This window comes from Rosa chinensis, chromosome 7 (genome assembly GCF_002994745.2).
Source record: "Rosa chinensis cultivar Old Blush chromosome 7, RchiOBHm-V2, whole genome shotgun sequence".
Classification (NCBI taxonomy): Eukaryota; Viridiplantae; Streptophyta; class Magnoliopsida; order Rosales; family Rosaceae; genus Rosa; species Rosa chinensis.
Window position 1 is genome coordinate 56,210,709 of NC_037094.1, and position 143,841 is coordinate 56,354,549.

Sequence of the window (143,841 nt, forward strand, 5' to 3'; positions counted from 1 at the left end):
ATGTTTCGAACGCTTTGATCTATCAGGATTTAGGAGAAGTCATGCCATACCTGCCTTGTGGTGAAAAGCACTGGTTAATTTATGTATAAAAACTGTCCCAATGGCCAAGTTCTCCATACCTTGTCACGATGATATGGTCAGCAAAATGAAAAAGAATTATAGACTTTAAAATCACTCAATTCTCTCTCAACATCCCAACATTCAGATAAAAAATTCTGATTAGCAATATTTGTTTCTCAGCACCTGCATTTTGCTTCTCGTGAGTCACACTACTATTCTTAAGATAACTGAGACAAAAGTTTGTATATTACAATTGAATTTGTAAACATTGATGAGAGGTGCTAGCTATTATGACAACTTTCTTGAACAATTTCCAATGCCAAGAAGACTGCCAAAGCTGCACCAAGTGACTATCATGAAACACTGACTGCAAAGAAATATACAATAATCATATCTATAAAGAGTAGAATTCTCTCAATCTTACTATTCTTTGAAATATTGTAGAACCTCAGACAGACACACATGTCACACAATCCCAGTAGGCACACAAAGACATTCTGTTGAGTGGTTTCAAAAAAATAAATAAAAGAATCCTGCAAAATAGATTTGACGCAGATCGAGATGGTCATTTGGCAGAGATTGGTACATATAATCAAAACTATCAGTCAATTTTCCTCTTTTAAAATCAAACTATTAGTAGTGACATAGTAAATTCAGTCTATGCAACAAAATCAGAACGTTCAGGTCACATACAAGTTTCTTAGAAAATCAACTAATGCATATCCAGTAGGTTGTTGCTTGAATACAAAACAAAGTTCAAAACTATCCTCACGACTTGGTACTTAGAAAATGTAGGACTGTCAAGACATTACCAGAAGGCGCCAACACGAGTTATGAAAAGTGTAATCACCAATTTTTTTGTAAAGCCAATGGTTACTAGTACCAAACCCAATAACCACAATATACGCTTTTGAAGATAATAACATAAGCAGTCTTAATCAAGCATCATTCAAATCAATTTGAAGACAGTATTAACCATAAGTTCCATAACTACATAAGCTTAGTTTATAACATATTGCAGTTTTAATCAAGTCTCATACAGATTAGTTTGAGGTAAAGTATTACCATAACATACAGATGCATATGTAAATCCTAAGAAAGTGCATCCATGCCAGAATGATCAACATCAAGATAAATCTGAGAGGAGAAAAGAATATAAGAGATCTCCAAATCTCATTGTTTGTCCTCAGTTCCTTCAAAGTGGTTGTACTGAAAGAGCATTCCAACAGTTGAAGTACAAATTTAATTAAAGACCATTGGAAAAAGAAGGCGGCCAAGCAGCAAACCATGCCTGGAATAGAACAGCCTTTGCCATCCAGCCGATTTGCAATCACAGTACCCTACAGAATCTAGGGGTCTTATTGCAGCTTTCCTCTTTTGTTTCAGGTCAGGAAAGAAATTGTCTGTGGTACCTCTTCACTCTTCATTCAATTTTCCAACATGTAATTGATTGATCTACAAGATTTCTTCCTCATGTGTATATGTCTACATGACATCGGAGTCATTTGTAATTAGTTGATACTTGTTGTACATGTACTTCTAGGGATGCAGTCAGAACTGAATTAGCATGCATTTTATTGAGGATTTGTTCGGTGATCTCTCTCTCTCTCTCTCTCTCTCTCTCTCTCTCTCTCTCTCTCCCTCTCCCTCTCTCTCTCTATACTTGTCAGCATTTACAAACAGAGAAGGCTGTAGAAATTGAGTGGTGAAAGCCTTATCAAGATGTGCTGTGTAAGCCTCCAAAAAACTAGGAGTTGCAGCTATGAGAATAGACGGCCAATGCTGCAAAATTCGATATCATGGCATCCAAAAAAAAAATCCATGAAATTTTCCAGTAACCGAAATGTATCTGTATGCTAATAGGGCAGAGTGTATACAACTATCCAAGTAATAGGTTTCATGAGCAACAATGGGTCCTATGCTAATATGGCAGAGTACTGTACAAAGAGATGCATATATACCTCTGTAACAATATATCCAGTTGATGCTAGAAGGGGAAGCAGAACTAAGCAAGCAGCTAGGACAGATGTTATACTAGCTGCAGCCTCTCTGGTGGTTTTCTCTACCAACAGTAAAAGTTCTGCAGCATTCTTATGATTATCAAGCTAACAAAGCAATGTAAATCTTCTTCTACTTTCCATTTTTGTTTTCAGAACTAAATTAAAGTGTAGGCCAACAAACTAACAAAGCAGTTGGAGCCATCAGGCTCAGGCAACTAATGTTAGTAACTGAAAACAGATATGATTAATCAAGGTCAACACTTAGAGTAATAAGGTGACTAGTAGCTAGTTGAAGAACAATCAACTACTAAACATTTTGAAAGAGAGAAGCTAATTTTATTCCAAAAAATTTCAAACTTTGTCCATAATTAAGGAATACAATAAGCACATGAAAAGGAACAGAGAGTTACTGGGTTTCCCAATCACTAAAGAACTACTGAGTCAAACCACTTCCGGTTGAAGAGCAATAAAGTCCAATTTGTTTAAGTATAATGTATTTGAGAGAGATTGATGAGAGAGATGTGTTCTTATTATTGAGAATAGGAGCCCTATATATAGGGATTACAAAGTGCTAGTTCTAATGTTACAAGGAATACCAATCCGTGTAGGATTGGGAAATCTAGAACCTTCTCTCCTATTGCTACTCCTAGTTTGATAAGGCACACTAAATCGATATTCCTTCAACACTCCCCCTTGTGCCGCTTCAAACTTGGTGGTGACGCTTCATCCGTTGCCTCGTTAAAAACCTTGCCAGGTAATCAAAAACCCTGTGGGATAAAAATAACCCTGGTCGAAGGACAAAAAGAGCACAACACGTCCTTCACTCTTCGAGATCGAACATGTAGACATCATAACTCCCCCTGATGTTGATATCTCCCCCTGATTGCTATAATCGTGGGAGTTCGGATAACTTTCTCAATCCGATGCTCTTCACATGTTTCTCGAAGGTGGATTTAGGTAACGACTTAGTGAATAAGTCCGCTACATTATCCTCTGATCGGATTTGATTCACTTCAATCTTTAGAAGTGATTGTTGTTGCTGATTATAAAAGAACTTAGGCGATATATGCTTGGTGTTGTCGCCCTTGATGAAACCTAACTTCATTTGTTCAATACAAGCTGCATTATCCTCATAAATGCATGTAGGTTCATTTGTGGTAGACTTCAAACCACAACTTCCTTGAATGTGTCGAATTACAGACCTTAGCCATACACATTCACGTACAGCTTCATGTAGAGCAATAATCTCTGCATGATTTGAGGAAGTAGCAACAAGGGTCTGTTTTGTAGACCTCCAAGATATCGCAGTGCTTCCCATGGTAAAGACATAACCAGTTTGGGAGCGGCCTTTGTGAGGGTCAGAGAGGTACCCTGCATCAGCAAAACCCATCAAGACATTATTGTCGTTTTGATGGAGGGAGATAGGAGAACGCCGGCCACCATGAGCGGTGGCGGCGCCGGCGGCGGCAACATGGCCGGCGGCCATTCCATGGACGGGGGCGTTTTGCCTTTTGGGGTCCAATCCCAATTTTCCATCATTCCTTTTCTCTCTGTAGGGATAGAATAGGCCCATATCAATCGTACCTCTTAGGTATCGAAAGATTGTCTTTATACCAATCCAATGGCGGCGTGTTGGCGCAGAGCTATGTCGAGCTAACAAGTTCACTGCGAATGAGATATCCGGTCTTGTGCATTGAGCTAAGTACAATAATGCGCCTATTGCACTCAAATAGGGCACCTCGGCCTCTAATGGTTCTTCGTCCTCATCCCTTGGACGAAACGGATCTTTTCCGGGCTCAAGACTACGGCCGATCATGGGAGTACTCGTAGGCTTTGCTTTATCTTCATTAAAGCGCCTTAGGATTTTCTGAGTATATGCAGACTGATGGATCAAGATTCCATCACTACGGTGCTCGAGTTCTAAACCGAGACAAAACCGTGTTTTCCCAAGATCTTTCATCTCAAATTCGGATTTCAAGTATTTAGCAGTTCCCTTCAACTCATCTAGAGTTCCAATTAGGTTCATGTCATCGACATAAACTGCTACGATTGCAAATCCGGAACTTGTTCTTTTAATGAACACGCATGGGCATATTTCATTGTTAATATATCCCTTCCCAATCAAGTAGTCACTTAGACGGTTATACCACATCCGTCCGGATTGTTTTAATCCATATAGTGAGCGTTTTAATCTTATTGAAAACGCGCTCCGTGGTTTAGAGCCACTTGATTTGGGTATTTGAAGTCCATCTGGAACCTTCATATATATCTCTGAATCTAGATCCCCATAGAGATATGCTGTAACCACATCCATAAGCTGCATGTCAAGTTTTTCGGAAACTACCAAACTGACAAGGTAGCGGAACGTTATAACGTCCATTACAGGAGAATATGTCTCCTCGTAGTCAATTCCAGGGCGTTGTGAGAAACCTTGCGCCACAAGGCGGGCTTTGTATCTAACAACCTCATTTTTCTCATTACGCTTTCTAACAAAGACCCATTTATGGCCAACAGGCTTTACATTTGGGGGTGTCTGCGTTACAGGCCCAAATACCTGTCTCTTTGTTAGTGAATCCAATTCAACCTGGATCGCATCTTTCCATTTAGGCCAATCCGCTCTTCGTTGACATTCTTCAACAGAGCGAGGTTCGATATCATCATATTCTATAATTCCTTTTGCAATATGATATGCAAATGCATCATCAATCGCCATAGAATTTCTATCCATCATCTCATGTACACTAGTGTAATTTATGGAGATCTCTCTATTCTCTGGAGTTGGTTCTGACATTGGAGCGTCCCCCAATGATGTCTCTTGGACATAACCATAATCCGGAATATTCTCATGAGATGGATTATTTACATCGATGATTAATGGATTATTTTGTGCCGAACTCGCTTTCTTTCTTGGGCGAGAATCCATCGAACCTATGGGCCTCCCGCGTTTCTTGGCGGGAGCCGTGGGCCTAGCCATAACGTCACCATCATTGAGAGATGGGACGTTGGCGCCATGCTCATGCATTCTTGAGTTGGCGTCATGTCCTCTACTTTTAGGGACATCAATCCTTGCAGGCATGTTTGCAGCAGGTATGTGTGATCTTGTCACTTTAGCGATATCAGAAAACGCATCAGGCATCGAATCTGCTACATTCTGAAGATCAAGAATTCTCCGCACTTCAATTTCTGACTGTGCGGTTCGGGGATCAAGATGAGACAGAGTGGGGACAGACCACGACAATTCCTGTCGTTCCTGTTGAACATTGATGTTCTTATCTCCCCCTAACGACGGGAAGACTGTCTCATCGAAGTGACAATCCGCAAATCTAGCGGTAAAGAGATCGCCTGTCAAGGGTTCTATGTAGAGGATAATCGTTGGAGAATCATATCCAACATAAAGGCCTAATCGTCTTTGAGGACCCATTTTGGTGCGCTGTGGTGGCGCAATAGGCACATAAACTGCACACCCAAATATGCGTAAGTGTGAGACATCAGGCTCATACCCAGTAACCATCTGGGACGCAGAGAAGGGTTGAGTGGCAGTGGGCCTCAGACGAATAAGCACAGCTGCATGCAATATTGCATAGCCCCAAGCAGAAATAGGGAGATTGGTGCGCATCACCAATGCTCGAGCAACCATTTGTAGTCGTTTAATGGTGGCTTCTGCGAGACCATTTTGGGTATGAACATGAGGAACAGGATGTTCAACATCAATCCCAATGGACATGCAATAATCATCAAAAGTCTTTGATGTAAACTCCCCAGCATTGTCTAATCTTATAGACTTAATGGGATGATCAGGGTGGTGAGCCCGTAACTTAATTATTTGTGCTAGGAGTTTAGCAAATGCAGCGTTCCTTGTGGACAATAGCATGACATGTGACCAGCGTGTCGATGCATCAACCAACACCATAAAATATCTAAATGGTCCGCATGGTGGTTGAATAGGTCCACAAATATCACCTTGGATTCTTTGCAAGAATGGTATATTTTCTTTGGTGTCCTTTGCATAGGATGGTCTCGATCATAACTTTGCTAAAGAGCAGGCTTTGCAGAACGAATGATGGGCTTTGGAAACAACCAATGAGAATTTTGGTTGAGCCATGAAGTCACAATGGACCTTAGAAGTAAAAATGGGAGTCAAGGGAGCAGGGGTGCCGTCAAAGCCACCCTTGGGCCGCAGGGGGATGGCGGCGCCGACCGGGGATGGCCGGACTTGAGGGGGAAAGGCGCCGTGAGGCGCAGGTGCTCCTCCTTGATCCAAATTTCGAGTTTTACTTCCTTTCGTTCTGAAAAAGGGATGTCCGTGTGAAGTCTTTAATATACGGATCATCATGTCACGACCTGGGTGTCCCAAACGGTCGTGCCAAAGCCTATACGTGTCGGAATCCCATAAATCATCTCTCATGACATGATTGGATTCAATGACTTGAATAGTGGTTGCATACAACCCACTAGAGTGACACATAAGTTTCTCTAATACTCGTTTATTTCCGTAGTCATTAGAGGTGATGCAAAGGAACTCTTGTCCATTCTCACAATGCGTTTCCGCATGAAAACCATTGGCTCTTATATCTTTAAAATAATAAAGTTCGAAAAACATGTCTACGACATGAGATAAAATAAATCGATACTTTATTAATAATATCCAATGATGACACCAAAGTTTCGTGACCATAATCTAATCCAATATAAAAATCAAATCGTAGACAAATCGTAGTCACTCTATCCGTTCGGTAATTTCAATTTAGTTGTGACCAGGTAAGGTAAGGCGAGATTTTGGTGGAGCGTTGCTCACTTTTAAAACCGTTCTCTCAGATCAAACCTTGCCTAGACATCACAAGTACTCTTGAGTACGCCTAGAGGGAAAGAGTTAATACAATAAGTCATTTTATTGATTTAAGGCATAATTGCCATGACATAATTCTTGGAAAAATAAAAGACTATAAATAAAAATCTGCGGTATTTTGTCTTCATCGCCAGATTTAAAGTCTTTGAGAACTCGAAGTCTTGATCACCATGATGCGACTACCTTCGTAGGTACATTGCAAATTCAGGTCCATTGATCAGACGTTCCATATCAGAAATAGACACCATAAAGAGGATTCTCCCTTGATTGAGGCGCATTAGCGTAATATGCATAGTCCCTAGGACTGGTGGCGTTGGAAAGTGGTGCCCATGGCCAACGTTGGCTCCATGGTTTCCAACCCTATTTCCCTCAAAATCACGCCTCCTACGGTCGTGGGATTGTCGCCTTGAGCGATTACCTTCTTGAGCATTTCGATCGTATGGATCATGACGTCGATGGCGACTTTCTCTAGCCATAGGACGATGCTCTTGATAGCTATCTTGAAGCCTATCAATTTCTCTTTTCACAAGTTCATTGCCATGTCTTTCAGCAGTGGCCATAGCTGCAATAAGCTGTTGGAAACTTGTGATCCGTCTTGCATTTACATGAGTCCGGAATAAGTCAGAGGACCTCATAGCATAGACGGGGAAGGTATTGAGGGTTTTCTCAATCAATTGGTCTTCTGTGATTGTTTTTCCACAGAGACGCATCATTGCTTTGATGCTGAGAGCTTCCGAATAAAATTGCATGACAGTGTCAAATTCAGAGAAGCGAAGATCGTTCCATTCTGCTTCTGTATTCGGAAGGATGGAGTCACGAATATTGCCATATCGTTCGCGAAGCGCTTGCCAAAGTTTTATAGCGCTATCCTCATTTATGAACTCAAACTGGAGGTCACTATCCATGTGACGTTTCATAAAGGCAAGTACCTTGGAATTATCTTTCTCAGTTTGAGGGTCTGGAGCTGTTTCTATAGGACAAAGCTCTTGGATTGTATGCAATAAATCTTGGGCAGTAAGATGGGTCGCAATGTCAATGGCCCAGTATAAATATCCTTTGCCTGCATAATCCAATGGAACAAAATCGAGTTTGTTCGTGTTTGACATCCCGAGAGATGAAACAGGGACAAGTTAGTTTCAGAGTCAATGCTTCCACGACAACTAAATAATAAGATTTCCGAGCTATGCTACCAAGAAATCGATTTCCAAGAATAATTGGATTAGACCGAAACAATGATGTTTATATGGTCGTTAATCGATGCTTACGGACGCTCTTAGTCCGAAGTCTTACGAACGCTCTTAGTTCGTTAATTGCGTGAATCCCCACGATTCCGCTTTTCTCAAAGATCGAACCCACGTTATAAGAAAGGTGGGATGTAGAAGAAGGGAGATTTTCAAGTCCCCGAGAAAAGAAGAAGGAATATAAATTCTGAAATTACAGGAACTTCAAAACTTACTCTTTTGAATACTTACTTGGTGAAAATTCGGAGCAGATTCTGTTCTGAACAGCTTGTACCTCAATTGGTGTACAGATCTCAATATGACTCCGATAAGGCTGAAATTCGGAGGTTTGATGGAAGAGACAGAGACGAACAACTTTGATGAAGAAAGTTTTTAGATCTGAGCTTCCGAACTAGACGTTTCGAGGCTTGCAAGAAGACGGATGTGCACAGGAACGGGAAAAAGATGCAGTGGGTGTGCGTTGGCTTGTTTGCGCAGCAGGGATGCTTCGGTGGCAGCAGGCTGGAACGCAGGGCTGCAGGGAGGGGGCAGCAGGGGCTGCTGTGCAAGGTTGCAAGCACACGGGCGCTCGGGCTGCAGCGAAGGCTCGGCTAGCTCGGGCTAGGGGCTGCTTTGTGAATGAGTTTTGGTTTTCTGTTTTGTGGTTAGAGTCGTGCTGATAACGTGTTTAAGTATAATGTATTTGAGAGAGATTGATGAGAGAGATGTGTTCTTATTATTGAGAATAGGAGCCCTATATATAGGGATTACAAAGTGCTAGTTCTAATGTTACAAGGAATACCAATCCGTGTAGGATTGGGAAATCTAGAACCTTCTCTCCTATTGCTACTCCTAGTTTGATAAGGCACACTAAATCGATATTCCTTCAACACAATTAATTATCTTCAACAAGAAATTGAAGAAACCATAACAACTAAACTTTCATAATTTTTACAAAATAAGGAGACCATCCAAAGCACAAAAAAAAAGGAACAGAACTATATTACATATAGTGCTTCATCCAATTTCACTCTGTATTTCCAATTTCACCCTTGGCTCTAAGCATTTGAGCACTGCAAATCATTTATCTCAGCAGCAGCCTACAAGAGCAACTACACTCTAGTAAGCTATGACATGAGATTATAAACCCCACAGGACCCAAAAAAAAAAGGACCCGCTTATTTATGAAAAGTTTGCATCGAAAATGCCATCTTAACAATTCAAGAATGTATAGAGCAGAATAAGCTCATGTTTTGAACTCTTAATATAAAACCCCATGTTTTGTATTTGGCTAGAGTTTGGAAGGAAATGTCTTTCTTCACTATTTAAATCAAGTCCAATCTAATACCTTTATTGATTGATTAACCATGCGGGTGGATGCTTGATGAATTAAGTTTGTCTTTATTGGCATCGCTGTTCTTAATTTGTTGGTTCTTTGATTTAGAAGAAACTTTAAACTTTATGCTCTTTGTTCGCAATGCCTTGATCTTGACAAATGTGTAAAACAATATATACAAATCAAGCTCACATATTGGATTGAATTCAGACTTTGTTACGTTTCACAATTCAGCATTTACTGGTAGATGGCTGGGATTTCGGGATTTAGGAGCCTTGCACCTAAAACAAAGAATGTTATAGTTGCTGGGGGCTTGACAACTTTTGTCTTTGGCGTGTACTTCTACACCATGAGAGCTGTTGGAGGTATAGATGAACTACAAGTGGCTATAGATAAGTTTGAAGGAGACAAAGTCCAGAAACAGGCTGAAGGAAGCATGCCGTCAAAGGTTTGAGCTTATAAATCAATTTGTAATAATGTAGCAGAGAACTAGGTAACCAAGGCTGTGAAAGACAATATTGCAGCTCTTTGTTTACTTTTCTCAAATGAATATGCAATATTTTTCTTCTTGGTAATCAAGCTCACGCATTACACGTTATGCATTCAACACAATTGCAATATCTTTCAGAAGATCAAACAGACCATTAATGTCCATAGTTGAGGCCATTGACGCAGTTGCTGGAACAAGGATTAGGATTAAGATCTTCCGCTAGTTGTTAGGGTGGGAACCCTAACTATGGCAGGATTGCAGAGAGAAAACTAAGAGAATTGAAAAGAGGAAGAAGAAAATAGCTTGATATATTGATTGATTTCCACCGCATACAGATAAGGACACGTGTTGTGCATGTAAGGGAAGACTGCTTAACAACCCTACTGACAGTTAATTAACCCTAATTAACTGATTACAGAAATTACTCTAATTAAAGAACAATTAAAGAACACGTGCAGAGTACATGCACGGATAACCCGCCTTAGCCTACTTCCATAACATTCCATTCCCCTTGAAATGGAGCTTGTCCTCAAGCTTGAAAGTCTGGAAAGCGCTGCAACAGTTGATCAGCCTCCTCCCACGTGGCCTCCTTCATTGAAGAACCCAGCCATTGAATCAGCCACTTAGTCACTGGTGTGTTTCCCTTTTTAAACATACGTCTGTCAAGGACTTTGGCAGGATACCACCGGGGGTTGTGAGGGTCCACAGTTGGTGGCAAATGTGCTGAGACCACTGCTGCATCACCAATTTTCTTCTTCAACAAGGACACGTGAAACACAGGATGCACTCAGCTGGCTGAATTAGGGAGTTTCAATTTGTATGCCACTGAGCCAATTCGTTTCTCAATCTGGTAAGGACCATAATATCGAGGTGCCAGCTTGGGAACAAGTCTCTTTTCAACAGATTGCTGCCTATATGGTTGCAACCTCAGATACACCCAATCTCCCTCTGCAAAGACTCTTTCAGTATGCTTTTTATCGTAGAACTGTTTCATCCGAGCTTGGGCTACTTGTAAATTTCTCTTGAGTACAGCCAGCAGCTCATCTCTGGTTTGCAATTGTTGATCCACTGCTTCCATAGCAGTCGATCCTGGGGAGTAGAGTGTGATAGTGGGAGGCTCATAGCCATAAAGAGCTTGGAAGGGAGTCATGCCAATGGCTGAGTGGTGAGCAGTGTTATACCAATATTCAGCCCAAGGTAATGCAGCCACCCATGAATGGGGTTTCTCACCTACCACACACCTCAAATATTGCTCCAATGTCCTGTTGAGATTCTCTGTCTGGCCATCTGTTTGGGGATGGTAAGCTGAACTCTTGTTTAGACTGGTGCCTTGAGCCCTAAAAAATGCCTCCCAGAATGTACTTAGGAAGACTGGATCTCTGTCGGATATGATGGCTTATGGCATCCCATGTAATTTGAAAATCCCAGTGATAAAATGTTGAACCACTATAGCAGCTATAGCAGCTGTATAAGGATGAGCCAAAGCAATGAAATGTGCATATTTCGTAAACCTATCAACTACCACCATGATCACAGTCTTGCCAACAGAGTTGGGTAAACCCTCAATAAAATCCATAGAAATATTAGTCCAAGCTTTGTCTGGGATCATATTTGGCTGCAACAACCCGGGGGGATGAATGGTTTCATAGTGATTCTGTTGGCATGTATGACAACCTGTCACAAAAGTCTTAACATCCTTATGCATTCCCGGCCACTTAAATGACCTGTTGACCACGCAAATGACCTGTTGACCCTTTTAAAAGTTCTCTGCCTGCCAGCATGACCACCATTAAAACCATTGTGAAATTCGGCCATGATCTTGTCCCTCCAGTTGTCAAATTTGGGAACAAAAATCTTACCCTTGTACATTAGCTGAGAGTTAGTGAGAGAATACTGAGCAGGTGGTGTAGCATTTTGAGTGACTTGTTGCTGGATATCATTTGCCTCAGGATCAAGCAAACAAGCAGCTTGAATCTCACTAACAAAACCATGAACAGGTGATGAGATACCAGTGCTAGTGTTCAATGCTCCATACTTGGAAATGGTTTATGACCCGTTGTTGCCTAACTCTTCCTTCCTGGATAAAGCATCAGGGGCGGAGTTATTTTTTCCAGATTTGTAATGGATGGAGTAGTCATACCCTGCAAGTTTAAGCAGCCACTTTTGCTGCGTAGGAGTGGATATCTTCTGTTCCAAGAAATACTGAATAGTCCTGTGATCAGTGTAAATGCTAAAATGTCTCCCCAACAGATAAGGCCTCCAATGTTGTACAGCAAAAACAACAGCCAACATTTCCTTGTCATATACTGAGAGAGCCACATGCCTAGGTGCCAAAGCTTTGCTCAAAAATGCTATAGGGTGACCTTCCTGAGACAAGATGGCTCCAATGCCTACGCCTGAAGCATCACATTCAATCACAAATTCTTTAGTAAAATCAGGTAAAGCCAACACAGGTGTATTCATGAGTGCTTGCTTGAGGTCTTCAAATGCTGCTTCAGATGCTGGAGTCCACTGGAATCCTCCCAACTTTAACATATCTGTGAGGGGCTTTGCAATGGTGCCAAAATGTTTGACATATTTTCTATAGTATCCAGCCAGTCCCAAAAATCCCCTTAATCCTTTAACTGTTTTGGGTTTGTTCCATGTCCTGATGCATTCAATCTTAGCCGGATCAACTGAGACACCTAAAGCATTGATAACATGTCCTAGGTACTCAACAGAAGGAACCCCAAAACTGCATTTGCTTTTCTTAACCTTTAGAGAGTGCTGTTGTAGTTTTTGAAATACCTTCTCTAAATGTTCCAAATGAGACTCCAATGTGGGACTGTATATTAGTATGTCATCAAAGAATACCAGTGCAAATTTCCTCAAATAGTCTCTCAACACATCATTCATTACTGACTGAAATGTGGATGGGGCATTAGTAAGTCCAAATGGCATGACCAAAAACTCATAATGCCCATTGTGTGTTCTAAAAGCGGTCTTGCTCACATAAGCTACATCCATTCTGATCTGATGATATCCAGACCTCAGATCAAGCTTTGTGAATATAGTAGAGCCATGTACTTCATCCAATAGCTCATCAACCACTGGAATAGGGTACTTATCCTTGACTGTTGCAGTATTAAGTGATCTATAATCCACACACATTCTCCAGGTGCCATCTTTTTTTTTTTTAACCAAAAGTACAGGAGAAGAGAAGGGGCTTACACTTGGCTTAATGATTCCATTTTCCAAGAGCTCTTGCACAATCTTTTCTATTTCAGTCTTCTGAAAGTGAGGGTGCCTGTAGGGCCTCACACTTATGGGTGGAGTGTTAGGCACCAGCTCAATTTTATGGTCTTGCGGCCTAGCAGGTGGTAAGGTGGTTGGGGTATTGAACAAATCTTCATACTTGCTGATCAAGGCTTGCAGTTTAGCATGGTCACTTGTGACAGTATGATTTATTAGAGAAGGTTGTAGCTGCACTAACATTGCTTCTCTTTCTTTCCTAAGCAACCTTGTCATGGCTTTGCAACTTATTACTGTAGCCTCAGTCTTGGTTTCCCCTTGCAGCAAGTATTCACGCCCTTGCACATAGAACTTCATTTTCATGGAATCAAAATTCCTTAAGATATCACCAAGTGATCTTAACCAACCTGCCCCTAAGACTATCTCACAACCGGTGACAGGTAAGATAAAGAAACTATATGAGAATTTAAATTCTTGCAATTGTAGCTCCATTGTGGCTTCTCCTTTGGTCTTCATTTTGGCACCACTTGCCTAAATAACATTAAGTGGAGAAAGTTTATGAATCGGTACTTTGGTATTCTTCAACAGTTGAGGGTGAATGAAGTTATGTGTTGCTCCGAAATCAATAAGCACATGTACACTTTTTTTGTTGAAAATTCCCTTAACTTGCATGGTAGCTGGACTAGAATTCCCATCTCCCATGACTTGCAACCTGATCAGTGGCTCCTCAATATCAATAATTAGGGTAACCTCTTGTTCTATGGAATCTGCAATACTCAACAAGTCCTTATCCTCTTGTGTGACCTCCATGATCATGATCATCAACTGTCCCTTCCTGCAGTTATGCCTGGGCTTAAAAGTTTCCTCACAGAAGAAACATTGATTCTTGGCCCTCCTTTCTTGGTACTCTGCATGAGATAATCTCTTCCCTCCATTGTTACTTGGAGCCTGCACATGTCTTGCAGCTGAGGAGGTTTGTAATCGATGACCACTGTTTGAAGGCCTCTGTGGGACATCAGAATGACTTCCACTTATGAGCCTGTGATGGTTAGCAGTTCTAGCAAAATGTCTATGGCCTTCATTCCTGGTCTCATACACCCGAGCCAGCTCACATGCCTCATATAATGTTCTCGGTTTCTGAGCTTGAACATCCGCCCTGATATCCTCTCTAAGTCCACCTATGAAACAAGATAATAGCACCTCAGGAGGAAAGCCAGGAGCTCTTCTGGATAGCTTTGTAAATTGTTCCTTGTAATTCTCCACACTACCCGTTTGTGACATCCTTGCCAAAGCAGCCTGATATTCTGACCTGTTGTATCCACTAAACTCTCGCATAAGTAGGTCAGCCAAACCCTGCCAAGTATGCGGGAACTCATGTCGGAACATATACCATCTATCTGAGGCCTTGTCAGATAAATGCATTGTAGCAATTGAAAGTTTCCTGTCCTCTGGAATCTGGTAGAACTCAAAGTATTGCTCAGCCTTGTTCAACCATTCAACCGGATCCCCACCACTAAACACACTGAATTCAAGCCTCATTTGCTTCATGATTGGTAAGTTCGGATCCACATGAGGCATTTGAGAAGGGTAAGGTTGCATGTAAGGGATGGCGTAAAGCATGTTTGTCGGGGGTAATTGGGAAGGGTGTGAATGGTTTAGAGGGAACTGGGAGCTATATGAATAGGCTGATATGTGAGTTGTAGTTGTGGTAGCAAAGGTAGGCACCGTAGAGGTGATTAATGGTGTAGGGTTAGCTTGAATGTAATGGGGTACTGCAAAGGGTAACGTAACCTGGGCAGTACTAGCCGACATAGTGGACATGGTTGCTGTGTAAGGGCCTGAATAGGTCATCATGAATGGATCTTGCTCAATCAGAGGTGGGTTGGGATAACTCGGGTTAGTGAAGAAGGGCAGGCTCATAGTAGAATAATAGGGGCCATGGTGTTGGGGTTGTGATCCGAAGCCAGGATACTGAGGGGGATAAGGCTGTGTGATCCCCATGGCGCTAGCATGTAATGGGAAACCAGTGGGAGTGCTTATCATTTGAGTGGAAGAGGTACCACCCTCGAGAGGTTTGGATCCAATCGTAGACGTCATTTCAGTACCGTGTTTCTTCTCATCCAGGTTAACCAGGTGCATATCAGTGTGTGATCCCACAGGAATAGTAGATCCAACAGTGTTTGTAGTTGATTCATTAACAAATCCTAATAGCACATCAGCAGTTGGGATATGAGTACTACCTTCAGATCCAGCCCCGCCAGTCGAAATAGCTTCCGATCCAGCCATGCCAGTAGAAACAACTTCCAATACCGGCGGTGGAATGTGTTGGAGTACCGGTGAAGGGATCGATCCAAATCGAACCGTGCCATCCGGCTGAGGGACAGCAGCACCACCCTGCTGAGCGAGTTGCAGCTGACGCATGTCATCCATGAGCACCGATTTGAAGCTAGCAAGTGAAGAGGCCATGGATTCATGAAAGGATGCTTGGATAGTAGCCTGCATCTCAGCAAGACGAGCAGAAGTTTCATCTCGATGCACCTGGAACTCAAATTCCAGGTGAGAGAGCTCGCCGGACACAGGCGGCGGTGAGGTGGGTTTCCCCGGCCCCTTGAGTTTGACCATATATAACCTGGCTCTGATACCAGTTGTTAGGGTGGGAACCCTAACTATGGCAGGATTGCAGAGAGAAAACTAAGAGAATTGAAAAGAGGAAGAAGAAAATAGCTTGATATATTGATTGATTTCCACCGCATACAGAAACGAGGGATATATACCCATACTGCTCACTGAGATAAGGACACGTGTTGTGCATGTAAGGGAAGACTGCTTCACAACCCTACTGACAGTTAATTAACCCTAATTAACTGATTACATAAATTACTCTAATTAAAGAACACGTGCAGTGTACATGCACGGATAACCCGCCTTAGCCTACTTCCATAACACTAGTCACCACCTTAAGCTTCTCAATGAAGCTTCTCAATGGGCAGAATATAATGCTTGTAATAACAGGGACCTTAACCTCTTATTTATACAAGTACAAGTCCCAAGAATCTTTCAATAAAGATTTTCTTAGGGATCAAGTCTTGTATATTAGATTCCTAATGCATTACAGTTTTAGGACTTTCTTGTAGTCCAAATAATGGATTCCTAATCTAATGGATAGATACACTATCACATTAGATATCTAGGTAGATTCTTATTCCAAATTCATGTTGTACTAGTTTGATATAAATGATTTCCTTGTTGATCTAGGATAACTAGAGATGAGTCCATATTCAAGTCTTAAAAAATGGGTTCCCCCGGCCCCAATTGTAAATTTATTTTCAAGTTAATTATTGATGGTGCAAGAAAGAATGAATCATTGATTCGAAGCTACCATGGTGATTACGATCAACAAATCTTGAAGAACAAATACAGATGAGTTAGGAAAGAAAACAAAGGTAGATACATTAGAAAAAGAAAAAAAGGTGGAGGTGTAAATAGAAAAAGGAGGGTAATATAGGAAGTTTGAGGAGAAAAATAATAAAGAGAGGTCTAAATACTAAATACTAAAATTGAGAGGTCTGACTAAAATCACCTATTATAAAAGAAGGAGAGTGTGAATTTCAAATAGCCAAAAATATTTAGGTGCTAGAAGCCGTGACTCACGCTCTCTGAATCTTTCAAACTCATCTTCTTTCATCGACCAACGTATAAAATTGGTAGGTAATTTCCTCCCCAAATCATCCATTCGGGTTATTTTAGTACTTTTATTTTTAATTGTTTTTTAGTCAAACATTTCGGAGGTTTGTCTTAGGATTTTGTTTCCCGCTTTGGTTTGGATTTCCGTAAGACGACTAGGAATGTAAAATTTGACCAACAAGATCGATACAAATACAGTCATGGTCAGTAGAAAATCGAGTTTCTTTCTTAAGGTTGTTTTGTTTTCGGGTTTGTGTTACAGATGGACATCACAGTAATGGACGACAATTCATCGAAGAAGAAGAAGAAAAAGGAGGAAAAGGTGAAGGCTTTACCATATTCACCATCGTTTTTTGCCAAAATTAAGATCAAATCTTTCATATTTTGTTCTTGTTGTTTTGGTCATATTTGATGCAGGCAAGATTTCACGAACTGAAAAAGCAAAAGGCTTTAGAGAAAGCTTCCAAGCTTCAGGTAGTTTTGCTTTTGGATGCAGTTTCTGAGTTCTATTCATACCTGGGTTCTGACTCATATTTGGTTCAATTTAGGCACAAAAAGCTAATTAACGAACAGTGAAAAGAAGAAACTTCGCAACGAGGACGCCGGCGACAATGCCAACCCTCCGACCCCAGTCGGCGAGAAGAAACGATTGTCTTCTCAAATGGCTAAACACTACAGTCCAAGTGATGTAGAGAAGGCGTGAGTGTTTTCGTGTTTCCGCCATTAGTGTTTCTCCCATCAACTAGCTTTACTTGTACTTATCTATATGTGCTTCTCATTAAATTAGGTGGTACGCGTGGTGGGAGATACAAGGCTACTTTGTCGCAGACGCTAAAAGTCACAAACCTCCATTTGAAATGGTAGGTGGCATACATGATATGGGCAATGAAATTAGACTTGTTTTGCGATTTGCATTGATTCTAGAAACAAAATTAACTGATGTTTTTGTTGCAGCCCCTGCCGCCTCCCAATGTGACTGGTGCCCTTCATTTAGGCCATGTTCTTACTGCTGCTATTCAGGTTAAATTTTCCATCGTTGTTTAAGTTCCCAAGTGATCTGTGCTGTTCAGTGCTGGCTTCCAAAGTGTGCTTAAAACAATATTTTATTTATTTATTTTACCCAAGTGGTTTCGCTGTGTGCAGGACACTATGATTCGTCATCGGAGAATGTCAGGTTTTAATACCTTGTGGCCTCCTGGACTTGACCATGCTGGTATAGCAACACAGGTTGTGTTCCTTTCCTCTTAACAATTTGTTGCATCTCTTACTATAGTTATATGTTCTCACAAATACTTTCACACGAAAAGTACGGTTTTGTATATGAATATTTTGGGCAAAACTGGGTTCTGCATTCTTGTGATTCCAACACTTCATAGAATTTTACTTATTACATCACTTATCAACAACACCAATTTAGTATTGGGGCACAGAGCCTTGTACATAGACTGCCACCGCTGTATGTGCATAAAATTTCCTTTTAAAGCAGATTGGATTAATCCTCAAAGATATCTATTTTCTTCTCAAAGGTTGCTTATTTTTTGTCAAAACTAGCCCTCCAGCAGAGATACACTAGGAATGCTGTTTTTTTTGTGTGTGTGTGTGTGTTCCCACAGTTTCATAACTGCTCAGAGAAGTAAACCACTAAATTGGCTTCATGACCAAATCTGAAAAGATCAATATATTTGATCTTAAAGTAACAGTACATGATATGTCCTTCCCTAGTAATCCAGTGCTCAATAGCCCATGTGCTATGATTTTGTTAACCTCACATGCATTACATATGTCTGTTTGGTGTTTATATTTGCTTCTCTTTATAGGTTGTTGTGGAAAAGAAGCTAATGCGTGAAAGCGGTAAAACCAGACATGATATCGGTCGCGAGGAATTTATCTCTAAAGTGAGTTGTAATTGCTACCAGCTAGTATTAAGTATCCCTCAAGTCGTTTGATATTCGAGAGTTTCTGAATCATTTCATACCTAGTCACACTTTTGGTTGGTTGTACTTGTTTTGAAAAGGTTTGGGATTGGAAAATTAAGTATGGGGGCACCATTTTACAGCAGCTACGTCGTTTGAGTGCTTCTTTAGATTGGTCCCATGAGGTAATATTTCAAGTTTCCTGGAGCTTGTTTTTACTTGGTTTACATTTGACCTTGTCATGACTTCCCTTTATTACTATCAATTTTTTTTCAGTGCTTTACAATGGATGAGAAAAGTTCAAAGGCTGTTGCAGAAGCTTTTGTTAGGCTACATAATCAAGGACTCATCTACAGGTATGCTCTGCAGTGGAGAATCTTTGAATTCATTTGATATGTGCATCTATCTAAATCAAATTTATCTTTCACTTCACACTTTGAACTGCTTCTTCTCATTACAAGTTTATCAGCTCAGCTCTATGCTCATCTGAATCACGGTAAAGCCAGTCAACACTAAGAACCTGCAAATTTAGGTGGTTTATAATATTGAAACATAAGCTTATAAATAACTTTTAAGTGACGCATGTTAGCAAAATTACATTGCATAATTCAAGTTCATTTCGGAAAAGATAACATTTTATGGTGGTGAGATCTTAGCTTTATGTTTTGTGCTTCTTCTTCTTTTTATTTTTTTTTTCGTCCTTTGTTTTTTTATTATGTCAGTTGGCATCAAGCTTATTATTTCTACTAATAAACTTGTAGACCTAACATAATTTTCTGGTAGGATTCCTTTGTTATATGTTTGTTTTTAGCTGTATCTCTTGTTTTGCCGTAGCTGGTTGTCTTCTCCATTCATCTAAACCTTTATATCTTTTGTCTGCATTCTCTCCTTCACTTTTGTTTCTATTATATTTTTGTTTTGCAGGGATAATCGCATAGTGAACTGGGATTGTGTGTTGCGGACTGCAATATCTGATATTGAGGTCAGCCTTCTACTTTTAGTGGCATAATAATACAGATCTACAAATCTTCGGCATTATTTAATTTCTTGGCATATGCAGGTGGATCCTCCAATTGAAATAAAAGAAAGGACACTATTAGAAGTTCCTGGATATGAGAACCCTGTTGAATTTGGTGTTTTGACTTTATTTGCATATCCTGTGGAAGAAGATTTAGGTGAGATAGTTGTAGCCACTACCCGAATAGAGACGATGCTTGGTGATACTGCTATTGCAGTGCATCCTAATGACGAAAGATATAAGCATCTTCATGGAAAACATGCAATCCATCCATTTAATGGAAGAAGGGATTCCTATAATAAGTGATGAAATTCTTGTTGATCCAGAGTTTGGGACTGGTGCTGTCAAGGTAAATTTATACATAATGATCTATTTTTCTGTTAAAATTTCTTTCCAGGTTTGTGTCTCAAGTATGTAAGGATTTTGTATCTTCTTTGAATCCTGCAGATTACCCCGGCCCATGATCCTAATGACTTTATGGTTGGGAAGCGCCATAATCTTGAGTTTATCAACATCTTTACTGATGATGGAAAAATAAACCAGTATGGGGGAGCATTTGAAGGGATGCCACGCTTCAGAGCCCGAGAGGCTGTGACTGATGCATTAAAGAAGAAGGTATCTATTCTACAATACTACATATGCATACTAAATCATGGTATTTATGTGCCTGATAAACACTTGCCCAAGAGATTAATACATTTGATATTGGCGGTGACGTGTTGAACTAACTGCCAGAGCTATCTAAGAAGCACCTCTGAAACTATCACTACTGATACACTCCTCCCACACCTCTTTCATATTCTTGTTAACTTGATACCCTGCATTCCCTTCATTCCAGAGCCAGACACGTAACAGAAGTTTAAGATCATCTACTTGTCATTGCTTCACTTATAAACGTCATCAGTTGCATATGCAATAACACCGTCTCTGTTTCATTAACACTGTTTTCTTTGCATTTAGGGCCTCTTCAAAGAAACAAAGACCAATGAGATGTGTCTTAGAATTTGCTCTAGAAGTAAAGATGTTGTGGAGCCTATGATAAAGCCCCAGTGGTACATTAAATGCAGTGATATGGGAAATGAAGCTCTCAATGCTGTCGCTGATGATGAAAATAGGAAGCTGGAGATTATCCCAAGACAGTATACTGCTGAGTGGAAGAGGTGCTCATTTTTTCCTTATTGTGTTGTATGAAATTTCCAGTTTATATGCATTGCCAAGAACGTAAAGGATTTGAACCAGATTACAGTGACTTTAGCTGTAATCCTAGTATCTAGACGTCTCTGCAATTTATATCTGTTTTCCTTGTTAAACCACCTATTCAGGAACTGTCAATTAGCTTCCACCTTAGGCTTTTCTTGTGACTAGTGCATCAAGTTTTACCATGAGAACGGAGGAATTGCAGAAGTATTTAGGGGTTTTTTTCGTGCACCTTGTGTGTCCAATATTTATATTACATTAAATTTGTTTTTGTTCCAACTTCAGTTGTTATTCTTTATTTGAGTGCCTTTTCTGTTCAAGGGGATATTTACTCAATAAATGGAAATGTGAACATGTTTACTTGTTTTGCTCTCTGTAATCACAGATGGCTTCATAACATTACTGATTGGTGTGTCTCGAGGCAACTTTGGTGGGGTCACCGTGTTCCAGCATGGTATGTTGTTTTTGAGGGTGATGACAACGAAGAATTTGGAAAAGTTTTTGAGCGATGGTTGGTTGCTAGAAGTGAGGAAGAAGCTCAAGCATTGGCCGATCAAAAATATGAGGGAAAGAAGTTTCGATTAGAACAGGACTCAGATGTGCTTGACACGTGGTTTTCGTCTGGGCTTTTCCCATTGTTTGCATTGGGCTGGCCGGATGATACAGATGATTTCAAAACTTTTTATCCAAATTCAGTTGTTGAAACTGGGCACGACATTCTCTTTTTCTGGGTTTCTCGTATGGTGATGCTTGGAATTACATTGGGTGGTAATGTTCCCTTTACAAAGGTGAGCAAGTTTTTGACATAATTTTTTTTATTTTCTTTCTTTTGTTGTAGATGCGGCGAAGTCAAATGCTCCTTCAGGTGTTAGACCTTTTGTTTGTAACTACATGATAGTTTCTCAACTATAAAACTTCTTAAGTGCGATTTATGTTTTTTTTACTCTATAAAAGCTATAAGAAAAAGAGAGGTTATGGAGATAGGCAAGTGGACCTTTATATATTAAGTTGAAAGATCGGCTTGTAAGCTCTGATTTATACACAATCAGAAGTATATGTGCATTTTCTGATTTGTGTATCTTCATTAATGGTTTTGATTTTGATTATTGAAGTTGTTGTGGACTTTGGTTGTTCTTCTTCAGGTATACTTACACCCAATGGTTAGAGATGCACACGGGCGTAAAATGTCAAAGGGCTTGGGGAATGTCATTGACCCTGTTGACATAATAAATGGTATCACCCTAGAACGTCTACATGATAGACTTTTAGAAGGAAATCTGGACCCCAAGGAATTAGATAAGGCCAGAGAGGGACTATTAAAGGACTTCCCTGATGGTATTCCTGAGTGTGGTGCGGATGCTCTGCGGTTTTCTCTTATCTCGTACACTGCTCAGGTTCAGACATCTATCATTCTTACTTTCTGCAGGTGACTAGTCCCTTCCATGCATATGTTTTGTAACTTATATAGTCTTCTTGTCTTTTCAGTCCGATAAGATAAATCTGGATGTCCAAAGGGTTGTGGGTTACTGTCAGTGGTGTAACAAACTTTGGAATGCAGTGCGATTTGGTTTGAGTATACTTGGGGATGATTATGTTCCGCCCTCAAATGTAAATCCAGATGTGTTGCCATTCAGTTGCCAATGGATTCTCTCAGTGCTAAATGAAGCCATATCCAAAACTGTTATGTCATTGGAATCATACGAGTTCTCAGATGCAGCAACTGCTGTTTATGCTTGGTGGCAGTACCAGCTGTGTGATGTCTTCATTGAGACTATCAAACCTTACTTTTCTGGCAATGATCCAAAGTTTGCAACAGAGAGGGGTTTTGCACGGGACACTCTGTGGGTATGTCTTGACAATGGCCTGAGGTTACTTCATCCTTTCATGCCATATGTGACAGAAGAACTGTGGCAACGTCTGCCGTCGCCAGGGCATTACAAAAGGGCATCATCAATTATGATGAGCGAGTACCCATTGATCATAGAGGTTAGTTTACTCCTATAATAAAAGAAAAGACACACCTGTTTAAATGAATAGTTAGTTGAAATGTTTGATTTTCTGCGAGTGGACAGTGTATCTGTATACGTAGATGGGTTTTCATTTAGCAAGAGGTAATTATGTTATTAAATGCCGGATGATTATCGGATAGCTATAATAAACTGACAGATAATGGGCTGATTTTTACACAACGACCATTCTTCATGTTCTGCATCTCGTTTCCATCATTCATATGTAGCATGTTCTCTTGTATTTTTAACATTATGTTGTACAGTGATAAATTGGTATTGCTAAAGTTCTCTATGAATTTTCACTTGGATCAGTGTTCTTTTCAGCCCGCAAAGGATCACTTATGTGATTGGTTGTTTGTACTTTTATATGACCGTGAGCCTTTTAGAAAAAGTGTGTAGAAAATTGTTTGATCATTGCCCTGAATTTAGTTTTTCTATTCTGATACTCTTCCAGAGCTGGAAAAATGAAAGGGTGGAGCTTGATATGTCTCTTATTGAGTTGGTTGTGAAGTCTCTCCGATCTCTTGCCCAGGGAAGTCGTGAAAGGTATAACTTCTAATCAGTGCATATACCTCTGTTATGTTACTCAAGCTTTGTGAAGTTTCGATTTGTAAATTGAGACAACTGGTTTGTTGTTCTCTCTCCGCACAGGAGACAAGGTTATGTGCTTTGTAGAGCAAGTTTGGGAAAGTGCGACCAGGAGGCAATATGCAATCATCAACTGGAAATTAAAACGCTTGCTAATGTGTCGTCTTTGACGGTAAATGCTCCTGTGATTTTTTTATTAAAAAAAAAAAATCTCAATGTCTAGCATGTTTTAATTTTCAGTTATTGCTGAACAAAAAGGAGTCCTTAGTTGTTGTCTTGCATGCATTGTACTAATTGTGTGTTCTGTGATATATAATGTCAGGACCCACCCCGGAATTACCCAAATGCTATCATGACCATTACGACTACGAGATTGCTCTGAATACTTGTTGAGAGTGGATTTATACATTTGTATAATTATGTGTGTAAGAGAGTGGTTTATTTTGGGAGGTTGTTGAACGATTGAGTTGCTGGGTTGTATTTGTTTAAGATGTTTTGGTTGTGAAGTTCGATGTTTTTATTTGGAGAATTTTTGGATTGTTGCTAGGAAGCAGGGTGGCTTCAAGCATAGCATTTAGAGTATTTGAGGAGTGTTTTCAGCAGGTTTTGGGTTGCCCATTTTTAGGGGAGGTTCTGTCGAATTTTCTCGAAAAGTGGGTCCCGCAGGTCCACCTAGGAGTTAGGAGGGTAATTCCGGGGTGGGTCCTGACATATAAAGTATAAACATAGAATTACTGTGAGTAGAGAGGTCGATCAGGAAGTGTTTCGTGTATAAATCATATTAAAGTTCTTATTGCCACAGGTAATCGATGAGAACAATGCTGCTCCAACTAGATGTGCGGTGTCTGTTGTGAATGAAAAGCTTTCTGTTTATCTCAAGCTTCATGCATCTGTTCTTCAGAAACAGATCTTGAAAAGATCCGGAAAAGGATTGAATACATTACATGGTAAGCTATCTCAATAGCTAAATTACATGTGGTATACATTGCGACTTCCCCAATTCTATTCGCGTTTAGAATTCTTCCAACAGCTAATATTTTGTACCGACAGGGAACATGAGAGGCTATCGAAGAAATTGAATTTGCTTGCTGCTAATGAAGATAAGGTCCCCGAGAAGGTTACAAGAGATACTGCTGACAAGCTGGAATCCCTTGAGAAGGAAAAGTTGTCTCTTGAAGAGTCGATTCAACTTATGGAAACACAGGAGATGAACTTTTAAGTATTAATTCTAGTTCAGTGACTTTTGTAAACCAACTCACCTTTCCCCCCGAAGAAAAAAGGAACGTGTTCGGGATATGGTATAAAATTGGGAACTCCTTGAAGGATCAAATTAAGTTTGCTTTGCATGCTGTATGTGTTAGTGTGTGGTGATATATGAGAAGATTTTCATGTCAAGTCTGCTTTGCATTCGGATTATTAGACCTTTCATACATTTTCAATTAATTAGTGGTGAATGCTTAAACAGCTAGCATGGATTGAAGGCATTTTCAAACGTATTGGTATTGCCAAATTATCACCAACTGCTCATTTTTATTTATGTTTTCATGAGTCGAAGCACCATGTTTCATTCCCTTGTCTCTGCATATGACTAGAATTTTTGTTCTGTATGTTATTATTTTCGTTCATTCATTTGCAAGATGCCTTGACTACCACCCTCAGCGAGGTCATGGAGGCCGAAACTCCACGGGATCTATATATAAAGCAAGGACTAAAATATACACGATATCCTTGATATTTGATATTTTCTTGAAATTTCCGTCATCTTACAAGCATCGACATTAATTTTCTCGTCTTTCTAATATTTTATTTTTAGTTTATTATACAAATTTCATTCAAATTTTCGTTAAAATTTTCATAAACATCCGATATTTCCATCAAAAAAATTTTATTTTTTATTTTTAAATTATCGACATTGTCATGATTTTTGATATTTTTATAATTGATATAAGGCACACTTAGCTTGATGATCGGACAACAGCGACCTAGGAATTTCTCTCAGTGTGATAGTAAACCGCTCAAAAACCCCAAACCCCAAACCTCTCAAAATGGTTGACCCACTTCCCAAACCCAACTCCACACTCTCAAACCTTCTAATGACCAGAGTCCCAAAACCCCACTAAACCCTCCAAACCACAATCACATTTGCAACCTCCTCCTCTCCCTAACTCACTCAAGGGCCCTCCCAAAGGGTCTCCAGCTCCACGCCCATGTCATCAAATCAGGCTTCCAAACCATCCCTCTTGTCTCTCACCACCTCATCAACTTTTACTCCAAAAACCAACTCCCCCTCCTTTCCCGCCAAATTTTCGAACAATTTCCCCACAAGTCCTCCACTACTTGGAGCTCCCTCATCTCTTCCTTTGCCCAGAATGAGCTCCCTCTTCTTGCCATTCGCTACTTTCGCCGAATGCTCGGCACCTCACTGCGCCCCGATGACCATATATACCCCAGTGTCACCAAGTCCTGCGCAATTCTGAACCGCCCTGATGTTGGGCAGTCTATACATTGCCTTGCAGTCAAGACCGGGTATCATGTTGATGTGTTTGTGGCAAGTTCTGTTGTTGACATGTATGCGAAATGTGGGCAGATAAGACATGCCCGCAACATGTTCGATGAAATGCCTCACAAGAATGTGGTTTCTTGGAGTGGGATGATTTACGGGTACACTCAGGCCGGGGAGGCGGAGGAGGCTTTGGTGCTTTTTAAACAAGCATTGCTTGAGGGTTTGGACGTCAATGATTTTACATTTTCGAGTGTTGTAAGGGTTTGTGGCAGTTCGACGCTTCTTGAATTGGGGAGGCAAATACATGGCTTGTGCTTCAAGACCAGTTTTGATTCGTCGAGTTTTGTTGGTAGTTCTTTGGTGTCATTGTACTCTAAGTGTGGAGTGATTGAAGGAGCTTATCGAGTTTTTGGTGAGATACCTGTTAAAAATCTTGGGATGTGGAATGCAATGCTGATAGCCTGTGCGCAGCATGTGCACACGAATAAGACCTTCGACCTGTTTATACAGATGGAAAGTACTGGGATGAAGCCGAATTTTATTACATTTTTGTGTGTGCTCTATGCTTGTAGTCATGCTGGGCTAGTTGAAAAGGGGCACCATTACTTTCGGCTCATGAAAGAGTATGGGATTGAGCCAGGGGAAATGCATTATGCTTCCTTGGTGGACTTGCTTGGCCGCGCTGGAAAGTTGCAGGATGCAGTCAAAATAATAGAGGGGATGCCTTTTGAACCCACAGAATCTGTATGGGGAGCCTTGTTAACAGGTTGTCGACTCCATGGAGACACTGAATTGGCAGCTTCCGTGGCTGACAAAATCTTTGAGTTGGGTTCTGTAAGCTCTGGGATGCATGTGCTCGTATCTAATGCTTATGCTGCTGCTGGGAGATTCGAGGAAGCAGCAAAAGCTAGGAAGATGCTAAGAGACCGAGGGGTGAAAAAGGAGACAGGTTTGAGTTGGGTTGAGGAAGGAAACAAGATTCACACATTCGCTGCTGGGGACAGGACTCACATGAGGACTAAAGAGATTTATCAGAAGTTGGAAGAATTAGGGGAGGAAATGGAGAGGGCTGGTTATGTTGCAGACACAAGTTTTGTGCTTAGAGAAGTAAATAATGAAGAGAAAAACCAGACGATTAGGTATCATAGTGAAAGACTAGCTGTGGCATTTGGCCTTTTAACCATTCCTACAGATAGGCCAATCAGGATTATGAAGAACTTGCGTATTTGTGGTGATTGTCATACTGCTATCAAGTTTATGTCCAAGTGTTCAGGAAGGGTTATCATTGTTAGGGATAACAATAGGTTTCATAGGTTTGAGGATGGAAAATGCACTTGTGGAGATTATTGGTGATTAAGTTTCACAAATTACAAAGTCTAGTTGAGAAGTTGGAGAAGCATTATTCTCTTATTTTGGTACTGGATGCAAATGAACCAGCTTTAAACATAAAGATTTTATTTCACCAAATTCTTTTCCAGGTTTGTGTATTAAGTATGTAAGGATTTTGTATCTTCTTTGGATGATGCAGACTACCTCGGCCCATGATCCTAGTATGGTAGAAATGCGCCATAATCTTGAGTTTATCAACTTCTTTACTGATGATCGAAGAATAAACTAGTATGGTGGAGCATTTGAAGGGATGCCATGATCCAAAGCCCGAGATGCAGTGACTGATGCCATAATTTTGAGTTTATCGACATCTTTACTGATGATGGAAAAATAAACCAGTATGGTGGAGCATTTGAAGGGATGCCATTATTCAAAGCCTGAGGAGGAACACCAACAAGAAATACAAACAGTCAGTAGTAAAAGAGTGGAGGATTCGGCTGATGAACCCAAGTCGGGGGATTTCAGTTACATTCTGTCAGAAATGAAGATGACTGTTTATAGTATGTCTGTACCTGATTTCTATAAGTTAATCAAAAAAAATTGAGTCTGTTCATAAGTCTATATGCAAGGATATTCAGGAGTCGTTTAAGGTACCGGAAGCTTGTGGAATGTGGATAAAAAGAGAGGTAGACAAGTATGTAGAAGCTGGAGTGTTTAGTTTATCTTGGTGGGGTTTGTTAGATTATGTAAGAATAAATTGTTGTTTGCAGAAAATTGCCATTTCAAGAGAAACATGTTAAGCAGCAGGCGTCGATTCTTGGAAACATGGAAGATTTTGGGGTAACAAAGAGTTTCATAGCAAAGGAGAGAGCTGACTGTGACGATGGCAATGGGTTCCCTGTGAGCGATGACTGTGATTATAGCAATGGTGTCCCAGCAGTGGTTGAGTTTGGAGTGGGAAGAGGATACTTGACACAAATGCTGGCGGATTGTTATGGCATTAAAAGGGTCTTTTTGGTTGAAAGGAAGTCATACAAGCTGAAGGTTAGTTTAATTAATGTTCCTTTTCCTAAGTGTAGATTGCTTGTCTTATACTATAATTAAATTTGATGCACTGATCACCCTTGTTTTATCATGACCACATATGCTGCTTGTAGGCTGATCGATCCTTGTGACAGAAAGAGAGCTTGATATTGCAGCGTTTGAGAATTGACAGTAAGTTTTTCTGAAACTTTTATCCCCAAAGTTGTTTTGTAGTTCCATTTCTTCACTGCCTTGTACAACAAGTGATAATCTCATCAGGGATATGATAGATAAATGTCTAAGGAGAGAACTCATTACAAGTAACTTTTCTCAATAAGGCTCTTCATTCCAGCAGATATGCAAATAACAGTTGCATGCATACAGTGTCTTTTACTGGATTTAATAAAATTATTTTGCATATAGTTATTCCTATGGCTATTATAAGTATTATTTGGAAATTAAGTTTAGGCCAACACCAAAACCAATTGTCTGCTTCAGACACTAGATTTGTGTCCATATGTAGTGTTAGAGAAAATCACTCTCCTATATTGATTTCCTCTCCACAATCAAAACTGATTGTGTAACCTCTCCACAATCAAAACTGATTGTGTAACTGTAGATTAGTTTTGAATATTTGTATTTATGGCATTGAATTCTGTTGGTAACAGTAGAGCAGAACTTAGCTTTACAATTGCACAATTATATAGCTAAGATCTGCTCTACTGTTACCAACATGTAGAAATCTATATTGATTTCCTCTAACATGTAGAAATCCTAGCGTGCAAGTATTTTTTTATTAATATTTAATACAATATATAAGATGGTTCTATTGCCGTCCAAAGGGAGTTAATGTGCATCTTTAATAGCTTTTGGGTTTTCTTCATATATATCTGTGGGAATGCATATATGCTCAGATTGTGATCTACCTAAATGGACTTTGTTTTAGTCAAGTAGTCATAACTTTTTGACTTTCTTAATTTGCAGCTTGAAATTATGCACCTGCCTATTACTTTTCCTTTCCATCTTCAGGTGTATAATTTCAGCTGTTGCTTAAGGGCCCTTTTGCCTATTCCTTTCAGACCTTTATATTTTTCCTCTGTTTCTTCTTATCGCTTTAAATTTAGAAAGATTGCATTGAGCATCCACTCATTTGAACTATATTACTGTCGTGTGAGTGTTTTGCAGCAACTTTGACTGATGCACTAAAGAAGAAGGTATCTATTATACAGTACTACATAGACATACTAAATTGTCGTATCTATGCTGCTGATAAATACTTGCCAAAAAATTAATACATTTGTTATTGGCAGTGATGTGCTGAACTGCCAAAAGACTTGCTATGATTTTTGCATTATGTAGAACAAGAAAGAGAAGTAGGACACTGTTTCAAAAGACCTCTTAAGCTACAAAGACATCTAAAACTTCTAATGCAGCTAAAGCATCCAAAAAATGATTTTAGGTTTGTTAAGATGAACCTTTTTCTGAATTTGTAGAGTTGTGATTTTGATTTATGAAATGTTGGGAGTTAAACTGCAGTTTTAAGTGATTTTGTTTTTGGTTCGAGTAATCTTCCTTCTCTTCTTTACTTATGTTTGTCATTGTGAAATATGAAGTTGTGATGCAGATTTAAAGAGCTGCGGTGCAGAAAAGCAGCTATGATTTGCATTGACATTTGTGGCAGACAGACAGATGAGATTAAGGGAATTAATTGTTGAAGTATTTCAGATTCATATCATGGCTTTTTAAGAGACTTGAGAAGACAGTTTTCCTCATCCTGTGAAGCTACTCATGGTTGAAAATTTTATGTTGCTACTTATGCACCTACTCATGAGAACCTCCAAAGGTATCTTGTAAGTATTCAAAGTATCTCACTAGAAGAACTCGATGAATGCATACTTTAAGGGTGTCAGATGTAACCACATGACATCAGACTTTTGAAAATTGTTCTACGGAATTGGGATTCAGATGCACACAAGTTAGCAATAACAAAGATGGTTGATGTGATCTGGGTTAAGATTATGGTCTGATCCATCAATTCTAGTTAATATGGTTGACAAGTCTACTATCAGCTGGTAGCACATTAGAGGTTCATGGTGACCCCATTGAAGTTGCCGATGTAGATTGCTGGTAAGAGGTTGCAGACTTGCAACTATTTGGTTTACCATGCTATCATTCACTGTACAATTATTTTCAAGATTCTTTTATGGCTTACAACTACAATTTGACATACTCAAAGTCAATACATCCTATTCCACCAGTAAACGTACCAGTGACAAAGACTAGTTCTCAGGTAGCAGTAACCATAAGCTCTCCTCCAAATTGCCATCCAACAGGCCGGTCTACTGCAAGAAAGAATCTAAATCACAAGAAATCGCGAAGGGTCAACTCCAATGCAGGAGATGCAAGGGTCTTGGATCTCATGAAATGGTCAGTCTATTACAGTTCCACTTGCAAAGAGTTATTATTAGAATGGTAGACTTTACACTGTGATTGTGATTAATCTTGTGATTCTATGAAGTCAGTTAGTGACCGTAGTGAATTAATGAACACAATGACATGTTGATATGCTCCTTAGTCAAGTCTTTTTGTCTGTATCATAAATTACAGTTATTTGGTGTATATGAGTGTTAATGGCATCTACATTTCAATTATTTCTTGTGTTTTTGTCCAGTATAATTGGATATGTTACTTCTATATGTTCATTTTTAGAGGGAGATACATCAAGAGTATATGATTCCTTTTTCTCGGTTTTAATAGGATTAATGGGCATTCTAACATGTCCCTGTGAAACTTTAAACGGTTGTTTTAGACAAGCCACGGAACCTAAGAGCAAATCAACTGAGCAAATTTAATTTTTATATGCTGCTATGCTTAACATCCAGCATATAAATCCCAAAGACTGGTATTCAAACAAAATGCTCACCATTTAGGGGTAAGTTGCGAGTAAAGGAGAAATTGGTTTGCCAAATACCATTGTCGCGAACCGAGGGTCTAGAAAGGCTTCGCGAGCGGCTGCCACCACCTCGGCATTGTTGACCAGATTAGCCGCATCTTCCATGAACTAGTAAGCAACAAAGTAAAGACTCAAGAACTTGAATGTAAACAAAATAAAGTTTTTGTACTTTAGACATCGCAACTTTTTTTTTGGCAACTTCGTACTTGTTCTTTATGTCGCGAATTTACATGAATGTTTATATTTCTCGTGTGACATTTTCAATGTTGTCCATTTCCACTATCTATCAAGTAGGCCGGTGAAGTGGAGGTTCATTTCTTTCACTTAGAACAAGAATTTGAAAATTGACAAAAAATGTAAGAGCATTAAAACAATAATAGTAATTTTCTCAAGCTAAATTGTCCAAAAGTTAAATATACACAACAAAATTTTAAACTTTTACTCAAACAAACCACCTGGTATGGTAAAGTTAGTCGAGCGGCTTAACATGGAATCCTCATGTCTAGCGTTCGAGTCTCAAATCTCATTAGTTTGTGGCTAGCATGTTTGAGAATACTTAGGGTTCGCGCGCCCTGTGGTGTGGACTTGTTAGCAAGCCACATAACTCGCACAACCAGACTAATCCCCCACCTTAGGGGCATAAACCCGAAGCCTCTAAACCTTCTGCTCACCAAATGGTGGGAGTTGAGACTCGAACGCTAGATATGGAGGTTTCATGCTAGGTTGCTCAACCAATCCTATCACACCAAGTAGTTCGAGATTATAGCGAAAGTTAAACTTAACTTTCACTTTGGAAATTTTATTGGGGCGATAATTTTAATTTATTTCAATGTTAGATATGCCCTAAAATGTGTATTAAATAAATTATAAATTATAATTAGAGTATAGATATGCCCTAAAATGTGTATTAAATAAATTAAGATGCGCAAATAAAATTTAATGTAAATAATTTCTTGTTACAAAATCGAAAATATAAAAGCACGTGGATCCTCTCCTGATCTTTTATTTGCCTAATCTACCTAAGCTTTGAAGAAGATCAAGACACATGTCGATATTGAATTTCTCCTGGAGGTCTATCGATCAATTGCAATGTTTATAACTGTTATTTTTTTTTTTTAAATAATTGTAAGTCATATATTGTTGCAATCAAAGGCATAGCTACACACGGACTCGGGTGGGCTACAGCGCACCCCAAATTTTGAAAAAACATTACTTAATAGCTTAATTTTAGTTTAACAAATTAATTATTAAAAACTAGCCCACCCCAAATTTTTATACTTAGCCCATAAATTATTAAACTTGGTACATATATTATCTTTTTTCTTTTTTTAGTCACATATATATTATTTCTTTTCTTGAAGTATTTGATTTTATTTTATTTTCTATTCTGCTTTAAAAGACATAGTCCCATAAAAAGATCTTTTTTATTTAAGTAATTAGGTCAATTTTTTTTCTCTTTTTTCTCTCACTGTTTCTCCAAAATCAATAAGTCCCAGTCTCCCAGACTTCAGACGAAAAACTTGTGGTATTCTGTCCAATCTGTTGACCAACGTTCTCCCTCTTGACCTCTTCACTCTTCAGGCAGAAGCTCATCCTCTATTCCTCTTGGTTATATGATCTTTTGCACATCTTTTTTTTTTAATTCATATGTTTTTTGTTTTTAATTCACAATTGCTTAATCAGTTAATCAAATCCATGAGTCCCATCGCACTATTGGCCTATTGCTACTTTATCAATATACTATAATATTAGCTTTCTGACTTTGTTTGAAAGGCGTAGATGTGTTGCGGTATTGGTATATTAGGTATATATACATATATAATTAACCCCAGGGCAACTTCAAAGGCTTTGAATCAAAGCGGTGTATATTAGGTATATATACATATATAATTAACCCCAGGACATCTTCAAATTCAAAGCCGTGTATATTAGGTATATATACATATATAATTAACCCCAACGGCATCTTCAAAGGCTTTGAATCAAAGCCGCTTGCTTGCTTTCACCGAAAACCCTAAAAGATTCAACCTAGGTATATATATAAATTTTTTTATTGACCAAGTGATCAACGTTTGACTGGGGTCATTATTATTGGATTCTTTATCATTTTCTTAGATTGTATTTTTCTTTTTCAATAAGGTTTGAGATTATAGATTTGCTTGTTTTTGCTGATCAATAATTAAAGATTTTGCTTCTATTCAAGAGCGTAGGATGCAATTTGAGTAGGTGTGTTCTTTTTGTCTTAGACTTTGTTTTCGAACTTCTATCAAATGTTATAATGTTAATTCTTTTAATTAGTTAACTATTTGATTGTTTGATATGTGTTTAATCTAAGATGTGGTTTGTAAAACTTACAACAACAAAAAATTTACAAGAATTAGTAAACTTTTATTAAAAAAATTTTAGCCCACCCCATTCTGAAATCCTAGCTCCGCCATTGGTTGCAATTAAAGAAGTGATTTTTGATTTACTCTTCATATCAGACTTTTTTTTTTTTTAAATGGCTAGTGTGGCTGCCCTCAAGCCTCGTTTGATGAAATTGTTGAATATAATGGGGCAAATGATGCTTAAACCCCAAATTACAATACGCCTCTAGAGGACATCCCGAATAATAGCACGAGTTTCTACTACTACAATGTATTCAAACATGCACCAACTAGTAAAAAGTGTTATATTGACTACTTCATTTGTTTTACAATAACGGTGGCATTATCGAAAAGTTAAAGCAATGTCATAAAATCAATAAAGCAGCTTTTCTAATATGCCGATGTTGGAAAATAAATCCAACAACACGATGTTTCATCCTACCACTAGAAGGATGCGCCTATTCTTCTATGAAAATAGTTCACTACCTCAATAGGGCAGACAAAACACATGGGGTGCACACACGTGCTATATGCTTGACTAGTCCTAGGGACTTATTGCAAGCATAAAGCAACTTAAAATCCAAAAACGATGTCTTATAGAAACCCTAAGACTATATAAGGATCTGCCTTACAGCTGTAGCCGCAAACCATACTAACAGTTCACATTACTTGCTTTACTTGCATTCCCACTCTCTTCTTCGTTCACTTCCAATGGCTGAGGAGGTTGTTGTGATCATCCATGCTGATGAACTCATCAGGATTAATGACCCATTTTGGATTCCTCATACTACAGCAGTTAAGGTCAATGTCAGCTCTTATTGAAATAAGACTGACAATACACCCGCGATTCGCAACGTACACTGGTTGCTATCGATTTTAATATCAACATAGCTTTTTACCCATTTTGGATTCCTCATACTACAGCAGTTAAGGTCAATGTTAGCTCTTATTGAAATAAGACTGAAAATACACCCACGATTCGCAACGTACACTGGTTGCTATCGATTTTAATATCAACATAGCTTTTTCTGCACCTAAAGCAGAGGCCAAGGCTTGCTTGTTCGGCTTGAGACTTGCGGAGCGTCAGTAGATGGAGCTAGAAAATGTTGTCTTCGAGACAAGTTTCTTTAGCAACCTGTCTGATTTCTTGGATGGTCATATGCGGCTGCAGCTGTTGCCAGGCAGATTGTGGAGCTCAACTTGAGGTAGGTGAAGGTCGATTGTTCTATGAACCGTGTTGCTACTATTCTTGCCAGGCTTGCATTTGATGGAAAGTTGCTCAATGATTGGCACGATAAGATTTTTCTATCATATGAGCCAGCGTAGTTGGAACTATTTTAATATTTACGCTCAAGTTGTAATCTTTAGTTGTCTATGCAAATGAACCCTAGTTGAGTTTAGGGATATTTGAACATATTTTATATTGACATTGTGGAGTTTGGTTATCTGTTAGTGCTTTGGTATGATTAAAAAAAAAAACAAAAAACAAAAAACAAAACTTAAAACAAAAAACAAGAGTACATACAGGTAAGAAAAAACTTAATAGCCCAATTTCCAGTCCAATATGCAAAATGTCATACCAGTACTGCCATGCACTACATCGCTCTTGTACCTTCATCACTTTGCGTCACCACCACTGTCAACCTTCCATCCCCATTGCGTCACCACTGCCTTCACACTAGCAGTGTGAAGAGCTAATCAGTTCAAACTGCCAGTGTGCTCAATTCGATAAAGGGCAAGGGCTCAAGTTCTAATCGTGGCCATCCATTCTAATTGTAAGACCAGCCATGATCACTTTCAAGTTAACGGATTAACGTTTCGATTTGGTTTTTTCTGTTTCAATTTCATTTCAAAATACGCACTGTTGGGTTGAATCAGATTGTAGAGATTTTGCCACGTCACTATGTTGCCTAGGGTATATCATACACCAGGTGTACAACAGCATTTCCCCACCTTCTATTATTTGTTTCTATAATACCATTATTACTTCTTTCTATAACACCATTCAACCACATAAGGAGTTTGGTTTTTTTTTATTTCTTCTTCTTTTAATGGCTTCAAATTTGATTGAGATGAAGGTTAAAGAAATACAACTTAGTTTGATTATATTTAGATCCGTCAATTCAACATAATTCGAGCAAATTTGGAAGAAGATGGAGATGAAAGAGGAAGAAAATTTATGTATTATTGTTTTTATTTAGGGTGGTGCTATTCACACACTCTTTTTCTCTATTCACACACCCCCTCTATTTTTCTATTACTTTAATTCAATTTTCTTTTAAAAATTATCCTAACTACCCTTTTTCTTTTTCTTTTTCTATTTGGCAAGTTGAGGATCCTAAACCCTTATTTTTCCGCAAACACAGAGGACTTCAAAACTCTTTTCGATTCCCTCTTTTCTTTTTCTTCAAAAACTTATGCAGCAAAGTCATGCTATCTCTCTAATATGATGCTTTGAAGTTTAATCATGGTAGAACAAGAAACTTTAGACCCATCTTTTGAGAAAATTTTACATTGCAATGGAGACATGGAAAAAAAAAAAAAAGGGTTCAGTGATCATTCGAGCCTCTTTGAATCTATTATTCCTATTAAGATTCTAACTAAAATTATTTGGTGTATTTGAATCCATTGAGCAACTATAAAACTTTACAGCAGCCTAATAATGATGGCCTTATGATTATAAACATGATTTATTCTACTATATTATGCTAGTAGAACATAATTTTTTCCCCACACGAAGATTGCAACTCATTGCATTCAATATTATCTAGAGCATCTCCAAATTTTGTGTACATCATCAACTGCAGTGTAGAAGCTTGTGGCTGAAGTAGATAAAACGTTGATTCCATATTTTTTTATTTTTTTATTTTATTTGAGGATAATGCACCCGGATTAAGAGTCATCGACAAACAAGCATTGAGTTTGGTACTTTGCAAAATATGAGGACAAACTTTACAATTTGGATTCAGTTGGGTGAAGGTGATTACTTGGGAAGCATATTCTTTGTCTAATAATACAGGTCATTTCACTTAATAAACGTATTATTTTTCCTTCATTTATAGGTAAAAAAAAATGATTTATTGTATAATGATGTTTGATTCATGATTGAATTGCCAAATAGAAAAAAAGAAAAAAGAAAAAGAAACAGATTTACAAGGGAGGATAGTTAGGGTAATTTATCAAAAATATTGAATTAAAATAATAGAAAATTAGAAGAGGTGTGTGAATAGAGAAAAAGGGTGTGTGAATAGCACCATTCTTTATTTATTTTATTTTTTTTCATATAGAGATTGAGCAATGAATTACAAAGGGTTTAGAGATGAAGAAGAAAAGAGATGAATTTGTAGAGAGACGTTTTTATATATATATTTAAACGACTCCTAGCCGCAAGAATCGGCAAGATCAAATTAGTCTCTAGGCAAAATAGTGGAGCATAATGAGCAGATGAGAGGTTGATGAATGAGAAGGCCCAAGTGCTTGAGATTAACTTTGCCATGGTTATTACGAATTCCTATCGATTTGAGAAATGGTGCTAGTCCCCTTGCGCTTCATGGTAACGTGATATGTGAGCTACAAAATGATCGAGTCTCACATCAAAATGAATTGTTGGATGAGTGTAATTTCCCTTCTTGGCGAAGACGCCAAGATTAAAAAGAAAATAAATTGTAATACACTGAGTTCCGTGTATTAGTAATGCGTTGAGAAAAAGTATGGTATTTATAAAAATGCCTAAAAATCCACACGTAACTTATGCTAGCACTTTTTTGTGAGGTCTTGAGTTGTTGCACGCTAATCCCATGGTAGTTGATGACTTTCGTTGAAAATGCCTTAAATCCATCACAAGTTACAATCCCATGTAGAGAAGACTCAGAGAGAAACACATCTTGGAGAGATGAGAAAATTCGGCACTAAATATCCCTTTGACTTGCCAAATAAATTTTTGTTTATTGATATACCATTTGACTTTTCAATTTTGATAAATTGCAGTCTATAATTTTAAAGTTCATGCCATCATTTGCTAGATATTAATATTTACTATATACTAAAGTTGGGTTGTTGTTCATTTAACAGCGATTTGGCTTCAAGTCAATTGACACTTTTGCCCTACTTCCCTCAATTACAAGTTTGCCATTCTTCTAGACTGTTCCTTTTTTTTTTTTTTTTTGTGGGTTTGGTCTATGTATAAAAGGAAAATGGGGAGGATAACTGTTTAATGAATAGTGAAGTACCCATTTTGCCCCAATTTTCTTTTCTTTTGATGCTTTTGTCTAGGCCTGGGACTTTAGACCCGAGAATCGGCAGAACCGAGCCGAGTCAAACCGAAAATGCCGGTTCGGTCCGATTCCTTGATACAAAATACCGTATTTTGTTAAAAATCGAACCGTTAATTCTCTTCCGGTTCCGTTCCGGTTCCTGCTTTTTTTAACTGTTAAGAACCGGTAGAACCGGTACATGTCGACAAGTATATAAGGACCCTAACCTAAAGTCTGTGGCTTCGACCCTTTTCTGAGTTTTCTGCTTTCAAGTTTTAGCCGCTTCCCTTTTCTCCGCTTCTCCCACACGTTGATTCAATCATTCAAACATAGTCATTCACAGATTCAGTTCACACTTCACAGATTCACAGATCCACGATTGAGGACAAAAAAATTCCCAATTCCTCATTTCCTTGTTTTCGATTCAGATAAAAAAAAAAACCCAATTCCTATCGGACCTATCCTATTCTTCGATTCAATTCTTGTTCATCCCTATTTCAGTTCCCAATCATCAACAGTTGAATACTTAACCTGATTCATTGAATCCATGAGTTCAGATTCAAGTCAATCAAGCCCTGCTGCTGGAAATGAGATTGTCCAAAGCAGTCCTGCAGCTCCTGCTGAAGAAATTCAAGCTGCAGCCTCACAACGTCCCAACACCAAGAGTCAGAAGAAAGATGCAAAGAGAAAAAGGGCTGAGAAGAAAGGTGCAACTTCAAGGGAACGAAGCTGGGTGTGGAATCATTTCACAAAGGAAGACCACCCACTGATCGAGGTTATCGATGGAAATGAGGAGGTTGTTGGTCACACCACTAGAGCACAATGTAAGTATTGCCCTACTCATCTTGCAGCTAATTCAACTAGTAATGGTACTAGCTCATTGATGAAACACATAGAGCAGGTATATAAGGGGTATCCGGGGAGGGCTGATTTAGCAAAAGGGCAGAGTGTTTTGGGTAGTGATGGTTTGGATGATCCTACTGCAGTAGTTAGGCATTGGAGTAAGGAAGCATGCACTGAAGCTGCAACTGTAATGGTAATGATGGATGAGCTCCCTTTTAGTGCTGTAGAAAGACCAGGATTCAAATACTTTTGTAGTGTAGCTATTCCGAAGTGGAAAATTCCATGTAGGAAGGAGATAGTGAAGAATTTCTTGAGGATGTATGCTTCTAAGAAGGAAGAGTTGAAGAGGGAATTAGCAGGCCATTGTGTATGTTTGACCACCGATACTTGGACGTCGGTGCAGAACATAAATTACATGGTCTTAACTGCCCATTTCATAGATAATGGGTGGAAAATGCATAAAAGGATCCTTAATTTTTGTGTAATTCCAAATCACCAAGGAATTACAATAGGAAAAATACTTGAGTCTTGTTTGAGAAACTGGAACATAGAAAGGGTTCTCACTATTTCTGTCGATAATGCTTCAGCAAACAAGGTGATCATTGACTACATTAGGAAAAAATTGAACAATTCGGAGAAATGACAGATTTTTGGGGGGAAGTTTTTACATGTCAAATGTTTAGCTCACATAGTTAACGTAATTGTGAGGTCTGGTCTTCATTAATTTGCATGATAAGTCTGTGGCTTCTATTAGGAATGCAGTTTGATATGTAAGGAGTTCATCTGCTAGATTAGATAGTTTCAAGGTCTGTGTTGAAAGTGAAGATGTCGATTGCAAAACAATATGTGTCTTGGATGTGCCAACAAGGTGGAATTCCACCTATATTATGTTGGACACTGCATTGGAGCTCAAAGAAGCATTTGTTTTGCTGGCCGACGATGATGACTCTAAGTATAAGAGTTACTTTGATGAAGATGAGGTTCCTGATGATGAGCTAGGTGAAGAGGGTGATTATGTAGAGGTGCAAACAAAGTCCAAAGTGTCTAGGAAGAGGGTAGGGCCTCCAACAGAATCTGATTGGGACAAGGCTGCAGTATTTGTGAAGTTTCTTAGGGTTTTCTATGAAACAACCTTGAGAGTTAGTGCTACAAACCACCCAACTTCACCAAAGGCATTCCACGACATAGTTGGCATCCATTGTGAAATCGAAGAACTGTTTTGCCAACCTTATAGGCCTGATGGAAGTGAGGCTGAAAGGGTTTTGTTTGCAATGTCACAAAAGATGAGGGCCAAGTATACAAAATACTTTGCATCCATCGATGACATTAACCAACTCTTTTTGGTTGCATTAGTGTTGGATCTAAGGTACAAACTGCTTAATGTTGAAAGAGTATGCACAATGATGTTGTGTTTTGAAGCCGGGGAGTTGAAGAGGATATCTAATGAAGTTAAGGAACTTGTCATCGCTCTAACAGACTTGTATGCTACCTCCAATGGTGTTCAACCTCACAAAAAAGTAAAAGTGCATCATCTGCTGTTTCTGGGGTCAGCAGTAGTCGTTACAGTCACAAAAAGGTTTATGGAAAAGTAGCAAACATGTTAGCAGACTGGGATAAAGTGCTTGAAGATGGTGATGCTGTTGTGGTGGGAAATGAAGTTGACCGATATCTTTTGGATCCTATAGAAAAGCCAACAAAAGGTGAGAAACTTGAATTCAATCTTTTGGCTTGGTGGAGGTTAAATGGATCAAAATACCCTAACCTGGCAGCTGTAGCTAAAGATGTTCTAGCATTACTTCAAGTTAGTATAGTGGCTAGTGAGTCGAGTTTCAGCACAGGGAAGAGAGTTATTGACCGGCCACATCAGAGTTCTTTGACTCCCAAATCAGTTGAAGCACTCATTTGCCTCCAAAATTGGCTGAAAAGTGATAGCATTACTAGCTTGGCTTATGTGCCTACTTCCGAGGAAATGGCCTGGCTTAAAGATGTTGAAAAAGGTTTGCTTTCGGATTTTTTTCTTTATTTAACAGAAAAGTATGTTGGCTGAATTGATCTAATGCTCCATTTATCTTTGTTTTCAATTTTCAGAACAAGAAAAAGAAGAAAAAGAAGGCACAAGAAGCTGCTTCAAAGGCATCAAAGAGTGTGAAAACAGCGACAGCTACTGATGCATCAAGATCAGCAAAAAAAATGATCTCAGGTATGTTCTATGAGTTACTTATTTCAGATTTTTGTTGGTATGCAAATGCAATTCAATCTGCTATTTCATTGTTGAATGTCGAAGGAATCTGGTATGCATTGTAAAGCTGGTATGATTTTAGGTGTGTGATTTACTAAAGTTGGTATTTGTGTACCTTTGCATGTTTGATTGAATTATGGAAGTGTATGTCTTAATTGTGGTCGAGCTGCTCCAAATCATCTTTGCATTTCTGATTGTTGGAAATTTGCATTTGTGTTGGTAATCTGCTGATTTTAACTTTCCTGTTGGAAATGCCAGGATTCATTTGGTATTCTGCTCTGTCTAATTTTTAATTTTCTGCCAGTAAGCTTCAGTTGGTAATGTTTTCGTTGATAATGTTCAGTTTATTTAAATTTGTAATTTGCTCTGTCCAAGTTTATAGACTCCCTTTTAGTGCTCATTTCTTTGCCAGTAAGCTTATTTAATTTTGCAATTGCTAGAGCTGGTATGTATGACTTGTCTTTGTGAGTAGTAAGTATGCACTAACGAAGTCATGAACTGATGTAGGATCTAGGACTTGTGAAGTTGTTGACTGATGAACTGATGAAGAGTTGCAGATTTGAAGAGCAAAACTGCAAAGCTGGAAAATTTGTAGACTTGAAGATGGGATAGACTGAATTAGTGAAATAAGGACTGATTTGACTTGGACCATTTGGTGACTTTGTTTAGTTTGTTTATTTGTAATTTGTTAGACTTGCGGTACTTGTTGAGTTGTTGTTACTGATTTGATTTGGTGAGTGGTGAGTTTGAATTTGCATAATGCATTAGTGCATATCTGCACTTAGTGAGTTTGCATTAGTGCCATTACCTGCATATGTCTTTAGTTCTTTATTGGAATTTAGATTTTCATTGTAAGTTATTGAGTTTATAACTCCACAATGCATATGTGCATAACTACATAGTGCATATCATTATGACATTTTTTCCAAGTTATAGTGAACTAGAAGTAGGAATGTAGAAGCCAAAAGTCTGAAACCTAAGTCTGGAACTGGAAAATTGCCTGTTTCTGGGGTTTTTTCCAACTTCACTAAGGAACCGTTACAACCAGAAAACTGAACCGAAGGTTCTCGGTTCCGGTTCCCGTTGGTTCCACCCATGTCAAATACAACAACCGAACCGATGTTCCCTTTCCGGTTCTGGCAAATTTTTGCATTTTCAAAACCGATCCCAGGCCTACTTTTGTCCCTAATTGCAACTTTTTAAAATTTTTATTTTATTTTTAATTCTTAGCCCACCCCATCTTACATATGTTAGTGAGAATCGAATCCATGACTTTTACTCTTTGACTCTTTTGTCCTTGATTGCAATATTTTTAAAACTGTAAAAAAGTAAATACACAAACTTGGTTAAAACACTCGCATCTACTCAAAACTTCTTTGTCATGAAATGTGTCTATATGCCAGAATCCACTATTCAACTGTGTATCAAAATAAAAGTAGAGATTGTGTATGGACGAACAAAATATGATGGTTTGAGTTTTCATGAATAAGGCTCTTTTCACAATTCTACAAAACGTAATATGTAAAACGATAACATGTTTTTTTTCACAAAAAAAAAAAACAATAACATATTTGGTTAACGTTGACTACATATAAAAACTCATTCATGCAGCATCGCGCTGATTCATTACCTAGTAGAGATCGAAACCTAAATCGACGAAAACATAGAAATCGATCCAGAAATACCCAAGGAGCTCTCACACATCAAGCTCAGCTTAGCTCAGCTTCACCTGGCCTGACCATGAATAGCTCCTTCGATAACAAGTGGAACCTTGCCGCCCTGAGAAGCCCATCCTCATCTGACACATCAAGCTCCGCTTCACCAGGCCCCGCTATGAACAAATCATCGGCCATTAGGTTAAAGCTAGCAGCGATCAGAAGCCCATCCTCATCACGATCCTCCTAGCCCTCATGACGCCCACGGTGGACCTCAGCCTCAGCCGCACGGGGACGTGCACGACCACTCTTCTTGCGGCTGTAGTAGCCCGTACCTTGAAACACCTTTCCGCCCATCTTCTTTCCAGCAGAGAAACGGAAACCTCTGGAACTGCGTTTGACTTTCTGCGTCTCCGTGACAGCCATGGCATCAATACCATTCAGGTTAGGCATCCAACAACGGCATCCCCCAGCCATTCTCTTCTCTCACTTTTTCAGCTCTGTCACAATGGTTTAGACTAACAATATTCACAATTTTTTCTTTCTTTATATACTCTTTATATATGGATAGCAAAATACATAGTTTATTTAAATTAACTACACTATAATACATGTTTATTACAATTAAATCAGAAATGTAGTGTAAAGACCACTACAACAAAACTTAGGGCTGAGCGTTTGAGGCCAATAACCCGAGAAACCGATGGTTCGGGTCGGGCTTTGCTGTGTTTTTTTTTTTTCGGGCTGAGCTAAGACCGAACCGAGACTGCATTCTACGGGCCGGGCTTGGTTTCTAACATCTCTAAGTTCGGGTAACCCGAACCGGCCCTATACTTATGCCTTGTGTACGTGTCAGTGTGGCATTGGTCACTAGTTAGCCCTAAAGCCCAAGTCAAACATGACCTCAGCCTTCATTTTCCCATTTCTCCTCATTCAGTCGAACACAAACCCTTCTTCCCCAAATTTCTTCCTTAATCGAGTCGATCAAGCCATTGACCATAATTTCTTCCTCAATCAAACAATCAACTAATCGAGCCATTGACCCAAATTTAATTTCTTCAATTCTTCCTTCAATCTACTCCCATTCTCAGATTCCCTCAATCGAGTCAAGGATGGCCTCGCCTGATGCAACTGCAAGGTCAGCAACAAGCATGGCTTCGATGGCTGCAAGTTCGTTAGTTCATATATGCCTATATGGAATCCAATCATTTGTTTGATTGCTTCTCAATTCCTCCTCTTCATCTTCAGTTGCTCTTCGTCTTCATTTTTCAATTTGACAATTTATTCTTTTTTTTTTAAAGTTCAAATATGCAGTTAATTTGACAATTTCTGAGTTGTAAGTTGTGACTTTTTCTGTTTTGGGACTTTGGCTTATGGAACAATGTGAGTTGACTGAGTTCTGTACTTCTGTTGTGGTCTTGTGGATGCTGTGCACTTGTGCAGCTGTGCTTAAGTGCTTTTCTGGCAGTTCTGCTATTCTGGAATCAATGGAATGTATTTCAGTATTTGCCTATTTGACTAGTTGTGTTTTGTAATCTCTTCAATCATAATGTATGAATGTAATGTGTTTGTTCACTTCATTGTATCAGTTCTAAGTTCTGTTGTATGATCATTGTCTTGCATATTCATAAATGTGGGAAAACAGGAAAGCTGGGAAGCTGGAAATTTGTAGGAAAGTGACAAACTCTGTTTCAGGACCGATAGCCCGAAAATTGGGACCAAATGTTACCGGTTCGGGTTGTAGTCGGTTTCACATGGGAAAAAACTGTTAACCGAACCGAGACCGATTAGACCTGTTCGGTCTCGGGTCCATACAAAACTGGGACCGGACCGGACCGGACCGCTCCCAACCCTAACAAAACTGGTCTTTTACGACACACATTTTACTGCACACATTTGACGTGTGTCGTAAAATATTGTCATTTACGGCGCACATCACATGTGTGCCGTCAGAATATCTTTATTCGAGTTATTCACGGCGTGCATCTGATGTGTGCCGTAAATTTAGTCATCTATTAACGGCGTGCACAAATATGTGGGTCGTAAATGAGTTATTTTATCGGTATTTTACGACATACTTTTCAAGCATGCCGTAAATGAGGCATTAATTTTCTTTTTTTAATAGAAGTATAAAAAAAGAAAAACAAAAAAGATTTGATTTGAAAATCAGCTCGTTTACGTTACGTTATTCTCTTGAAAGCCTTCTCTGTCATAAATGCATCTCCACAGAAAACCTTCTCCCTTTACTCAAAAGTTGATTTAGGAGCTGCTCTCCGCCTCAACAAAGTCATCCACGACGGAGCTGCTCTCCGCCTCAACAAAAACCACGCCATCCTCAAACAAAGTCATCCGCATTACAATCGATTTGGAGCTCAGGACAAATCGATTTGGAGCTCAACAAAAACCATCCGCGCCATGGGGGTTCCGGTTTGCCTCCTGTAGAATTATCCGTTCATCTCGTTTCTTTGAGCTCAGGACAAGCCTCTCTCTCTCTCTCTCGTTTTTACTCTCTCGGTAATTTCGTCGAACACCTTCTCTGCATCTTCGATTTCCTACTTTCTTCTCACTTCCTGCATTTTGTTGATTCACATTTTCGTGTCTCAGCTAGTTTTGAGTTTCCTATTGATTTTGCGGTTCAATTAGGGTTTGATTGTGTGGACTGATTGTGAGGGCCAAGAAATATTGGCTTCGTTTCTCAGGAAATAGCGATAAACTTCACAGCATTGAGCAAAATCTAATTAGTTGGCTGTTTGTTCTTTTTGATTTGATTGGTATGCTGTTTATTCAACTGGCTTTGTTCTTTTTGAGTTTATTGGTATGCTGTTTATTCAGCTGGTATTTGGATATTGAGAGCAGGATTGATGGGCCGTGTGATATTGAGGCATGTAACTATTTGTGTGCATATGTGTGTGTGTTGTGTACACATTTAGTACAATTCTGATTCTTTTGAATATGGATACAAGCTGCAGATTTGATATCTTGGGCTTTAGCTTATGTGGTTCCAGGTGGTACTTTCATTTTCGTGGTGTTGTTCTGGAATTTGTGTTTAAGAGAAATGCCATATGTTCATTTTAGTGGTATCTGATATGAATACAATGTGGAAATGGCTCCTTGTTTGAAGTATCTGATACAATGTGGCAATTGGTCTATTAATGCACAAGATCTCTGTATGCACGTGCTCATTTTTTTAATGTTTTGCTGCTGTAGTAACTGCACTTTATTGTAATACTTTGTTTTGCAGATCAAAGATCTTGTTATATGAAACTGATAGCGATTGTTGATGTTTGTTGATAATGGGCTGGCAGCTGGAACCATTTCTTTGTGAGTGTACATCTTTGCACTTGCTTAATTTTCTTATATAGAAATAACAAGAATGTAATGACACTATCAATTACCCTCTAAATGGGTTTCGTTTGAAGTAGTTGCATGTTAGAATTTTCAATGTATCGTGGATTTAGCTGTGGTTTTCAATATTGGGCATGATAGAATTTGATTACAAAGATTAGGGGAAAAAAAAAAAGAGAGCCCTTAATAGTCCAAGAAATTTCTATGCAACTCACCTCAGATTCTGTATTATATTGCCACTTTCTTGATAGTCCAAGTAACAGTTATCTTTATGCATGTGAATGATGGTGGGCTGCTGTTTCATGATATATACGATTCCTCTTCAAGCATACTTTGAGATAGAAAAGAAATGTAGTTAATAAAGTCACCAAGTCAGAAGTTATCCATGGAATAATTCAGTTTGGGGTGTAATAATTCTGTGCTTGGTCCACTAAAGTGAAGAGCCATTATGTTCTGAGGTTAGCCATTTGTTTTTGTCTTTAAACAAATTTGTTCTTTATGGACAAATTTGTTCTTTAAGGACAATTTCCCACTGCTCTTATTGATTGATTATTATATGAGTCTAGTTATACTTAATTTCCCACTGCTCTTTCTTTAACTATTCATAGTCTGATGCATTGGATTATTATGTGAAATTTTACTTTCCCACTGCTCTGCAATTTCTTTAACTAAGGGGTCTGGTTTTTTTAATTTATGTTCTGATTATTCTGTGTTAGTTTTAGAGTGTTGGTGGTCTGAAAACATATAAAGACGAGCCCCAAGGAAATCATAGACCAGCCATCATGGAAAAAGAATGGACCAAATATGAAAGGTTAAATTTTAAAATCCTAAACTCTAATTGAATGTAAAGGACATAAACTGTAGACACTAAGTAATTTTTTTTTTTCCCCTTTCTTTTGTCTAGAAACACAGTTATCTATAAACAAGGAGCAAGGAAGTTCGTTGATAATGTCCAAACGAGTATGGGGAATCCAGAAAGGATTCGTTGTCCTTGTAACAATTGTATAAGTTTCAAACGCCACAACTTTAATGTAGTATATGACCACCTGATCTGCTATGGGATAGATCATCTTTATAGTAAGTGGACATGGCATGGGGATGAGCCAACATTACCAGATGAAAATAATGTGGAAATGCCTGAAACATATAGAATGTTTCAGGATGCACTTTTTGAAGATAATGATGCATTTTCTGAAGAAAATGATGTTAGGGAACCTGGAGATGAAAGAGAAGAGCCTGATTTTGGATATTTATTAGAGGAGGCAGAACGTCCTATCTATAAAGGCTCTACTTTGTCAAAAATGTCGGCAACAGTAGCTATGTGTAAGTTTAAGGCAAGGCATGGTTTGTCTAATATAGGGTTTGATGACATGGTTGAGATGATTCGTGGGTTTCTACCGCATGACAACACTCTTCCTAGCCCTTTGTACAATGCAAAAAAATTGTTAAATGCATTTGATCTAGGTTATGAGAAAATACATGCTTGTGTTAGAGATTGTTGTCTATTTAGAAAAGAACTCGAACATGCAGATAAGTGTCCTAAGTGTGGCTCATCATGCTGGAAAGTTGATAAGCGCACACAAAAGATTCAAGAAGGAGTTCCAGCGAAGGTACTCAGATACTTTCCAATCATACCTAGATTTAGAAGGATGTTCAAGTCAGTTGAGAAGGCAGAACAATTAAGGTGGCATCACACACACAAGAGTCAGGATGGCATAATGCACCACCTGGTTGACTCGTTGGCATGGAAGAGCATAGATAGTAATTGGCCTTCATTTGCATCGGACCCTCGTAACCTAAGACTTGGCCTATCATCAGATGTATTGTCGACAATACATGTTTATTACAATTAAATCAGAAATATTCTTGCCTTAATTCAGAAATGTCCTTGCAATAATACAATTTATGGTTTAATTAAGCTATTTGTCACTCTCAATTGCCATATTGGCAGCTTGTATAGAGTATTTTTGTATTTCCATCTCACATGTATAAGGCTATCCATAATGTGAAAATGTGAAAGTAAAAGATAATTTGTACGGAATTCTAAAAAAAAAAAAATTACTGAAAGGAATTTATAGGCAAACACTAAAATTAGAATATAAGTTTCGGAAATTGAAAAGTTTGTGAAATCCTAGTACAGAGGGCGCCTTACAAACCCGTTAAAAATATGGCGATTGAAATTCACATTCCTCATTTTTATACACACTTTGCGTTTCATTTTTTAGTATCTTAACATCATATTTTACAATCTATATTACAATCTTCTTTGGTATTTAGTTTTGGCTTATTACTCGACTCGGTCTTTTTATCTGCTTAATTCTTAGTTCTTCTAGTTGTACATCAATTGAGGTCTCTAGACATTTAGTTCGTTTAACTATTATGAGAGTTAGGTTAGTTAGGATTTTAGTCCCTTAGTAGGCTCGTTTGTTCTGAATAAGCGAGCTAAACAGGTTTGTATTGAGGGTAACTGCTTAGAAAAGAAAACAAGTGTGGATTATAAAATAAGAAAAGTGAATTTCAATTCCCAAAAATATTTATGTGCTAGAAGTGTTAGAAGTCGTCACTCACGCTCGCTCTCAATCTTCCAAACTTGTCTTCTTCCATCTTTCTCCAACCAACATAAAATTGCTAGGTAATTCCCTCCCCAAAGTCTCATCCTATCATCCATTCGGGTTATTTTAGTATTTTTATTTTAAAATTTTTTTTGTCAAAGCTTTTGGAGATTTGTCTTAGGATTTTGTTTCCCACTTTGGTTTGGATTTCCGTAGGACGACTAGGAATGTAAAATTTGACCAACCAGTGCCATGCTTGGTTTGTTTCTTAAGGTTGTTTTTTGTTTTGGGTTTGTGTTGCAGATGGACATCACAGTCATGGACGACAATTCGGAGAAGAAGAAGAAAAAGGACGAAGAAAAGGTGAAGGCTTCACCATTTTACCGCCGTTATTTCTTTCCATTCTAATTTCTTCTCCAAAAGTTGATACCTAATAAAATCTCATAAAATGAAATTTTATTGAGATACCATCAATAAAAGCACCATATTTTCCTCATCTATCGGCCAAAGATTTAAGGGCCGATTTGCCAAAATCAGGTACAAACACCTTTTAAGTGACACATGTTACCAAAAGTACATCGCATAATTCAAGTTCATTTTGGAAAAGATAACATTATATGGTGGTAAGATCTTAGCTTTACGTTTTGTGCTTCTTCTTTTTAAATTTTTTTTTTTTTCTTAACATTATTATGTCAGTTGGCATCAGGCTTATTATTTCTACTAAAGAACTTGTAGACCTAACATAATTTTCTAGTAGGATTCCTTTGTTATATGTTTGTTTTTAGCTGTATCTCTTGTTTTTTCGTAGCTGGTTGTCTTCTCCATTCATCAAGGTTATCATTTGTCTACATTCTCTCCTTCACTTTGGTTACTTTGCTTTATGGATTTTGTTTCTATTATATTTTTGTTTTGCAGGGATAATCGCATAGTGAACTGGGAATGTGTGTTGTGGACTGCAATATCTGATATTGAGGTCAGCCTTCTACTTTTAGTGGCATATTGTACGTAATACAGATCTACAGATCTTTGGCATTAATTAATTTCTTGGTATATGCAGGTGGATCCTCCAATTGAAATAAAAGAAAGGACACTACTAGAAGTTTCTGGATATGATCGAGAACCCTGTTGAATTTGGGGTTATGACTTTATTTGCATATCATGTGGAAGAAGATTTAGGTGAGATAGTTGTAGCCACTACCGGAATAGGGACGATGCTCGGTGATACAGCTATCGTAGTGCATCCTGATGACGAAATATATAAGCATCTTCATGGAAACATGCAATCCATCCATTTAATGGAAGAAAGATTCCTATAATAAGTGATGAAATTCTTGTTGATCCAGAGTTTGGAACTGGTGCTGTCAAGGTAAATTTATATATAATGATCTATTTTTCTGTTAAAATTTCTTTCCAGGTTTGTGTTTCAAGTATGTAAGGATTTTGTATCTTCTTTGGATCCTGCAGATTACCCAGACCCATGCTCCTAATGACTTTATGGTCGGGAAGCGCCATAATCTTGAGTTTATCAACATCTTTACTGATGATGAGAAGATAAACCAGTATGGGGGAGCATTTGAAGGGATTCCACCCTTCAGAGCCCGAGAGGCTGTGACTGATGCATTAAAGAAGAAGGTATCTGTTCTACAATACTAAATCATGGTATTTAGGTGGCTGATAAACAGTTACCCAATAGATTCATACAGTTGATACTGGCGGTGATGTGTTGAACCAACTGCCAGAGCTATCTAAGAAGCACCACTGAAACTATCACTACTGATACACTCCTCCCACACCTCTTTCATATTCTTATTAACTTTACACCTTCATTCCCTTCATTCCAGAGCCAGACACGTAACAGAAGTTTAAGATCATCTACTTGTCATTGCTTCACTTATAAACATCATCAGTTGCATATGCAATAATACCGTCTCTGTTTCATTAACATTGTTTTCTTTGCATTTAGGGCCTCTTCAAAGAAACTAGGATCAAAGAAACTAAGACCAATGAGATGTGTCTTAGAATTTGCTCTAGAAGTAAAGATGTTGTGGAGCCTATTATAAAGCCCCAATGGTACATTAAATGCAGCGATATGGGAAATGAAGCTCTCAATGCTGTCGCCGATGATGAAAATAGGAAGCTGGAGATTATCCCTAGACAGTATACTGCTGGTTGGAAAGGTGCTCATTTTTTCCTTATTGTGCTGTATGAAATTTCTAGTTTATATGCATTGCCAAGAATGTAAAGGATTTGAACCAGATTACAGTGACTTTAGTTGTAATCCTAGCTAGTATCTAGACATCTCTACAATCTACATCTATTTTCCTTGTTAAACCACCTATTCAGCAACTGTCAATTAGCATCTATCTTAGGCTTTTCTTGAGACTAGTGCATCAAGTTTTACCATGAGAAAGGAGGAATTGCAGAAGTATTTAGGGGTTTTTTTCGTGCACCTTGTGTGTCCAATTTTTATATTACAGTAAATTTGTTCTTGTTCTAACTTCAGTAATTATTCTTTATTTGAGTGCCTTTTTTGTTTTAGGGGATATTTACTCAAAATATGGAAATGTGAACATGCTTACTTGTTTTGCTTTCTTTAATCACAGATGGCTTCATAACATTCATGATTGGTGTGTCTCGAGGCAACTTTGGTGGGGTCACCGTGTTCCGGCATGGTATGTTGTTTTTGAGGGTGATAACAACGAAGAATTTGGAAGACTTTTTGAGCGATGGGTGGTTCCGAGAAGTGAAGAAGAGGCTCAAGCAAAGTTGCCTCGAGAAACATTAATATCCTTCAAGTTTTCTATATTACAGATGGGAGGAACATTATCTTCTCATTTACAGTGGGAATGAATTGACAATGGAAGTGTTGTCCATCAAATTCCTCCAAGAGGCAGTGTCTAGATAAAACCACGAAAACAACCTCTAACTGAGATGATAAAGACATGAGCTCCCCAACTTTGAGATCTCTCAAGTTCCTTCTAAGCCAAAGTCCCAACTCAACTGAAGAATGGAGGAATCAGTATGCCCTCTAGCAATCGAAAAGTAATGATAAAGAGCTGTTTCCAAATGAACTTCAGATTGAGCCTGGAATTATAATATTGGGTTCCAGCTACTTGCTTGCAGCTTGTATTTACTTCTAATGACAGGACACCATAAAGACTCTCTCCTGAAATCTCCAACTCCCAAGTAATGCCTTATTCATTTTCACAAAACGCCCCACCCGAATCCACCTCTGTTTTCGTACTTTAGATACAACTTATTAATCAAGTTATGCGTCTTTCACTCCTCCCCTTCATAGAAAGGCTGTCATCAATCTCTCTAACCTTTTAGAAACATTGCAAGGGATTTGAAACGAAGTGAGATAGTAGATAGCAAATTACTCAAAACCAACTGATTTGAAGTTATTTTGCCTCCCTTCGATAAAAATGTTTTTATATATCCAACCTACCAACCTCCTCTCCACCTTCTGCTTCACTTGATCCTTAAAGATTACTTCCTTGGACACCAAAACCTTCTCCGTCTTCTCTTACTGTAAGATTATTTTGAACAGATTCTACATGTAATTGTTTTGTTAAGTCCAAAGAGAAAGTTTCTATTCATCTTTTTATTTTGCCTCCATTCCATATACATAATGATCTATTTTTCTGTTAAAATTTCTTTCCAGCTTTGTGTCTCAAGTATGTAAGGATTTTGTATCTTCTTTGGATCCTACAGATTACCCCGGCCCATGATCCTAATGACTTTATGGTTGGGAAGCGCATAATCTTGAGTTTATCAACATCTTTACTGATGATGGAAAAATAAACCAGTATGGGGGAGCATTTGAAGGGATGCCACATCTGTGAGTGGACAGTGTATCTGTATACTTAGATGGGTTTTCATTCAGTAAGAGGTAATTATGTTATTAAATGCTGGATGATTATTGGATAGCTATAGTAAACTTGATAGATAATGCGCTGATTTTTACACAACGGCCATTCTTCATGTTCTGCATCTCATGTTCATCATTCATACGTAGCATGCTTTCTTGTATTTTTAACATTATGTTGTACAGTGATAAATTGGTATTTCTAAAGTTTGTATGAATTTTCACTTGGATCAGTGTTCTTTTCAGCCCACAAAGGATTACTAATGGGATTGGTTTTGGTGGTTTGTACTTTTAATATGACCGTGAGCCTTTTAAAAAAAAGTGTGTAGAAAATTGTTTGATCATTGCCCTGAACGTAGTTTTTCTATTCTGATACTCTTCCAGAGCTGGAAAAATGAAAGGGTGGAATTTGATATGTCTCTTATTGAGTTGGTTGTGAAGTCTCTCCAATCTCTTGCTTAGGAAAGTCGTGAAAAGTATAACTTCCTATCAGCGCATACCTCTTTTACATTACTCAAGCTTTGTGAAGTTTTGATTTGTAAATTGACACATCTGGTTTGTTGTTCTCTCTGTGCACAGGAGACAAGGTTTTGTGCTTTGTAGAGCAAGTTTGGGAAAGTGCGACCAGGAGGCAATATGCAATCATCAACTGGAAATTAAAACGCTTGCTAATGTGTCATCTTTGAGGGCAAGTACTCCTGTGATTTTTTATTAAAAAACAAAAAAATTCTCAATATCTAGCATGTTTTAATTTTCAGTTATTGCTGAACAAAAAGGAGTCCTTAGTTGTTGCCTTGCATGCATTGTACTAATTGTGTGTTCTGTGATATATAAACATAAAATTACTGTGAGTAGAGATGTCAGGAAAAGAAGTGTTTCGTGTATAAATCATATTAAAGTTCTTATCGCGACAGGTAATCGATGAGAACAATGCTGCTCCAACTAGATGTGCGGTGTCTGTTGTGAATGAAAAGCTTTCTGTTTATCTCAAGCTACATTGCACATTACTTCCCCAATTCTATTCGTGTTTAGGATTCTGACAACAGCTAATATTTTATACCAACAGGGAACATGAGAGGCAATCGAAGAAATTGAATATGCTTGCTGCTAATAAAGTTAAGGTCCCCGAGAAAGTTATAAGAGATACTGCTGGCAGGCTGGAATCCCTTGAGAAGGAAAAGTTGTCTCTTGAAGAGTCGATCAGGTCAACTTATGGAAACACATGAGATGAACTTTCAAGTATCAATTCCTGTTCAGTGACTTTTGTAAACCAACTCCAGAACCTTTCCCCCGAAGGAAAAAGGAACATGTTTGGGCTGTAGACAGCCTGTAGTGTAGGAATCCCTTGAAAGATTAATTTAAGTTTGCTTTGCATGCTGTGTTTGTATGGTGATATGTCAGAAGATTTTCATGTTTAGTCTGCTTTGCATTTGGATTATTAGACCTTTCATACATTTTCAATTAATTAGTGTTGAGTGCTTAAACAGCTAGCATGGATTGAAAGCATTTTCAAACGTATTGGTAATGAGGGCATGAAAATCTTTATCAATCCACATTACATGTCTATATATAGTTTTCTATGTTCTTCGTGTGTCATTTTTTTTTAATAATAAATCTGATTTCAATTCAATTGAACTATGTGATACTGGAGGTTATTAAAAGAGCGGACTATATATTAACAAATGAAGTCCCGAAGTCTCTCTTCTGGAATGCAAGTTTATAACATCGGACGGCCTTAATAAGATTCTGAGTTCGGTTTGAAACTGACATACGGTTTAACTTTCATCTAATTCTAATTAGTGATTGGGGTACCAGATTCCTTCTAATGTAACAGCAAGCATAAAAAAAGAACACCATGCTTTGTGGTTAAAATTTGCCACTTCATACGCAGTTGCAGCTATCTAAAACATTGTTTTCACAGCTTCGAAGACTAGTTCACTCGATGCTGGAAAACCTAACTTCTTTGGGGTCCTTGGCTGCTCTTCAAGTTGAGAAGTCACAACCTCCAAGAGGGCATGCCATATCTTGATGATTTCAACGTTCATAAAGTAGCAGGCATGCTTCTTAAGTCAAGAGAGAAGATCATTAATACGAGTTGTGCATATTGTGTAAGCAATTATTACTAAATATTGGACTTGAAAAACTAAGGGATCGATATCATGAATCATGATTATCATAACAGAACTCAGGTGAAATGAAAACCAAGCAGATAAATATATGAACTTTATATGAAGTCTCATAGCATATATATATTGCATGTTTACAAGCACAAAATTATGAAGTCTCAGAAATAAAAACGAAGTACATCAACACTTGAGTATCCTTCAAGCTTAATTTAGATAAAAAGAAAAATTTTTAGTATTTGAAACTGCCCATCCAGTTGGAGCAGTATCCTTCTCATCCATTATCACCAACGGCCACACATTGGTTAATTGAGAAATAATGACAGATTGAGTGGATATCAATTGTCTCTCTTCTTTCACCTGAGATAGCACAAAACCTGGCCGCCGTTGACGACTTCCTTTTGCTAGTGAACGCAGAGCATTCACAACAAACATAACAAGATTATCCATCTCATTCTCTACTTTTTCGTTCTTCCAGCAATCTACCATGGATGGATATTCACTTACCATTATTGATGATGGTGCTGCATGAAGATGAAGACGTTGCCACAACTCTTCTGTGATGAAGGGCATAAAAGGATGAAGCAACCTCAGGCCATTATCAAGACATAACCATAGCGTGTGTTTCGCAAACTCTGCTGTTGGATCATTATAAGAAAGGAAAGGCTTGATACCTTCAATAAAAATATCGCATAACTGGTACTGCCACCAACTATATACAGCCTTAGCTGCATCAGATAACTTATAGGACTCCAATGAGGACACAGTCTTATCAATTGTTTTGTTTAGTACTGAGAGTATCCACTGACAAATAAATGGAAGCTCCTCTGGATTAATTGCATTTGAGGGTGGAACATAACCGTCCCCAAGTGTTAGAATAGCAAACCTTACTGCATTCCATAGTTTGTTGCACCAGTGTCGATATCCCACCACCCTCTTGATGTCCAGATTTATATTTTCAGACTGTGCAGTGTAGTCAATGAGAGCAAAACGAAGAGCATCTGCACCACATTCCTTGATACCATTAGGGAATGACTTCTTTTGCCCCTCTTTGGCTACTTCTATTTCCTTTTTGTCCAAGTTTCCTTTTGAAAGCTTCTCATGTAAACCTTCAAGGGTAATACCATTGATTACATCAACTGGATCAATCACATTCCCCAACGACTTTGACATTTTTCGTCCTTGTGCATCACGAATCATTGGGTGCAGATATACCTTTGGAAAAGGCAGCAGATTTCCTCCTGTCCCATCTTCACCACCCAAAGTAATTCCAAGCATTACCATGCGAGCAACCCAGAAAAAGAGAATGTCATGCCCAGTTTCAAGAAGTGAAGACGGATAGAATGCCTTAAAGTCTTCTGTATCATCTGGCCAGCCGAATACAGACAATGGGAAGAGAGCAGAAGAAAACCAAGTGTCAAGCACATCAGGGTCCTGAGTAGACTCACTTAATTCATACTTCTTTTCTTGCCCAAATTTTTCAGCAGCCACTGCCCTAGCCTCTTCCAAGTTTCTTGCAACCACCCATCTGTCATCCAACAGTCCAAAATCCTCAGGCTTATCATCCTCAAAAACAGCATACCATGCCGGAATACGGTGACCCCACCAAAGTTGCCTCGAGATGCACCAGTCACGTATGTTCTCAAGCCATCTCTTCCAGTGATCAGTATACTCTTTGGGGATGATCTCTAGCTTCTTCATGTTACTTTCATCCTCCTCCACGCTAATGAGAGCTTCATGCGCCATACCAGAGCATTTGACATACCACTGAGGCTTCATCATGGGCTCCACAACATCGTTGCTTCTAGAACAAATCTTGATTTTCATCTCATTAACCTCAGTTTTCCTATACAGCCCCTTCTCCTTGAGTGCTTCAGTCACCAAGTCTCGCGCTTTATAACGTGGCATCCCTGCAAATTTTTCTCCACCATGCTGGTTTATTTCTCCATCATCAGTGAAGATGTTGATAAACTCAAGATTATGGCGCTTGCCAACTTCGAAGTCATTAGGATCATGCGCCGGGGTAATCTTCACAGCACCAGTTCCAAATTCTGGATCAACAAGCTTTGCATCACATATTATAGGGATTCTTCTTCCACTGAACGGATGAATGGCATGTTTTCCATGAAGATGCTTATATCTTTTGTCATCCGGATGCACAGCAATACCAGTATCACCAAGCATGGTTTCTATTCTTGTAGTCGCCACAAGTACCTCTCCTTCTTCTTCCAAATGGTATGCGAATGTAGTCAAAAGGCCGAACTCTACCTTGTTCTCATAACCAGGAACCTTCAGTAACGTCCTTCCTTGAATATCCAGAGAGTCCACCTCAATTTCTGATATTGCTGTTTTCAGGGAGCAATCCCAGTTGACTATACGATTATCCCTGTAGATAAGTCCTTTGTTATAAAGCCTTACAAAGGCTTCTACCACAGCCTTTGAGCATTTCTCGTCCATTGTAAAGCTCTCCCTCGAAAAGTCCAATGAAGCACCGAGACGGCGTAGCTGCTGCAAAATGGTGCCACCGTGTTCTTTTTTCCACTCCCAAACTTGTTTCACAAACTCATCTCTACCAAGATCATGCCTGGTTTTCCCGGTTTCGGACATGAGCTTCTTCTCCACAACAACCTGAGTTGCTATCCCAGCGTGGTCCATTCCAGGCTGATACAAGGTGTTGTCGCCAGACATCCGCCGCCAGCGTATTATAGTGTCCCCATTAGCAGCAGTGAGAGCATGGCCTAGATGAAGCACACCTGTGACATTCGGAGGCGGATACAACATCACAAAGGGAGGTTTGGAGCTTTTAGCATCTGCCATAAACAAGCCCCTTATCTCCCACCACTCACACCTTGACTTCTCCACAGCACTTGGATTGTAGTGTTTGTCCATTTGAAGAGACAACAGTTTCTTCTCGCTGTATGGAATCTCTGGGTCCTTGGCATTGTTATCAATATCACCATCATCCTCGTTGGACTTTGAACGCTTCACATTGTTCTTCCCCTTCTTTCCACTGTCTGTAGAGTTTGCTTGTTCCTGAAGCTTTCTGACGGCTTCTTTAGCTTTTGCTTTGTCCTTTTTGAGCTCTTTCTCTAATGCCTTTTCTTCCCTTCTCTTCTTTCTCTCCCATGGGTCTATACTGCGCCTGTCAAAGAAAGCCCCGATCATCCTAAAACCCTAATCTCAAACTCCATGTATTCATTTTACTGCCTCTTTATAGAGGCCTCTGCAAGGCCTTCGACTATTAGGAATCCAAAACAGAACAGGATTCCTATGCCTTTGGGTATTGGGAAAACAAAACAAAACAGAAATCCTATTATCTTTCTAGCTGTTTTTTTTTTTTTTTTGAATAAATATTTCTAGCTTGTCTCTGCTTGCCAAAATGTTTTCTCTTATCTCGTACACTGCTCAGGTTCAGACATCTATCATTCTTACTTTCTGCAGGTGACTGCTCAGTTACATTCTTTCAGAAATGAAGAGGGGACTGTTTATAGTATGTCTGTACCTGATTTCTATAAGTTAATTGAAAAATTGAGTCTGTTCATAAGTCTATATGCAAGGATATTCAGGAGTCGTTTAAGGTACCGGAAGCTTGTGGAATGTGGATCAAAAGAGAGGTAGACAAGTATGTAGAAGCTGGAATGTTTAGTTTATCTTGGTGGGGTTTGTTAGATTATGTAAGAATAAATTGTTGTTTGCAGAAAATTGCCATTTCAAGAGAAACATGTTAAGCAGCAGGCGTTGATTCTTGGAAACATGGAAGATTTTGGGGTAATAAAGAGTTTCATAGCAAAGGAGAGGGCTGACTGTGACGATGGCAATGGGTTCCCTGTGAGCGATGACTGTGATTATAGCAATGGTGTCCCAGCAGTGGTTGAGTTTGGAGTGGGGAGAGGATACTTGACACAAATGCTGGCGGATTGTTATGGCATTAAAAGGGTCTTTTTGATTGAAAGGAAGTCATACAAGCTGAAGGTTAGTTTAATTAATGTTCCTTTTCCTAAGTGTAGATTGCTTGTCTTATACTATAATTAAATTTGATGCACTGATCACCCTTGTTTTGTCATGACCACATATGCTGCTTGTAGGCTGATCGATCCTTGCGACAGAGAAAGGGAGCTCGATATTGCAGCGTTTGAGAATTGACAGTAAGGTTTTCTGAAACTTTTATCCCCAAAGTTGTTTTGTGGTTCCATTTCTTCACTACCTTGTACAACAAGTGATAATCTCATCAGGGATATGATAGATAAATGTTTAAGGAGAGAACTCATTACAAGTAACTTTTCTCAATAAGGCTCTTCATTCCAGCAGATTCGCAAATAACAGTTGCATGCATACAGTGTCTTTTACTGGATGTCATAAAATTATTTTGCATATAGTTATTCCTATGGCTATTATAAGTATTATTTGGAAATTAAGTTTAGGCCAACACCAAAACCAATTGTCTGCTTCAGACACTAGATTTGTGTCCATATGTAGAAATCCTAGCGTGCAAGTATTTGTTTATTAATACAATATATAAGATGGTTCTATCGCCGTCCAAAGGGAGTTAATGTGCATCTTTAATAGCTTTTGGGTTTTCTTCATATATATCTGTGGGAAAGCATATATGCTCAGATTGTGATCTACCTAAATGGACTTTGTTTTAGTCAAGTAGTCGTAACTTTTTGATTTTCTTAATTTTGCAGCTTGAAATTTTGCACCTGCCTATTACTTTTCCTTTCCATCTTCAGGTGTATAATTTCAGCTGTTGCTTAAGGGCCCTTTTGCCTATTCCTTTGAGACCTTTATATTTTTCCTCTGTTTCTTCTTATCGCTTTAAATTTAGAAAGATTGCATTGAGCATCCACTCATTTGAACTATATTACTGTCGTGTGAGTGTTTTGCTGCAACTTTGACTGATGCACTAAAGAAGAAGGTATCTATTATACAGTACTACATAGACATACTAAATCGTGGTATCTATGCTGCTGATAAATACTTGCCAAAAAATTAATGCATTTGATATTGGCAGTGATGTGCTGAACTGCCAAAAGACTTGCTATGATTTTTGCTTTATGTAGAACAAGAAAGAGAAGTAGGACACTGTTTCAAAAGACATCTTAAGCTACAAAGACATCTAAAACTTCTAATGCAGCTAAAGCATATCCAAAAAATGATTTTAGGTTTGTTAAGATGAACCTTTTTCTGAATTTGTAGAGTTGTGATTTTGATTTATGAAATGTTGGGAGTTAAACTGCAGTTTTAAGTGATTTTGTTTTTGGTTCGAGTAATCTTCCTTCTCTTCTTTACTTATGTTTGTCATTGTGAAATATGAAGTTGTGATGCAGATTTAAAGAGCTGCGGTGCAGAAAAGCAGCTATGATTTGCATTGACATTTGTGGCAGACAGACAGAAGAGATTAAGGGAATTAATTGTTGAAGTATTTCAGATTCATATCATGGCTTAAAAAAAGAGACTTGAGAGAAGACAGTTTTCCTCATCCTGTGAAGCTACTCATGGTTGAAAATTTTTTGTTGCTACTTATGCACCTACTCATGAGAACCTCCAAAGGTGTCTTGTAAGTATTCAATCTATCTCACTAGAAGAACTCGACGAATGCATACTTTAAGGGTGTCAGATGTAGCCACATGACATCAGACTTTTGAAAATTGTTCTACGGAATTGGGATTCAGATGCACACAAGTTAGCAATAACAAAGATGGTTGATGTGATCGGGGTTAAGATTATGGTCTGATCCATCAATTCTAGTTAATATGGTTGACAAGTCTACTATCAGCTGGTAGCACATTAGAGGTTCATGGTGACCCCATTGAAGTTGCCGATGTAGATTGCTGGTAAGAGGTTGCAGACTTGCAACTATTTGGTTTACCATGCTATCATTCACTGTACAATTATTTTCAAGATTCTTTTATGGCTTACAACTACAATTTGACATACTCAAAGTCAATACATCCTATTCCACCAGTAAACGTACCAGTGACAAAGACTAGTTCTCAGGTAGCAGTAACCATAAGCTCTCCTCCAAATTGCCATCCAACAGGCCGGTCTACTGCAAGAAAGAATCTAAATCACAAGAAATCGCGAAGGGTCAACTCCAATGCAGGCCAATGCAGGAGATGCAAGGGTCTTGGATCTCATGAAATGGTCAGCCTATTACAGTTCCACTTGCAAAGAGTTATTATTAGAATGGTAGACTTTACACTGATTGTGATTAATCTTGTGATTCGTATGAAGCCAGTTAGTGACCCTAGTGAATTAATGAACACAACGACATGTTGATATGCTCCTTAGTCAAGTCTTTTTGTCTGTATCATAAATTACAGTTATTTGGTGTATATGAGTGTTAATGGCATCTACATTTCAATTATTTCTTGTGTTTTTGTCCAGTATAATTGGATATGTTACTTCTATATGTTCATTTTTAGAGGGAGATACATCAAGAGTATATGATTCCTTTTTCTCGGTTTTAATAGGATCAATGGGCATTCTAACATGTCCCTGTGAAACTTTAAACGGTTGTTTTAGACAAGCCACGGAACCTAAGATCAAATCAACTGAGCAAATTTAATTTTTACATGCTGTTATGCTTAACATCCAGCATATAAATCCCAAAGAGACTGCATGGTATTCAAACAAAATGCTCACCATTTAGGGATAAGTTGCGAGTAAAGGAGAAATTGGTTTGCCAGATGCCATTGTTGCGAACCGAGGGTCTAGAAAGGGTTCGCGGGCGGTTGCCACCACCTCGGCATTGTTGACCAGATTAGCCGCATCTTCCATAAACTAGTAAGCAACAAAGTAAAGACTCAAGAACTTGAATGTAAACAAAATAAACTAGTAAGCAACTTAGTACTCATTGAACAATTTGTCTTTATGTCGCGAATTTACATGAATGTTTATATTTCTCGTGTGACATTTTCAATGTTGTCCATTTCCACTATCTATCAAGTAGGTGAAGTGGAGGTTCATTTTTTTCTTGTCAGGTTTGGAAGAGGGTTAGAACATAGAACAAGAATTTGAAAACTGACCAAAAATGTAAGAGCATTAAAACAATAATAGTAATTTTCTCAAGCTAAATTGTCTGAAAGCTAAATACTCAAATAAACCACCTGGTGTGGTAAAGTTGGTCGAGCGGTTTAGTATGGAATCCCCATTTCTAGCGTTTGAGTCCCAAATCTCACTAGTTTGTGACTCAAATCTCACTAGTCTGTGACCAGCATGTTTGAGAATACTTCGATTTCACGCACCCTGCGGTGGGGACTAGTTAGCAAGCCACATAACTTGCACAACCAGACTAATCCCCCACCTTAGGGGCATAAACCCGAAGCCTCTAAACCTTCTGCTCACCAAATGGTAAGAGTTGAGATTCGAACGCTAGATATGAAGGTTGCATGCTAGACTGCTCAACCAATCTTACCACACCATGTAGTTCGAGATTTTCGCTAAACTTAACTTTCACTTTGGAAATTTTATTGGGGCGATAATTTTAATTTATTTCAATGTTAGTTAAATAAGAAAAATTATAATTAGAGTATAGATATGCCCTATAATGTGTGTTAAATAAATTAAGATGCGAATGTAAATAATTTCTTGGTACAAAATCGAAAATATAAAAGCACGGTTACCAACTAGAAAACTCAAAACGAAAAAGAACCCTGCTCCCTGTGAAATCCCTAAAGCTCTGTCCACTCCTAATTCCAGACACTTCACTTCTCACCCTGAAGATTATATTCCAGGTAAAACCCTAATAACTATAACCTTCCTCGTCATTCTTTGCTCTCTTTTTGTTTTTTTTTTTTTTTTGTTGTGTTTTTTGAAATCAACATCTGACTCAAGTTCCTCGAATCTAAAATTGAAGAAACATTCGACAGCGTAGTAGTAGAGTTTGGGGAAATAGCGTAATTGATTCTTGTTTTTCTGAATTCTTTGGAATTTGCAGTTGCGAAGAATAGTGTTTTGGTTTGAAAAGCCATGTCTGCTCCATTGACACCTTCTAAGAGACCGCACCAGGAGGACCCTTCGGAGCCGAATGGGAAAGGAAAGTTACAAAAGTCTGATGATGATCAACCTACTAATACTTCCTCTGGCAATGCTGTTTTTCGGGTAGTTTGCCCCGAGTCGAAAATTGGTTGTGTTACTGGTGAAGGTGGCTCTGGCATATCCGAGATATATCAGGAGACTCTGGTGAAGGTGAGAGTTGAGGAAAGTGTACCCGGCTGCGACGAAAGAGTTATTGTCATTGGTTGGGATGGAGAGAATAGAGTTGATAGTGAGCAAAGCAAGGAGAATGGGGTGGAAGAGACTAGTGTAGTTGAAAAGAAGGAAGAGAAGGAAGATGTTTCGATTGATGATTCAGAACGCCGCGAAAAAGTAAGTCCTGCATCCGTCAAGAAGGCTCTGCAACTTGTGTTTGAGAGAATGGTTGAAGGGGAAAGAGAGACTGATGGAGGGGATGGAGATGGTAAGAAGTCATTGACAATTGTTTTGAGGTTGCTAGTTCTGTCGAATCAGATAGGGTGCATTTTGGGAATAGGTGGTAGTGTGATCAAGCTAATGGCGTCTGAAAGTGGGGCACAAATTCGGATCCTTCCTAGAGATAAACTTCCATTGTGTGCACCAGCTTCCGATGAGTTAGTTCAGGTAACTATATAATATTAAGAATAACTCATGTTCAGTCTGTATGGGTTAAGCCACTGATTAGTTATATTTAATGGGTTTCTGCCACTGGAGATTATAGACTGCTAACAGTATGAAGCATCATGGAAGTCTCGGGTGTTATTATCTAACTGGCAATGCTCAGTGACTTTGGGAATGACTAAGGGCACACTCATAAAGAAAAAAAAACGTGCGCAACAAAAAGTTATATTTGACATTTGGTCCATGTTCTTGATCTTTATATAGACATTATATTTCATAATTCTGTTGCAGATTACTGGTGAAGTTGATGCTGTCAGGAAAGCTCTAGATTCCGTTACTCAGCAGCTTTTGGATAATCTGCCTCGTGCTAGTGCCTCTTCCCTTCTTAACTCCACAGGGCCGTCATCTCAACCTTCTCCAAGACCAGAAGTAACTCCGCCACCGGAGCGGTCTCAAGGAACACCTTATAGCAATCAGGCTGCTGATATTGTGGATAACCATTCTGCTGCTCATCCACTGATCCCAAAGGTTCATGCTTCTGGCATCCCTGGTAGGATGAAGTCTTCACAGGAAGTCCTAACTTTTCGCTTATTGTGCCACGAAGAGAGAGTAGGAGGTGTAATTGGAAAGGGTGGAACGATTATAAGGACACTTAAGCAAGAAACAGGCTGTGAAATCAAGGTTATGGATGGTGTCTCTGATTCAGAGGACCGCGTTATTATTTTATCTGGTCCGGCGGTATGATCTTGACTTATTCTTCTTCTTGGATACATGACTTTTTATCTAGAATTGTAGACAAAAAAAAAAAAATCACACACACACACACAATCACACGTGCAAACGAACAAGATAAGCAATTGATAACAAATTAACTGCTGCAGCACCCAGATGATAGGATATCACCTCTGCAAGATGCCGTCCTTCGTGTGCATGATAGGATAGTCAGGGCAGTACCTATTACCAAGGAACAGCCCATGACAGCCAGGCTTCTTATTTCCTCCAATCAAATTGGTTGTCTCCTTGGCAAGGGTGGTGCCATCATAGCTGAAATGAGAAAGTCATCTCGCGCTCATATACGTATATTGGGGAAGGATCAAATTCCCAAATGTGTTTCAGATGATGAAGAAGTTGTTCAGGTGTGTTTGCCTTAGTGCATGCATGGTGCTTTGATTTTGGAAAGTTTTGATATATACTTCTCTGTGTTATTTTGATGAGTTTGAAGAGGGTGGATATATCTCTTTATGGTAAAGTACATGTGGACTTCTGAATGTGGCTACTAAAATGTCAGTTGCCATATTATGTTTGCTTTCAAGCACTAAGCGCTCCTTTTAACAATCTGGAACCGTATGGTTTCCTACTCACCATCTATACTAATTTGATGACAGATGAATGGAGAACTTGAAGCTGTGAATGATGCTCTTCTGCAGATCACCAGTAGGTTGCAGCATCATTTCTTTCGCGATGTATTTCCTTCTTTAAGCTATCCTCCAAATCCTGCATTTTCGGATCAACCTCCTTTTCGATCATATTTGAGGAGGGACTTCTCACCTCCAAGAATGCATTCTAACTTCGGCCCATCATTTCACAAGTTTGATACTGTTGGTGGTATGGCTCCACATGGTGGTTTCCATCCTCTGCATTTATCAGAAAGAAAACCTTGGGGTTCTCAGGTATTTGTTTTTTTTATGACAATCTTGGTACAAGTTTTGCTGAATAAAACCCAATTTGTTTGTGTTGGTTGTTGCTGTCCTTTCTACCTTGTAGTATACACTTGCTTGCACAGTCCTATACTGTGGCTTTAATTTAGTCAATCTACTCCTTGAACCGATCCTGCAAGCCCAGGTAGCCCTGACGTGTCTAGTCAGGACCCAAATTTTTTGCTTATGTGGATTCCAGAGTGGACTAAGAATGATAAAGAATCATTAACCTTGTAGAAATAGTGAAAAACAATTTGAAACTAGAGACCAAAAAAAATTAAGAAGTTAGTAAACTGGACAAACAAAATCCTTTATTTCTTTCTTTTTACTATATTTCATTCTTTCATTCTTTCATTATTCCTTTTCCTTAGCAAAAGCCACCTGCCCCTCTTTTAAACATTTTCTCCTTACGTCTCATGAACTTGTTCGCAGTTAGTTTCTCTTTTCAATATACCATTTATAGAGACGTTCTAATTTGTTAATTATTTGTTGTTGTCAAGTTGTTTTTCTTATTTTTTTTATATTTTATATTTTTGCTTTCAAAGCATTTTGTTATTACTCTAGCACTCACATCCATAAAAAAAAAAGTGGACCCTCATCAGTCATGTCATAAAGTTTGGAAACTCTAACGCCAACTTGGATTGCGAGATAAGAAACATCAAGGGACTAGATTGACTAAATAAAAAGCCCTAGTATAGGACTGAAGTGGGTGTACCTTACCAGGTAGTGAAGTGTAATTTTCACCTCTTATACTTTGTGCAAACTTTTGTCGTGTTTTTATATATGTTGCTTCAAAATAGTGCAGTTTATAGTAGTTGCATAAGGAGTAACTATATACTTGAGAAAACGTTGTGAACTGTATGATATCTTGAAATGGGAGATGCGAGTTGTGAATAATATGAATTGAGTCTAATTTTGAGCTGGGATAACCCAACCTTGTGCAATGCTTTAGTATTAAGTTCTTGGTCGGGAGATGAATGAGTCTAATTTTGAGCTGGGATAACCCAACCTTGTGCACTGCTTTAGTATTAAGTTCTTGGTTGGGAGAAGAAGATGCTACTTTGGGAAGATCTGCTATGATGGCCATTGTCCAAATTTGGGTGGAAAGCATAGGAGATTGTTTTGGGGAAGTGAATCTTTTAGGTGAAAGAGTTTGGTTCTGGGCTTCCTTAAGTGGGCTTCCTTAAGTGGTGGTTTCTTTAGAATTCTGGGATTAGCTCTTTGAGCGGAAGCTGTGGGTTCAAGCCCCATCAGTCCCGACCTAGGATCCGCTAAATCGAGTGCTGCTATATCTTTGCATTGTTTTTTATGTTTCTTGTTGTGCTGTTTGGCTTGTAGAGGTTTCTTGCTGACCTTGATACTTTTCAGTGGACTCCTTGTCCTTTGTTGTACTCTTTCTTTTCTTTAATAAAAATTTTGTTTGTTATAAGCAAAAGTAGTGGATATACTTTTGTGTAAATAAATTATAGTGATAAAGCAAATTGCACAGCCTTTGTACAGCAAAGAAAAGAAAAGAAATAGAAGACGACTAATGAAGTCAACTGCTGACTTTACTTTTGTATCCTGTACTGGTCCACAGGGACTTCTGGAGGGTGGTGGTCCAATTGGTTTGCCAAACTTTGCTGGAGCTCCACAAAGAAGGATTCCTGGGTTTGGAGGAAGCCAACCAGCAATAATTACCAGTACAACTATTGAAGCTGTTGTTCCTAGTTCCCTTATTCCTATAATAAATGGAGAAGATGGTGAATGCTTGAAACAAATCCGTCAGGTACATTCTTTGATATAACCAATGTTGGTAATTTTGCGTTAAAGAAGCTTGGGTTAATACTATGTAGTATATTGAGGGCTGTGGGGATACTTGAAAATGAAATGAAAAAGATGTGAATCAAGGGTCTTCTTGGAAGAATGTAAATTGATGTGAATCAAGGGTCTTCTTGGAAGAATGTAAATTGATGACTAGGAAACCTTATCATTTCCTTTTTTATTTTCCTTTTACTTTCCGAGGACTAAGAAGCCTGTAAGCATTCAGAAGTATTGCTCTTCTGCTCAGTTAAGTGAAGCTTACACCTGACTGAGATTAGCTGACAATTGTCCTTCATTACTGTACTTCGAAAGCCAGAAGACTATTGCATTTACATCATGTAAATGGAGGAATGTTTTGTTCAAGTCCTTCTGTGTAGAATCACTGTGACAGCATTAATCAATAGGAAGCACTAGTTGATGTGGTGGATTGTTGTAAGGAGAAGTCACCTGAGCCTGATGGCTTTTGTTTGGCTGTTTATCAATGATGATGAGATGTGATGAGGGTTCACTTGATGGAAGTTTTTGATGAACTTTTCAGAAATGGGATTGCGGCAACTAACTCTACGTCTTATTCCAAAAAGAAGTAATGCTACTAAGGCTGTGGAGTTCAGACCAACAAGTCTTGTGTCAAGTAATGCTACTAACTCTACGTCTTATTCCAAAAAAGAAGTAATGCTACTGGTGCTGCGGAGTTCAGACAAGGAAGTCTTGTATCTAGTATGTTCAAGATTATCTTGAAGCTTCTGCTCAGAAATTGAGAGAACTTGTGAGAGAAACAATTTCTCATAGTCAAGAGGCCTTTGTTAAGACAAATTTGGATACAATCCTGATTGCTATGAGGTAGTGAAGGAGGTGAGAAAGAAAAAGGACGAAGGTGTTGTCTTTAAAATTGATTTCGAAAAAGCCTATGATCATGTGGACTGAGATTTTATGAATTTAATTTTGGAGAAGTGGTTTGGGATTGTTTGGAGGAAATGGATGGAGGATGCTTGAAATCTGTGAATTTCTCCGTCATTCATAAAAATAGACAAGGGGAAGTTTGGGGATTCAAGAGGACTAAATCAGGGAGATCTGTTGTTCCCTTTCTTATTCACTTTGGTTTTCGATTTTTCACGTATGGTGGTTGATAGAACTGCAGAGAGGCATTTGATAGAAGGTATGAGTGTGGGAGAGAAGAAGTAGAAATGTCTCATCTTTCTCTCCTAGCGGAACCAGAACTTGGTTAATAGGGAGAAGTATTTAATGGCTGGGATTTACACTTAAGTAGTAGTGGTTGAGGAGTTCGCCAAAATTATGGGATGTGGAGTAGGATGGTGGAACCAGAACTTGGCTAATCTCTCAACGGTCTGTGTTTTTTTTTTTTTTTTTTGGGTTGAAATTTAATAGGAAGAAGTATCCAATGGCTGGGATTAACACAGAAGTAGGAACAGTTGAGGAGTTGGCCAAAATTCTGGGATGTACAGTAGGAAATTGGTCAATTATATATATGGCGTTGCCTTTGGTATGGAATTCTAGGGCAGTGAGTTCCTGGGATCATGTAGTGGATAAAGTGCATAGGAAGCTAGAAGGGTGGAAAAAGGCATTTCTAAGGAGAAGGGGCAGATTAAATTTGATTCAATCGGTGATGAGCAGTTTACCAAATTATTATCGACCCCCGTTTCAAATTCCTGCTAGTGGAGCAAGGGATTGAGAGGTTGATGAGAGACTTTGTATGGAAGGGGATGGACGGAGGACAAATTGATCATTTATATTAAAATGGGAAATGGTGTCTGGTGGTTGGGAATTTGGTGAAAGGAAATGGCTAAGGTTTTGGGAAGAGGGATGGGTTGGGGAGAGTTTTTGTTCATTCCCTTCCTTGTCTGTACAGATTTTCTGAAAATTTTTTATCTATATTGCCAGAATATGGGTGTCAACTCTGTCTCTTTTTTAAGGTTTTCGGGTTTCGAAGAAACCTAAATGACCTGGAAGTTGAACTCCTAGAATTGTCATCTCTAATTGAGTAGTACTGGTTCCTTGTAGATCACATACGAGGAGCTCGATGTTAGTCTTTGTAAATCTTATTTGAAACATTTGAACAACCCCATTCTTACACAATTTACTCCCTCTATTTCATTGTATCTGTTGATGTATTGTATATATTGCCTTGTTTGGTTGCCATTACATATGACAGCTAATTTTATGAAAGTTATCTAATTTTTGATTCTGGGATATGAATGGAGTTATTCTGATGGTTTCTGGCCAGTTTAACTTGAAGGAAGCTATCAAAGAAAGGAAGAATTTTATTCCTTGGTTTTAATTGCATGATGAATTCCAATTTCATAGTTTGTTGGAAGTGTATGCATGGCTTCATCTATTTTGATTATATCTTATATTTTATATGATTTATTTTAGTAAACATTTGCTCTGATGCACAACACTAGCATTCTTAACACGACCTACATTTCAGATTTCGGATGCAAAAATTACAATTACTGAGCCCCTACCTGGAGCAAAGGAAACTTTGATTATAATATCAGGAACACCTGAACAAACTCATGCTGCACAGAGTCTTATTCAAGCATTTGTGATGAGTGAAACCGACTCTTCTTGACTGGGGTAATATTCTTGTCGCTTGTTTAATTTCTTTTTTTTATTGGGCTTATATATGCACAGAATCTTTTGGTTACTGTGTGTTAATACTTCTCTCTCTCTCATAAAGGAACATTGACAGTCCTCAGCTGAAGGTTTTAAAGATTGAGCTCACTAGAATTTTGTTGTAGTCATGCGAGCTCCTTGAGATTTACGAAAACCTAACCAGGAATTTTTGTTGTATATTCATTAATTGATGAAACAGCTGGCCATTTGATTCGTGATTTTGTGAGGGATCCTTTTGGTGGCCAAGAAAGTTGGATGAAGAGACTGCTCCCTTGTCAAGTATTGGATAATGAGGTTGTAGCGAGTAGACCTTCTAATGTCACATTCTAACTACCTGTCAGGTTTAAAAAAGTGTTTATTTACCATATGCCTTTGTTGTTGCCTATATGCTGGACTATTCCTTTTCAATAGATTTAAACTCAACTGGTTGTAGACTAGTCAAGTTTGACAAGCTAATCTGAAAACGCAGATGCAATATAGTTATTCTTTTTGTTGCCCTTCACCTCTAGCATCCTTTACAGGCAATGATGTTCTTGGTTGAACATGACGTCATTTGTTTCATTACATTCAGTTAAAACTAAAATGGGAACTATAAAAGGAGGTTATCGGGTTCCCACGTTTTTTTTTTTTTTCCTCTGTTTTTTTAACACCAATCGATTTTCAACGGTCAAGCATAAAATCAACTACCGGCGGGGAAACTATATAAACCAACCAAACATAGGTTTGGATGATTGTAGCTCACAATTCTCACATGTACATGATATGGTTTGATGCTTCCACATTCAAAGGTCATCCATCAAGCTCCAAATATGCAATACACTCGATGAAGTCTTGAAATAGAATGTGAAAATGGTAATGAGATATGCATCAAAATTAATTCAAAATGTTAATTACAAGCAAGTTTGGCTAAGAGTTTCAAACCCTAGCCTTAACCATTTCACCACACTCGTAACAAACCAATTGAACATCAAATCCAAGATATACATCAGAGAGAATTAAAATATATGAGAAATCTCAGGCTATGGTGAGTTCTCCTTCTTTGTTCCTTCCTTGATGGTGAAGTGGCCGGTGAATTGATGATGAAACTCTTTGATGATGCCCTATGGATGATGGTTGGATGTGATGCCCCTTTGCTTAGAATGAGGGGGGGGGGGGGGGGGGGGGGGGGGTGGCGGGGGGCGAAACGCATTAGTAATTGCTTTTGGGAGGGGTCAGAAGCGCTTTTAAACTAAAAGAAAAATTAGTTATAATATAAAAAATAATTGCAGAAAGAGTTTTTCTATTGGAACCTCCAAATTTACTCACTTGACCTCTATGCTTTTAACACCTCCTATCAAATTTTCAGATACTAAATTTACTCATTAAACCTCACTAAAGTTCCTCAAATAACCTCACTCATATAATTAATTTACAAACAAACTAAGATCTTTATAATAAAAAAACTTAGTCATTTCAATGATTTAATTACTCTATAAATCTTAATTACATCTCCATTCCTTAATCAGATAACATAAATCTCTTATCCAATAAAAAAAAATCAAACACAAGGTATTGAGTTTTAAAAATTAATAAAAATAAAATAACATGAACTATTATGTGATTTTTTTATTTACTTTTTCTTTTTTAGCTGTTAAAAAAAAACAAGATTAATCATTTTTTCTTAATGTTTCTCTATTTTCTGTACCTCATGATTAATTATTTAAATATTTTTTATTTATTTTTATTTGCTAGCTCTTTTTTTCTTCTTCTTCTTTTTACAAATATAATAGATAGATTTAGATTTAGGGCATAATATAATTTATTTTGTTCTCCCTGACCAATATGCGTTCAATATGCACATCATACATTTTTATCTTAATCATAGTTTTATTTCTTAATATATATATATATATATATATATATATATATATATATATATATGAATGCTTTGATGAGTACGTAGTGAAATTGGAAAATGAAAATAGATAGGGAAAATAATAAAGAATGCAATATAATATTATTGAATTGGAAAGTCTAGAGAAAATAAATATAACCTTTTTTTTGGTATAATTATTGTCCCTAATAGTCATTTTATAATAGGTTATATATGTCATTTAATAATTCATAATAGAGTGAGGTCAAGTGAGCAGATTTGGAGGTCTCAATAGAAACTCTCTTACAGAAAATATCGAATTTTAGAATCACTTGAAAGTGGTTTTGAGAAGCATTTATCAAGTGTTTCCTCTTAAAAAAAAGCATTTGCGAAATTTGAAACGTCCTCTTAAAACATATCAGAAGCAGTCCCAAACAAACTCAAAGATTAACTAGAAAATTACATAGTAGCACATGACCAAAGATGTAAACACAGAAAACCCACTTTTAAAAATATTTATACAAATAAGGACATGAGCCCAGGCCCAAAAGCAAAATAATGCAAGCCTGACTCCCAATTTTAATGAAAAATGACCAAAATGCTCAAGTTTCATCACAATTTACGGGCAATGCCACTAACCCAATATCTACAGACCCCTAACTTTAATTCAATTTCTCCGATAGGTTTTGTAATAAAAGACAACCAAATCTCGCTGACGATGTTGGGGCTTCTATCTCCATGGTTCTATCATCATCCCTGTGCCTTTGAGTGGCAGCGGATGCACAGGCGCGCTGGTTTCTATGCTCTCATACTTTTGGTCTGGAAGGATTCGCATCTGATCGCTCAATTCAACTGAGATCCGGCCAATCTCTTCCAAGAGGTCAAATTCTGGTGCTCTTTATTTTTAGTTCCTCAATCTCCCTACTATAACCATTACATTCATATACTCAATTTATTGGTATTTTTTCTGACATCTGGCTGTCTTTAAATATATGCATATGACATTCGAGATGTAAACCACTATTGTTTTGGAGAGATGTGAAGCATAGGGAATTACAGAGGGGGAGATAGACTTTGCTGAAACTGAATGCTCATTGTTGAGATGCTGGGCTGGTTATTATATTAGTTGTTTCAAGATAAGATTTGAAATAGTATAAAGAGATAATGATTGCATTAGCAACACTACCAATAAATAATATATTAGTATGTGAGTTTTAGATTGATTTCTTGATTAGGTAAATAAATGATGTCAATCCTGCATTGTCACGCCCTTGATTTTTAACACAAATAAAAATCGATATACAATCTCATAATTATACATGCGTGATCGTTCAGCCATCAATACAAAATACCTGGAAACGTTTTCCCTTAAAACCAAGTACATACTGATGCCCTGAACCCATTATGTCAATATTGACCCACTCGACAGAGTCATATATTGCATAAGCTTACGAATTAAATTGTCAACACAAAATAAAACGTAAATGTTCCTCAGAGCTTACTACACAACGGAAGTCCTTATCAATGGTAAAGTCACAAAAATAGCTTCCTACCGTAAAGCTGCAAAGGCGCTATCTCATCTTCAGCCACGATTATCCTGACCTGCATAATTAACTCCTACACCATTGAATAGTACACTGGGTTGCACACAACAAACCCGGTAAGCTTGTGAAAACTCGTATGAGTAACTCAAAACCACCACAAATCAACTTACACCAAAACTAAGGAAAACAACTCACTCCTTGATTCCTTAAACACCAACTAAAGAAAGCAACTCACGCCTTGTTTTCTTTCAATTCATGAAATAAGGAAAGCAACTCACGCCTTGTTTTCTTTCAATTCATGAAATAAGGAAAGCAACTCACACCTTGATTTCCTAAAAATCATATATGAGGAAAGCAACTCACACCTTGTTTCCTTAAAACACAAACTCATGAGTTAGATATAACCTCGCACAGTTACCCCATGAATTACATTGGCAGACATACTAGAGCTCTAATTGAAATCGTAACCACTCGTCCGGCCAAAGACATGATTACTCGATATACTGCCTAAAAGTCAACTTGTGACATTAAATCCTCGGGCCTCACAGTCCCTCGGAATAAAACATTTAAAGAAGTCGCTCGGGACTCAAAATGTTACACAAATCTCAATGCTTTTCAAAACAATAGAAATCAACATTTCCACAATCATTTGTTTTCCAAAAAGCCACACCACAAAACAATAAAAAGCACCATTCATGCATATTATTTTCATAAATCAACGAAATCCACCAACACATATATATTTCACGTAAATATATATATATATATATATATATACGTAGTCATCCGCTCAGGAATGCCTACTAATATCAACTATAGTTTGCAGTTAAATCAATAACTCTCAAAACGATAAAGGTAATTTTGTTCGTAGATGAACCTTGTGAGATTACTCACCTCGAAATTCCCACTGCGTCTTCAATACAAAACAAAGCAACCAAACCACAAAACAACCGTCCAAGAATACTTCGTCAAGTATCTAATCACATACGATTTCAACTTAGTAATGATTCACAAACGATTTAAGCCTGAAACCCCCGTTTTGAACTAAAATCCCCAAAGTGATGCCAATCGAAGCGACACCACATCCTAGACCATCCAATGTCTCTGAAATACTTCTACGATTGATATGTCAAAATCACAAGTCGATCGAACACTCAAATCCTCAGATCGAATCATCGAATCATCGAACGGTCCGAAACCATAAAAATCACAACTTAATAATATGATCTCCAAAAATTGCATAATATATATCAAAACTCTCTTATCGACGAGTGGATGATATATAAAACCATAAACTATCCCTTACATAGCTGGAAGGCCGCCAAAACGCCTCCACAGTAGGCGGTACAACAACCATCGGCCAAAACTCAAAACTAGATTAATCCAACCATCCAAAATGTCAAGAACATCAAATAGATCAACTTTAATACCTGGGGTTCAAGCCAACATGGCCTAGATCTCCGCCTATCGCCGCCATAAATTGTTCACCTTGAGTTGATCCAATTCCGACATGAATCGATCAAAACAAACACCACAGATCAATCAGGGAGGCTCCTACAAACTTAAAACAGGAAGCTTGAAGCTGTGCAGTCGCCGAAGCTACAAATTCTAATCGGGTCCGACTGCACCCAAAAGCTACCACCACCTAGCGCCGCACATGGTGAGAATCGTCGATAGAGGACGCCACAGGGAGGAGCACACGGTGGAGGCGAGTCGGTCTGGGCTTGCTTCACAGGAAGAGATTGCCGGAAAAGCCTAGTCGAGTCAGCCAGATCCGGGTCGGGTCGAGCGCGCTGAAGAGAGAGAACGGAGGTTTTGAATATTTTCGGAAAAGGAAACTTCCAAAATGAAAATAGTAAGTTTCTGAAAACGGAAACCCCTATTTATAGAATTTTCCCAAACTTCAAATGCTCATAACTTTCTCATACGAACTCCGATTTTCGCGTTCCACATGTCCACGAACTCGTATCGACGCGCTTTACGACTTTAGTGAAGGAGGTTTTTATAGAATCTCAATGTATAAAAAGTCAACCTTGAACACCCCCCCCGCCCCCAAAAAAAATAAATCCTCACTTTTCGGAATAAAAATTGTTTGAAACAATTCCACTTCACATACAACATACAAATAAAGCATAATAACAATAATTCGTACAACTAGTCCATTAGTAATTACTAAAATTAAATAACGAAAATCCAGGTCATGACATGTATGTTGCTCGATGTAGCCAAGATTCAACTAGAGGGTTCAATTTCATTCATGGATTGACAGATCTAATTGCTCCTGCTCCTGCCACTATAAATGAAGCTGATGCTGAACCAAGGACACGTTTAGCAATAAAGAAGAAAAAGAAGTTTGACGAAGAGCTCTGAGATTCTCTCTCTTAGCAACGTGTAAAAAAGAAGAGTTTTTTTTTTCGCTTTTGAGAAGTAACATAAATGGATTATTCTCAGGAAAAAAAATAACATAAAGGGATTAGAAATCAAAAAAAGTAATTGAGGGTAAAAAAGTAAATTAACTCATAACATGTGGCAAGTGGAGAGCAGATTGTCCTTATTTGTAAGATTTAGTCATTATAAAGGGATTAGAAGTCAAAAGAAGCGGTTAAGGGTCAAAAAATAAATTAACTCATGACATGTAACAAGTGGAGAGCAGATTGTCCTTATTTATAAGATTTAGTCATTATAAAGGGATTAGAAGTCAAAAGAAGCAGTTAAGGGTAAAAAAGTAAATTAACTCATGACATGTGACAAATGGAGAGCAGATTGTCCTTATTTATAAGATTTAGTCCTTATATGTTTAATTCAAGCTTTAAAGGATGTATTTATTAAATTATCTTTTGTCAATAACTTATATGTAATTTGTTAAAGATTAATCTAGTGAGAGAAGAATGTCATCCTCTCATTGAGTCCCAGATCTGGATCTGCTTTAATGAAATCTGGACGGAAGGACTTGGGAGTAGAGGGGGCCTCTTCGTTCGGGATATCTAGTTAGTTAGTCTTTCCTCGGACACCTTTCATGGAAACCTTCCATCTTCCTATATCTATCACTATCTTCATCTATTTTCTACTCTACCTATTTTCCTTTTATTTTCTACCCCAACCTCCACTCCTCAAAAACCATCTTCATCCTTTGATTAGATGCATGCAGTGCTCTCTCCTCTTTGACATTGCTAGCATATGGTCCCCAAAACCGGATATACTGGTAGTATAGACGCTAGAACAGCCCAATTCCTTTTGGAACGGAGGAGTGGAGCTAACATTTGAACTCCAACATTTATGGGTGTCAGATTGAAGGTAGGGAGCTGTTGCTTGATGAGCTACTTGATGTATTCGATTGACAAGCCACTCACTGGTTTGATCGAAGGCGGCGAAAATCAACCAAAGTTGATGTTTTTTTTTCCCCCTTTCTTTTGGAGATCGGAGTAATCCAATTTGGCTCAAATTAGTGTGAGCGGTTATACCTTGTTATGCACGGTTACCTTTCTTCGGCCAAACTATTTAGTTTCTGTTGGTGCCTTTTTAAGTGATACAGCTAAAATAGGTGTATAAATAAATCCCTACAATCTCAATGGTTATCGATGATAGTATAGGAAAGAGGGAGTCTCCCGCAGAGGATTGTGGCTCAACAATTGCAAAACAGACTTTGAAAACTCGAAACAGACACTAGACAAATAAGAAAATAAAAACTATACCTAAACTCAACCAAAAATTATAAAATTACATACACACTAACTAGACACACAGATGAAGATGTAAACAAAATTTGGGAGTAATAGGAGTTGAATTTCTATACTGTTAATGCTTAGATCCGTTGGGGATCTAATTAACGATAAGTAAGAGATAGAGAGAGAGAGTGACACGAGATGTATAGTGGTTCACCTCCCGCCTTAGCGGGAGACTACGTCCACTTGAAAGCTTATACTAGTGTGTCGAGCCTTGCGGCCCAAGTGCATTACAAAGTGTGTAATGGAGTGTGTTGACTGGTGTTTAAGTGGGAGGAGGCATTCCTTTATAGGTGAAGGAATGCCTCTCCTTTACATTTTCTTAGATGTGGGATGACTAAAATCACTATTCTAGTCTAGAAAGCCTATTTGTGAGGGCAACTTGGCGAGGCCGGAAAGGTGGCTTCCCGGTGTCGGATTTGTGACTTCTGGATACCGTAGCGTAGCTTGAACATAGGGCTACAAGATGCATGTCTTGGTTGGGCCTCACCATGGCTTGTGGGTGTCTCAAAGAGGGTGTTACTTATGCTTGGTGATGTAGTAAATACTCCATATTGTTGGAGGTATGTACAAGTCCCCGAAGTCCCCGAGTAAGAGGAGCTTCTTGATTGGGGAGTTATAACCACGAAGTCATCAAGCATAAGTAACCGGGCGGCACGGAGCCCCTACAAGTCCCCGAACTCCGTAAGCAAGAAGGGACTCGTGAACCTGCACAACAAAGACAAAAAACAGGCATATGTAGAATGCTCGTTGCATTGGGCAACAAATGTGAGTTGCAATGATATGCGTTGGCATATATGAACGTATGGGGTGCGTGATACATGTTGATGTATACATGCGAATGGCGCCGAGTACGATCAAATATGACGTACAAACTCGAGAGCGCGTTTGGTCGTGTGAGCATATGATAAATGTAAGTTGTATGAGCGCTGCGAAGGTAAACGTTTGTAATTCGTGAATGATGAATACGTGAACGCTTAAGTTTGTTTGGTTGTCACTCGTGTTAATGGAACGCGAAAAGAATTCAATTTGTCACGGGCGACAGATGGTAGAAGAATTCAATGTTCCATTAACGTGTTGTGTGTCGAGTAGACATGAGTGTAAAGCTCGAGGATTGCCGGGCAGGCATGAGCGGAAAAGTCAGGGTTGCCGGGAAGGCATGAGCGGGAAGCTCGGGGGTTGCCGGGAAGGAATGAGAGGAAGCTCGTGAGCGGAAGCTCGTGGGTGCCGGGAAGGCATGAGCGGAAGCTCGGGGTGCCGGGAAGGCATGAGCGGAAAGCTCGTGAGCGGAAGCTCAAGGGTTGCCGGGAAGGCATGAGCGGAAGCTCGGGGTGCCGGGAAGGCATGAGCGGAAGCTCGTGGGTGCCGGGAAGGCATGAGCGGAAGCTCGGGGTGCCGGGAAGGCATGAGCGGAAGCTCGTGAGCGGAAGCTCAAGGGTGCCGGGAAGGCATGAGCGGAAGCTCGGGGTGCCGGGAAGGCATGAGCGGAAGCTCGTGAGCGGAAGCTCAAGGGTTGCCGGGAAGGCATGAGCGGAAGCTCGGGGTGCCGGGAAGGCATGAGCGGCAAGCTCGTGAGCGGAAGCTCGGGGTGCCGGGAAGGCATGAGCGGAAAGAGCCTGGCGGTGCCGCTGAGGCACGAGCGCGAAAGTGTGGCGGTGCCGCTGAGGCACTAACGGGTAGCTCGACGGTGATGCCCTGGGGCATGAGCGTGGCCGTTGCTAATTATGCTGGGCTGTATGTGCAAGTCCCCGAAGTCCCCAGTCAAGGAGGGTGTTCTTGCGGGTTGATACCAAAGCGTAGCTTTGTGCCGTATATCAAACATAATTAGTGCGAGTGCGTCGTCCATCTAGAATTGGTTGGAGCGAACGCTTTTGCCCTTTCGGGTGGGCCCCTGCTAGGCCCTGCGAGGAGTCCCCCACTCCTGGCTATAGACCTCCGGATGGTCGGAAAATTGTTTGATGAGGGGAGCTGCGCGGAGCAGAGGGTGTTGGGTAGCGAGCCCAATCTTAGATACCCAAGCGTCGGGGTTAACTGCCGGATCAATGGCTGCCGTGGGCTGTGTTAACTAGTCCCTTGCTGTTTTCTCGAAGGAGAAAAGCTTGACTGCAATGCCGCGTAGCGGTCATTGTCATTATGAGGCGTTGCCTTACCGCTTGGCGGTTGAATGAAAAATGATAAACACATAGAGCAAGTAATAATATTTTGTTCGAGTGTCCCATACTTATTTAATTTTGCAATTAAAATAGAAGCATGGCATCTGTGTATAGCATATATTTGTAATGTGGATGCTAATATCATTTTTGCATTTTTGTAGATATGCTAATGGATCATTGAGACCGGTATGTGAAGCATGGCATATCTAGTACGTGAGGTCTAGAAAGTGTTGCCAATATCTATGAAATGTTGTTGGCATGCTTAAAAGTTATGGAAGTATGTAAAGATATATCAAGTGTGATATTCTATAAGCATGCTTAGAATTAGTAAAAGCATGGTATTGGCATGGCGGTAGCTCAAATTGAAAGAGCGTAAAAGATAAGATAAAGTGACTTATCTTATGCCGATTTGAGATTCATTGCATGTGGCGGATAAAGTACTCCGATAATGTACGTCAACGCGTGGTTGCGGTTTGCATGGTTGATGGAAATAGTTGAATTTCCCTTGATGGTTGGTTCTGCTGCAAGTTCAGTGAAGAGACCAGGTGTCCCATGCGGCAGAAGTGTATGTGGCCATAAATTGTGAGATAAAGCAGAAGCACGTGGTGTTCTAATAGTAAGGAGAATATTATATATGGAGGAACACTTAGCTTTGCCGTAGAGATCGAAGTGCTATATGGCTGGGTATCAATATAGCCCAGATAACTCTGCTAATGGCTTGAATGTTCGACGGTGTGCAGCGGGAATTGCCAGTGGAGAAGCTCAGCGGAGGCTGCCCAGTGGTGCAGTCCAGTGGGTCAGTGAAGCTTGCTAGCGGAGGTGTTCGGCGGAGCGGAGCTATGCTCGGTGGTGAAGAGCGGTGATGCCCTGTGGAGGGGGATAGCCTGGCAGTTGGCGGAGGAGGCCGGTTCCTCTGGTTTGAGGTCGGTGCTGATCAAAGAAGACGGTTGTGGGTGTCCAAAACAGAAGACTGGGTGTCCGCCAGTTTTCTGCTTGCCGCCGGCATTCGGCCTTACCGCCGATGATGAAGGTTGGCAGTGCAAGGCCGTCGGACGTTTGTGGAGCCCAAGCCTGGCGGTGGAGTCCAAAGGAGATGGTGCTAGCGGAGCACTCGACAGAGTTAGGCGGAGAGGAGCCGCTGGCTAAGTTCGGCGGAGGTTTTGCCGTTGATAGTGTTGGGCGGAAGATGCCGGCGCTGATTCCGGTGCTGGCAGGCTGGTAGTGCTTAGTGGAGGAAGCTCGTCCAGCTGAGAAATCTGGCGGAGAGGACTTGCCCCGCTGAGAAGTCCGGCGGAGAAAACTCGTCAGCGGAGGAAGAAGTCTGGCGGAACCCGGAGCTCAGCGGAGGCTATGAGTTCGGCGGAGGTTTGGGCTTTGCTGCTGCAGAGCGCGGGGAGGGCTGCTGGCGGAGCCTAGCGGAGCGAAGTGCGGCGGAAACTCGAAGAGCTCGGTGCCTAGGGGAGGTTTTTCTCAGCAGAGGGAGTCCAACGAGCCAGGCTAGCGGATGTTGCCAGCGGCGGAGCTCCGCCAATGTGCCATGGTGCCTAGCGGAGCCCCATGATGATGGAAGATGTCCCATAGAGGCCTGCGGAGGCCTGCAGCTCGGCGGAGATGGAGTTTGACGAGGGCCGTTGATGGACATTGGCGGAAGGAGTAGCCGTTGGGTGAGCTGGTTGACGACGCTGCCACTGGAATTTCTGGCGGAGTTCTTGGCACGGGGCCTGGCGGACTGACCATGGCAGAAGCCGCTGTTGCGCCAGCGGTAGGTTCTAGCGGAGGTGGCTGACGTTGCCGCTGGGTGTCGCTGACAGAGGCCCACAAACCTGCTCTGCCGCCTACGGGGATTGGCGGAGGTTTTCGTCCAGGAGATTCTAACTCTGCTTGGCGGAGAAATGAGCCAAGGACAAGGCTGGGTGCCCAGAACATACCTCTGGGTGTCCAGAGAAATTAGGCTTTTTTTTTTTTTTTTTTTTTTTTTTTTTTGAATAGTGCAACGTTGACTTTCTTGAGTTGGCGTTTTACCAAATGTTGACGGGCGTTGACCGGACCGTATGGGAGTTGACCACCTCCGCCGGGCGTTGACCAGCCATGTTGGGCGTTGACCGGCCCCAATTTGATGTTAAATGAGCGTCGACTCGACATTTTCGGGTCAAAGTTCGTGGTAGGTGACGAAGCCTTTGTGTTGGCTTCCCACAGACGGCGCCAATGTTAATGCTTAGATCCGTTGGGGATCTAATTAACGATAAGTAAGAGATAGAGAGAGAGAGTGACACGAGATGTATAGTGGTTCACCTCCCGCCTTAGCGGGAGACTACGTCCACTTGAAAGCTTATACTAGTGTGTCGAGCCTTGCGGCCCAAGTGCATTACAAAGTGTGTAATGGAGTGTGTTGACTGGTGTTTAAGTGGGAGGAGGCATTCCTTTATAGGTGAAGGAATGCCTCTCCTTTACATTTTCTTAGATGTGGGATGACTAAAATCACTATTCTAGTCTAGAAAGCCTATTTGTGAGGGCAACTTGGCGAGGCCGGAAAGGTGGCTTCCCGGTGTCGGATTTGTGACTTCTGGATACCGTAGCGTAGCTTGAACATAGGGCTACAAGATGCATGTCTTGGTTGGGCCTCACCATGGCTTGTGGGTGTCTCAAAGAGGGTGTTACTTATGCTTGGTGATGTAGTAAATACTCCATATTGTTGGAGGTATGTACATATACTAAATAAAATGAAGAAAACAAAGGACAGAAGACTAACGAAAACAGAAAACAATTTGGGGATTTTGGTTTTGATCAAATGTGAGAAAACTAGCTAGGAACTACTTCTCACCACTAGACAATGATTACATCTATGATGTAGTTACTAACATGTTCAATTTATTTGGATCTCCTTACTCAAGCTAAGCCAATGATGTGTTGTACTTAACCTATCAATCTTTCTTACTTGGTATGTTAAGAGAATGATGTTTTCAACTTAACTTAGCTTCTAGAATGGAACCTAGAGTGATGTTCTCGCACAGCTCTCACCTCGAAGTCATTGAGGTCTAAAAGATTATGAATAAGGCTAGGCAATTTCGGTACTGATGTTGTCCTAATCTACCTAGACGTTGGTTTATATGAATGGGGCTCAAGTCATTCACTCGCTACTCTAGAATGCAAGTAGACATGATGATCATACAAGACACTCATAGCTTTACAACCTAGCATGAAAACTAATGTTGCGCACCATCAATAGACATACAAAGTTTATCAATGAACAAACAATAAACCAATGAATATCCGAAATCCAAAGAACTTATTAAATAAACACCAACATCATAGTTACACCATGTCTAGGCCTGAAAGCAGCCCCTAACTAAAACAAAATTAGCTACTCATCATCTTGGAAAACACACAAAAGAAATACATGAGTTTTGGAAAGAAGAAAGAATAAAAAAGGTGAAAAACAGGGCAAACGATTGATCTCCAGATTCCAGCGATCAATCGTTTCTGAGCTCCGAACTTTACTTCTTCTCCTCGAGTTGCTTCAATGGTTTCTTGCTTCTCTTGTGCGTTGTAGACCTTGATTGTGTCTTCTAAAAGCCTTTTATTTAATCTTAAAACTCTTCCACTTTGTTTCCTTGTGGAACTCCAACTCTTTTCTTCAAACAAAAGTCATAATCCATCGAAAATCCTTATTGAATCAAAATTCCAGGCACTTTCCTTCTTTAAGCCTTCTTTTCCTAATTTGCTTCGGAAAACCTAATAAACACAAAAACAAATAAATCAGCATAAATAATATAAGCTAACAAAGAAAAGCATAGGGTTAAATAATAATAATGTAGCATAAATATGCTCCTATCATTAAGTTCTTAGTAACTTTTTTTTTTTTGAATAAATATCATGTCGATATATTAATAACTCAAGCCAAAAAGGATCATTACATATCCTCCCTCTACCATCATGGGGTAGATAAAGAGTTTGTGGTAGCACAGTGATACATAGATTATGTCCAATCATTTGACGGTTCCATGCTCATAAAGGGATCCTATAGACTATTAATTAACTACTACATAGTAAATAGACAGAGTAAACTAGACTCAATAACACTAACTAAAAACCTAGAAGCATAACTCCCTAACAAATTAAGTAGCTAATTTTTGAAATGTTCTTATAGATCATAATCATTTATAATATTATAACTTAAGTAAATGATGATAGTAGTTGTTCTGTTTTTTTTTTTTTTTTTTTTTATATACTAAAAACCTAAAAAAAGGTTCCTCATAACTGAAATTCATAACCTATTATTGGTTGTGTATTAAACTGGACCTAATGACTCTATTAAATAGAAGTTGTTTTCCTTTGCCCCATTTCAAAGACTGCTGGCAGGCGATGATATTATGCAGTTACCAGTCGCTAAACTTTGATCGATGTGCACACCCATTGATGTAAACGAAAACACATGGTTATAAGCACGAATATTTTGTCTAAAATGGGCACTTTGTGGAGTTTCAGCAGAAAATAACTCAACCATTTCTGGAGGAGATTGAATTGGAGGAATGACAGTTTTCCGATTTAAGCAACACATATCTTTGGTTTCATGACAAAACAGACGGGCATGACAATATGGACATGTCTTTGGTGGTGGCAAATGATACTTTTTTATTCCAATATTTTCATGAAAATTTCAGGCACAATTATGAGGTTTGTGTCGTCTCTGTCTACGACATACTTGCACAAACCCGCTATTATAAGACATGTCATTTTGAGGAACGACATTTTCAGAGGTTCCTGTTAAAAAAATATCAATGTCAATACTTGTGCTTATTACTGAAATAAAATATTGAATAATATATTAATGTTTTAAACTTGTTACCTTCATTGACTGCTACGTCATCATCGCTGTTTGTAGCGTTCGTAGCGTTCTGATTAGCTCCGCTATCACTCATCTGCCATATATGGCTTAAATGCATTCTCTTTCGAACATGGATATTATATTCACAATTTGATGTCTGTTCGCGATGACAATGATAATTGGCCCGTCGTTGTGTCAAATAATTATTTCGTTCTTTTGAACTCATTGAAGCCTGCCATTGTGCTTTTCGACTCACTCTTTTAGGAGGTGGTATACTTTGATCATAAGCTTGATCTTATCGCAAAGCACCTATATTTTTCACATAATAGATTGCTTGAACATTGAAAAAAAAAAAAATATATATATATATATATATAGGTCTAGAAAAAGTCTGAGAGAAATTGTAGCATTTGAAGCAATAGATATGAATTTTTGGCATTTGCTTTCCATTTAACGAAAATACAGGGGGTGTTTTGCTATGTAAGTTCTTCTTAAAGGTGTTATGATTTCAAATTCTCAATGTTCTAAAATTCTTCCTTAAAAGATAAAATTAAACTACTACCAAAACTCTAAATTTTTTAACTACATACATGTAGAAATAAAATTGTGCAAAATATGCATACAAAAGATGTTTGTGTTTCGGAACATGAATCTATAAGTTACCGGTCATTGATTCCACTTCATTTGCTAGCTCTATGTTTTCCATTTGCTCATTGTGAAGAAGTTAAAAATTGTTGCCCCTCTCTTTGATGATTTTCCATGCTACAAGCAGTACAAATACCATCACTACAATTAATTTAAAATAAATTTAACGTAATACATAATGCTCAGGATTCCCACTTTAGCATAGAGAAAGATTCGTGTTGTCCCAATAAAGAAAGGAAAACTAATGAATAAAAAGTTGTAATGATTAATTGACACTTTTAAACTATAAACTGAAAAGGCATTAAACTAAGTAACTGAACAGAACAAATTGGCCTCATTCCCCCATATACACTAAATTTCCTAGCAAATGAATATGTGAAAAGGCATAATCTACAATAAGAAAGAACTACTATTGGTTCTTATACTTTCGATAAGTTAAAGTTAAAGTTAACTGCTTAGAGAGCTAGCTGCCCTTTATCAACCTACTATTCTTATTTCCAATCTAAAGTTTTAATCCTTCTATGCAAGAAGTCAATTGGATGCCTTCAGAACCTAATCTATACATCGATCAATTAATGTAATTACAAAATAGATGTAGCCAATTAAAGCAAACATATCAATTCATTTGGTATCAGAGCTGCATATGTATATGTATACTTCCAGACTTCAATATAGCAAGGAAATAAAGACCACATGGTTATCTTGTTCTCTCTAGTTAATGACTTTTTGGCAGACAGAAGAAAAAACCCTCAACAATCACATATTGGTTGAATAATTGGTAACACAGGTATAATCTTTTTCCTTACCCTCAGTTTCTTCTCTGACTTTTCTGCAATTCCCACTATTTCAGAATATAATTAGCTTCCTCTGCTTCATTTCAAAATAAGAAGACTCTATCTCCCTCTCTCTTCTCTTATCTACAGCATGCCTGCAACTCTATCTCCCTCTCTCTGCCTCTATTTCACACAGTCCAGTTTTATATTCTGAAGAGTGAATTGTTGAAATTAGAACCACAAATTGAGTCAAAATATCAAAATGGTATTTCATTCTCACATAAGTGCAGCTACTCCTTTTGGACCAAAATCATAGTATCTTCACTGCTTTGTTCCAATCTGCAGATACACAGCATTTCAATACAAACCAACAAATCAAGTCACCACCAAAAACACACCTATAATTTAATACGCAGAAAGCTATATAGATAAAAATAAGATTAAATTGCAAACCAAACCCAGATAGATAAACCCACACACCCACATTCATAGGCATCACCCAGAATTGCATGCACCGAAATTCAAAACCCGATCAATCACACCAAAAATTCAAGCTTACCTTCTCTTTTCTGTCTTCTCCCGAATGTCTTCTTCTTTCCCTTCTTCCTTTGCTTCTTCTTCTTCTCTCTCTCTCTCTCTCTCTCTCTCTCTCTCTCTCTCTCTCTCTCTCTCTCTCTCTCTCTCTCTCTCTCTCTCTCTCTCTCTCTCTCTATGGAGCGAAGAAACACATAAGCGAAAGATGAAAGCGGTGTAATCGATATCTCTCTCTCTCTCGAATCAGTCGTCTCTTTCAGTTTCAGATTGGAAATCGCATCCTTCTTCCGCTCCCATCGCCTAAGCTCTTCTCCCCTCTCTTTCTCTGTCTATCACTGTATGGAAATGAAACCATCTGTCTCTCTATCAGAGTGAAACTAAACCATCCCTAGCCATGTCTCCTTTCTTTTCCTCTGTGTCGGCAAACCCCAGTTTCTAAGTTTCTATTTTCTCTGTAAATCATGGGCAATATCAAGGGCAAAATGGGAAGTTCGAAAGTTTCCCCAAAGATGAACAGTAACACCCTCTTCGCTTTATTAATAGAGATAGTAGTGATCAATGAAAACTAAGTTCTAAATAGCCATGTAGTAGTGAAGTTAGACACAAGAGTAAGATTAGGTTTTGCTTATTTGTTGAGGTTTGACCAGAAATGATCTGTATTAGCTTCAATCTAATAAATAATGAAATCATGTATCCAAAATAAATATTAAAAAAAATTATGTGCTACCTTATTGGACTCCCTAAATACATAGGCAAAAATAGCAAGTAAAGAGAACAATACGGCAAAATGTTCATTTACCTAAATTTAAGTTATTTTAACTCCATTTACCCCAACACGTTATAAGATTGCTCACTTAGCCAACAAATTACACATTTTTTCCCCTAATACCCAATTAAGTTTGTTTTCTTTTTTGTTGGGGACAATTTTGCCCTATCTCCCTCTATCACATAGAGAGAGATAGAGTGGAAGAGAGAAAAGTCATTGGAGACTTCGCCGGATTTTGTACTCCGGTCGCTGGAATCTGCTGATCATCGGTTACAAGACTTCACTTAGGTCTCCAAAGAGGTCGTCGGAGATCTCATAGGTCGCCGGAGACTTTTATTGCCCCATATATAAACTTTTATTGGAGGGCAATAAAAATTTATTGGGTTTTATTGGGGAGCAATAAAAGTTTATTGGGGAGCAATAAAAGCTTATTGGGGAAAAATAAAAGCTTATTGGGGAAAAATAGACTAATCTCCCTAAAATTAGACAAATAAACTTTGATTGAGGAAGGAGATAAAAAGATTACATCAATTCAAAACCTTTTATAAGTGGACCCAGGATCGGTGTTTGAAACGACCGGCGGACCCCGGAGTCGACGTGGAAGTCAAAGCGGTAGTGGTAGATGAAGGAGCCTCGATCATAGAGTGTGGCTGGAGAATGAGTGTGCGGTCGACGAACTCGGTGAAGAAGTCGCGGTTATTGGAAAGACCTCGCTAGAAGAGAAAGCGGCGCTGCGAGAGAGAGACTCTTCCGACAATATATGCAATCTAAGCCTATCTTCGTCGTCAGAGCTTTAAAGCAGCTTGAGACCGAAGTGAATGCCTTGCCGGAGGAGAAGGCATGCTCAGAGAGAGAGAGAGAGAGAGTGGCAGATTTTGTAATTTCATATCTGAGCTGATCCCAAAAGTGACTTTTTATACTTAAATTGGGTGTGTGAGAATGAGAGTTTCTTGAATTAAATTTGGCATTGGGTCAATGCCTTAAACAATAAAGCTCTAATATCCTTCACAATACTTCCAAAACCAGAACCATCCTCTAGAAGCATCAACCAACTTAAAACAATCTGATTCAAACACAATAGGACCTAACTGATACTGAAATGACGACTCACATGCATGGCCGTCCGACCAAAGTTGAGGCTCAAGAAAATAAAAATAAAACTGAAGAGGGCAAGGAAAAGAAATTACAAAAACATCATCTTTAACCAGGGAACCCTGACGATATCTTTATTTTGGGAGAATGAGGATGCTCATTATCCAATTTATATATAGCACCTGTAATTAAGTTTCCTTCATTTAGGCTTATTTTTCTTCAATAATTAATAGAATGTGTTGAGAGGAACTTGGTTGATCTTGAACTGATCGAGGGAACCAGACTGTTCTATTTTACTTTCTTTTTTTTTTGTTGACAAATACTTGAAACATTAACCCAGTTTGATAGCTTCAAACTTTTGGTGGAGATTATTAAAATACGCACTTAATCACACATGCAGTACCCTACTCAACCCTATATGATCAGCTATGGTACTAATTGAAGCATATTATTGCTCGGTTTGGAAGGGCTTGTACTTCTTCACATCTGTTGCCAGACCCTGAATTGATGCAGCTGCTGCAACAAGTGATATCACCAAGCAAATCCAGCTCAAAATCTTCATCCAAGTCCAGGTGAATGAGAACTTTGGCATTTTTGTCCTCGCAATGTACATCTCTATTGGGAAGTAGACGGTCAGTGGCCAAAACGACGCTGCTCCGAGCAAACCCAAGAAGTCGTTGAAAAACGGAAACAACATGGCTAGGATTGCTGTCATCACCACATACGCAGTCCTCCACACCAGTCTGAAGGAGTTGAAATAGTATACACCGCAGCAAGGGATATTAATGGCGTACTCATTGTTTATGAACTTGCTTTCAGGCCAGCGTTTGGCGCACTGGCTTTCGACAAATCCGTATATGGGCTGGCAGAAGACCTAATGAACAAGTAGATAGCCATCCATGATATGTGGATCGTTAGTATACAACCTGAAAAGGAAATCTTGTGCTGAGGTTTAGTAACATAAAGGGGGCAAGGCTTACTTGGTAGGCACCAATGAGGTGGATGGCGATGCAGATGTTGGCCATGTCAACTAGCCAAAAGGGTTCGTAGAATCCGAACCCGGTGAGGAAATTTCCTGGTGCATCGTTCCCGAATGCTGCATAACCAACGCAACCGCACAGGACGTAGAACACTGTGGTGGTTGAGATGCCAACGCTAGTTGCTCTCTTCATGGATTTGTTTTCTGCCGGAGGTGATCCCAATGTGTCCTACAAAATCCACATAACGATGTATAACTCATCATAATAATTAATGTAAGAAGGATGTATCAAATCGCATTATCAAAATGCATGATCCGGCTTTCTAACACTACTCTATCATTTAACTATTTCTTCAAATTTTACTCTAATTAAGATATTTGGACTTGCGTTTCAAAAAAAAAAAAGATATTTGGACTTGTCTACACAAAAGAGTCAAAAAGAATGACCTTACTAAAAGAAAAATACAAGAAGATAACATAACATGTTCCACTTTTTTCTTTCCTGTTATATAGCTAAATTTCATGGTCCAACTTTAAGATGCTGGTTGAGATTGTAGACTTGTAGCTAACTAGTGAAGGAACAAGGTTGAGATGTGACGAATCGGGGAATCATATGAAAGATGTGACATCACCAATCAAGGGTTCTATCATGAGAAGAAAAAGGATGGACGACAACAAAAGTATAAAGAATTTCATTTGTTAATGAAAAGTACAAAACTAATTGAGTGGGCGAGTGGCTTAAATTTGGGCTTTGTGGTCCACCTTTGATGGTCCTCGAGGAATCTTTCAAAAAGTGTTGCGAGGGATACATGGTTAAAAACTTTTTTTTTTTTGACAAAGTACATGGTTAAAAACTTAACCTAGCTAACTGTGACATAGACAACATAAAGAATATGTAGTCTCTCTAAAATATGATTTGTTATTGTATCTCATATTCTCATATTAATCTAAAGTTATTCTAATAATGAAACTCTTAAGCAACTAAAAATATAAAGTAATAATGTGATCAAGTACTAAGGAAAAGCATTACACAAAACAGATTAATATAGTCGTAGTTTAAGATTAAAAATAATTTCTTATTACATTAAATTATATTTATACATCAAGAAGAACCAACCGTACTTTTTACTTTTATATCAATCTACCAATGCATGAAATTAATTTACCGCCTAAACTATGGAGATATATACAAGCATTGTAGAGGACTGTAAGGCTTATTTACAGGCTTTATCGCCTTTTCATTTACAGTCCATTTACCGTGAAGCAAATGGTGTAGCCCATAGATTGGCGCACCTTGCTAGTTTATCTGTTCTAGATGAGTATTGGTTAGATGAGGCACCTGTTATTATTCAGGATGTACTCTCTGAGGATTCTTGTACTAGTGCTCGAGGTGAAGGTTATATGTCCCCCTCGGTGTACAATCATCCTTCTGTTATCAATAATATTCGGGCGTGGGGTTGAGCCTCCCAGTAAGGCTGGGTTCCAAACCCCTTCAAAAAAAAAAAATACAAGCATATTAACAAGACTAAAGGGATTTGACTACTCTCATTCAGGATCTGCATGTTAGGAACTTTTTCTGTTTTTTTTTTTTTTTTTTTTTTTGGCAAAAGAACAAACTTTCATTCAAGATATGTTAGGAACTTTTTGAACAACTTAAAAGTTATTCTTTGCTTAAATGCTAGCCTTCAGAGTTCAGAGATACTGTAATTGCTAGCGGAAAAGTTATGGGAGCTAGAATTTCCATGGGCATATCTAAATAATTAGATTCTTACTTTAAGTGTCCTTATGAGACAGTATAAGAACATTGGCACATTCACAAGGTACTATATCTTTTCGTCTTTTCTCCGTAAAGAAAGCCAGGACCAAAAGCAATCAAATTGGCAACTTGCTCACTCAATAATTTACCAACACATACCCTACAATTTTTAGATTCATGCACAAGTCCAGCCACCCTATGTTTGGAAAATTCGATCATTATTTAGTTGTACTCTGTTATTAAGAAATTTATTTATCTATATTATTATTAAGAGAAAATAGTTTGTTAGTTAAAATAAATTTTTTTTTACTGAAAAAGCCCTCAAATATTAAAAAAATTTAAAAAAATTTAAATATGTAAGGATAAAGTTGTAAATTACAAAATAAAAAAGATTAAAAAATATATAAAAATAAGTATTATCTATCTACTCTCCCAAACTATCATCCACTAACTTCAACTGTTCCTCATATTTAACTGCTAAAAATTGGTTTCATTATTTTAAAATATTTTTAATTTCAAAATTAAATGCACACACACAGTGTGTGTTTTCCTTCTGGTATAATTAAGGGAAACTGGTTAATATTTACGAGAGTGATTAGCAAATGGGTCGGGTAAACCATTAATACGTGATTAAATTATCTTTGAAGTCATGCGTCAAACTGTTTTAGATCCTAATCTCTAATCTGTGGAGTTGGGTGATGATGCGACACCTGGCAATTAAGCAAACCGTACTTTGCTAATGCTTCGAAACCAAGCATGGTAGGTATGCCATGCCAAGGCACACGTTTCAAGCTTCCAGATTTGCATGGAGCCAAACACTGTGTTTAGAGTTTTTGATGAAGACAAAACAAAGTAACAAACCTTGCTACATGCAAGTGAAACCCTCCCAGATCTAAAAGTTGACATAAGCCCAGCAAGCCGCGTAGTTTATGAGGCCCTCACAAGTTTTTTTATTTTTTTATTTTTTTTGTACGGAGCCCCTCACAAGGTGCTTCAGGGTCCAAGCATAGTTTCTACTATGTTCTTAATATAAGCTTTTGTGACCTTTCCAAGTTGCATAGAGCAAAGTTCGCGGCTTTGATTAAAGTCTTTGATAGTTCTTAATTATAACATAAAGTATTTATATGGTCAAAAAAATTTCAGACACGTTATTCTTTTAGGTTTCATTTCATAAAAAAGTGATGAACTATACATGCTATTTATAGTGTCCAAAAAGATAAATATATTATTGAGCATGTCTGTCATGGACAGAAACGCAAGCAGATATATATGTTTGGATTATGTTTTTGTTTCTGTTTGGATCTATATTAGAACTTTAATCATATCTGAGATATATGGTATAGCTAGCTACGCTTAGGAGATCAGGTATCTATCCTCTTATCTACAAATAAATAAATAAATAAAAATTGGGCAACTCTTTAGGTTTTCTTCATTTTCTCAAGAGATTGAGTGTGTTTGTTGTGGACGTGACTACCGGTATTATACCAAATAATTTAGTAGCTTAATTAGATTCACAATTTGACAACACAAAGTCGATGCGCTACTGACATGTAACTAAGTATTATAGGCTTGTCCATAAAGTGAAAATGAGTGTGAAAGAGTAATTAAGTAGCTTGCCTGTATCTCCACAAGAACGGTAGAGTAGGCATAGGCAAAAGCAATGTCTCCAATGGCTTGGAATGTCGTCCAAACTTTCTCAGAGCCAGACACGTCCACTCCCACCGTAACTCCAGTTAAGGTTGTCCTTGCAGGTGGTCCTTCTGTAAATCAATCATTTTTATTAACTATTAGCTGGCCACAAATTATTGAAACGAGACAAGTTCTATCGGTTTGGTATGTTCCATGTGTGTTCATAGTGATATGTATCTGAATAATAATTTCAACGTTTTTATTACCTATGACTTTGGCTACTGAGAGGCCAAGGCCAATGGAAGAGTAGGCAAACGACATGATGGCTGCGAGGATGGAGAGCCATGAGAGCTTATGGAAGTTTGGTATTTGGCTGAGCAAGATTTGGAAGCAAGCAAATATTATCATAAATGGGTTATTCGACGTGTGGCACTTCACATGATGACCATGTTTGTGGAAACAATTCGACCTCTTCACCGCCCTGCAAATATGGCAAAAGATAAGTCGAATTATCCGACGTGTTATGTTGTCGGAAGTTAGCTAGCTACTTACACCATGCTGATGGATGCAGTGATTGTGTAACCGATGGTAACACCTATGAGATTACCATACTGAGCCAACCCACATAGCTGAACTTTTCTGCCTCCTGCAAAACCCAGAAGGCCAGAACCGTAAGTTAATTAACGTAAACATTAATATCATAATCTCCTTGGAACTATCAGTAAGATAAGTGAAGGTCAAAGATAGCTAGGGTAAATTAAATGCTTGGACTTAATTTACCTAGATTTGCTCGTACGACATCCATGTAGGTGTAGTTTCTCTTGCCGGAGACAGGGTCCGGAGATCTGTAAGAGTCGGCGAGCAGGGTGGAGGTGAAGTAAGTGATGAAGGAGAAGAGCATGAGAACAACCGGTCCGGCAACCCAACCCAACTGAGATATCGCCCATGCCAGAGATAGCACACCGGAACCAATCACAGCAGTTATGATATGTGCACTAGCAGTCACCCACGTCCCTTCAACCACGAAAAACAATATGTATCCATTTTAGTTAAAACCGAAACCATTTCCACTCTCAGTTTATCATTCTATATATTGCGTCTAGCGAACACACAAAGTACTAGCTGAATGCATGACAAATTGAGAGTGGAGTATAGCATTACTGTACATGGGAAATAAGTTCATACCAGTTCTTTTGGGGCGACCATCGTCGTCCACGTTCTTGCGGAAATCGCCGTTTTCAATGGTCGAGGGGTTGTGGTCTATGTACATGCTAGGCTTCTGAAACTCAGCCATCTCCTTCAACAGAGCTTGTGTTTAGAAAGAGGCTTTGCTATAGAGAGAAAGGGTAATGCTTCACCGAGTATTTGGCACCTGGGTTTGTTATAAGGAGAAATGGCAGCGAAGAGAGGATATATGTAGGAGTGAAAAGGTCGAGGGGAGACAATAAAAAAAGGTGATGTTAGAGTAAAATAATGGGACTGTAGGGTAAGGACCAAAGTCAAAGTGAAAGACTTCCGCTGATCCTGTGTTGTCAAATTGGTAAGGTTAGACAAATGAACTATTTTTGAGTACTATATATTACTTTAAAATTTGCAGAAAATGGCTAAAATAGTAGGCTAGGAGAAGCTATAGGCTGCTTGGTTGTGGGAGAATTATTGACAGGGTTTTGCAAAGCTTCTGCACCATTGATGGTGGTGGTGGTAGGCTTAAATTTAATTGGGGGTGGAGGTGGGGAAGGCCATCTTTTGTTTTGGAACCCTAGCTGAAAAAGGTGTCCCCACCTTGGTGTTGTGTTCTCGCATTTGGTCCATCCATTCGTTTAGAGAGTTTTAATGGTGCCCATTGATCGTGGGTTTTTATTTTTGAAGAATTTGAAAGGTAGTGAGAAGGGAAATCACTCTCTTCTCTATTCGCTCTTCTCTCCTCTCTTTTCTATCTTATTATCTCTATCTCTGTCTCTGTCTCTGTCTGAATCTGTAGATGAATGCATGTAAGAGATGATCTGATCTTCTTCTCACACTATCTGCCTAGTCGGTCCCTCTAATTGCGACTTGGGTTGGTCTCAGAGAGTCCACCATTCTACATCACTGATCACTTTGAAAATAACACGAAATGTTAGCACGTGTATGCTACTTTCTTTGCCTATTCTTTTTTCTATTTGTATTTCATTGACCTCCATTGAATTGTTGTAATCATGTGAGCGCCATTTGCCGCCTGGCCGATTATGCTTATCAAGTTATCATGATTTAGTTTTGATCACTGAGTCCATTTTAAAATGAGTAATAATTGCTTTACCAAAAGTTTCATGTTTAGTAGGCTATTAATTTCGTGAATGAAAGAAATTTAGAAAAATAAAAATAATAAATTAAATTAAAAATATAGACAAAGTTTCTTTATTTTTTTTCGGTCAACTCTGATTGTCTTTGATCTTGTAATTGTTCAGTATTTTACGTTTTACTATTGAGTTTGACCGGCCGAGTGGTCCTAATTACAATCTCCGAAACATATTATAGTAGGGCTATAACTAGCTCTAATGAACTCGTGTGCGGTTTAACTGTCTTTTTAATTTCTTTAAATGTTTTTAGTGTGCTATTACTTATTAGTAGTTTTATTTTGTCTTTTTAACACAACAATGAAAGCCATTTACTTGAGTAAATAACATTACACACTCTTGCAAATTGAGATGTACTTGAGTGGAATTCGGTGACGCCTTTCCTATGTAGAGATATCGTGAGACCGTGTTCCCCTCTGAAATAAACCTCATCGGACGACTAGATGGGGCTAACATCAAAATCCAACCCACAAACCCTATAATTAACCAACCCTAAGTGGGTGAAGCCTAAGACTAACGAGCCATAGAAGATGCAGTTGTAGACTCGTCATCGAGCTTTCTACCACAGGCGCCATCACCTAGATCACCAACAACCAGCAACCTAACAAACCGACAGTTGGATTGGGTGCAATCGCGATGGAGTTAGATTCATAGCAGCAAGCTCCTAAGCTTTAGCATTTATTTTCTTTAATTCGCAGACTTATATTAGAAGTTTCTCGATCTATTCATTTACATAAACTAGGTACTCTTATAAGTAAACATGTTAAGTTATTAGATCATAAAAAATACTAAGCTACTCAACTCTTCATTTCAATATATAATAAACGAACATAGAGCAGTTACCTGTAGAATGCTTGTAAATGAAGGTGCATTTGATTCTTTTTTTTCTTTAGTTGGCTGGTCCAAGCACGCGTTAATAGAAAAATTAGAATTGTGTAGGAAGCATGTTTCTCAGTTTTACACGATCCTAATTGGAATCACAAAAGTAAGAGAATCTGCATTTGTTCCATTAATTGCCTGAAAAAGAGATAGTACTTTATAAAGGAGCTGAATGCTCCTAGTTTTGGGGTGGACAAACGTAAACCGGCCAAATTTCATGGTCAGCAAAGTGCTTCAGTAACTTTTTCGAACAACCTCTAACCGTACAACCTGGCCATCCATTTCATATTTTAATTAATATAAAATGTATATGGAATATTTCAAGTCAGTCACTATATTCGTTTTTATAAATAAATATTAAAATTTTAAGGCTTATTGTTTTCAGAGAACAAAATTGTCAGAATTTCAGAGTTTACTTTCAAGTTTTATATAAAATGGAAAGTAATAGATGTATATATAGATTTCACCTTTTTCAGTTGCCATTTGCAATCTTACTAGATTACCATTAGCATTATCTCCTGACACCTTGGAACTCAAAGTGAATTTAGGATAATGGATTTGATCCTACAGATGTTAAAAGTGAACGAAAGTGGCCTAATGGTACGGTTGATTTTGTAGAGCACATATATTGTTCCTGACTTGATCAATTATACGACGAGGTGCAATGTACGGGTACCTAGCTAGTGAAGAGTCATCCGCTTATATGTTGTCAATTTCTCACGTGAAACATTGTATTGTTCAACATCATATATAGAGAGTCTGCTTATGATTGATTAGTTGACATTTGAGTGTTTTATATGGATCCAGCTCCTCTAAATTTAGATAGTGTGAAGTTACACGAATTTCATAAAATCACAATCATTCATCTAATCTAACGGATAGAAGAGTGCCAACCTTAACTAATAAAAATTAGAGTGTTTTTTTTTTTTGGGTACCAAATTAGCTTTAACCTACGTTGGCATTAGGCTTTACCTCTGTTAACAAACATTAAGATCTAATTTGGGTTCTCTACGATCCTATACGATCCAACTATTGTGTAAATTTTAATGTCTCTCAGTTTTTGAACTTTTTCCTCTGTTTCTCAAGATCAAAGGGGTACTTATTATGTTTGATCTGAGTTTTCATTGCTGCCGGATGGATGAATTCAATTTGGCCAATATCCCTTCAATTGCAAAGGGATTTTGCCCATGACCTGTGCCTCTATTAATTCTTTGATTTGTATCACACTTCATTTTGGAGATGAAGGGTGCCTAATTAATCTTTTGTAATCATATATGCATATGGATTAATCATCTATGGGATGTCGGAGTGCTTGATAATTTATCCAGCACTGTATGTGGAATTTCCTCAACTTGTGTATGTGGAATTTCCTCAACTTGATCTACGTTTAATAATTGATATGCTAATGTATGACAACTGCAAATGAACTAAATGTAAAAGTTTTGTTTGATTTATCCTTGCTGGTGCAAGTACCATGAAGAACAAAACCAAAGAGTTATGAGATGCAAGAGTCTGATCAAACAATAACCGAAGTTAACGTCAGTTATTATTATTTTTTGGCTGTGACTATTAACTTCAGTTTGTAGGAAAAAATAAAATAAAAATCATTTTTAGATATGTATTGATTTAGGTGGCCACTGTTCTATCCGTTAGATTAAACGAATGATTGTGATTTTATGAAATTCACGTAACTTCACACTATGTAACTTTAGAGGAGCCGGATCCATTTTCTATGATTTTTTTTTTTTTTTTGTGAAAAAAATTTATATCGATAGAGTTCTTAAATTTGAATCTTCATTTTCAAATTGAGATTACAAACTTCATAATTTTAATTTCTCTCATAATTTTTCTCTTTACAATCGTCTTCCGATTAACAAGTACGTTGGGTAACATATCGATGCTAGCTCTTTTGCTCTCTTGGGTTGATCTCCATGCATTCCTAACATGATTTGATATAGCATTGATTATAAGAACGCATGCACCTGAGTACGTACTATATGTAATGACATTGCTTCTTGCTCTTCAGCCTAGCTCAGCAGTTTAAGAGTACATATTAAAGACTGAAATGTTGAGATATTATCTTGAAAAAAGAAAAGAAAAAAAAAAAGAGCTTGATCATGAATATTTTGCAGCGAGCTTTTACAAATGCTAGTGTGAACGGTAACAGATAAGTGGTGGGCGGACAGATACAAATACTAATTAATCAGAAAAAGAGCAGCGTTTGCAGGTTTGTCCGACCCTTCATTAACGCCATTCTTTCTCGTCTTTACGACATATTCCAGCTCACGATATTTGACTCCATCAGTTCTGTTCTGTTCTTTTCTATTGGCTCCATCATACAGTTCTGTCTTGACTGGGATGTTATCAGGGTTCGCCTTTTCCACCCGGGTTGGACTCATTTTAAATCAATTAACCTGCGTTGAATGGGGTTCTTTTCAACAACATTTTACCCAAGTAAAACCCTGAAAGTAATGTTTTGTGTTTTTTTTTCTTTTTTTAACGGAAATATATATAATATCAATTTTATTAATGAAGCAAACTTGGTTCTTATTGTGCATGTTCTTACTCGGTCAGGATACCCATACCAGCGGCAGTTCGCAGGCCAGGTGGAGTTCTTTTGATGCCATTGGGTAAAAATAATGCTCTCCTTGAGGAGAATTCACAACAATTGTAGGGTTATGACTTATGAGTTGCTGTGCTCCTACGCTTGCTAGCTCATCCCTATGTCAATGGTTTGCTTTTGGTTTCACCGGAAAAAAGAAGAAGAAGCTAGGGTAGGCCTCTTATCAGCAAGAAGAAGCATGTTGCAATGGTATACAGCCCTTTCGCAGCGAGGAAGATTTCACAAATTTGCATTTAGGTAACATCATATCAGTCCCTGATTTTCTGCTCTTTCAATTTAATCAGCAACACCCCTGTGCTTTCAATTTCAATCAACCATGCCCAAATTTTACTGTTCCATCCAAATTTTACTTTGTCAATCCAGTCAAAGTTAACGTTCAAATTGGACGGAATAGTAAAATTTGAGCACAGCTGATTGAAATTGAAAACACAGGGGTGTTGCTGATCAAATTGAAAGCGCAGGGACTGACATGATGTTATCCCTAAACCACAGGGTACTAAACTGAAATTTATTCTAAATATTTTAAGTAACGGCTCTTTTTAACAACTCAATCTCACATATTGTAGTATAATCTTATTCATTGAACTATGAAAGATGTTTTTCTTTGGTTACATGAGAGGAGAAAATGTCCAAACTATGAAAGATTTATATGACATTTTTTCTTCATAAATATATATATATATATATATATATATATATATTAAGATATGGTTCAGCAGACTTTAAAAAAAAAAAATGGTCCTAGCAAAAAAAATATATGTTGCTCCAAATTGATAGAAGGTCATAATCGATTCAAGTTCAACTGGAAAGTAGAGTATTTCTATATTTAATTACAAAGCGTCAATACAAGTTCATATCACTAGGTAATTCCAAAGAAAACTAATATTAACGGATAAAAGTTTTGCCACACTCCGCAAAACACTCAGCTTCTTAACTTCACGTTCTCCCTTTAAAAACAGTGAGATTATGAGAAGTTTGGTTGTATTAATGTTGTTAAGAACTCAATTCAATTAGGATAAGTGTTTTCAGACCAAGTGTTTGTTGACTAAATACCACAGATTTTGTTGATTGACCTAAATTCTGGATGGGAAGTTGGGAATCAACCAAACTTAAGAATGAGTGAGGGAGAATAGCCTATCCATCTTTCTCAAACAATCACACCCATCAATCACCAGGTCCCCATGTATATTGGTCCATAATGATCTAACAAAAAGTTATAGTAGAGACGCTGCATTATATTCTTGTACAGCTTTCCAGACATAATTATTTTGGGAAAATGTCAATTTATCTAAATTTGAGCAACACTCACCCCAATTACCCAAACATTTTATGAGATTACCCACTTACCCAATAATTTACATGTCTTTTGCTCTAATACCTAATTAAGTTTTTTTTTATTGTTTTATATTTATTTTTAGGACAATTTTGCCCTCTCCCTCTTTGTCACTGAGAGATAGAGTCATCGGAGACTTCGCCGGACTCCGGTGACTGGCCGCCGGACTGTGATTGGATTCCGGCAATTGGTCACCGGAATCCGGCATCCGATTTTATTTCCCCCCCCCCCCCCAATAATCTTATTACTGCCCCGCAATAATAAGATTATTGTCTTCCAATGATCGTTTTATTACCTCCCAATAATCTTATTATTGCCCAACCAAATCATAATCAACAAAACAATAACTACTAGCAAAATTTCCTTCCGATCTATTCTCAGAGCTCACAGTTTACCAAAAACAAAAACAAAAATTTGACCACCAAGAAAGTGCTCTGGGCACCAAATCGGAGCAAACCATGAAGCTTTCTGCTCAGAAGAGGACCATCATGGCAGCTCGTCATCTCCCACTCCCCCTCGGTCACGACTTCCTCTCTACCAATCCTTCTAACTGCCACCTCCTCCTCCTCACCGGCGACCGCCAAGGCCGCATCGCCCTCCTCGACCTCTGCCACAAGTTCTTGTCCTCTAGTTCGACGCTAACACCAACAACAACTCCCGCCTTGCCGTCCAGGACCTCTGCTCGGTCCAGACCCGACCCGAGTCCTATCTCCTCACTGCCATCTCCGGATTCTCCTGCCTCTCCCTCTTCGACCCCAACGCGTCATCCAAATCCAATTACTAGATCGAGAAGTACCCGAGTTTGTTGCACGAGACTAGAACGACGACGGTGACGAAGCCGTAGATGATGGTGGCCTAGGACTCAACGATGGAGTAGCCGACAGTGATGGTCGAGAAGTCGCCAAGGAGGTTGTTGCCAGATCGATGACGGTGGTCTGGGTGAGGAGGCGGATTTGTGTGTGTGTGTGTGTGTGAGAGAGAGAGAGAGAGAGAGAGAGAGATGCTATGTAATTCCTTAATTTTTTTAGGGTTAAAATTGTCTTTTGATCTTTAAATGGGTAAGTGGGAACAATAATCTCTTGATGGGTTCATGTTAGCCCAAATTTGGGCATTTGGTCAAGATCCCAATTATTTTCACTCTTTCATTTTTGTTATTTATATTTCAAGTTATTATTTTTGTAAGGGACCACGTTGGCACCTTCCTGTCTGATTTTGGAATAATATTTTGTGTTTGTATTCAAATTCACTTTATGTCAACCAAAATGCCAATCTAATCCACTCAAGGCCAAGGTCGCAATCTCTTGAGAATTGACATTGCTTCTGCCCTTCTGGTGGGATTTTCTTGTGTGGCTTGTTCTTCTTCATGGTTGCGTATTTTGGCTAAATTTGCCTCCTACCTAGCTATTGTTATCAATTAGCTTGTTGGGGCAATAAATTTAGAATCACTTGAAAAGGAATTGGAATGTGAAGTACCGTTTTTTGTACAGCTTTATTTATATTGCATTAGCCAAAGATGAACACATTATGCTTTATTTGATGAGAATATATTTTTACTTCTATTAAAGAACAGATTTTGTAAATGGAAGTTTGTTGTTTTTTTTTTTGGTAGAAGAACTGAATTTATATTAAATCATAGACGATGTTACGATCGTTAATAGGGGCATTATGAACAACACTATTAGCCCTAGTTAATCTAAGATGGTTAATATAAAATTAAGCCTAATGTAAAACAAACTGTAGTTTCACTAGGTTGTCCGAATAGTACGTTGTTCTGTTACAAAAATTTCTTGGAAATAAAAAGCAATGCAACTACAAAATAGCTTGTTCCACTAATTAGAACCAAATGAATCAATAACTTGAAAAGGAATTGGAATGTGTATTATCATATTTTGAAGAACAAAAATGCTATGTATAAGATTAGGACATCAGAACATGAATACATGAATATCTTTTCTTAAAAAAAACAAAACAAAAAAAAACGATGCTATGTATATCACCAAGCAGTTAATGAAGAACTTAAAGCACAAGAATTGACACCAAATTTTGTAATGTGTAACACTGTAGCAAGTTATAAAGAACGGGTGAGAGAAAAATAAGAGGGATATTTAAGGATTTGGGAAAACAATAGTCTGAGATGTAGGCTAGGACAATGCTGCATGCAAATTTATTTGAAACATTCATAAATGAGTACAATAATAACTAGTTAAAAAAAAAATAAAAAAATAAAAAAATAAAAAAAATCTTAGCCCACCCCACCCTTACATATATCAGTGAGAATCGAACCCATGACCTTTACAATGTTGGAATTATAATTCACCAATAGGTCACAGCTCACCGACAAAGCAGCAGCATATATTTACAATACAGTAGGTGATTTTTCTTTTATTTTTGGAAGGAAATACATATATAATCCAAAAGGGATGCTAATTAATTAAGGGGGGGTGTATTCAATCCAGATTTTAAATGATTTTGATTGATTTTTTATAATCCGTGGATTTTCATGGATTCTACAGAATCCGCTGATTGTTTTAATTCCACACAGATTTAAACAGATTTTAATGTATTGTATTAGCAAGATTTGTTTGGATTTCATAAGTGCATGGATTGTCCTTATAACAATAATTGAATAAAGAACACAATAGAATACTATAATTTTTTGGACAAACATAATACAAAAATTATTATGACTTGAAAAAAAAAAAGTTTCATAAAAATAAATTATGTATGTCAAAATAGATTAGGAAAAACGTAAAGAAAACCAAAGGAATACATTATGAAAAATGCAAAGGCAATTAAAAATGTACATTAGAAAGCTGCATACTCATCCATCCCAACCTCATTATCATCATAACCTTCTTGTTCCCCGTCATCCATATGTTCCTCATTATTCTCATTCTCATTGTCTTGAGTATCATTGTTATTCTCTTGACTTTCATTATCATCATTTCGCGGTCTATCTTCCCACATAGCTTCAGCAATAGTAAGCCTCCAAGCATTAGCCTCCGCTCTTTGTCGTTGTTGACTTTGAGAAAGTAGTTCAAGATTCTCATCTTCCATATCTTGATAGGATGAAGATGATGACTCATTTTCTGGTTCAACAGGAAATTCATCCTCACGACATTCTTTGCGAAGAAAGTTGTGTAGTCCAGCACAAGCTAACACCAATTCTGCTTGTGTTTGATATGGAAATGGAGGTGCGGTTTTGAAAATTGTGAACCGTGATTTAAAAATACCAAATATCCTCTCAATCACATTCCTCAATGACGCATGGCGAAGATTGAACAACTCACTTGCATTTCGAGGATGGCGACCTTGACCACCAAAATCTTTGAGATGATATCGAACACCTCGTAACGGAGCTAAGAATTGGCGTCGATTAGCAAATCCACAATCCACTAGAAAAAATTTGCCTAACAAGATAAAATATTTTAGGGGCTGTGACCACTTACCCAATTTTGGGCAAAAAATTGCCCACTTACTCCACCAAGAGTTTTTTAACCTCGTTTACCCAATCTAACATCTATTGACATTTTAGCCCCTATTAATTAAATTTAAACCCATCCATCTCCTCTCAGTCTCTCTCTCCTTCCCAAACTCTCTCGCTCTCCCCCCGATCTCCACCTCCTCTCTCTCTCTCTCTCTCTCTCTAGCCGGCAGTGGCGACCACGCCTTCAACACCTTCTTCGTCGACCTCGATCTCGGCGCCGGCTAGCACATCCCAAGCCCCATCTTCGTCGACCTCTGCCAATCACTGAACACCGTTCTGGTGCCGACCATCCTCAATCACGGATCACAGATCTGAGGCCGGTCGGAGATGGGCTGCAGGTGAGAGACTGGAGAAGAGGACCTGGGGAAGACGAAGGCGGAGATGGGACCGGTCGGAGATGCACTGCAGGTGAGCGATTGGAGATGGGCTGCGTCGGGGCTGGGACCGGTCGGAGAAGGGCTGCAGGTGAGAGACTGGAGAAGAGTCCGGTCGGAATCGTGCCGGAATCAGGCTGGAGAAGCATGGGTGTCCACAGGAGAAGCATGGGTGCCCCCCAGTAAAAAAACTGTGGGGTTTGTTTGATGGTCTACTGGGGGGCAGTAGAAACATTATTGGCCCCCAGTAGACTTTGATACGAGGGACAGGGATCACTATAGTGTGGTGTTTTGATAAGTTACATGTTGTTTTCTGTGTATTAAAGTCAAATTATCTGTGAATCCTACAAAAATGTGCATTTTTGGTGGTCTATTGGGAGGCAGTAGAGACATTGGACTTTGTATTGGGAGGCAGTAATATGATTACTGGGAGCCAATAATATGATTATAAATTGATCAATAGTGCCTGTAGTGTATTCATTTGGTTTTGGGAGTTCATACAATTCACTGAACGGCAATAATATGATTATTGGGAGGCAATAATATGATTATTGGGGGGCAGTAATATGATTACTAGGGGGCAATAATAGCCGGATTCCGGATTCCGGTCATCGGTCGTGGGATTTCGAATAGCCGGATTCCGGTCATCGGTCGCCGGAATCCGGTCACCGGTCACCGGTCGCCGGAGACCGCGCCGGCCACTGGTCACCGGAGCACAGCAAGGTGGAGGGTGACTTCTCTCTCTAAGTGAGAAAGAAGGAGAGGGCAAAAAAGTCTAAAAAAAAAAAGAAAAAGAATTAATTGGGTAAAGGGGAAATAATCCCTTAGAGTGTTTTGGGTAAATGGGGTTAAAAAACAGTTGGTGGAGCAAGTGGGCAATTTTTAGCCTAAAATTGGGTAAATGATCATTTTCCCAATATTTTAATTAGCATGTCATACAATAAAATAAGTACTCAAGCTCACCAAACCAACAAACTAATAAAAGGGAAATTACTAAATCCTAGCAAACATGATTTTTTATGAAAAAAAATAAAAATAATTAATTACCTTGAGGAACTTCAAGTCCATTTCTCCTTAATAAGGCATCATTTAACAATTTTGAATCATGTGCCGAACCTTCCCACCCACTTAGCACATATATGAATTGTAAATCAAAGTCACAAGCTGCCAAAACATTTTGAGACTGAATTCCATGACGATTATGATAGCTGCTTACTCCACGACCTTTTACCGTCGCTAGAATATGGGTGCCATCGATTGCACCAATACAATCCTAGAAAAAAAAAATTAATAACAAAAAGCTAGCAAAAATTTTATAGGAAATACAATTAAAAAAATTTAAGCAAACGAACTATATTTAAGCATACTTTAAAATAACTTTGAGGGAAAAAAATATACCTTAAAGTAGGGGTAAAACCTTGTGCTTTCCCTTATTTTAGAGGGCACTGCAGATCCAGGTTTGATCATCATACGTGGTGCTATAGTGTTCAAGGCCTTCAAAGTTTTGTTGAAGTTTTGACTAGTAGCAAAATGCGAACGACCAAACCTTTCCCGAACATTACCATATCGATCATTGTGGCCTACAATGATTAAGAACATTGCTAGCATTTCTTCAACACATATGTACCTTGTATCTTCCAAAGGTGTACTTTCTCTAATAATCGTACACAACTTTAGAAACACATTTGGATACATTCTGTGCAACTATCGAAAACTTTGTGGGTCTTCTTTCAACAAACCATGTATGTAATGATATCCTTTCTTAGTAATAGGTCGTCGTTTGAGAGGACGATGAATACGTTGATGCATCATACTCATAGTCTCTCTTAACACAATGATTATTGCTTGAAATGCCATCAATAAATACTTGATTGTTTCTTAAAATTCCTCTTCAATTTCATCTTCATCTATTTCTTCTCTCCCCCTATCTCTTCCCCATCTATTTCTTCCCCTTCCATTTTTCTACAAGGACACAATTTGCTGCAATATTTAAAACAAGTGTATCACTATATGTAATGATAATAGACATAAATAGACATTATATCAGAAAAATAATCACAAACAAAAGTAAACTCAAAACATCTCAAATAAACCAACATCTTAAGTCAATAAAGCGACATTCATCACATAAAAAAAAATTACGAAACTTGATGAGGTAGAAATAGAATAATACTACAAAAGTCACAATAATAACAAAATAACCAAAGTCATCCGATAATAGTTAAAGCAAAATATTCAAAAGAACTTAAAAGACCAAATGTATTCTAATTCATAATAACATCACATAAGACATCATAACATAGCAAGTCACAATTTATAGTCCTCCCAACTTGTGGAATATCCAATTTGATTGCTGTTGAGGAGACATATTCAAGAATCAATCTTTTTTTGTTTTGGTATCAAGCAACTCAAGAGCCTTGAAACCGGTAGCTTCATCCAAGTTTGGGATCTCCATGATAGCATCCCAAATTTTACTTTGTTGCTCTCTTTTCTCTAGTAAATTAATCATTACTTCAAAACCAGAGTAAAGTTTATCAAGCTTCTTCATAACGCCACTTTGAGGGGTGCCCCCAATTGAGTTAGAATTTCCTTCATAATCGGTTCTACCTCTTTTATTTTGGGTTGTTCCTCGCCTCGGAACCTCCAAAATTTCAAGGGATTGGAGGGGTGATGTTGGATGAGTTGAGGGATTATTTTGATTTGGTCCAACAAATGCTTCACAATCTATATCATAATCAAAGTCTTCTATGCATGCCTCTCTACCTTCACCAACACCTAATGTTCTTGCATCAGTAACACTACCCAACCCGACCGAGTTTTTCCCAACCGCTACACCATTCCCAATAGCAATTTCCAAGTCCTCATAATCATCAAATGTCCCATAGCGCAAGTCGGTGTCCTTTGGGTGAGCCTAGGGAAAAAAAAAACAAAATTTTTAAAATTGTTATCACATTAATCTTCAAAGAAGGTTTATTTATGAGAATAAAGTAATAGACTTATATAGTATTTAGGAAGCTTACCTTAAGGTATTCCTCCCATACTTCATTAGAAGCAGTAAACCTCTTTGCAGTTGAATCAAATCCAAAACCAGAGCTAAAACGCATAAGGGTAGAGTAAGAGTTCCTGTGATGCCCCGGAAATTCGTAATTATTTTCCGAGGATTTTCCGGAATTAATTTTATAACTATTGGACGGTTTCGTGGCTCGTGGATGGAGCGGAAGTGTTTCGGGCGAATAATTAATTGAAGGATATGGTTTTAGGGGGGTTGCCAAAGGTTGACTTTTTATTCGTTGAGATTCTCCGAAAACTTCCTTCACGTAAGTTGTAGAGCGCGTCGATACGAGTTCGTGGATATGTAGAACGCGAGAATCGGAGTTCGTGTGAGAAAGTTATGGCCATTGGAAGGAATTTCCATTTTGGTATAAATAGAAGTTTCCCAAGTTGGAAACTTACTATTTTCATTTCTTCCATTTTCGGAAGTTACTTCTCTCTCTCTTCTCTCTCGGCTGCTACCTTCAGAATCGAAATAAACCGCCTGACCCGACCCGAACCCGGCGTTCCGACCCGGCTTTTCCGGCCAACTGCGGCGGTCTCCGGCCGTGAAACTTGACCAGCAGGGTCGTCTCCTCCGTCTGGTCGTCCCTCTGGTGGTCTCTATCGCCGATTCTTCTCCACGGAGGCGCTGCAAGGCGGTGCAGCCTTGTGTTTTCGGACCCGGCCGGAAAACACAACTCCGGCGACTTCATGGCTTCAACGATTCCTTGGTTGAGCTCAGAATAGCTTCGCTGATCGATCCTTGGTGGTTGTTTGGATCGATTCACGTGAAACTTCGATCAACTCAGTTGGGATTACTGTTCACGGCTTGTGAGGTAGTTTTCGATCCCTTAGGCTTGTTTTCTGACTTCGATCCAGTTATGAGAATTCACAAGCATGCTTAGATGAAGCTTTTTGATGTTGGGAGTTTTGTGAAATAATGAGTTTTTGGCCGGCGGCGGTGCACCACCGTCTGTGGCGGTGTTCCGGAGGTGTTCCGGCCACTTAAGGAACTGGTTTTGGTATTATATATGTTCTACTCGTTGATACGAGCGTTTTGATATATAATATGCAAATTTTGGAGTTCGTATGGAATTGTTATGATTTTTGCAGTTTCATACCGATCGATTTATTCGATCCTTGAGGATTTGAGCATCCGATCGACTTGTGATTTTGACATATCGATCGTATAAGTGTTCCGGAGACATTGGATGGTCTCGGATGTGGTTTCGCCTCATTTGGCGTCACCTTGGGAATTTTGGTTCGATTTAGGGTTTCGAACGTTATCCCTTGTGATTCGTTGACTGAATGAGAGCTGTAATTCCTTAGGTACGTGACGTAGTACTCCTTGGACGGCTATTTTGTGGATTGGCTGCCTTGTCCTGAATTGAAGACGCAGCGGGAGTTTCGAGGTGAGTAATCTCACAAGGTTCATTAATGAATGGAATACCTGTATCGTTTGGTGAGTAAATCTCACGATATTTGTTATGAGTAGGATCGATATTTGTTATGAGCAGGATCGATATTTGTTATGAGTAGGATCGATATTTGTTATGAGTAGGATCGATATTTGTTATGAGCAGGATCTATATTTGTTATGAGCAGGATCGATATTTGTTATGAGTAGGATCGATAATTGTTATGAATAAGGTTGATATTTGTTATGAGTATGATTACCCTATCGTCTTGGAGTTATTAGGTTAACTATGACTATAGTTGGTATTAGTGGTTTTCTGTGTGGATGGATGACTATGTGTGTATATATATATATTATGGGATGTATATATATACATATATATTCATGTATTAGTGGCTTCGTTGTGAATCTATGTGATGATCGCTATCTATGTGATGACCAGCGAAATCTCTGTGATGATCGCTATCTATGTGATGATTGGCGATATCTTTGTGAATCTATGTGATGATCCTTGAAATCTAAGTGATGATTAGTAGGATGATGCAAATCTAGGTGATGATCGGTGGAAATCTGTGCGATGATCAGTGTGATGACTGCTCGGTAGCGGAGCTGAATTGTTATTAAGTTAACAAAGGTCGAGAGGACTGCTGTGATGGTTGGGGCTACCTATAGACGTCAGAGTGTGGGACTTCGATGACTACTTTGTCTTGAATTGTTTGACTTAATGTGACCTCCTGAACTAAATTATATGCAGGGGTTACTATGAATTGTTTTGCTTGTTTTGATATGTGATTGCCTTGATTTCTCCTTGATTGTATTGATTGATGGTTTGATTTACATTAAGAGCCATAGCGGTTATGAACTGTACTCTGTAGTGAGGATAGGAAGGTGATTCATTGTTCTTCACCTTTGATGTCATGTTGATGACAAAAACTCCTAGGGGGGGGAAATGGGAAATGAGTGTGATGTTGGAATTCGCCGTAGTGCGTTAGGATGGCGTTAAACATTTCTTGAGGAAGTCTTGTTTGACCGAAATTTGTGTAATTGGATGCTAGGATTGAGGTTATGAGCAGAAGGCTTTTGTGAAATTTGTGTAATTGGTTTTGAGTTACTCATACGAGCTTCATAAGCTTACCGGGTTTGTTGTGTGGAACCCGGTGCACTATTCAATGGAATGGTGTAGGGGTTAATCCTGCAGGTCGAGGAGATCGTGGCTGAAGCTGAGGTGACGCCTGAGCAGCTTTATGGTAGGAAGCTATCTTTGTGACTTTACCGTTGTTAAGGACTTCCGTTGTATAGTTACTCTGAGTTGCATTTACGTTTTATTTTGTTGTTGACAATTTATTTCGTAAGCATTGTAATATATAACTCTATGGAGCGAGTTTATATTAACTTTGAGGGTTCAGGGCATCAATATCTGTGTAAGTTAAAGGGAAAAAGATTCCAGGTATTTTGTATTGATGACTGGACGTTCACGCATATATAATTATGGGGTTATATATATCGATTTTCATGTGTGTAAAATCAGGGGCGTGACAGTTCCATCGACCTTTAAACCATCTTACCCTGCTTTGGTAGTTTTTGTATGTCTTGTGACACCCAAGTTTTGCATTAAGAACATGAAGTATTCTTTCTTCCACTATTTGCTTACTTAAAATGCCACTATTGTCACGCCATCCCCTAACGGCGGCATCAACCATTAGTTCTAATAAGGTATCACTCTCTTCCTTGGTCCACTGCTCATAATTCCCATTTTTTTTCCCATCTTGTTGTGGATCAACCATGATGATAATACTCTATTATACATACATAGGAAAATTTTCATTAGTATGTATATATAATCTATTGTTTTGTTTCTTCTTTATAAACACTTCAAAAATTACAGCAAATGCAAACAAGTCACAACAAGCATATAGTCTTCTAAAGGTAATTGTCATTTTCAAGATCAAAATGTACCATGATTAAAAAAATTTACAATCTGCATATATATAGTACAATGCACAAGTTGGATTACCTATATATTTGTATGATCTATAAGTCCCCTACCTATAAGGTTATAATCTGATCATAGCTAGCTTACTTAAATGTTAGTTAGAATACATATATATTTGCATCAGTAACACTACTAAAGAGCAGTTTGATTATAGCTAGTCTCCAATTATGAAAAAAAGTCTATTCAAGATTACATAAAGCAGATTTCCATCCAAAGTCATCAAAATCATAACCAGTCACATGAAAAATAAATAGGGAGCCGGACACAAACCAAATGAAGTAAAATTACAACTAAAAGATGCAATACATGGTGGAGGACATCCTCACTATCATTTGTTAAAATTCATGAACTGAAGCAAAGTGTACCTCAAATTAAGTTCCAAAGACCAAAGGCTATAGCTCCCCAAAGGCAAAAGAAACTGCTGGTTCTCCTGCAAAGTAAAGCTCTCCAGAGTTAGCTAAAATTACAATTTATGGAAGAAGAGCACCTAGCTTGTTAGATCAGCTGGAGAAAAGACAATGCATAAATTAAGAATAAAAAAAAAAAAAAAGACAATGCAGAAATTTGAAAGAGAAGATAAATTGGGTGTAAATAAATGAAAAAGAAATCACTTAGCTAGATACCTTATTATGGTAAAAGCTAGCAAATAGCAGCAAATCCAAACAGTATAGCAAATTTGGATTTAAATTATCAGTTCAGCTTGACAAAATTGCTCCCAATGGGTAACTACCCAACAAGAGAACCTCAAAGACAAAACACTCGCAGCAACAAAAAGAAGAAGTAGAGAACTACTTCTCTTGTATCACATGTAAGACCCTTTGGGTAGCAGGGCACCATTGTGGACTCATGTAAATCAACTTGTAAATTATTATAATCAGGTTAGACTCTGTCCTGAAGCTCCCAAAATGGATAGTGCTATTGTAGTTATGTCATCAATTATCAATTTTCTGGCAACAAGAGAAATATTCACCAAGACAGTCATACAACATACATGGATATTTTTCTATTGATCTTGATCAAGACAACATGGATTGACTCGGCACTACTTGACTTTCAAAAAATCTAGATCGACCTTTTTCTTTTTTTGTGCTTTCACTAACAAAAGACGTCATTGGAGTAATGGCAACAATAGATTCATATCAAAATCAAGGAACACTCTTCATCAAAAAAAAAACAAAGCATGGAAAGATAAGCTCAAAATTGAATCAAAGAGTTAATCAACATAAAAGAATACGTCTGAATTGTAAAATGAGCAAATTAAATGGGACTGAATCAGTATATATTGGTAACATATTCCCAAACTTCAAAGATAACCAAGGTGGAGACAATCCAGAGGTCATTAAGATATGAAAAGTTTAATCATATAGTAAAACTTTCCAGATCTTCATAGAGAAAACAATACACAAAGCCATATAATATGTCTGCATAAACGTTCTAACCTAATCAAATTAATAGCCAAAACCATTGCAATCAACATTGAACATGCGTATCAAAAATACATTTTTAACAAGTGATGATTTCCACAAGATTCACAGGTTGAGGTCAGCTCCAGGTCAGTTTGTCTTCTCAGGTCAGATCTTCTTCTCTCTTGGACGTCTTTTCATCTTCAGAGTGTGAGAGGAAAAAAAGATGTCAAAATCTCACGTCTAGAGGGTGGATTTCTAATAGGGTTTGGTATTTATACCAAGCACCCTAGAATCCTACAAAATCAAGTATCTAATAAATTTTTTTAAAATCGTTGGGCTTTTGAATACCATCAGATTTAAAAGGATTTTTTAAAATCTTGATTGAATACCACAGGATTTTAAAGGATTTTTTAAAATCTTAATTGAATACGACAAGAGTTTAAAGGACTCTTAAAATACAAAACAATCCTATAAACTCCTAATTGAATACACCCCCTAAGTTACTATCATATCAACGACTTGATTCACATCAGCCATCACATTCACCACAACAAATATGGCGGATAGCCACATACTACATCTGTGACAAAGTAAGGCCAAAAAAAAAAAATCACCACAGGTAGTCGAGTTGGTAAGAGCATTTAGGTGTGGAACCCCACATTCAGGTTCAAATCACTCTTATTAGAGTTAAATCTCAATATATTCCTGGGGGAAGGAAGCGTTTTGACATGATTCCCCTGCAAGGATTAGTCTCTGGGCCTAGGAAGCCTTTGAGGAATCATGTGATCTCGATAAAAAAAAAATAATTAAAAAAAATTAAAAAAAGAGTAAGGCCAAAAAACACATGTATGTGTCCAACCCCCAAATCAAGACTGCAACGATGGATTTTCGATCTGTGCCCTGTACGGGCGTTGCTTTCGCTATAATTGTCGCACATATATGTGTTTGATCAAAACTTCTGATGTTGTGGGCCATACGATGATTATTTTTACTCCAACCCTCACCTTTCATTCTTGGTGCGTGTCATTCAAACATTAAAATTAAGGGAAAATGTCTATTTACCCAAATTTGAGATACTTTAGCTCCATTTACCCCAACATCTTATAAGATTTCCCACTTACCTAACAAATTACATATTTTTTTCCGTAATACCTAATTATATTTTCTTTTATTGTTTTTTGTTTATTTTTAGGACAATTTTTCCTTCTCTTCTTTTGTCACATAGAAAGGGAGAGAGAGAGAGAGAGAGGGAGAGAGAGAGAGAGAGAGAGAGAGAGAGAGAGAGGGAGAGTGTGTGTGTGTGTGTGGAAGAAAGAAAAGTTGTTGGAGACTACGCCGGTTGCCAGAGTCAGTCACCGACCTCCAAAATTCTGACGGAGTCGCCGAAATCTCACCAGTACGTTGCCGGATATTGGGGGTAGTAAACTATTTAGGTTTTATTGGGGCCAATAAAAGTTAGGAAATATTTTATTGGAGGGCAATAAACTTGTTATTGGCCACAATAAATTTTTTATTAGGGGCGATAAATGTTTTTAGGAGGTTTATTTACCCCTAATAAAAGTTTATTGGCCTGTAATAAAATCTGTTATTGATCTCCAATCAAATATGTTATTGCCCCCAATAAAAGTTTTATTGAGGGTCAATAATCAGTGAAAAATGAAGATATCTGTGATTTTGAAAGTATTAGAAGGTTGGGAAAATCGTCCGTATAGTACATGACATTTGGCCCATTATAAACTATGGTACCTCAAGTTTCAAAAATATCAAAATGGTATCTGAGGTTCTTGTTGTGAGTCACATATATTTTAGGATAACTGTTAGGAATAGAATTATACTAATTGTATAGAATCGGGATTGTAATTGTGATTTGATTACTTTCCTTGTTAGTCTAGAATTAGGGTTGTGTAAGGTTGTATAAATATGCCTCTGTATATTGAATTAATGTATGTGAGAATTCATCACTCAAAAGCTTCTTGTTCTCTTAGTTTAACTTGGTATCAGACCCAAGAATCCGATCCCGGATTTTTGGTCTTGGTTTATTGTTCGTTGCTTCCGCAGTTTAAGTTTAGAAGATTGTTGCAGTTCAAGTATCATGGGTGGAGAAGAAAGTTCCAAGCAGATTGTGACTTCTGATGTGCAGAAGGTGGAGGTATATGTGAATCAAGAAGCCTCAGGAGAGGGATTTGGGGGTGCCAAGCTGAATGGCATGAATTATCGTACTTGGAAGAAGATGATGACTGCTCATCTTTGAGGTATGGACAAGATGGGATATGTGAATGGATTGATTAAGACACCGAATGAAGAAGATATAGGATATGCAAAGTGGGAAACTCACAATGGTGCCGTGATGTCTGTGCTCTACAAGGCCATGACGGATGAGGTAGTACAATTAATCATTGGGTGTAAAACTGCAGCAGAAATTTGGAGCACTCTGAAGAAATTGTATCTGAATGACTCAGATTTTTCACAAATACATGAGCTCCATACCAATGCGTTCATGATGACTCAGGGTGGGCGGCCTGTGGTAGTATACTATGCTTCCCTCAAAGGCTTATGGCTGGAAATTGATCAAAGGCGTCCCAACAAGATGAAGAACGCTGATGACATCAAGTTTCACAATGAATAGAAGGATCTAATGAGGCTGCATATCTTCCTTCATGGTCTAGACGACAAGCATGCTAGTGCAAAGGGTGAGTTGCTCAGACGTGGAACTCCACCTACTCTTGAAGATGCCTTTGCATATATACGTAAAGATGAGACTCAACTTGATAGCACCAAAGCAATCCATTCGTAGTTATCAAGTCTCACTGTCCAAACCAAACCTTCACCGTCAAAATATGTACCACCACCTCAACAACTTTGACCACAACCAAGTTCTCAAGGAGGAACACGGCCGTACTATACTTTCCGCAAGAATTATGGGTATTGGAGGACTAAGTGTCATCGATTGAATGGGTATCCGAATAAACAAAATATCTAGAATAAATCAGGAGCTAACCAACAGGGCCGTACCACTGTTACAAATTTAATTCAGAACCAGGACTACCAGGATATGGAGGAAAAGGATCAAAAGCCGGGTAATGCTTCAGTCTCTTTTGGTGGAAGAGGTAAGTTTGGTAAGGCTTTATTTGTCTCTGACTTTGTTGGGGAAGATACTTGGATTATTGATTCTAGTGCATCTGATCATATGACTTACAATAAATCATTCTTTACCTACCTCTCTCTCAATCCCACTGATGCGGCTGAAATAGCCTCACAATTTAACCCTGCAAAATGTAGTTGTCAGTATAGGACAAGCAGGGATCATTCAGTCCGGGGATTGTAGGGTACACCTACACAAAAAGGTCAGTTAACAAATAAAAGAATAAAATGGGGGGTTTTGAGATTTGGTTTCCAGTCTACTTAAAATAAAAACAAAACAAAATTATCTCCAATGATCGACTTCCGTAACCTAGACCACTACCACTCGAAAATTACAAAGTGTAAAAACAGAAAATCCATTTCAACATGCTACAAAAACGTGCCCACCTTAAGTGTTAGATAAGAGCCCAAATGAAAAGCTGTCACGGTCCAATCCATTTATCTGATCCGGTCTTCGAATCAACTCACACGTGCAAATTAACCATTACACATAGCAATTAACACGTAATTTCCAGAATCGTATTTTTACCACTCTTTAGAACTAATTGCTACTTGTTTAACTTAGCGCCTTAACAAATAACAATTACTCTTGGCAAATAAAGCAAACACACAAGAACTCCCACCTTTATTCTAGCATGTAAACTTATCAATCTAACTCTGAAAATTGCCTAAACACATAAAAGGGCACAAGATTGTAATATGCATCATCAAAGAATTCTCAAAATTAACTTAATAAGAAACTGAAAATCTCAAAAATATTAATAAAAATATTATGAAAATCTCATGTCTCCAATTACACAACTCACAAATCCAAACAAACAAAACCGAAACAAAGATTGTAAGTAGAGTCATAGTTACACTTTGAAGCTCTCCTTAACGGCTTGGCAACAAGGTGATGAACTCGTCTCCGCTATGGTGGTGGAGCGTCCTTGACTTAGCGCCTAAGAACTCGTAGATTGATGGAAGGATGGTGGTCACGGTCTTGTAGGTGATGGAGGTTTGAGAAGTGAATTGGGCAGAGCTATGGAATAGTTTTTAGCTAGGAAATGATAGGCTAGGAAATGATCTTGGTCAGGAAGTGATCTTGGTCAGGAAGTCGATCATTGTATATAATTTTATTTGTTTTGTTTTTATTTTAAGTAGATTAGAACCAAATTTCAAAACCCCCCATTTTATTCTTTTATTTGTTAATTGACCTTTTAGTGTAGGTGTACCCTACAATCCCCGGACTAAATGATCCCTGCTTATCCTATACTAACAACTACATTTTGCAGGGTTAAATTGAGTGCCTATTTTAGCCGCATCAATTTTTGGCGCCGTTGTTGGGGATTGTTAAAATCCCTATCGCTTAAAGTGTCATTAATTTTGTTGTTTATATAGAATGCGTGCTAAATTTTTGCACTACATTTGTGGAATGGTGACAAATTGCAATTTATGCTAGGCCAAGCTATAATTGTGATTTAGTTTAAGTTTTATGAGTGTTACCAAATTAAGCATGTATTTTATAATTGTTGTGCAATTTGTAGAGTTTTTTTTAGCATGTTGTAAATTGTATGATTTTCACTTTGATTTAGCATGTTGTAAATTGTATGTGTTTCACTTAGATTAATTTAGTTAGGTTGTTTTAAATTTCGTTAAATATTTAGTTAGCTTAGTGGTTAGAGCACCCACTACCTAAGATCAAGGTCATGGGTTCGAGTCACCATGGGGGTAGGAGTGAAATCCTTTGATCCTCTTTTTAAAAATAAAAAAAATAAAAAATAAAAAATAAAAATTGTTGTAAGTGTGTAAAAATAAAAAATAAAGAAAATTAACTAAAAAAAAACAAAACAAAAAAACAAAAAAAATTAAAAAAAATTGTTGTGTGAGCAAGGAGAAGAGTCCAGGCTGAAGGACTATAAATATTAAGCGCTGCATGGGAGGCAACCCATTTCAACCGAAGCTGTGGAGGAGTCATCAACGAGAGTTTAACATTTCTATCCCTTCACTTGTTTAGGTTGAATTTTACTTGTTTGTTTTATTTTCATTTTTGCTCCTTTGTTTTCATATTTATTTTCATAAATTCCATTCCTATATGCTTAATTGTTCTATTGCATGCTGATGATTGATTACATTGAGGACAATGCAATATTTAAGTGTGGGGGAAGGGATTTATACTTTTGTCTTCAGTCATATATATTGAAAATCCAAAAAAATCGAAAAATGTCAAAACTTAAAAAAATTTCGTTGCTTTTATTTATTGAGTCAATGATTTTTGGGTGAAATACTTTCTTCATCGTAGGCGCATCTGATGGGATGTGATGTCTAAGGTCTAGTTTGGATCCGAGAAGTGCTGACAAAGGGTCTCGTCCCCTGTCAATCAAGTGAGCTGAGCTCCGCCAAAATCGGTCCTCTCTTTACCTGGTCATGTTCCAAAGGAATTACCGAAAGGAGAAAGGAAATAACCCTAGTCCAAAACCTTTTTGGCGTCAGTCTTAGTCCTTTGTTTTTAACTTTGAGTCTTAGGATGCCCTTAACTGTCTAGGATGATTCAATATCTCTGAAATTATGGCTAAAAGAGAATCATAATATTGAGATGATTTTAAATGTTATTCTTTGGTTAATTGAGATATATGAAAAGCATATGAATGAGTAGTGGATATGGATTTCATAACCTTGGTACAGAATATGAACATGTTAAGATGAGTTTTGATTCATAAAAGCTTATGTGAGATATTTGAGCCCATGTCCCTTTTTCATGGAGTGATGAAAAGAATATATTCTTATTTTCTTGGCGATGTTTTGATGATCTCATTATCTTTCGTTTGATTGATTGTTTATCATAGATTAAGTTTGATGTACTAGAGAATGCTAGAATTCACTCTTGTGCTTGTTGAGACTTTTATCAATACATGTCCCTGATTCTGGAAAGGATAGAGGCACCATAGGAATCACCACCATAGACAAATTAACCTGTGTCCATATTTGTGCCCGTCGTGGGACTCCCTTAAATAAACCACTTTGAGCCTACATTGAGCCCTTTCTTTCATCACCCTTAAAATCCTTAACCCTTAACCTTAGTATAGTTACAATCCTACCCTTTATTCTAATAACTTAGTGGAGCTATCTTTTTAGACTTACTACATGAGGGTGGCAAAGATGAAGACTGAGAAGAGGTGAAAGTTCAAGTGTGGGGGTAGACTTGTCCATAAGAAAAAAAATGTGGAAGCCGTGAAAAAGAAAATGAGAGAAAAAAAAATGAGTACGGCTGGGAAAGAAAAAAAAAGGAAGAAAAAAAAAATATTTATGGATTTTAGTCCCCCGTACTCGGTGAATTTGGAGATTGTTTTGAATTGAAGACCCGCTACAAGAAAAATTGGTCTTTATCCGGTTCACGAGAGTTCAAAGGAAGTTTAGAATGAAGTTTGTGCCCAACATGAAGACATTAGGCCCTTTTATTTTGCCTCTATGGGGTTATGACGATCTGTATGCCTTGGTGGATTTCTAGAAGTCTCTCTACATCAACATGAGCTCTACTAGGTTTTTAGGATACTTTGACATTCCTTAACCTTTGTTTCTTAAAACCTTGAACTTTAGCCCCATTTTAACCCTTTAAAGACCTTTTTGATCCTTAAGATGGGACAGCTTTTGATCTGTGGAGATGAGTTATAAGAGTTGAACCTATGGCTTGGGTCCATTTGTGCAAGTAGTTGATATCTTTCATGAGATCTTGAAAAATTATATTCACAAAGTGCATTTCATTTCTTATGTATGTGAGCTATTTGATTGCCTCAAAATATTTTCTCTCACATATAATTTGAGTGATTATAAGCTTTTAAGCATTGCCTTGATCCGAGTAAAGAAAGAGTGGATATACCTTGTGAGGATATGAATCATACTTGTCTGAAACATGCTGAGCTCCAGCCATCACCATTGTTATAACCAAGTCCTACTTATTTATATGTGGATTATATGCTTCAATTAACTCTTGAATATCTAAATATTGATTCTTGATTTAGTGCTAATTTTAATGCCATGAGAGTCAGGATTTATGAGGCAAATGTTAAGGGCAATATAGTCTTTATGTGTCATTTGTGTAGAGTCTGGTAGTGAATTATTTATTTTGGTTGAGTCTTTTGTTTTGATTTTGCTAAGAGACTAGCAAAAGCTAAGTGTGGGGGTATTTGATAGGAGCACAAAGTGTGACATTTTTAATATGTATTTTTCCTCATTTGGCTAAGTTATTCTCTTAAAATTAATAATTATAATATAGTTTATGTTTTTAGCTACTTCATGGGAGAATGGTGAAAAGAGGTAAAAAAGAGCATAAATGAGTGTAAATGAATGATGAGTTATTTTAGAAACTTTCCTCTTTCATTTTAGGAAATATTTCCTATTTTGTTTTTGGGAACTTTCTTCTTTTAAACTTTCCAATTTCTGATTTTCTTGTTTTAAAGAGAGTCCATCCCAGTAAAAACTCTTGACTGATGAAATCAAGAAAAATTGAAGGATTAATCAGGAAGAATTCTTGGAGATAAAATGGATTGTTTTTAATCAATATTTATTCCTAATTATCTTATTTCTTATTGATTATAAACTCTAATTAAATTCTGATTTTTCTTGATTGTAGGAGTTTATTGTGTGCACACAATTCTTGGAAGAAATTAGTGCAATTCAAAGGAGAGGAAAAAGGGATGTATCTGGTCACTATTCAAGGCATATACAATGAGCCATTAAGGGGAAAAGAGATCAGAAAATTCATGACTTTGTCAAGAGAAAATCAAGGAAATTTGGAGGAGAAATCACCTCTAGATGAATGGCCATGATTACATCACAAGATAGGAGAATTCCACTATAAATAGCAGCCATTCTCAACACCAAGAGCATCACTTCCTGACCAAGATTACTTCCTAGCTTATCAATTCCTAGCTAAAAATTATTCCATAGCTCTGCCCAATTCACTTCTCAAACCTCCATCACCTACACGACCGTGACCACCATCCTTCAATCAATCTAAGAGTTCTTAGGCGCTAAGTCAAGGACGCTCCACCACCATAGCGGAGACGAGTTCATCACCTTGTTGCCAAGCCGTTAAGGAGAGCTTCAAAGTGTAACTATGACTCTACTTACAATCTTTGTTTCGGTTTTGTTTGTTTAGATTTGTGAGTTGTGTAATTGGAGACATGAAATTTTCAAAATATTTTTATTAATATTTTTGAGATTTTCAGTTTATTATTAAGTTAATTTTGATAATTCTTTGATGATGCATATTATAATCTTGTGCCCTTTTATGTGTTTAGGTAATTTTCAGAGTTAGATTGATAAGTTTACATGCTAAAATAAAGGTGAGAGTTCTTGTGTGTTTGCTTTATTTGCCAAAAGTAATTGTTATTTGTTAAGGCGCTAAGTTAACAAGTAGCAATTAGTTCTAAAGAGTGGTAAAAATACGATTCTGGAAATTACGTGTTAATTGCTATGTGTAATGGTTAATTTGCACGTGTGAGTTGATTCGAAGACCGGATCAGATAAATGGATTGGACCGTGACAACTTTTCATTTGGGCTCTTATCTAGCACTTAAGGTGGGCACGTTTTTGTAGCATGTTGAAATGGATTTTCTGTTTTTACACTTTGTAATTTTCGAGTGGTAGTGGTCTAGGTTACGGAAGTCGATCATTGTAGATAATTTTGTTTTGTTTTTATTTTAAGTAGACTAGAAACCAAATCTCAAAACCCCCCATTTTATTCTTTTATTTGTTAACTGACCTTTTTGTGTAGGTGTACCCTACAATCCCCGGACTGAACGATCCCTGCTTATCCTATACTGATAACTACATTTTGTAGGGTTAAATTGTGAGGCTATTTCAGCCGCATCAATTTTTGGCGCCGTTGCCAGGGAATCATACTTGTGAGTATAGGATAAGCACAATTTAACCGCACCAGAAATTGATGCGGCTGAAATATCCTCACAATTTAACCCTGCAAAATGTAGTTGTTAGTATAGGATAAGCAGGGATCGTTCAGTCCGGGGATTGTATGTTACACCTACACTAAAAGGTCAATTAACAAATAAAAGAATAAAATGGGGGGTTTTGAAATTTGGTTCTAATCTACTTAAAATAAAAACAAAACAATAAAATTATATACAATGATCGACTTTCGTAACCTAGACCACTACCACTCGAGAATTATTAAGTGTAAAAACAGAAAATTCATTTCAACATGCAACAAAAACGTGGCCATCTTAAATGCTAGATAAGAGCCCAAATGAAAAGCTGTCACGGTCCAATCCATTTATCTGATCCGTTCTTTGAATCAACTCACACGTGTAAATTAACCATTACTCATAGCAATTAACACGTAATTTCCAGAATCGTTTAATCATTAAAGCATGATTTTTACCACTCTTTAGAACTAATTGCTACTTGTTTAACTTAGCGCCTTAACAAATAACAACTACTCTTGGCAAATAAAGCAAACACACAAGAACTCTCACCTTTATTCTAGCATGCAAACTTATCAATCTAACTCTGAAAATTACCTAAACACATAAAAGGGCACAAGATTGTAATATGCATCATCAAAGAATTACCAAAATTAACTTAATAATAAACTGAAAATCTCAAAAATATTAATAAAAATATTCTGAAAATTTCATGTCTCCAATTACACAACTCACAAATCCAAACAAACAAAACCGAAACAAAGATTGTAAGTAGAGTCATAGTTACACTTTGAAGCTCTCCTTAACGGCTTGGCAACAAGGTGATGAACTCGTCTCCGCTATGGTGGTGGAGCGTCCTTGACTTAGCACCTAAGAACTCGTAGATTGATTGAAGGATGGTGGTCACGGTCGTGTAGGTGATGGAGGTTTGAGAAGTGAATTGGGCAGAGCTATGGAATAATTTTTAGCTAGGAATTGATAAGCTAGGAAGTAATCTTGGTCAGGAAGTGATGCTCTTGGTGTTGAGAATGGCTGCTATTTATGGTGGAATTCTCCTATCTTGTGATGTAATCATGGCCATTCATCTAGAGGTGATTTCTCCTCCAAATTTCCTTGATTTTCTCTTGACAAAGTCATGAATTTTCTGATCTCTTTTCCCCTTAATGGCTCATTGTATATGCCTTGAATAGTGACCAGATACATCCCTTTTTCCTCTCCTTTGAATTGCACTAATTTCTTCCAAGAATTGTGTGCACACAATAAACTCCTACAATCAAGAAAAATCAGAATTTAATTAGAGTTTATAATCAATAAGAAATAAGATAATTAGGAATAAATATTGATTAAAAACAATCCATTTTATCTCCAAGAATTCTTCCTGATTAATCCTTCAATTTTTCTTGATTTCATCAGTCAAGAGTTTTTACTGGGATGGACTCTCTTTAAAACAAGAAAATCAGAAATTGGAAAGTTTAAAAGAAGAAAGTTCCCAAAAACAAAATAGGAAATATTTCCTAAAATGAAAGAGAAAAGTTTCTAAAATAACTCATCCTTCATTTACACTCATTTATGCTCATTTTTACCTCTTTTCACCATTTTCGACCATGAAGTAGCTAAAAACATAAACTATATTATAATTATTAATTTTAAGAGAATAACTTAGCCAAATGAGGAAAAATACATATTAAAAACGTCACACTTTGTGCTCCTATCACCCACCAGTTTCCAAAGTTACTAATGCTAATGGTGAAGCCTTTCCCTTATTAGGAATAGGAACTGTTAGAGTCACACCAAACTTAGAGCTTAGGAATGTGTTATATGTTCCTGATTTGTCACATCACTTAATCTCTGTTCCTCAATTAAATACTGAATCTCTGTTCCTCAATTAAATACTGAATCTCAGTGCTTTGTGACCTTTTTTCCCATGTATGTGGTTTTTCAGGATCTTCAGTCAAGGGAGATAATTGATCGAGGAGATTTGAGAGGGAGGTTGTTTCATCTGGATCGGATGTATTCATGGATAACATCAGGGAAGAAGGCCCCAGTAGCTTTGATTTCGAGTTCTGAGTAGTGATTGAATGAAGTGTGGTTATGGCACCGTCGTCTTGGTCATCCTTCCTTTAGTAATATGAGAAAGTCTATGCCCACTTTGTTTTTGGGTATTTCAGAGTCATCTTTTAAGTGTGAAACTTGCATTCTGGCCAAAAGTCATTGAGTTAGCTACCCTTTGAGTATTTCAAATAAAAGTCTTGTACCTTTTGAATTGATTCATTCTGATTTATGGGGACCCTCACGAGATCCTACGCCTTCTGGTATGCGCTATTTTGTGTCTTTTATTAACGATTGTACTCATGTTTCTTGGATTGCTTTACTGAAGTCCAAGGATGCTGTGTTTCCAGCTTTTAAAAATTTTCAAAATATGATTCATAGACAGTACAACGGTCAGATCAAACTCTTTCGGTCTGACAAGGGGGGGGGGGAATATATGAGTAGTGAGTTCCAAGAATATCTTTGTACATAGGGTATCATACATCAAACCACATGTCCTCAAACTCCGGAACAGAATGGTGTTTCTGAATGTAAGAATCGCCACCTTCTTGAAGTTGCTCGTTCGATTCTCTTTAGTGCAAATATGCCCAAGTATTTATGGGGAGAAGCAGTTCTCACTGCCTCTCATCTTATCAATAGGATGTCGTCTAGTGTTCTCCAAAATCATATTCCAGTTGAGGTCCTCTCGTCCCATGTATCTCTTCCTTCTTTCCATAATCTTCATGCTCGAGTCTTTAGGTGCATTGCCTTTGTTCATATTCCTAAGAACCAACGCTCGATGTTAGACCCTCGTGCCTTAAAGTGTGTTTTTGTTGGGTTTGGGACCCATCAGAAAGGGTATAAGTATTTTCATCCTCCTACAAAAAAATTCTATGTGACTATGGATGTCACATTTTTCAAGGATGCTTGCTATCTTTCTCCCACTCACCCTTCTCTTCAAGGGGAGCAATATGGTTATTTTAAAGAGATGGTAAGTGGCAGTGGCAGCAATACAAAGGACAAAGATGGAAAAGAGACAAAAGGAAAAGAAAGAGAAGAAACAGAAAGTGGCGCAACTGAAGGAAAAGGAAAAAAAAAAAAAGGAGAAGACAAAGACAAAGAAGATGACGCAACTGAAGGACAAGAAAAAGAGAAAGAGAGGAAAACTGAAAAAGAAAGAGAAAAAGAAGAAAAGGAAGAAAGAGAAAGAGAAGAAATGGAAGAAAGAGAAGAAAATGAAGAAAGAGAAAGAGAAGAAAAGGACGAAAGAGAAAGAGAAGAAAAAGAAGAAAGAGACAGAGAAGAAAACGAAATAGAAAGTGGTGGAGATGTAAGATCACTGGAAACTTCTCCCTCTTCTTCATATCTTCCCTCGAGCCAAACTCTCCAAGATCTTGAAGGTCAACGTGAGGTAATACCTAAACCACCAAAGCTAAGTCTAAGTACCTGGTTGCCAATTATGTATCTACACATAGGTTATCCAAGTCATATGAGTCGTATGTGCATCAGATTTCCTCTGTATCTATTCCTAACAAAGTGCAGGGTCCAAAGTGGTCAAAAGCGATAGAAGAAGAGGTGGAAGCCCTATAGAAGAATAACACTTGGGAATTGATGGTGTTACCTAAAAGGAAAAGGCCAGTTGGATGTAAATGGGTCTACATAATTAAACATAGGACTGGCTGCGGCACGGTTGCTGACATTTTTAAGGTCAGCCGAATACCGACCGAAGATCATTGGTTTCGTCAGAATTGAAACCGGTACCATGCCGGAATTTCGGTTACCGAAACCTTGGTTTACCGAGCTAAACAGTCGGTATCGGTTGGTATTTTGGCACACCAATCGTCGGAGGTCGGTGATGGTGGAGGTGAGTCACTGTGGTGACCGGAAGTGGGTGTCGGAGGAGAGAGAAAACAGATCTAGTTCCTTTGTCCTCCATTAGAGCAAAACAATTTGGAGATGGGAGAGGAAGGCAGAGAAGAGGAGCTAGGATATGAGAGATAGGGAGAGCAGTGGGCGGAGGAGCAGAGAGAGGGGGAGGCGGAGAAGAGGGTGGGGGGAGGGCAGTGGGTGGAGGAGATGACTAGATGAGAGAGAGTGAGACAGAGGAGAAGAGGAGTTGGATTCCACCATGACGTTTGGGAGATTTGCAACTTGTACTCCTTGACAAGGTTACTTCATGAGTCCTTGTAGTTAATTAGAGAAAGAATCTAAGATAGAATGGCAAAAGAATAGAAGTCAGAAACGAAGAGAGAGAGAGAGTTGTTTCTGGAAGAAGAAGAAGGAAGATCGAATAAGAGAGTGAGGGAGAGAGGAAGTCGTTTCTGGAAGGAATAAAAGGGAACCTTTTTTTATTTCAATTAAGTATCATATATGTTTGACGTTTGTGCATCACCTATCACATGTGAGCTTGTGGCTTGGTGGTAGGAGGCTTGAATTTGCAACAAACTTCTGAAGAGTTCGTTAATTTTTTGGAATTAAACCATGTCAATCGGTTCGGTAATACAAAAATTATGAAACATGTTGTGCCACTGCCGAGCCGACAATCTCACTTCGGTACGGCACTACCGGTACCGATCCACTGGCTACCATCTTTGTCGGCGCCGGCTCCACTGGTTCTGCTGGTTTCCGATCGGTTGCAGTAGGTTCGGCAATTTCAGCCACCCCTAATTAAACATGATTCAAATGGCTTAGTTAGTAGATATAAGGCGAGATTGGTAGCAAAAGGGTTTACACAAACGTATGGTGTAGACTATGATGAGACTTTTGCACCCGTAGCCAATGACTAAAATATCAAGTTTCGAGGAAATATCGATGATCCCGAAAACGGAAATTTCGATGGAAATATCGCGGATATATCGATTTTCGTAAATAATCAAGAAAAATGATACAAATTTGAAGAAAAATATGGAAATTTTAAGTGAAACTTTTGTATATGTTTGTTTTATCAATTATCTACTATATGTGAAAAGAAAATCTTGAATAAACGTTGTTATATAGTGAGTTGTAATGATTTTAGATGAAATAATAAATGTTGAATCGCCGACAACTCTTAAATTTTTTGATAAACATTTAAATTTTTTTTTTTTATGACTGGAAACCGAATGGGAGGCTAGGCCATCACGCGTTATATACATTTTTTTTGTATATATCATACATTACGTAAGTGAAGAAAGAAAATTGCAATTGCCTTCGGTGCAAGGAATGAGTTCAATTTTGAACTATTTATAGAAGTAAAAATGATTAATTTCAGTTTACCCCCTGAGGTTTGGGGGTGTCATCATTTCACCCCCTCTACTTTCAATTTTGAATTTTTACCCCTTAATCTTTCTAATTTCAATCAGCCGTGTCCAATTTCTCCTATTCCGTCCAAATTGGACGTTAAGTTTGACCCTTGAGGGCTAAAATGGTCATTTCAACATAATAAAAAATAAAAAATTTAAAAAATTTAAATTTATTTATTTATTTTGTCTTCAACCTATACACCACACGTTATAATAAGTTTATAAAAATAAAAAAAATACTCTAGGTGGTTGAAAGCCGCTCGCTGGTCTACGATATTTGTGATATATCTCCGATAAAGTGTCGAATTTAAGATATATCCCCAATAAAGTAGGGGAGGGCAGAAACCGAACCGGATGAAACTGGCGGGAAAAAATGACTTCACCGAACCGGACCGGATTTCTCCAGTTCTGGACCTGGTTTAGCCAGTGAACCGGCCGAAAAAAAACCGAACCGGCCAGGATAATAATATTTATTTAATTAATATAATTTTTATTTATATGAAAATTATTTTTAGGGTTAAATATTTGTTACTCCTCAAACTTTTCCCTGAAAAACAGTTTAGTCCCTCGCCTTTCAAATTAAACTGGATAGTCCTTATTCTTTCTAATTCTCACACAACAGGTCCAAAAGAGGTTTAAAATGACTATTCTACCCCCAAGATCCTTTTTTAATTTTTTTCTCTCTCTTTTCTAATTTTTCTCTCTTTTTTTTATTTATTTTTTCTGCTTCTCTCTCTCTCTCTCTCTTCTCCTTCTTTCTTCGTTCTTCTCTGCTTTTTTTTCCCCCTTCTTACTCTACTCCATATTCCAATTTAATTTAATCTAGAGCCAATCCTCCCCACAAAATTCCGGCGAGCCACTGTTCACCTTCGAATAATTTTGTGACAACTACAGCGATCCTAATCATTTGGTTCCATTTGTTCGCTGGAGGAAGTACATAAAGAGAAGATTGATGATCGGAGTCGATCATTTTAACTGTGACCCAAAGAAAGGGTTGGGTTCCTCCAAGGAACTCATCTCTTGCCTGATAAACTTGATCCTCAAAGTGTGGCATGCTTTTTTAGGTATACAGCTGGGCTAGACAAGAATCTTGTTGGGGATTTCTTGGGAAATCATGAAGAGTTTTGTGTTCAAGTTCTTCACAAATTTACTGGTACCTTTGATTTCCAAGATATGAATTTGGATACTACACTCCGCCTTTTCTTGGAGACATTTCGTTTGCCTGGAGAATCACAAAAGATACAAAGGGTTCTTGAAGCATTCTCAGAGATATACTACGAGCAATCACCTCTAATTCTAGCAAACAAGGATGCTGCTCTTCTGTTATCATATTCAATCATAATGCTCAATATAGATTAGCACAATGTTCAGGTGAAGAAGAAGATGACAGAGGAGGATTTCATTCGGAATAATAGACACGTCAATGGAGGCAGTGATCTACCTCGAGATTTCCTGACAGAGCTTTATCACTCAATATGCAAGAATGAGATTCGCACTACTCCAGAACAAGGTGCTGGTTATCCTGAGATGACCCCAAGCCGGTGGATTGATTTGATGCACAAATCCAAGAAAAATGCTCCATTCATTGTATCTGATTCCAGAGCCTACCTAGACCATGATATGTTTGCTATAATGTCTGGCCCTACAATTGCTACCATCTCTGTGGTATTTGATCATGCAGAACATGAAGAGGTTTATCAAACATGCATTGATGGATTTTTAGCTATTGCAAAGATTTCGGCATGCCACCATCTTGAAGATGTACTAGATGATTTGGTTGTGTCTCTCTGTAAGTTCACAACTCTGTTAAACCCATCATCAATTGAGGAACATGTGCTAGCCTTTGGTGACGACACAAAAGCTAGGATGTCAACTGTGACAGTTTTCACCATTGCCAATAGGTATGGTGATTATATTCGCACCGGTTGGAGAAATATTTTGTGGGGAGGATTTTCGGCGAGCTACTGTTCACCTTCAAATTTCTCCTTTACCGGTCGATTCAAGCTGCAATAAGCATACCCACAAGATCAGTGTTCTTCCAACAACAAGATTCACCAAGGTTTCCAGCCGAAAAATCACCGGAAACCAAAAACCCAACCAAGAAATCGAAAATTTTTGGTTTTTCTCTCCTCTTCGATTTGCTTCCATCCAAGCCTAATCACCTAAAATCCTTACCTGAGATGGAGGAGGAGGAAGAGAGGAAGCTTCGATGGCCGGCGATGAGTCCAACTGGGGTCCGGCTGCGGTGATTTCGCCGGAATTTGGGTCCGGTCCGAGGAGAAGAGAAAAGAAAGGGGGAGGGGGCTGGAGGTGAATTTGGGTATGGGGTTACTCTTGGATTTGGGAGTGTGAATTTGGAGAGGTGGAGGAATTTTGTGGGGAGGATTGGGGAAAAAAAAAAAGAGCAGAGAAGAACGAAGAAAGAAGGAGAAGAGAGAGAGAGAGAGATAGAAAAGCAGGAAAAATAAATAAAAAAAGAGAGAAAAATTAGAAAACGAGAGAGAAAAAAATTAAAAAAGGATCTTGGGGGTAGAATAGTCATTTTAGACCTATTTTGGACCTGTTGTGTGAGAATTAGAAAGAATAAGGACTATCCAGTTTAATTTGAAAGGCGAGGGACTAAACTGTTTTTCAGGGAAAAGTTTAAGGAGTAACAAGTATTTAACCCTTATTTTTAATAGTTGTCGAATTCTGATTGGTCTAAATGAGGTTACACATACTCTTCGTTGCACCTGATTGCTCTCAGTCTCAGCCTCTCATATACGAAAACCCTAGTTGCTCTCAGTCTCATCCCCTCATTTCGAATCCGCCTCTCTCATTTCTCTCTCAACTCACAACGACTATCGACTGACGATTGAGGCCGCTTCTCTCTCTCGACTCACAGCCGTCGAACCCCGGTTCTCTCTCTCGACTCACGACGCCGCTTCTCTCTCTCAACTCACAGCTTTCAAACGCCGACCGAAGACACTGACTCGGACTAACGCCGACTGAGAACGTCATCTCGACTAATCTCCAGATGTAATCTGTAAGGGTTCAGCTTGATTTTCATTTCGATTTCGATTTTGTTTGATTTGATTGTCAATACCCAAGTCAAGGCTTGGTTCTTTCTGTTCGGTTCTGGGTATGTTGTTCCATCTCTTACTTGATGAATGAGTTCTGGTTGTTGTGTTTTGAGTTGAAAGTTGTGATTTTTGATCGGAAGTTTATGTTTTTTTGGTCAAAGATTGAGTTTTGAAGTTGTTTGGGAATATGATAATCTGTTATGTTTAGCTTGTTTGGGAGCATCAGTTTTGGATTGATCTTACTTGGGTTCGATTTTGGGTTCAACTTGTTTCGATTTGATTTTAAGTTTCTTGCTTGCTTTTGCAGTTCAATTTTGGGTTCAGCACTTAAGCTTGTTTCGAAATGATCTTTCCTTTCTTACTTGCTTGCTTCTTCAGTTCTTCTAATGAGCATGAGAGCATCCGTTTGATTTTGCAATGAGCATGATCAGTTTGGTTTTGTTATCAGTGCTAGTGATTGATCCATTATTGTGGTTTGATTACTTTTGTTTCGATTTACTATTCTGAAAGAATTTTTAAGCTGCTATGTTGTTTCTGTTTGTATCTTATTCTTTACTGATTTGATTTTTTCTTACTTTCTTATTAGGGAAGTGGAGCATCGCAAACTCCCAATGCGACACCAGCTAGGTCAAGCACCGGAACATCACCAACTGCTACAAGTGAATCTGCTGTACCGCTTATGCTTCCTCCCCCACCACCTTCTGCTGCCAGAACTTGGAAGTTGGAACTTTGATTTATGTTTGTGCTGCATGTTAGCTATTTGGTTTGGAAACAGATTGTTAGACTGTTGGAACTTTGATTTAGTTTTGGAAATTGCTTTTTGGTTATAAATGTTGAACAGCTGGAGCAGATTGTTGATATTTGATAGTTGATATGCACGTTTGATAGATTGTTAATGTTATTTGTGTAGTTGAGAACTTGAGATGTTGATGTCATGAACAGGTTACTTGTAATGTTCATTACTTGATTTAGTGAACAGATTATGAGTGGTTTATACTTTATTTTGTTGATATTTTGATAGTAATGGTTACTTATTTTAGGACAGCTAAATTTGTCGACTTTGGTCGAAAATATGCGAAAAAGAAAAGAAAGTCGAACATAACCGAAACCGATCCGTACCGCACCGCAAAACGGTGTAACCGAAGTAAGCGGTGTAGGTTTTTAAAATGCGGTTGCGGTTTTAAATATAGCACAACCGAATAAAGCGGTTCGATTGCGGTTTTGGCCTAATACCGACCCACACCGAACCGCGCCTACCCCTACAATAAAGTGAAGAAATATCTGTAAAACATAATTTTACACTTTATATATAAATAAATATCTGTAAAAAATGATTTTACACAGATATTTCTTCACTTTATTGGGGATATACAGATATTTACAGATAAAATGTAAAATCATTTTTTACAGATATTTCTTCACTTTATTGGGGATACATCCTAAAATTCTTCAATTTATTAGAGATATATCACAAATATCGTAGACCAAAAATGATTTTACACAGATATTTCTTCACTTTATTAAGGATATACAGATATTTATTTACAGATAAAGTGTAAAATTATTTTTTACAAATATTTCTTCACTTTATTGGGGATATATCCTGTTTGAGCCCAAAAGTAAATTTGGCAAGATCCTTTAGTGGATTTAGCATAGCGGGCCGATACCTGCGGCCCAAAAATAAGTCTACTTGAGTTTGGGTTATAGCTTTACCTATTACGTAATCCATAAGGAAAATGAATCCTTATTGGAGTCAAGTAGCGGAGATTGAATAGGAAACTTTAATCAATAATCCTTCTCTGGCAAGGAGCAGTCGAAACCCTAGTATAAATACCAGGTTTCAAGGATGAATTAGGGACAACTCTCAAATCAACTAATCACACAGATAATCAAAGCCTTCCCAGAGCATACCATCAACCTAGTTGAAAACCCGGCGACCGTACTTCTAGTCCTAGCCTCTCTAAGAGCCGACTACCAGTGCTACTGCCACCGATACCATCAGTGAAGCAAGGGTAACGCCCTCACAACCCAGCGAAGCTAAAGTCACGCTTTAGCAAACCCTGTGCTTTCTCCCAACTTCCCAGTGATTGCTCTACTTAGTCTACAACACTAAGTATCGATTCGGTGAACGCAAGAGACCACAACCAAAGCCCTTATCTGTAAGGCAAGAAGTCCTTTTCCGAAAGGCAAGAAAAGAACCTTGTGACGAGATTGGTGTTCTCCTCGTCCACATCGTTTGATCAAGAAGTCAGGTCAAGGGACTCCCCGACGACTGCACCCCACGGTGCTGGCACGCCTACTCAATCACATCAGCAAAAGAGACAGTTTGGAAGCCAACTGGTTTTTGGAGCCAAACATATCCTAAAATTCTTCACTTTATCGTAGATATATCACAAATATCGTAGACTAGCGAATGACTTTCAACCACCTAGAGTATTTTCTTTGTTTTTATAAACCTATTATAACTTGGTGTATAGGTTGAAGACGAAAAAAAAAATTATAAAAAAAATGAAGAAACAGAAAAGAAAAAGAAAACAGAAATTTTTTAATTTATTTTTTATTTTTTATTTTTTTATGTTGAAATGACCATTTTAGCCCTCAAGGGTCAAACTTAACATCCAATTTGGACGGAATAGTAGAAATTGGACACGGCTGATTGAAATTGAAAAGTTAGGGGGTAAAAATTCAAAATTGAAAGTAGAGGGGGTGAAATGATGACACCCCCAAACCTCAGGGGGTAAACTGAAATTAATCCAAGTAAAAATTTTAAATATTTGGTAAATAAAATTCAATACAGTAATTGATTGTTGTAAGTTGGGTATTAATTGGACATTTTACATAAGTTTTCAGACAATGTTGGAGTCATGTTACATCTGCAGGTGCGGCAGAGTTGGCAAACACCTTGTAAGGTGTATGGAATCAAGCAAAGGACCAAGGTTCAAGCATTGGTGTCCCCCAATTTTGATTTTTGCTTGGAATTCTATTTGGTGGAGTCGCTGATTTGACAATTGCATGCGAGAATTTGGATGAGAATTTGAAGTTATCATTTGGAATTTTTCGAAAAGCTTCGAGAATATCGTGATATTTCCATAATTTCGCAATATTTCGGGAAATTTCGAAAATATCTGACCAAATTCTCTTGGTAACTAAAGGATATTTCGCCATACCAAAAAAATGAAAATATCGCCGATATTTCGATGATATTTTCAATTTTTAAGTCATTGCCCGTAGCCAAGATCAATACTATCAGAGTGCTTCTCTCTGTGGCGGCTAATCTGGATTGGCCTCTCACGCAACTTGATGTGAAAAATGCTTTTCTACATGGAAATTTGGCTGAAGAAGTGTATATGAGTCTACCTCCCGGGTATGAGGCTGCTGATAAAATGGATGTTGTGTGTAGGTTGAAGAAGTCACTCTATGGGTTGAAGCAATCCCCCCGTGCATGGTTTGGATGCTTTACTCAGGCAATGAAGCGGTTTGGTTACAAACAAAGCAATTCGGATCATACTCTCTTCCTTAAGCATCAAAAGGTTAAAGTAACGACGTTAATCATCTATGTTGATGATATGGTGATCACAGGTGATGATCGAGAGGAAATTAGGAGGTTGCAGCAATAGTTAACTTCAGAGTTTGAGATGAAAGACCTTGGTGACGTGAGATACTTCCTTAGGATAGAGGTGGTCAGGGGGAGTAGCAGCATCTTCTTGTGCCAAAGAAAATATGTTCTAGATTGCTGTCAGAAACGGGCATGTTAGATTGCAGGCTAGCTAATACACCAATTGAACAGAATCACCGGTTAGCGGAGTACCCTGACCAAATCCCGACTGATAGGGCGAGGTATCAAAGGTTAGTTGGTAGATTAATTTATTTGGGTCACACTAGACCCGATTTGGTGTATGCAGTAAGTGTGGTGAGCCAGTTCATGCATAACCCAAGTGAAGACCATATGGATGCAGTTGTACGAATCCTGTGGTATCTAAAGAGAGCTCCCAGGAAAGGCCTTATGTTCTCAAAACATCACTGCCTAGAGGTGAGTGGTTATACTGATGCTGATTGGGCTGGTAGTATTATTGATAGGAGATCGACCTCTGGTTACTTTACATTTGTTGGAGATTTGTTGGAGAGAACCTTGTCACTTGGAAGAGTAAAAAACAAAGGGTGGTGGCAAGGTTAAGTATAGAGGTATGGCACATGGAGTATGTGAGTTGTTATGGTTACGTAATTTATTGCGTGATTTGGGGTTCAAACTAAAAAGAGTTATGGAGTTGTTTTGTGATAATAAAGCAGCTATTGAAATTTCACATAACCCAGTGCAGCATGATCGTATAAAGCGTGCGGAAGTTGACCGGCACTTTATCAAGGAGAAGTTGGATGCAAACCTGATTGCCTTCCCATTCGTACCAACTGAGGAGCAGTTAGCAGATGTTCTGACTAAGGGTGTGTCAGTCAAAGTATTTCATGACTCACTTGACAAGTTGGGCATTCGAGATGTGTATGCTCCAACTTGAGGGGGAGTGTTGTGAGTCACAAATATTTTAGGATTACTATTAGGAATAGAATTATACTAATTGTATAGAATTGGGATTGTAATTGTGATTTGATTACTGTCCTTGTTAGTCTAAAAGGGTAAAATCTTTATATGGTACCTGAACTATCACGAAATACACTTTTTGGTACCTACAAATTTTTAGGGAGTCTAGTGGTACCTGTATTATCCTTCGTTAGCCATTTCAGTACTTTCGTCAATTATTCCGTTAAAGTATGGGTACAATCGTAAAACACCTATTTTTCATATTTCTTTTATAAATTTTTTATTAAACTAAATTAAAATAAATTAGACTAGGTTAAAAGAAAGACCTAGAATTGAATTTTGTGAATATCTAGATTTACCTACCACCTCTATTGATTAATCTTATTAATTGTTCGAGAAAAAAGTTATCTCTGTTCAAGGAAAACCTAATTTGTGTTTAGCCCAAACTCTAGGTTACTTGACCTAGTGGTAATAGGATTTTATTAGAAGGATCTAGAATCCTAATCAATGTAGAATTACTTTCCTTGTATGATTGAGATTCTATGTATTGTAATCCTCTATATAAAGAGGCCCCTATTATCAATGAGAATACACAGCGATTATCTCCCAAATTCAGTTTCTCTAAAACACGTTATCAGCACGAAGCCCTAACCCTGAAGACCCTAATTTCGTAACCTTCAAAATCCTACAACCACCGCCCCACATATAGAAGCCCTATTCCCAAGGAGCCCAGAACCGGCGGCGGAACCACCGGAACCGGCCGGAAAACCCCTGAACCGGCAGTCGGAAAAATCGGACCAGCCCCTGCCTTGTGCCTGCCCCTGCGAGCCCTGCCGAGCAGCTGCCGAAGCCTTGTGCCTGCACCTGCCGAGTCTTGTGCCTGCATTTTCCGATACCTGTTGAGACGTGTGCCTGCTCCTGCCGAGACGAGTGCCTGCTCCTGCCGAGACGAGTGCCTGCCCCTGCCGACAGCTCCGCACACACCTGCCGACAACTCCGCACACATCTGCCGAGCCCCTGCGCAGTAACTGCCGACAGGCCCTGCACACCCTCCGCACAGCCCCTGCACAAGCCCTGCAGCAGCCCCGCATAGCCTCCGCAACTGCCCTGCACCAACCTGCCTAGCTCCGGCCACCACCGCCGGCCACCTCCGGTGACCTTTTTCCGGCCATCTACAGTAGCTTTTTCCGCTCAAGATTTCCGGCTATTTTTCAAGGTAAACTTTTCTAAAAGTTCCCGTTTTTGAAGTTTTTCAATTTCTTCTTCTTTTCTCGGGGACTTCCAAAATCCCTTTCTTCTTCATAGGGGAGACCAATAGCCGAACTGTGGGGGTTCGTGCTCACTCCAAGCTTAGAGCTTGTAGAGTCCTCCAAACTTAGAGTTTGTTGAGAAGAAAACGATTGACCACATACATCGTCGTTTCGATCTAATCCAAAACCCCTCTTGGAATCGGATTTTCTTATAAGCGACTACGCTCAGAAAATCCCTAATTTCTTGGAAGCGACTACGCTCAGAAATTATATAATTTTTCGTGGTAGCCTTCTTCGCTCCGAAACTAACCCTATTTTCTTGTTGTTTTTCAGGATGAGTAACCTGAACAAGTTAAGCTTCGCTCCACTAGAGACAACAGGCGCAGGATACCACAAGTGGGTCCGTGATGTGCGCCAGCATCTTAAGGCTGATGGGATCCTGAGAACAATCCAAGAGCCAAATCAGGACGTACGTACTCCTCAACAAGCTACTGCTTTTGAAGCAAATAGAGCTACGAGAGAGGCGAATGAAGCTAAAGCCATTATTCTCATGACAAGGCACATGAATGACGCGCTCCAAAATGAGTACCTCAATGAGGAAGGCCCAAGAAAACTATGGGTGGAACTCGAGCAGCGTTTTGGCAACGTCCGTGATTCCCTGCTTCCAGACTTAGAAGTGTGATGGCATAGCCTCCGCTTCTGTGATTTCAAGTATGTACTTGACTTCAATTCAGAAGCACTTCGTATCAAGTCTATGATGGAATTCTGTGGACAGAACATCACTGATACGATGTTGATCGAGAAGACTCTCTCCACCTTCCCCGTCTCTGCATTGATGATAGCCAAAAACTATCGGATTGATGTCAATGCTAGACGCATCACAAGATTTCATGAGCTAATTGGTGCCATGAACGTAGCTGAAAAGCACGACAACATACTTGTGAAGAACTATAACTCTAGACTCGTGGGAACCAAGTCAATTCCGGAGTCTAATTATAGTCGCGCCCCCAAGGGAGGACGCAAGGAGCGAAACCCTAAGAGTAGGGATAATTCTGGACGTTCTGGTCCATATTCTCGCCCTAAAGAGGAAGGAAATCGCCAAGATAGGCGTGCACGGAACCGTGGAGGTAAACGTGTGAAGAGAGAGAGAGGCCAAGCCTCCGGTTATGGTGGTAACGCCACCAAAGGCAATAACCGTCTACAAAACGCCCCCAGAGCACCTCGATCAAGGGAACCTGACCATAATGATGCTTGTCTCAGATGTGGATCAAGTGGACATTGGGCAAAGAAGTGTACTGCATCCCAGAATGTTGCAAACGCATACAAGATGTATCGTGAAGCAAGGGAGGCAAATTACATCGAACAAGAAGATCAAGATGGGAATCTCGATCTAAGGGTGGAAGAGTACAAGGATCAAGACCCAGAAACTGGCGATTTTGATTAAGTCTTTTTATTTTCTAAGAGATGTAGGCAATTGCCATATTACTTTTGTAGTAGATGCCAATGATATTAGTCTTTCTTCAAAGTAGGCGTACTCAATGTAAAAGTGATGTCTAGAAAGGTTTTGAGATAAGTGGTACTTAAGCGAGCTTTGCTCCACCGACATCTCTCTACTTACCTGGTCACATTTACATTGGAATTACCGAAAGAAGTTAGACGACTACCATTGTTTTGCATTAACTAGTTTATTGGATTAGATTTTCTTTGGTTAAGAGAAACGATGATGTAATTCCATTTGGCTTATTAATAAAAGTTGAGTTCTTTTCTTTATGACTCCTTTTTAATTACGAGCTCTTTCTTTTAGGAATGGATGAACTTCAATGTCTTGCGGATAGTGCGACTACGCACACCATTCTACGACATAGGCAATTATTCTTAGAGATGTTGCCTACATATTCATCTGTGACTACGATGGCTGGGCCATCAAGTTTAGTTCAAGGACATGGAATGGCCCAATTCCTTTTGCCTAATGGCACCTTGATTAAAGTCACTGAAGCTCTCTACGCTCCTAAGGCGAATCGAACCTTATTGAGTTTTAAAGATATTAGAGCCAACGGATTTCATGCGGAAACGCATAGTGAGAACATAATAGAATTCCTTTGCATTACCTCTAATGATTGCGGAAGAAAGCGTATCTTAGAGAAGCTTATGTGTCAATCTAGTGGACTTTATGTCACTACAATTCGACCTATTGAATCCAATAATATCATAAGAGAAGATCTCTTGGATTCAGACACATATTGGCTTTGGTATGACCGACTAGGACATCCTGGTCGTGATATGATGTTCCGTATACTAAAGACTTCACACGGACATCCATTCTTCAGAGTGCGAAGAAGTAAGAATCAAAAATTGATTCCAGGACTTAGCAAGACCGCAACAATTGCAGCATCTGGAGCTGCAGCCGTCTTGGGGCGCCATAAGGCTGCCCACCTCCCATGTGATGACGCCATTAATGGCGCCAACCATGAGCATGACGCCATGGTTGTTCCTCCTAGTGGCCATGATGCCACACACACCAATTTCCATGGCTCTAACGCCATAATGGGAGATGTAGTCACACACTTTGCTTCTAATAGCGCTACGGACGCTCAGGCCCAACCAAAATCCTCATTGGTTGCTTCTAAGGCCCCTCGCTCTTTCTGCAAAGCATGTTCCTTCGGGAAATTAGGACCGAGACCATCCTACGCAAAGGATCCCAAAATACTCATTCCGTTCTTACAAAGAATCCAAGGGGATATCTGTGGACCAATTCAACCATCATGCGAACCTTTTAAATACTTTATGGTATTGGTTGATGCGTCGACACGCTGGTCACATGTCGCGCTATTGTCCACTCGAAATGCTGCTTATGCTAAACTCCTCGCCCAGATTATTCGTCTACGGGCTCACTACCCTGACCATCCTATTAAGTCCATTCGACTTGATAATGCTGGGGAGTTTACATCGAAAACATTCGATGACTATTGCATGTCACTGGGGATTGATGTAGAGCATCCAGTTCCCCATGTTCATACCCAAAATGGTCTCGCAGAAGCCGCTATCAAACGACTACAGATGATAGCACGGACATTGGTTATGCGCACCAATCTCCCTGTTTCTGCCTGGGGATATGCAATATTGCATGCAGCGACGCTAATTCGTCTACGACCCACTGCCACCCAATCTTACTCTGCGTTACAGCTAGTGACTGGGTACGAGCCTGATATCTCGCACTTACGCATATTTGGGTGTGCCATTTATGTGCCTATTACGCCGCCACAGCGTACTAAGATGGGTCCACAACGACGAATGGGCATTTATGTTGGATATGAATCTCCAACGATCGTCCGCTACCTTGAACCCTTGACAGGCGATCTCTTTACCGCTAGATTTGCGGATTGTCACTTTGATGAGGCAGTCTTCCCATCGTTAGGGGGAGATAAGAACACAGATGTTCAACAGGAACGACAGGAATTGTCGTGGTCTGTCCCCACTATGTCTCATCTCGATCCCCGTACCGCACAGTCCGAACTTGAAGTGCGAAGAATAATTGAGCTCCAGAACGTAGCAGACACTCTGCCTGATGCGTTTTCTGATGTTGCCAAAGTGACGAGATCACACATACCTGCTGCAAACGTGCCTGCAAGGATTGATGTCCCAAATACTGGACATCACGTCACTCTTGTGACATCAAGGGATGGCGCCATTGCCCAACATGGCAATGATGTGGCATCTATGGCCGCAGGTCCCGCAAGGAAGAGCGGTAGACCAATTGGTTCGAAGGATACTCGCCCTAGAAAGAGAGCGAATGAGGCACAAACAAATCCTTTGATCATCGATACTCAAAATCCGTCCTATGAGAATGTTCCGGATTATGGTTATGTCCATGAGACATCATTGGGGGATGCCTCAATGTCAGAACCTATCCTTGAGAACGTAGAGATCTCTGTTAATTACACCAGTGTACATGGGACGTGGGAAAGAAACTCCATCATCATTGATGATGTATTCGCGTATTCAGTGGCGTGTGAGATTATTGAGACCGATGACATCGAACCACGCTCCGTTGATGAATGCCAACGTAGAGCCGATTGGCCAAAGTGGAAAGATGCGATCCAGGCAGAACTTGATTCTCTAGCGAAAAGAAAGGTATTCGGACCAGTTGTGCCAATACTGCCCAACACCAAACCAGTTGGTCACAAATGGGTATTCATTAGAAAGCGTAATGAGAAAAACGAGATTGTAAGGTACAAAGCTCGCCTTGTGGCGCAAGGTTTCTCACAACGCCCTGGAATCGACTATGAGGAGACCTATTCTCCCGTAATGGACGTCATAACGTTCCGCTACCTTGTCAGTTTGGTAGTTTCCGAAAAACTGAACATGCAGCTTATGGATGTGGTTATTGCGTATCTATATGGGGATCTAGATACAGAGATATACATGAAGATTCCAGACGGAATTCAGTTACCCAAATCAAGTGGCTCTAAACCACGGAGCGCGTTTGCGATTAGATTGAAACGCTCACTATATGGATTGAAACAATCTGGACGGATGTGGTATAACCGTCTAAGTGACTACTTGATTGGAAAGGGATATGTCAACAATGAACTATGCCCATGTGTGTTCATAAAAAGGACAAGTTCCGGATTTGCAATAGTAGCAGTTTATGTTGATGACATGAACATAATTGGCACCCTTAAAGAGTTAAGGGAAACCGCTGAACACTTGAAATCCGAGTTTGAGATGAAAGATCTTGGGAAAACACGGTTTTGCCTCGGTTTAGAACTCGAGCACCGTAGAGCTGGTATCCTGATTCATCAATCAGCTTATACCCAAAAGATGCTTATGCGTTTTAACACTGATAAGATTAAGCCTTCAAGCACCCCAATGGTCGTCCGTAGTCTTGATCCAAAGAAGGATCAATTTCGTCCAAAAGATGACGATGAAGATGTGCTAGAGGCGGAAGTGCCCTACCTAAGTGCAATAGGCGCATTATTGTACTTAGCACAATGCACAAGACCGGATATCTCATTCGCTGTGAACTTGCTAGCTAGATATAGCTCTGCGCCTACACGACGTCATTGGACTGACTGGTGTTAAAGATATCTTTCGATACCTAAGTGGTACGATCGATCTGGGCTTGTTCTATCCCTACAGAGAGAAGATGGATTCGGACCCATCAAGTGCCAGGGATGCCACACATGGTGGACTGTATTCCCTCTCCCCGTCCCAAAACGATATAAGTGTTTTGGAAGGTTTTGCTGATGCTGGGTACCTCTCCGACCCACACAAAGGTCGCTCCCAAACTGGTTATGTTTTCACCATGGGAAAGACCGCGATATCTTGGAGGTCTACAAAGCAGACCTTAGTCGCTACCTCTTCGAATCATGCAGAGATTATTGCTCTTCACGAAGCAGTTCGTGAATGTATATGGCTTCGATCCATAGTTACGCATGTTCGAAGCAATTGTGGTTTGAAGTCTACCACAGATGAGCCAACGAGCATTTATGAGGATAATGCTGCTTGCATTGAACAAATGAAGCAAGGCTACATCAAAGGCGACAACACCAAGCATATATCGCCCAAATTCTTCTACAATCAGCAACAACAGAAGTACCTCAAGATCAAAGTAAACCAGGTTAGATCTGAGGACAATGCGGCAGACTTGTTTACTAAGTCATTGCCTAAATCCACGTTCGAGAAACATGTGGCAAGAATTGGCTTGCGGAAATTATCTGAACTCCCATGATCGTAGTCGTCAGGGGGAGGCGTAGACATCAGGGGGAGATGTCTACATGTTCGTCTCAAATCATGAAGGGTGTGTTGTGCTCTTTTTCCCCTTCGACCGAGATTATTTTTGTCCCACTGGGTTTTTGTTACTCGGCAAGGTTTTTAACGAGGCAACGAGAGAAGCACCACGTTTGGGCAACACAAGGGGGAGTGTTCAAGGAAAACCTAATTTGTGTTTAGCCCAAACTCTAGGTTACTTGACCTAGTGGCAATAGGATTTTATTAGAAGGATCTAGAATCCTAATCAATGTAGAATTACTTTCCTTGTATGATTGAGATTCTATGTATTGTAATCCTCTATATAAAGAGGCCCCTATTATCAATGAGAATACACAGCGATTATCTCCCAAATTCAGTTTCTCTAAAACAATCTCCAAATTAGTATATATTAAATTTTCATAAAATAAAAAAAAACCAAAAATAAAAGTATTTAAGTGTCCCGATAACAGTGAAGAATAAATTGGGTATTATTTTTTTTATGTGTCTAAATATTTTTTTAATTATAGATATTCAATATATTAAATTCTATAATTCTAATTATGAATGAAAAGACTATTTTACCCTTATTATTTTACTCACATGAGTGTCACATGACCGCCACATAGGTATTTTTAACTGAATAATGGACGGAGGTACTATAAGGGCTAACGGATGGATAGTAAAGGTACCACTGGACTTCCTGAAAATTTGTAGATACCAAAAAAATGCATTTCGTGATAGTTCGGGTACTATATATGAGGATTTTACCCTAATCTAAAATTAGGATTGTATAAGGTTGTATAAATATGCCTCTGTATATTGAATGAATGTGTGTGAGAATTCATCACTCAAAAGCTTCTTGTTCTCTTAGTTTTAACTGTTCTGACCCCAACCCAAAAATAGTACCTGGAGTTGGTAACTCCATAACGGCATTACCCAACTGATATAACTTGAAAGGTACTTTCAAACTTTCCTTCTCTCTAATCTCAAACTCTTTCCCTCCACTCATTTCCTCTTCAAATGTCAATTTCGTGATGGCCTTTGATCTTCTCACCTGGAATGCAATACTTTGATCTTCGTTCATGGCTCCGACTAAGGTAGCATCCAGTGGCCATCTAGCTGCAAGGAAACTGGAAAGCTCCGATTATGTTTCGGAACTTGGGTACAGGAATTAGGATCTTGTGGCATCTAGCTGGGTTTTGTAAATCTAGGTTTGCAACCAAGAATTTCATATTACGGATCCATCAGTTTCTTCTTCAATCTTCGATCAGTTTCGCTTTTATATGGCTTCTCTTGTGCTTCTGTTGTCTACTTGTCCGTACTTATTTGTCCCCTTAAGTCCATAACATCAACAACATAGAAGAAGATCTATATCGATCATTCAATTCAACTTCTTCTACTGCTGCTGCACCTAATACTTCTTTCAGCTGCCAGAAAACAATAAGTTGAACAAATTATGTTGCTGGAAGAAAAAGAACATCTCTCCAATTGCTCGAGGGTTTCTGTGGACTCAGTTTGGCCTTAGTTCGTGATATTACATATTTTTGCTGCTTACTCGGTCGTTAATTAAAAAAAAAACCAAAAGTTTCAAATTGGGTTTCTTAATTCGATTACAGCTAAGAAAACAGAGAAAACAGAAGAAACAGAGTAAACTTAGTTGGCCTCAGTAAACATTGATCATAGTTGATATCGAAAACTCGTCAGGGGGAATGCTCAATGCTTCTCATAAGAACAAATTTATCCATGGCCAATTCTTCATACCCTGATCTATGACAACCCCAAATCAAAGTGTTCCATGTAAGATCAAATATGGACATAACACATATCATCATAAAGTAATTGATGATTAGCTTAATATCAATCCTAGTTTAACATGGATACAAACTGTAAATCAATACTTGTAACTTAATGAAGCAGTGTATCTATTCATTAAGGTAAGTAATCCTATTCTTAGTCTGCAAGAAAGACTACAATGAAGTGTTACATTAAGAATCTAACTAGGAAACCTAAACCGATATGGATAGCTTTAATGGGAAGCTTCTTGAGGTTTAAGTCACCTATATATATACAGATGAATTGGTCCCTGATTACTACCGACGTTTTGCATATTGTTCTGTCCATTGAGAAGCAAGTTGGTAAGTAACAGAAGGCCATATTCAGTGATCATGTTTGCAGCTGCATAAGATGGAATCCATGCCAGTGATTGCTGAAGGTAAGCCTTGATCCCTTTTATGATTGTGTGCATATATTGTGAGCATGTATATGGTTACTAACAATTGGTATCAGAGCATAGGCTCACATATATCAAAATCGTTTTAGGGTTTTGCAAAACAAATACAAAAAAAAAGGGTTTTTGCTTTACGGGTCAAGTAACTGACCAAGTCACTGACCATGTAACTGGTCATGTAACTGATCAAAGTAAGTTACTTAAGTCGATTGCTGCATCTGGTTAATTATCAAATTCACGCTTCCGCTGTGATTTTTAGCAGCAAATTGGGGAAAAAGCAAAAACAGGTTTTTCTATGGAAATTGATTTCGATTCATAGCATGATAATTGATTTTTGATTGTGCTCAAGAACATTAGTTGCATTCCCGGCGTGCGTTAGGTTAGAGTAGATGGTGACCGGATGAAATTTACAATTTCTTGATTGTTCTGTGGTTTCTTGGAATCGAAACAATTTTGATTGTGCTTGAATATGCATGATGAATTGATTGATGATATGGTATTGTATCTGTGATTGTGTAAAATTGCATGAAGAACAAAAATCTCCCAGAATTTGTTTACACAATTAAAATTGACAGATACGAGAGCTTAATTTTCTTACAAGGATGAATCTGGGTAGAATGTAAAGTTAAAAGCTCATGAGTTTTTGGTTTTCTGTTGGCATAAGTGATTATGATGCACAAAGCATTCTTCATTGATGTTGGCAGAAAACAATGATCAGGTCACTGACCATGTAACTGGTCATGTCACTGACCACGTAACTGGTCAGGTCACTGACCACGTAACTGGTCAGGTCACTGACCACGTAACTGATCGAGTAACAAAACTGAAATTGTGTTTTGTGTTTTAAAACTATGCTTCAGTTTTATCTTCCAAAGAAGTGGTCAAGTATGGTTTTAGAATACAAAACAGCAATATGTGTGCTTGATGAAAATAAATACGGATACTTAGAAATTTTTCTTCTGTCTAAAGATGTGGATAAATTTCTTTGGATAACTTGTTTTCATTGAACATGGTATATTGATAAAGAACTCCAGGATGTTATGCTTCTGCTCAAAAGTATTGCTTAACATTATTTTTGGTTATGGACTGATATGAATGCAAGTATGGATTGTTTAGGTTTTCTGTATGTTCTTGTTTTGGTTGCTTAAAGCTAAATAAAACACAGAAAACTTAAAGTTATTTTCTTTACAAATTGAGAACTCACACGAATTTTTGTTTTGCTCCTTAGGTAACTCTTACATGAACTTGAACAGTGTCTTGATGCTAACTGGAACCAACTATAGAGCTTGGCTAGATTCTGTAGAGAACTATATGGGAATGCATGAGAACATAGACTATTGCTTCACTGAGGACAAACCTGAAGAGTTAACTGAAAAGAGCACTAAGAAGGAAACTGATCTTTACAAGAAGTGGCATAGATCCAATAGAATGGCTAAGAACCTCATTCGTACCTCTATGTCCAAGACTGTCAGAGGAAGTATAGAAGAACCTGAGCTAGCATCAGATTTTTTGGAACTCATAGGTGCTAAGTTTAAAGAAAGTGAAAAGGCAGAAGCTGCTAGGCTAACCAAGGAGTTTCATGATTTGAAGTACATGGGTTCAGGGGGAGTTAGAGAGCATATTATGAAGATGATCAATATAAATGGCAGACTCAGGGAGCTCTTGATGGGGGTTAGGGATGAGCAGGTAGTGCATTATGCACTACATTCCTTGCCTAACAGTTTTAGTCATCTTAGGACCAGTTACAACTCTCAAAAGGGAAACTGGACTCTAGATGAACTTATATCCATCTGTGTGGATGAAGAATCTAGGATCAAGGAAGAAAAGGAACCTGCTACAACCATTAACCTCATTGAGAAGCCTAAAAGGAAAAAGCCCCAAAATAAGCTCAAGCCTATCAAAGCCATAACTAAGAGTTCAACAGCTGCAGTGGCCAAGGAAAATAGGCCATTTAGGTTCAAGTGCTACTTTTGCAAAAGAGTAGGACACATGAAAAGGGACTGCACTGGCTATAAAAATTGGTTAGCCAAAAAGGGTAAGATTTTTTCTAATACAGTTTTTTCTTTAGAAATTAATCTTATAAATG

General features: G+C 38.5%; 9 protein-coding genes and 1 long non-coding RNA gene across 18 annotated transcripts; 6 read left to right on the forward strand and 4 right to left on the reverse strand.

Annotated features, from left to right (window-relative positions):
• Positions 1-17,076: 17,076 nt before the first annotated feature.
• Positions 17,077-17,563, forward strand: LOC121050478. The gene is made up of 3 exons (XR_005803105.1): positions 17,077-17,189; positions 17,285-17,341; positions 17,416-17,563. It is a non-coding gene; the product is annotated as an uncharacterized LOC121050478 (long non-coding RNA).
• Positions 17,564-17,835: 272 nt separating this feature from the next.
• On the forward strand, positions 17,836-24,974 carry LOC112179053 (valine--tRNA ligase, mitochondrial 1-like). Its single transcript, XM_040510538.1, is given in 16 exon segments — positions 17,836-18,094; positions 18,685-18,762; positions 18,882-18,965; positions 19,057-19,136; positions 19,705-19,762; positions 19,841-20,086; positions 20,088-20,147; positions 20,246-20,413; positions 20,759-20,958; positions 21,381-21,783; positions 22,138-22,389; positions 22,481-22,981; positions 23,459-23,550; positions 23,656-23,764; positions 24,395-24,539; positions 24,643-24,974. Coding segments are annotated over 16 exon segments (2,583 nt in total). The 5' UTR covers positions 17,836-18,016; the 3' UTR covers positions 24,672-24,974.
• Positions 24,975-25,645: 671 nt separating this feature from the next.
• LOC112178225 (putative pentatricopeptide repeat-containing protein At5g52630) lies at positions 25,646-31,081 on the forward strand (the record flags this gene model as incomplete). The annotated part of the gene is made up of 3 exons (XM_024316404.2): positions 25,646-28,468; positions 28,582-28,639; positions 30,061-31,081. A coding segment is annotated over one exon (1,803 nt), but the record flags the coding sequence as incomplete, so codon positions are not given.
• On the forward strand, positions 27,825-28,599 carry LOC112178226 (tRNA:m(4)X modification enzyme TRM13). The gene is made up of 4 exons (XM_024316405.1): positions 27,825-27,977; positions 28,063-28,118; positions 28,195-28,468; positions 28,582-28,599. Exons 1-4 carry the CDS (start codon positions 27,825-27,827, stop codon positions 28,597-28,599), a joined length of 501 nt encoding a protein of 166 aa, XP_024172173.1.
• Positions 31,082-44,972: 13,891 nt separating the features above from the next.
• Positions 44,973-50,801, forward strand: LOC112177003. 7 transcript variants are annotated; one of them, XR_005803103.1, is made up of 8 exons: positions 44,973-45,270; positions 45,998-46,077; positions 46,429-46,559; positions 48,957-49,016; positions 49,569-49,626; positions 49,711-50,019; positions 50,118-50,285; positions 50,617-50,801. XR_005803103.1 is itself a non-coding variant. In XM_024315149.2 (5 exons), the coding sequence occupies exons 4-5, from the start codon at positions 46,884-46,886 to the stop codon at positions 47,952-47,954; spliced, it is 978 nt and encodes a 325-aa protein (XP_024170917.1). In that variant the 5' UTR covers positions 44,973-45,270; positions 45,998-46,077; positions 46,429-46,559; positions 46,818-46,883; the 3' UTR covers positions 47,955-48,031. The 7 variants fall into 7 exon arrangements, 4 of the variants coding, with proteins under 4 accessions (XP_024170917.1, XP_024170918.1, XP_040366473.1 ...); XR_002927248.2 differs by lacking the exon at positions 46,429-46,559; XM_024315149.2 differs by lacking the exons at positions 48,957-49,016; positions 49,569-49,626; positions 49,711-50,019; positions 50,118-50,285; positions 50,617-50,801 and adding exons at positions 46,818-46,912; positions 47,006-48,031.
• A 3,648-nt stretch (positions 50,802-54,449) lies between these two features.
• On the reverse strand, positions 54,450-57,809 carry LOC112178228 (valine--tRNA ligase, mitochondrial 1). The gene has a single exon (XM_024316406.2). It carries the CDS (start codon positions 57,807-57,809, stop codon positions 54,852-54,854), a length of 2,958 nt encoding a protein of 985 aa, XP_024172174.1. The 3' UTR covers positions 54,450-54,851.
• A 4,437-nt stretch (positions 57,810-62,246) lies between these two features.
• On the forward strand, positions 62,247-69,898 carry LOC112178716 (RNA-binding KH domain-containing protein RCF3). Of its 3 annotated transcripts, XM_024316910.2 has the most exons (9): positions 62,247-62,380; positions 62,584-62,914; positions 62,954-63,284; positions 63,573-64,019; positions 64,163-64,417; positions 64,667-64,951; positions 66,558-66,746; positions 69,228-69,376; positions 69,480-69,898. In XM_024316910.2, the coding sequence occupies exons 2-8, from the start codon at positions 62,616-62,618 to the stop codon at positions 69,369-69,371; spliced, it is 1,950 nt and encodes a 649-aa protein (XP_024172678.1). In that variant the 5' UTR covers positions 62,247-62,380; positions 62,584-62,615; the 3' UTR covers positions 69,372-69,376; positions 69,480-69,898. The 3 variants fall into 3 exon arrangements, with proteins under 3 accessions (XP_024172678.1, XP_024172676.1, XP_024172677.1); XM_024316908.2 differs by having other exon boundaries at positions 62,584-63,284; XM_024316909.2 differs by having other exon boundaries at positions 62,584-63,284; positions 69,615-69,898.
• A 17,662-nt stretch (positions 69,899-87,560) lies between these two features.
• LOC112177122 (amino acid permease 6) lies at positions 87,561-93,399 on the reverse strand. Its single transcript, XM_024315335.2, has 7 exons — positions 92,871-93,399; positions 92,466-92,699; positions 92,238-92,331; positions 91,952-92,166; positions 91,674-91,816; positions 88,302-88,529; positions 87,561-88,195 (listed from the first exon to the last, which is right to left on the reverse strand). The coding sequence occupies exons 1-7, from the start codon at positions 92,977-92,979 to the stop codon at positions 87,770-87,772; spliced, it is 1,449 nt and encodes a 482-aa protein (XP_024171103.1). The 5' UTR covers positions 92,980-93,399; the 3' UTR covers positions 87,561-87,769.
• Positions 93,400-101,658: 8,259 nt separating this feature from the next.
• On the reverse strand, positions 101,659-104,385 carry LOC112180406. The gene is made up of 3 exons (XM_024318955.2): positions 104,113-104,385; positions 103,762-103,987; positions 101,659-101,942 (listed from the first exon to the last, which is right to left on the reverse strand). The coding sequence occupies exons 1-3, from the start codon at positions 104,320-104,322 to the stop codon at positions 101,659-101,661; spliced, it is 720 nt and encodes a 239-aa protein (XP_024174723.2). The 5' UTR covers positions 104,323-104,385.
• Positions 104,386-104,905: 520 nt separating this feature from the next.
• Positions 104,906-110,782, reverse strand: LOC112180407 (uncharacterized protein At2g29880-like). Its single transcript, XM_040512104.1, has 4 exons — positions 110,657-110,782; positions 108,707-108,960; positions 105,735-105,837; positions 104,906-105,625 (listed from the first exon to the last, which is right to left on the reverse strand). The coding sequence occupies exons 2-4, from the start codon at positions 108,946-108,948 to the stop codon at positions 105,092-105,094; spliced, it is 879 nt and encodes a 292-aa protein (XP_040368038.1). The 5' UTR covers positions 108,949-108,960; positions 110,657-110,782; the 3' UTR covers positions 104,906-105,091.
• Between the last annotated feature and the right edge of the window lie 33,059 nt (positions 110,783-143,841).

Excerpts from the sequence above, each read along its gene's own strand:
- LOC112180406 (XM_024318955.2), bottom strand. The coding sequence starts at position 104,322 with ATGCTAGCAATGTTCTTAATCATTGTAGGCCACAATGATCGATATGGT. Across the intron at positions 103,988-104,112 it reads GGTTTTACCCCTACTTTAAG|GATTGTATTGGTGCAATCGA; the intron begins GTATATTTTTTT and ends TTTTTTTTCTAG. Across the intron at positions 101,943-103,761 it reads TGGACTTGAAGTTCCTCAAG|AAAATGAGTCATCATCTTCA; the intron begins GTAATTAATTAT and ends CTGTTGAACCAG.
- LOC112178228 (XM_024316406.2), bottom strand. The coding sequence starts at position 57,809 with ATGATCGGGGCTTTCTTTGACAGGCGCAGTATAGACCCATGGGAGAGA.
- LOC112178226 (XM_024316405.1), top strand. The coding sequence starts at position 27,825 with ATGGTGGAGCATTTGAAGGGATGCCATTATTCAAAGCCTGAGGAGGAA. Across the intron at positions 27,978-28,062 it reads TGTCAGAAATGAAGATGACT|GAGTCGTTTAAGGTACCGGA; the intron begins GTTTATAGTATG and ends AAGGATATTCAG. Across the intron at positions 28,119-28,194 it reads ATAAAAAGAGAGGTAGACAA|AAAATTGCCATTTCAAGAGA; the intron begins GTATGTAGAAGC and ends TGTTGTTTGCAG.
- LOC112177122 (XM_024315335.2), bottom strand. The coding sequence starts at position 92,979 with ATGGCTGAGTTTCAGAAGCCTAGCATGTACATAGACCACAACCCCTCG. Across the intron at positions 91,817-91,951 it reads CTCAGTAGCCAAAGTCATAG|AAGGACCACCTGCAAGGACA; the intron begins GTAATAAAAACG and ends ATTGATTTACAG. Across the intron at positions 88,530-91,673 it reads CCGTTCTTGTGGAGATACAG|GACACATTGGGATCACCTCC; the intron begins GCAAGCTACTTA and ends TGGATTTTGTAG.
- LOC112178716 (XM_024316908.2), top strand. The coding sequence starts at position 62,616 with ATGTCTGCTCCATTGACACCTTCTAAGAGACCGCACCAGGAGGACCCT. Across the intron at positions 63,285-63,572 it reads CTTCCGATGAGTTAGTTCAG|ATTACTGGTGAAGTTGATGC; the intron begins GTAACTATATAA and ends ATTCTGTTGCAG. Across the intron at positions 64,418-64,666 it reads ATGATGAAGAAGTTGTTCAG|ATGAATGGAGAACTTGAAGC; the intron begins GTGTGTTTGCCT and ends ATTTGATGACAG.
- LOC112180407 (XM_040512104.1), bottom strand. The coding sequence starts at position 108,948 with ATGGTTGATCCACAACAAGATGGGAAAAAAAATGGGAATTATGAGCAG. Across the intron at positions 105,838-108,706 it reads AGATGGTTTAAAGGTCGATG|GAACTCTTACTCTACCCTTA; the intron begins GAACTGTCACGC and ends GGGGCATCACAG. Across the intron at positions 105,626-105,734 it reads TATGGGAGGAATACCTTAAG|GCTCACCCAAAGGACACCGA; the intron begins GTAAGCTTCCTA and ends TTTTTTCCCTAG.
- LOC112177003 (XM_024315149.2), top strand. The coding sequence starts at position 46,884 with ATGGAAAAAGAATGGACCAAATATGAAAG. Across the intron at positions 46,913-47,005 it reads GAATGGACCAAATATGAAAG|AAACACAGTTATCTATAAAC; the intron begins GTTAAATTTTAA and ends TCTTTTGTCTAG.